Source organism: Perognathus longimembris, chromosome 8 (genome assembly GCF_023159225.1).
Source record: "Perognathus longimembris pacificus isolate PPM17 chromosome 8, ASM2315922v1, whole genome shotgun sequence".
Classification (NCBI taxonomy): Eukaryota; Metazoa; Chordata; class Mammalia; order Rodentia; family Heteromyidae; genus Perognathus; species Perognathus longimembris.
In genome coordinates this window covers 8,047,438-8,161,052 of record NC_063168.1, presented here as the reverse complement: position 1 = coordinate 8,161,052, position 113,615 = coordinate 8,047,438, and the positions used below count along the sequence as shown (strand labels likewise).

Genomic DNA, 113,615 nt, shown 5'->3' with positions numbered 1-113,615 from the left:
CATGAGCCGCCACCACCTACTTAGCTTACAAGCCTATAGTTTCAACATCTGGCCTTTACAGGAAAACCTTGCCAGCCCTGCCTTGCTGTCCACCTTGATGTGGGGTGTTTGCAGGGGACGGGAGCAAATGTATGTGCATATTCATGGATGTACGCCACACACATACAATTTTCACTGAGATGTATGAGTTAAAAATGATCTCATTTTGCTGTAATAAAAACACATGAATGTGTATGTTGTGTTTTACAGTTTCTTGTAAACACAGAAAGCAAACTTGTTTGGCATTTACTTGATTGCTCTTATATGAAAACTTGGGGGCTGAGTCTCCTTGGTGCTTTTGTAGCAGTCCATCCAGGGGAGTACCTGGTCTTGCAGCCTCGGACGACTATGAATTATACTTAGGACTGCCCTTGAAATATTTCTGTGGGTGTCTCCGAGACTCAGACTATCTCCTCTTGAAAAGATGATTTCCCTCACCACTGTCAGCTGCTGTAAGTGCTGGGACTACGGTCAAGTCCTACATTGCTTTTACCATTCAGTGGATGTTGAAGTCAACTCCACTGAGAACAAGCTTGCCTGTCTCCATCCCACCTTGTCCTTTATTTCTTCCCTATTCTTCCTTCTTACTTTTGTTCTTTTTTTTTTTTTTTTTTTTTTTGGCCAGTCCTGGGCCTTGGACTCAGGGCCTGAGCACTGTCCCTGGCTTCTTTTTGCTTAAGGCCAACTTGAGCCACAGCGCCACTTCTGGCCTTTTCTATATATGTGGTGCTGAGGAATCGAACCCAGGACTTCATGTATATGAGGCAAGCATTCTTGCCACTAGGCCCTATTCCCAGCCCCCTTCCTACTTTCTTGTTCTCTTCTTTCCCTTTTCTTCCCCACCTATTATGTTGCTTTCTAGTTCATCTGTGGTTTTGTTCTCTGACATCATATAGTTTGGAAGGCTCCTTCCATTAGTCACCAAAACCACGGCTGAGTTTCAACAAAGTACAAAAATATGGCCTACTTATCTGGATTCTGCATTATCTTAGGTTTTGCCTATACTTAAAGTGATTTTATGAATTAATAAAAAGGAGGGGGGTGTCTAGAGGTGTGTCTCACTTGGTAGAGGCAATAAATCCAGAACTGCTTCACACATTTAAGAAGTCAGAGTAAGCCTTTTTCTCTATTTTGAACATAGGAAAAACTTTCATGAACGCGGTACTAGTTACTTCCCATTAAGACACTCTACAATGCTGAGGTTTATTTGATTTTTACCTACCTCAAGCATTGTAAGCTTCAATGCATATCTAAACTATCTTATACAACAAATATAACATTCAAATCTGTGGCACCATGCAGGATATTGTAAAACTCTTAATAGCCTACCTTCAACCCAAGCCCGGACAATCAACTCATTAAGGTAAGTTTTCTTACAAGGCTGTCACTCTGAGGACAGTGCACATGGGCGGGAGCTCAGAACGTGGCTGTCACGACTCGAAGTGTCTCTGAACAATGCTAATTGTGGCTTCTCAATGGTTTTTTAAAATTTTGTGCCCTTAAACATAGGGCCTCATTCTCCGGTTTATCTTTCTTCATTCCCTGTTGGCGCTCCACGCTTGAGCCACTCCTTCAGTTCTCCCAGCGTCTCTAGTGAAGACTTGACCTCTGGGAAGGCCTTAGAGAAATGCCTGTGAAGGAACTTAGTGCTGTTGGCAGAGCGGATCCTGGGACGCCAGCAGAGAAATCCTGTCACCACCTACGTAAAGTCGCTGGCATCTGCTCAGCACACAGACTGGCCACAATCACACACAATCCCATCTGTGAGCACAGAGCCCTGGTAAACAACCCCTAACTTCCTTGGGATTTTTAAATTAGCTCTGCTAAAGCAGAATAAAAGCACTATTAACTGATGTGTCTGTTAGGTCCTCTCCCTGAGGGCTACATGCAGATGCCCCCACCTCATTAAGTCTCCACCCAGTTACCTGGGTAACCAGCAGACCTGGAGGCAGTTACCTCCCCTTTCCCTGAGGTCACCTCCTAATCCACCTGGCCCCACCCCTTGCCCCTGCCCTAAATAAAGGAGGGCTGGGTAGGGGTCACTCTCTCTCTCTCCCTTCTCTCGGGCCATGGATCATCTCGGCCACAGGCCAGCAGTTTGGTAATAAACTTTCTCTTCTGCCTGAATACCGTGTGGTGTTTTCTTTTACCGGCTACCTACTTTAAAAACCTAACATATATGGTGCCGTGACTCGGATTGGGGCTTAAGAGTCAGAACAGGCAGAATTCCCATCTATTTTTCTTCTTTTTCTGGGAGTATCCCAGTCCTGACGGCCCTTTTTCCGTGAACCGAACTGCTGCGAGTCGCCACGTGGCACTTTTCACTAAGACCATTGCTGACCTCCACCTCCACCTCCACCTCCACACCACTTGTCTACCCTGGTGAGTGAAACTGCTGCTGCTCGGGTTCTCTGCCGCTCCGTCCGCCGCTTCTGCCCGGTAAGCTCATCCACTCACCAGGCGCCTCCCTCCCGTGCTTTTTGGGTTTTGCGTCACAGTCACACCCGAGCCGGGACACTGCTAGCACGCCTCTTGACAGTGCAATGAGGCCTGCTCAAAATACTCGCTCAGATACAGTTTTTGCCACTGCAATGGTAAATGGTTAGAAGTCACTTATATTCAGGCTCTCTCTTTCTCTTTTCCTCTCTTTCTCTTCCTTTTTCTCCCTCTCTCTCTCATCTTCCTGCTTACTTGCTTACTTTATAAAATTCCCAAGTCGTACCATCGTTGTGTGCCTTGCTCACAAAGCTGCCTCTTTTCACAGACCTCTGAAACAGGCCTGACCACCAATGTGCTTTGTCAGCAAAGATATCTAAAAGTTCTTTTCTCTAGCATTGACCACGTGGTGAATGTTGGGTTTAACAGGCATCAGCTCAGGTGCCATTATGCCATGCCACATGTTCTCTGTTAGTGTGTTTGTGTCCTGCCACCCCCCTCAACATGGCATCCCACTGGCGTTTATCAAAATATGGTTTCTTGGCTGGGGATATAGCCTAGTGGCAAGAGTGCCTGCCTCGGATACACGAGGCCCTAGGTTCGATTCCCCAGCACCACATATACAGAAAACGGCCAGAAGCGGCGCTGTGGCTCAAGTGGCAGAGTGCTAGCCTTGAGCGGGAAGAAGCCAGGGACGGTGCTCGGGCCCTGAGTCCAAGGCCCAGGACTGGCCAAAAAAAAAAAAAAAAAAAAAAAAAATATGGTTTCTTCATTTGATAATCTGAAAATTGTTTGCTAGCAAAATTGTTTTTCTAACCGACCACATGGTTCTAAAATATTGGGCAAAAAAAAAAAAAAAGAAGTCATTTACTGTTGGAATTCCAAGAGTCTACTGCTGAAATTCATTTTTGCATGCTGTAAAACCTATGTGCACAGTGTGTATGTCTGTGTAAATCTCATTTGTTAGTATGTCCGTCTAGCTATATATCTGTGCTAAAACTCATCACATCTACTGAGTTTTTTTTTTTTTTTTCTTTTTTTTTTTTTTTTTTTTTTTGCCAGTCCTGGGCCTTGGACTCAGGGCCTGATCACTGTCCCTGGCTTCTTCCCGCTCAAGGCTAGCACTCTGCCACTTGAGCCACAGCACCGCTTCTGGCCGTTTTCTGTATATGTGGTGCTGGGGAATCGAACCTAGGGCCTCGTGTATCCGAGGCAGGCACTCTTGCCACTAGGCCATTTCCCCAGCCCCACATCTACTGAGTTTTGTCATTGCAGAATTCTGGCAAGTATTTTGGTCAATTCTTGACAAGGTACAGGTAAGCTCTAGTCCCCTTGGTCTCCTTGTTGTTTTAATTGGAAATCAAAAAGGGCTTTTGTGGCAAAGACTCCTTGGATTGCAGTTCGAAGCCAGCCAGGGCTGAAAATCTCTCTCAACCTCCATCTCCCAATTAATCAGCGAAGAGCCAGGCTTGGAAGCATGGCTGAAGAGACCGGTCTCTAACCAGCCAAATGCTGGAAGTGGAGCTCAAGTGGTAGAGTACTAGCCTCGAGCAGAAGTGCTCAGGGACAGTGCCCAGGCCCTGAGTTCAAACCCTGTGAATGCCAACGGGGGCAAGCTATCCCAGCAACAAGGACCTAGACCCCTGGGCCTCAGCCAGTTCCAGGAACAAGTATCATGGAATGGAGTAAGAGGAAAATGATCGCATCCAAAATGGAGTCACTTTGTCTCACCCTTTCAAAATTAATCAGAGCCGGGGGATCAAGAGATAGTAGCTTGTCCATCTAATGTCCAAACCTGAGTATAAGAACTGTCCAAGTCATCCAATTTTTAATTTTGTGCCCTAAACCCTTCCTTTTGCCTTAATATTTTTGCCCAGCCCCTGCCTCATGAGACTTCTTCCAGGCTTCATTCAAGGACTGGCATCTACCACCAAGGGACCCTGCTGCTCTCCTTCTCCAGGAGAGGCCACATTTCTGCCTTTTACCTCTAATGCCGACGCCCCTTGCCAGCAGGAAGCAGCCAGAGAGAGTCTTCGTCCTTTTTCATAACTATTAAAAGGCTGGAATGCTAGGTCCTCTCCCTGAGAGCTACATGTGCCCCCACCTCATTAAGTCTCCACCCAGTTACCTGGGTAACCTGCAGACCTGGAGGCAGTTACCTCCCCTTTCCCTGAGGTCACCTCCTAATCCACCTGGCCACACCCCTTGCCCCTGCCCTAAATAAAGGAGGGCTGGGTGGGGGTCGCTCTCTCTCTCGGCCATGGATCATCTTGGCCACAGGCCAGCAGTTCGGTAATAAACTTTCTCTTCTGCCTGAATACCGCGTGGCGTTCTCTTTTACAGGCTACCTACTTTAAAAACCTAACAGTGTCAGTTCATATTGTTTTAGAAAACTTGAACCATATAAATAATTCTCAACTACGTTTGGCCTTGTCCATTCTGACATGAAGATACCTCACGGCTGGCTATGAGGTGACTGATAGAAAGGTCTCAAGATTAAACACATGGCAAGCTCTCTGTACTATCTTGGCCATTTTCCTATAAATCTTGATGTCCTAAGTTTATTAGAAAGTTTAAGAAAGTATATAACAAGGCAGAATAGGCAATTTCTTGCTATTATTCAAAGCAGCATTAATATTTTAGTTCAAATTACTGACGTAAAAAACAAAACCTAACTACTACAGGGAGAAAAGGCTAGGACTATTATATGCTTCTTTGTCCTTTGATGAGACTTTTTGGAGCAGTATTGGGTCTTGCACTTACTTGGCTAGTGTTCTGTCACTTGAACTACTCCCAGCCCAGCTTTTTGCTGGTTGTTTGGGACATTGTAAACTCTTAACTTTTCTGCCTGATTGGGCTGGGAATATGGCCTAGTGGCAAGAGCGCTTGCCTCCTACACATGACGCTCTCGGTTTGATTCCCCAGCACCACATATATGGAAAACGGCCAGAAGTGGCGCTGTGGCTCAAGTGGCAGAGTGTTAGCCTTGAGCAAAAAGAAGCCAGGGACAGTGTCAGGCCCTGAGTCCAAGGCCCAGGACTGGCAAAAAAAAAAAAAAACTTTTCTGCCTGAGCAAGCCCTGAACTGCATTCCTCTAGATTTAAGGCTTTTTTCTTAAAGCAAACAATGCTTGATTAAATTGAAACAATTTGTTAATGACTTTTAACAGCTCTTAGAATTTAATCCAAAGCCCCGATCAGAGTCCAACAAGATGTGGCTCCCGCCGCTTACCTTCTTAGTTCATTTATAACACTTTGCCTATTTCCAGTCTTGAGCCAACACACGTCTCTCTATTCTAAGACTTCCTATTCAAGACTATCTCATTCAACCTTTGTCTGGTGGTATGGTTTTTCTCTAACACTTGGGACTTAGTAAAACGCCCATTTTACTCATGATTCTAAGTCAACAATCTAAACTGACTTCACCCGGAACAAAAAATGCAATGGAGGGCTGGGGATATGGCCTAGTGGCAAGAGTGCCTCCCTCATATACATGAGGTCCTGGGTTCGATTCCCCAGCACCACATATACAGAAAATGGCCAGAAGTGGCGCTGTGGCTCAAGTGGCAGAGTGCTAGCCTTCAGCAAAAAGAAGCCAGGGACAGTGCTCAGGCCCTGAGTCCAAGGCCCAGGACTGGCAAAAAAAAAAAAAAAAAAAAATGCAATGGAAGTTGGCCACCAGCTAGACTCACAAAGGTGACCAGTGGCCATACATCAAGCAGTTAATGCTGGCTGTCGGCTGGACCAAGACCTCCCACCCAGGAAGACTGGCCTGTTTCACATGGTTGCAGCAAAGGTCCAATTTTGCGAACCATTCACCTAATCAAAGCAAGTTACAAGGCTAGTCCATCCATCAGTAGTAGGCAATAGGGTCCACCTTTGATGAGAAGAACCAAGTAAGACTATGTGGCCATCTCAATTTGCCGATACTGTTGTTTTTCATTTGCCTTTTAAAATATATTTTCTTGTCAGGTGCCAATAGATCATGCCTGCAATCCTAGCTACTCAGGAAGCTGAGATCTGAGGATCTCGGTTTGAAACCAGCTTTGGGCAGGAAAGTTTGTGAGATTCTTTTCTGCAGTTAACCACCTCCAAAGCCGGAAGTGAAGCTGTGACTCCAGCAGCAGAGTGCCAGCTTTGAGCAAAAGAAGCTCAAGGAGAGCCCAGACCCTTAGCTTAAGTCCTAGGACTGGAACAACAACAATATATATCCCTCACCCACCCCAGGTGAGGCAGAGTTGGCCTTCACCCCGCAAGAGTCCTGCCTCAGCCCCCCATGTGGTAGGAATACAGGTATACACAGAGCCTTTCCCCTAGTGTTTGCAATTGTTCCCCACGAACCTTTCTGACCCCCAGCACCTCAGGATTCTGTTCTATGTCCCTTCCCATCACCACGTTTACCCAGTTTCACAGTTCACATGTATTGTTCTCTTTTCCAATGGATTAGGGACTGATCTGCCTATTCACCCCTAAAATCCTTAACAAAGGCACTTAAAAACATGCAGGCAATTTATACCTTGTTTTACAACAGGGAAAACTAAATTATTAAACGATCCAAACAGTAAAAGCACTTTAATAAATGCACTTCAGCAAAAACAATATAAATGGAAATACAGACAAGAAAATGGAAGATCTACTTTCTCAGTTCCAAAGTAGAAAACTTACCAATTCTTTTCCGAGTGATTTAACTTAGCGCTCCAGTCATCAACTGTAATAACGTTAAAATACCAGTCTAGAAATGAGTAGTTTATTGAGCCAATCTCTTGTTCCATTTTGCTAGGAAACCTCTGCATAGGAAAGTTCAAGGACTTCTATTTTTCACTAGCAGTGTGTCAAGGCAGTCAGCACGCCAGCCTCCAGTCCCAAACACCAGGCCACTGGCGCAGCAGGGCTCAAGGTGACGCTGGACTATTTGGACACTGCCCGCTCCCCATCAGACACACAGAGGAGGAGTACTGTAAAGAACAATGCAGTTTACTCAAATAAAGGCAGACCACATCATCAGAGTACTTTTCCATTTTATTTTTTTATGAATGACAGATCTACTCAAGATAATTGTATTCAGTTTAAATAAGGATAAGACTACTTAAAAGACTTTTACATACAAAAAATGTACATAACAAGTTCAAACTTTTGTGTACTAAGTTACAAAACTTGAACAAGCATTTAATAAAAGAGCACACTTCAAAACATTTGACCATTTGTTAGCCTCTAAAAATGACTGAAGTTCCATAGTAGTAGAGGAAGCTGTTATATACATTTATGATTAAATCTACTGGCAGTTTTACTTAATGTAAGTTTAAAAAAAATCATTGCTATTCAATGAGTCTCTAGATTGGTTTTTGAATCATCTCTCAAAATGTAAGTCAACCAAAATATTTCAAACAAAAATTCCAATTCTGAAGAATTTTAACACTAGCAAATATAGCATAGCCTCGTGGTAGCAGTGAACCAGCTTTCCCAAGTGGCTGTTAGCTATTTAGAGGAAGAAGGTTATCTTGGAAAACTGTACTGCTGTGGGAAGCAATTTAGTGCCTGGGCTGCAGGTCCTGAGACTGCATAAACCACACAGCCGTTTGTGATCCCTGAAGTTTCAGAGGACTGACTGGCACCCATCTATCTCTACCCTTCACTAAATGCGCAGGGCCAGCAATACGACTTGCAAACCTCAGAATGATGCTTAGAACCTAGCGAATCGAGGAGGAATAAAAGAAGGAAAAAAAAATGTAATGGGGGGAAGGGAAGACACAACAGGAAAAGGCAGAGGAGAATGAAAAAAAAAATCCCACCTGCTAATAGCAGTTGTGGTACCCCACAAGCCACCCGTTGACTTTAATGTTATTCACTGCCTAACCTAGTCATAAGATAACTGGCTCTATTGGAATACAGAACCAAGAGCAACACAAAGATCATTCCAAAGCGGTTCACCATTCACATCACGTCTTCCCTAAACTTTTTCTAAACATCCGAGGAAAATACAGCTTAAAAGCTAAGCCTCCCAGTGCTGTGCTCAGGTTTGCAGCACTAGGCCTGCTTCACTCTGAGGAAGCCAGTGCCAGATGAGCGGTTTCTGCGTGCTGCAGAAGGCATGGCGCTCGCTCTAGGATGGGGGGGGAGATGAGCGGTTTCTGCGTGCTGCAGAAGGCATGGCGCTCGCTCTAGGATGGGGGGGGAGATGAGCGGTTTCTGCGTGCTGCAGAAGGCATGGCGCTCGCTCTAGGATGGGGGGGGAGATGAGAGGTTTCCGCGTGCTGCAGAAGGCATGGCGCTCGCTCTAGGATGGGGGGGGAGATGAGCGGTTTCTGCGTGCTGCAGAAGGCATGGCGCTCGCTCTAGGATGGGGGGGGAGATGAGCGGTTTCCGCGTGCTGCAGAAGGCATGGCGCTCGCTCTAGGATGGGGGGGGGGGGAGATGAGCGGTTTCCGTGTGCTGCAGAAGGCATGGCGCTCGCTCTAGGATGGGGGGGGAGATGAGCGGTTTCCGCGTGCTGCAGAAGGCATGGCGCTCGCTCTAGGATGGGGGGGGGGGGGAGATGAGCGGTTTCCCCGTGCTGCAGAAGGCATGGCGCTCGCTCTAGGATGGGGGGGGGGAGATGAGAGGTTTCCGCGTGCTGCAGAAGGCATGGAGCTGGCTCTAGGATGGGGGGGGGGGAGATGAGCGGTTTCCGCGTGCTGCAGAAGGCATGGCGCTCGCTCTAGGATGGGGGGGGAGATGAGCGGTTTCCGCGTGCTGCAGAAGGCATGGCGCTCGCTCTAGGATGGGGGGGGAGATGAGCGGTTTCCGCGTGCTGCAGAAGGCATGGCGCTCGCTCTAGGATGGGGGGATAAGTGGTTTCCACATGCTAAAGGCATGGAGCTCGCTCTAGGATTGGGGGGGATGTGAAACTGTGCACTGCAGTACTCCCCACCTTTCAAACTCAAAGCAGTTCAGTAGTATGCTGCTAGAAAAGCACTGACTCTGATGTTCATAATATAAACTTCAATTTGAAGCAACAATGTTACACAGTTCAGCTGTTATTGTCAACCTACTCTGTAAGTTAAATATACAAATTAAAAATTAATTTCAGAGTAACTAAAAGTTCTCACTGACTTAAAATCGTCAAGTTGCTAACTCTCTCCTAATTAAGAGAAAAATACAAGTGGAAGCTGAGGGATAACTGAATACAAAATATAATTTGTCATTCTACCTAAAATTTAAACTTTTTAATCTTCCTTAATATTTATGGAGAGAATCACAGTTCCCATCCACAATATGCACCAGCCCTGAAATTAATAATATAGTAAAACTTACTATAACATCATTAGTTTATGCAACACTAATATACACATCAATTTTGTTTTATGTGTTATAGATTTAGTCTGGAATAATGACAGAGCTGATTAAAAACTATAGGGTTAGTACTTACCTGTAAGGCTGAATTAGTTTTTGTAAGGCTACTGACTAGCTGAACAACTTGCTTTAACAACTTGAAAGAGGAATGAGATTCCTCTAAAACTTACTGGAAAAGGGTAAACCTCAATTTGAAGATACATGAAAAAAAGTACAAAGTATCTTTTGCTCTTGGTTAGAAATACATAGCAGAAAACTAGACACTAGAACTCTTGAACATAACGTGAATACTATTTCCTCATTGGCCTCCATTATACTGGAAGTGACAGCCTCACACAAAAAACAAATGAAAAAACCCTCTTTACTGCATGGACAGTTGTGTGGGAAGTTGGATGAGACACACTGCAGTAGGCCTCAGTCTACCTGAGGTCCACTCTCTTCTGCAGCACCATGCAGTGAGTTCCAATTCCAGTAGCCCCTCTACTGCATACATCAGAGAAGACCTCTGGCCCCTCACTACCATACTTCCTGTACTCGCTCTCCTAAATAGTATTCTACGCCTCCCATCAATTCTCTAAACTTTCTGCTATGCAGTACCATCTCTAACATGATTATTCAGGCTGAAGATTTTTAAATCAACTTTATTTTTAAGAGATTAAGCTCCTAGGAGGGAATAAGAGTTAAACTCACAGAGTGAGATCACAGGCTACTCACAAGAGTAGGCAGGACTGCTACAAGATAAGGGATGCTTCAGACAGCTCACAGCCAATCCTTTGGTATGATCTCAGGGAAGGAGCTCTGCCTTTCCTTTTGCTTGTTAAAGGAAGAAGTGATATAAGCAACTGAAGAAAGCAATTATATCTGCATATTTGCAATCGTTTCTCCATCAGTATTTATCAAGATGCTTTCTTTGGTGAACCTTTGAGGATGCATATGGAATTTACTAAAATGCTGCAATGAACTATTATTATACTTCTGCTTAGGAAAGTAAATTAACAGAAATGGTAGTAAACTACTAAAATAAAAAAAAATCTCAAATTTCCTCAAGTACTTTGAAGGAGACTAGTAAGAGTAATTACTAAAGTTGGTTAAATGTTTTATGCCAGATCTGTAGTTAATGATTTGAGCAGGACCAATTTGAATGATGTAGATGAAACCATTATTTTAAAAAGAAATTCCTAATCAAGATGTAAAAGGCAAGAATTTTTTTGAGGGAGAAAAGACCTTATCTTTTTCATCTATTTTAAACCTCTTAAGAAAATTCTGCAATAATCAGAATCTCTGTCAATACTGTCAAATGTATGTGTACTCGTTTGAAAAACTTGTTACAGTTATATTTACATTTTTGGAAATATCCCTTCATGGCCATGTAACGTGCTGTATCTTCCTCTTTGCTTCTGGGGGCTTCAGGATAGTCTAATAAAATATAAAGCAGAAAACAGTTCACTCCTACAGTTCATTCTCAGGACAAAGACAGCCAATAAACATTTATACCACCAAGGTTTACTACTATACCAACAGAAGATCATTGCTGCCATCTAGTGGGCCTATATGTTGGGAGTTTAGGAGCCTAAACAATCAGCCTCTGGTTTCCATGTTGTTTTTTCCAAATGTGTATGCACCACTGTGTACTTAAAAAGATACCCGGGCTTGGGCCTTATCCCACAACCAGTAAAATCAGAATCTGTAAGAGGCAGAAGGATGAAGCCATGACTGTCTCTGATTTTTCTGGAGGCTCCTTAGGTAATCCACATGGGGGTTAAGAACTACTGATTGTTCTAGACACATTTCCTCTCTGCCTAACTTACCTTCTCACTCAAATTTACAATCTAAGCCCAGTGAGACGTCTTAACAATATGAGAAATAATTCACATTGTATACAAAATGTTTGTGTATGCGTATATATCTGGAAAAGTCTCTGAGGCTCTTTCACTACAATATTTGAATTTTGGCTTACTCTTCTAACTCATTCCTTATACTGTTCCCATCTCCCAGAAAAATGCCTGACATAAGAATTGAGGCAATGTGTGCCTGGGATCAAACAGATGTGCATTCAAACTGCATTCTGGTCACTTATTAACCTGGGCAAGTTTGTTTGTAAGCAACTGAGATCCTATACTAAGCACATGAGATCCAAATGCTTCAGTAGAATAGAACACAAATAACAGATTCCCTTAACCTCTCTCTCCAAAGCTAGTTACGTGCAGGGTAGAACAGGCAAATGGTAAAACTTAGAAGATCCTAGGTTAGTTTTTTTTTTGTTTGCTCAAGACTAGCATTCTACCACTTGAGCCATGGTGCCACTTCTGGCTTTTTCTGTGATTAAATGAAGATGAAGAGTATCACAGACTTTGCTGTCCCAGCTGGCTTTGAACCATGATCCTCAGATCTCAGCTCCTGAGTAGCTAGGACCACAGGCGTGAGCCACTGGAGCCCAGTTCTGATATGGGTTTCTGTATGGCAATACTGGAGAATGAACTCAGGGGCCTGGGGCTTGCTAGTCAGATACTGTATCAGAGGAGCCATGCCTCAACCATCTGGTGTGGTTTTAAGGTAAGTGCAAAGAGACTTAAAGTCAGGGCCCAAATGCTACTTCATTTGTGACTCTGGACAAATTCCTTACATTGTAAGCCTCACTAATAAATATTTCTTTCTTTTTTTATTTCTCAACATTTCTCCTTTTCAGTCTCAAGATAGTGGGAAGAGTTCAATGACAAAAACCAAGGAAAGGGGCTGGGAGTATGGCCTAGTGGCAAGAGTGCTTGCCTTGTATACATGAGGCCCTGGGTTCGATTCCTCAGCACCACATATACAGAAAATGGCCAGAAGTGGCGCGGTGGCTCAAGTGGCAGAGTGCTAGCCTTGAGCAAAAAAGAAGCCAGGGACAGTGCTCAGGCCCTGAGTTCACGGCCTAGGACTGGCCAAAAAAAGAAAAAGAAAAACCAAGGAAAGCTACCTCACTCTAAGTATTTTAAGCAGAAATAAATTGACATGTGAATTTGTGGTGTGTGTGTGTATGTGTGTGCACACACGTGCACATGCATGCATAGGCATGTACCAGATTTGGGGCTTGAACTCAGGTCCTCTTGCTGCTCACTTGGCTTTTTTGCTCAAGGGTAAGCAAAATTAAGTTGAATATGGTTTCAAAACCAATAATCATCATGAATTTTTAAAGTTCAGGGTTCATGGCTTAGGCCTTTAAACCTAATTACTCAGGAGACTGGGATCTGAGGATCATGATTCAAAGCCAAATCTGGGTAGGAAAAGTCTCCTGAGACAATGATGTCTGATTAACCACCACAAATAGCCAAAAGTGGAGCTGTGGCTCAAGTTGTACAATGCCAGCCCTGAGCACAAAAGCTTAGGGACAGCACCCAGGGCCTGAGTTCAAGTCTTAGGACTGGCACAGAAAAATGAGAAAAAAATCAGGTAACATTATTAAAGTGCTCAAGAGGTATTGCATTCAAACTGCAAGGTTAAATGGGCCACATATGTGCTTTCTCTTGGCCAGCTTCTTGGGCACTGATGAGCCTGAGGCCTGACCCTCCAGATCTCCAGTACAGTTAGAAGAGGGGTAACTGCAGAGGGAGTAACTACTGAGGCAACTCAAGAGGCTGTGAGGGAGTTGGGTTACAGAGCAAAGCACGTGAGTCCAGGGAGTCCTGGAGTACTTCCAGTCTCCAGTGACTGCTTATGCACTCGGCGCCATTATGCCTGTGGAGATAGGTCTTACCCAGATGACCAATCCTTCACTAATGTTATGGGCTGGGCACAAGTGATCAACATGGCTTAGAGCCCCATCTTGTGGGCTGGAACCTCAGCTCTTAGCCTCAGATGCCCCAGTTACAGGTATGGGAGCTGCAGGAAGCACCTATCATCAAATTGTTTATTTTATGCATACATATTTACTCTGGATCCTCTCGGAGGTGCTAGATTTTGTGGTCTTGATTATTCTGCACACGAGTCTTATATTTCACCTGCTTAAAAATAGCTTGCAAGGCCATTGGTCAGCCTTTACCTAGGAAAAATATAACTGAGTAGTTCTACTAGAAGTTGCACATGTTAAGTATCCTAATATGGCCTTTAAAAACCAGTACAGTTGTGAAAGAGCCTGAACTAGCTGCACTGCCTTACTGACAGAAGGAGCCTCCTGACCACCCAAACTCCGTAACATCATCGTGGTGATCCCTCTTTTAGCCTCTCTTGCCTTTACATCTTAATTTTGTTTAAACATCACAGTCAAGAGAAAGATACAAAGTTAATTATCAAAATTCAATTACAGTTTGATGAGGAGACAGATTTTAATTTGTATACAAAGGATCCCATGTCCAGGTGTTTTCAGGTCATGGCCCACAAAGAAAATAAACCTAACTTCAGCTTCTCAAACCCAAGACAAAACAGTAACAGAGCTAGCCCATCTTGGGCTACAAGATAGACTGCTCTAATTTTATACTTTGCATGGTAGCCACCCCCTACTTACCACAGCTTCTGCTTCTTCTTTAGGAGCAGCTCGCTTCAACTTCACAGGTGTAGTTCCAACAGGGGACAAAGGTGGTAACTTCATGGGACCCGAAAGACTTTTCCTATGCGTTAAGTCATGGTTTGGTTTAGTGTCATTATTATTGTATTCCGTCTTATCGTTCGTAGGCAAATTGGAAGACAAAATTAGGGGTGGAACACCTGAAGAGGAATTTGGTAATTTTCGAAAGGCATTACTGGGAAAGCTTGCCTGAGGGGGAGGCTTGAGTCGGTCATTGTCTCCATTCTCTGTCCTTTTCACTTTGATGCTTGTACTTGTTGAGTTTCCATCAAACACAATAAGGGGTCTTTTCCTTAACCCATCTACAGTGTTACTCCTGAAATCAAAGAAAGGCACTTTTGAAAAATACCATTTGGGATGGAATTCAAAGATAAAACAAACAGTAATCATCAGGATTTACTGATAAGACTCTTTCAGGGGGGACTACTAGAAATTAAACATGATCACTGTAAAGGAAATAATTTTCTAGTACTTTTAAATCATAAAATGTTTATAAAAAATAGCTTTACTGTATACATAAGATGTAGCAGGGCTGGGAATATGGCTTAGTGGTAGAGTGCTTGCCTTACAGGCATGAAGCCCTGGCCTCAGCACCACATACACAGAAAAGGCCAGGAGTGAGAAGTGGCTCTGTGACTCAAGTGGCAGTGTTAACCTTGAGCAAAAAGAATCCAGGGATAGCGCTCAGGCCCTGAGTCCAAGCCCCAGGACTGGCAAAAAAAAAAAAATATATATATATATATATATATAAAACAGAATTTCCAAGTAGTAACAAGTAATAATGGCTCAATGATCTGGTTATCTTGACCATGTAATTTTAATTATTATTTTAGAAAATTAAGCTAGCCAGGCAGGGGTGGCTCATACCTATAATACTAGCTACTCAGGAGACTGAGATCTGAGGTTTACAGTTTGAAGCCAGCTTGGGCAGAAAAGTCCATGAGACTCTAACCACCAAGGAGTGGAAAGGTGGCTCAAGTAGTACAACATCAGCCATGAGGGAAAAAAGTCAGAGAAGCAGGGTGCTGGTGGCTCACACCTATAATCTTAACTACTCAGGAATCTGAGGATCCAGGTTCAAAAACCACCCTGGGCAGGAAACTCGAGAGACTAATCTTTAATTAACTATCCAAAAACCCGAAGTAGAGCAGTGGCTCAAAGTGGTAGAGCGCTAACCTGTGTGAAAGAGCTCAGGGACAATGCCCAGACCCTTAGTTCAAGCCCCAAGACCAAGGGCCGCGGGGGGGAGGGGGAGCCGCAGGAGAAAAAGCCAAAGAGAGCAAGCAAGAAAGAAAGATAAGCTATATAATATACCAAGAATAGCAACTTTAATAAGAAGCTATGTAAGTCTTCTGTTTAGCACTTAAAAGTCAAATTTCCTTTCTTAATAGTAAAAGTAGAAAGCATTTAATTGTATGTTACTTATTATATATAGATTTTTGTAGGTTTTGGGTGGGCTCTGGTCTGGGGGCTTGAATTTGGAGCCTGGAAGCGGTCCTTGAGCTTTAATGCTCAAGGCTAGCTTTCTACCACTAGAGCCAGAGCTGCACGTCCAGCTTTTGGTAGTTAATTGGAGATAAAAGTTTCACAGACTTTCCTGCCTGGGCTGGCTCTGAACCACTGAGTAGCCAGGATTACAGATGTGAGCCACTGGCTCCCAACCAGATACAGTTCTTTTTACAACAGATTTAAGGGGAAAAAACCCAAAAAACATTTGAATGAACATGCTAAAAGAACTTGAGTAGTCATTCAATAAGAACATATCAGCCTGGGGCTGGGAATATGGCCTAGTGGCAAGAGTGCTTGCCTCCTACACATGAAGCTCTCGGTTCGATTCCCCAGCACCACATATATGGAAAACGGCCAGAAGGGGCGCTGTGGCTCGGGTGGCAGAGTGCTGGCCTTGAGCGGGAAGAAGCCAGGGATGGTGCTCAGGCCCTGAGTCCAAGGCCCAGGACTGGCCAAAAAAAAGAACATATCAGCCTTGCCATTCAAAGAGTTGCTCAAGAACAGCAACGTTAGCACCCTTTGGTAGCTTTAAGAAATGTGAAATCCAGGGAAGAGAATTGAACTACTATACCAGAATCTTAAAACCAACATTTAAACAAGATTCTTAAATGACCTGCAAAGCTCACCAATTCTTGGGTCACCAGAGTATCATTTGATAGAAAATAAAAAATTGGCTTTTATAGGTTCAATTCAAGGTTAAAAAGGACACACTGAAGTCAGAGGAACATGGTCCTAACTGACATGACCATGAGCATGCCGCAGCACTCCCCTGAATCTCAATTTCTCTGCAAATAATAACCAGTTCAACAATGTTAAGATAGCTCAGATCCTCCCAACTTGAATGGCTCATTCAAGGAGAAAATTAGAGAGAGAGAGAGAGAGAGAGAGAGAGAGAGGTTTTGCTTTTGTTTTGCAGTGTTAAGAGTCTGAAGCCAGAACCTTGTCTATCTTAGAAAGTATTCTGTCATTTGAGCTAAGCTCCAGTCCTCCAAACTACGAATGTTTAACATAGGAGCAAATATAATAATTTTAAGCCAAAGTAATTATCTTTCAAAAATAACACTAAAGGACTATCTGTTGTATGAAGTTCTATTTGAAGGAACCTATAGCTGGCATTGAAAGTGTTTCTTGATGGGGCCAGTGGCTTACTATTATAATCCCAGCAAATAAAGAGGCTGAAATCTGAGGATCTCAGCTTGAAGCCAGCAAAAGTAAGAAAATCTTTGAGACTCATCTCCCATTAACCACCCAAAAGCTGCAAATGCAGCTGTGGCTTAAGTGGTAGAGCACTAGCCTTCATCACAAAAGCTCAGGGTCAGAACCCAGGCTGAGTTCAAGCACTGTCACAGTGCACACCAAAGTTGTTTCTTACCATGACAATGCACTGATGAAGACAACAGTGCCTGAATGAAAACCCAAAAAAGACAGAAGGTATATGCAACACAACTCATGAGGTTGTGACAAACTACCATTTTTTCATCAACTAAAATAAGAGCAAAGAATTTTTCTGAATATTTTTAAATTGCTAAAAGCACAGTGCCAGGTTCACTATAAACAAATTATTTTTTTCTTAAGTTTAACTGGGGGCAAAATACAAAACTGTTTAGGAATGTAAAATAAAAACTAGAACCAGTAAAAGTACCTTTTAGTCTCATTTTTTATCTCATGTAGTTCTCTTTTTTTCCCCATCATTTTCCCCCATCGATTCTTTGGCAAATCCCTCTGAGGCAATGGTATAGCGTGCTGGACATAGAGATCAGTTAGGTTGTCTTTGTTTATTCTGACATCATTTTCAACAGCTATGTTCTTCTGTAGAAAAGGAAACAAAAATAATTTCAAACCAATATATTCATTTAAATAACTACCTAACATAGTAAAACATTACTTAAGTAGCAAATTATAAAACCATTTTCACCATATTGATTCTTTTATAAACACTTTCATGGATACACTAAGGCATTACTACATGTGCTATTAGAGATAGGTTAAGTACTACAAAATTGGGTTCTGCCTCATCTTATAAAAAGACAGTGATCACATGTCCCCACTCAGAGACTGGTGCGGGTTAGCCTTCCCCTCAGACTACTGAAATAGAGGCTGTCTCATCCTATATATGATATCACATGTTTCTCTAATAGAGGTTGGTTGTTGTTTTTTTTTTGGGGGGGGGGAGGGTGTTGGGAGGTAAGAGATTGAAGCCAGAGTCTGTAGTATGTTAAGCAGAAGCTCTAGTACTAAGCTACAGCCCAGCTCCTGTTTTGCTTCTTAAATTGAGGTTAACAACTAAGATTTGAAATACCACAGAAGGAACTGCAGTCCACTTTCTGATGGCAGTAACAATAAACTCTTCAAACAGCCTTCTTTTACCTTCCATGTTTTCACTTCACATGTTTCCAAGTACTTCTTCACACTAATTCCTACCAAAATAACCTTAATCTTCCTCATATCCTAATTTCTTCTTGATATCAAGGAAAGCATACAGCATAAGCAGAGGAACAGTTGTGGAAATGATGAAAATATCACAGGTTCTTCAACTCACAATTTGCTTTGAACGAGTGAGAAAACATATCAATGTACTCAGTCCTTTTTTAAGACTAAAGATACAACTTTCTTTTTGTTCATACAGAGCATGCTACTGTTGATTTTCATCTAGCATTCACTCAGAAGTGAGGTGATCCTGAGCACTGTCCCTTAGCTTTCTCACTCAAGGCTGGTATACAACCACTTGAATCACACCTCCACTTCCAAGCTCTTTGGTGATTAATTAGAGATAGTCTCTTCAACTTTCCAGGCTTCAGACCTTGAACTACTTGTCTACAAGTGTAGCTTATACATGTGAAAAAGTGACATATATATCTCTCCCATGAATGATGAAAGAGCAGATAAGATCTCTTAGTCATTTACTAGGAAGAAGAGGCACATACACTATATTCCAAATAAAGACTTTTACATCAGTGTAGTTAATAAGTAGGAAAAATTTCCTTTTGAGACCATACTTCCTTGCTGATCTTCAGTGATCAAGAAATTATCCTTTCCATTCCTCATTTTTCTCATCTGAGAAATACTCTGGTAATACCTCACAAGGCTCTGGTCTGAGGAATGAGATAATCCACCAATAGTAAGTGTCTAACAAATGTTCAGCTGTCACTACTATTCTTTTTCACATGTGAGCTGGTTATTCAATGTATCATTTCAAGGAGCAAATTTCCTTTTGGTTTTTGGCATGGATTAGTTGTGAAGGTGGTTTGATGGGGACATGTCCACATACATTAAAATATCTGGATCAGATTCATCCCCTTTCTCTTTTTCCAAATCAGTCCTCAGATCCCAGCCTCCTGAGTAGCTAGGATTACAGCCATGAGCCACCAGCACGGGACTTTGGAGGTTCTATTGGACAGCATGTCCAGAGGACTCATGGGCAGGAGACTCCAGAAAGCTCTCAAAAGTGTTGCTCTTGTCTATCAGCAAGAAACTGGTTTAAAAATGCAACTTTTCAGGCTAGGGTCCAAATTTACTTAATGAGCAACAACGACTGAGAACAGAACCCAGAAAACTGTGGGCCACCAACAGGTCCTTGACCATTCTGAAACACTTTAAAGCTTGAGAACTATAGGTTATAGGTCATTATTAAAATGATCTACTTAGCAAGAAAGCGTCAGGTATTGTACTGAAGAGAAACCATTTGGAAAACAAAATATGCCACAGAAAACCATATAGAAACTTTCCTTAATTCTACCACTTTAGCCTTTTCTCCCATCCCTAAGCTTTTTCCATTCAAAGCTCGCGCTCAACCACTTGAGCCACAGCTCCACTTTCCAGACCTCAAGTCATCATGATCCTCAAATCTCTGCCTCCTGAAACTATAGGCGTGAGCAACGAGCGTGCAGAAACGTTTTTGTTTTGTTTCTGAGTCCTATCACGGGCCACAGCTGCTAGAAAAGAGCATACACTGTGTGGTGAGAGGAAGCCCTGAATTCTCCTGCCATTTACACGCAACGACTGATGTCTTTCAACGCGGTGAAATGCACTGTTTCTCAAATGTTTTCCAGCCTCGATGGCCAACGACTTCTACCCTCCCAAGTCTACCATCCTATTTTTTTGTTGTTGTTCCTTCCGGTTCTGGGAGTGGAACTCCGGGCCGGGGCGCTTTTGTGCTCAAGTCTGGCATTCTACTACAGCTCCACTAATGGCTTTGGGGATGCGGGGGGGGGGGGGGGGGGGGGCGGAGCTAAGTGGAGATAGGAGTTTCCCGGACTTTGCGGACTAGGGTAGCTTTGAACTGCGATCCTCAGATCTCAGCTTCCTGGGTAGCTAGGGTTACAGCCGTGAGCCCCTGGCGCCCGACTTCACAATTCTATCACTCCATGCTTCGTCTCCCGCCTGTCGCCCGGCCCTAGCTTACACACGGGCTATGGGGGTGACCGGTGAGTGCTCTCTCGGAGGAGACGACCCTGAGTTTGAGTCCCAGGAAGTCCCGACCTCTAGGCACGCCTTCCGTTGGCGCAGGGGCGGGGATAGCCCAAACCGGTCCGTGTAGGCGGAGGGCGGCACGAACTCGGCGGGGCGCGCGCCAGGGGCGGGTTGCCTGTCATCCTCGCGGACCACTTGGAACAGGCCCGCCCTCCCGCCCGGCTCGCCCGTCCTCCGCCCCGGCGCGTCCAACCTGCTCTAGAGTGAGGAGAAGGAACTCCTGAGAGAGCAGCTCCGGGTGCAACAGCAGTTCCGAGTCCGTGGAGCCGCGTCCGCCCACATCCCCCGCCATAGTTGTCGCCTGGAGACCCCGTCGACTACCCACAAAGCTCCGCGGAGGAGGCGTCCCGGAAGTGACGTGAGGGGCGGCGCCTCCACTGTGACGTCGCTCGCCGCGCGCCCTGTGACGCCTCCCGCGCTGGGGCGGGCGCTGGCTGGCCGTGAGCTCTCGGCTGCGGGGAGGGGATGTGCGGGGGGGGGGGGGGGGTGGAGGGGGAAGCGGAGACGTCAGACGGTGGAAGGATCCGTGCCCGGAAGGGCGGGGAGGACGAAGCTCACCCTGCCTGCCAAGTCCTGCGGGAAGAGCAGGAAAGACCAAGTTCCTGACTGGTCGCGCCTCTGTGACGTACGAAGGCCCAGTGGCCGAGGCTGAGAATCCAAAGGGATTCTCGAGTCAGCCTGGAGTGTCTGGCAAATACTGCCCTGTGATGTCCCGAGTTGTCTTCGCCCGTCCCTCCCTCCCTCCCTCCCTCCTTCCCTTCCTTCTTCCTCCCTTCCCTCCTTTCCCTCCTCCTTCCCTCCCTCCCTCTCTTTCCCTGACTTCTGTATCGTTTACCACCTCATTGATCTATAAGCCAGAGACTTTATCTCATTCATTGGCCATTCCGTGCCTGAGACTTAAACACTCAAATATTTGTTCCCTGTGGAATACCGGTTTAGGAAATGAGAAGGTGAATCGGATCCAGGTATTGTATAAATACATAGACATGTTCCCATGAAACCCTCAGTGTACTAATTTATACCAATAACAAAAAGGAAATTTGCTCCTTGAAAGGGTACGTTGACTAACCAGCTCACATGTGGAAAATAATCACCTGAGAAACTGGTAATGACAGCCGAACATTTGTTAAACATTTACTGTTGTTGGACCCTGGGATCATAGCTTTATGAGGTATTGCAAGAGTATTTCTCAGAGAAGAAAAATGGGGGATAGAAAGGATAGTTTACTGAGCATTGAGGAGCACAGTGAGGAAGTCAGTCGGGTCTGAAAAGTAAATTAATTCCTGGTAATTGACTAAGATACTATCTGCCCTTTCATCATCCTTGGGAGAGACTTATATCCCCAGGTTTTCACATTTAAAAGATACACTTGAAGGGGTATGCTTAGTGTTTGTTTAAATCCTCTATAATAAATTTTAAAAACTCTGATCCAATAGATAACATGACAAGAGTACTGGAAAATAAGATTTGAAATAAAAAGATAATGCTGGGAGTTTTTGTATTTCCCTTAATCTATGTGAAATTTCATGTAGAGAAATTGACTTTCAGAGGGGCTAGGAGTATGGCCTAGTGGTAAAGTGCTTGCCTCATATACATAAAGCCCTGGGTTCACTTCCTCAGTACAAAATATATAGAAAAAGTCGGAAGTGGCTCTGTGGCTCAAGTGGTAGAGTGCTAGCCTTGAGCAAAAAGAAGCCAGGGACAGTGCTCAAGCCCTGAGTCCCAAGCCCCAGGACTGGCAAAAAACAAAAGAGAAATTGACTTTTAGAGCTGAAAGGAAATTTAAAAGTCACTCAGAGATGTTGATGTTTTATGCTTATAATCCTAGCTACTTAGGAGGCTAAGGTCTGAGGACTGAAGTATGAAGCTTGCTCAGGCAGGACTCTAATTTCCAATTTACCACCCAAAAGCTAGAAGTGGAGTTATGCCTTCAAGTGATAGCCATGAACCTTGAGCAAAAAGGGAAGGTCCTGTGCCCAGGTCCTGAGCTCAACTCCCAGTACTGTATGTCTGCATATGCACACTCGTGCACGTGTGTGCGCACACACACTGAAGTCAATTCTTAAAAACAATATATATATTTGATTATTTTCAGAGCAGGAGCTTATCTGAAAGCGATTGTGATTAAATTCACTGTAATGTTGAAACAGTTGAATATTCTAAGTTGGAATTAAATGTAGCTTCATGGTATAACCTGATATTCCATATTAAAATCTGATTTGCTGTCACTATAACAATAGTGAGGCAACTGCCTTAAAAAAAAGAAGTCTGGGCTTGTAATCAGCTATATTCTGCTGTGTGGAGACCATAGGTAGGTTGGTCTCTCAGCTCTTCATGAGAAAAATGTTGAGCTAATAACTTCTGTGAAGAATGATCAAAATAGAGATAGAACATACTTGGGCTTGGAGTAGGAGCTTATGCACCAGTAGCTAGGTTTTAGAAAGTTATTGGGCCAGGGCTGGGAATATGGCCTAATGGCAAGAGTGGGTTCAGTTCCCCAGCACCACATATATAGGAAATGGCCAGAAGTGGTGCTGTGGCTCAAATGGCAGAGTGCTATCCTTGAGCAAAAAGAAGCCAGGGACAGTGCTCAGGCCCTGAGTCCAAGGCCCAGGACTGGTGCAAAAAAAAAAAATTATTGGGCCATAGAAAGCAGTCTTGAGACTAGGAGAAATTGCACACTTTCGAGTGGTCCAGATTTGGATTATAACCCCACTCCTACTCTTTCATATATATATCATCCCTTCTAGCTGTAGCCTCATTATCCCTGAGATTGAATTAATATGCCACCTCATAGTTTTGTAAAAATTGGAGCTAAGGTGATTAGGTCAAATATCTCTCCCATTGCTTCCATCTGGAAACCTGTCAATCATAGCCAGTTAATTGTCATCCAAGGAGAGAAGTGTCAGAGGGTGGTGATGTAAGAGGAAGCCAGGTTAATAGCCTGAACACCTGGTTACACGTCCTTTCTGTACTCTGTTCTTGTGGTTTTCATCTAGCCTGAATCCTCAAAATGTTCATCTGGCTTTTTCTGCTTATGTGGTACTGAGGAACCAAACTCAGGGCTTCATGCGTGCAAAGGATGCACTCTACCACTAAGCCATGTTCCTAGTCCCTCCAGTTTTTTTTTCAAACGTCCCAGTTTGAAAATTCTTTCTTGCTTTAAAACAAATCCACTAATATTACTCTACATGCATCTAAAGCAAACTTGGTGGGATGGTTATATATGCTGACACATGCTTGCAATTCCAGCACTTGAAGTTGAGACAAGAAGATCAAAAGTTCAAGGACAGCCTGGACAATAGAGAGAGGCTGTCCCACATAACAAAAATCATAAAATAAAAAATGTAAAACTATGGGACTGAGGAGGACATTTTATGTGTGTATACTGGTATTGGGGCTTGAACTTTGGGCTTGGGCATTGTTCCTTAGCTTTTAAGCTCAAGGCTCTACCACTTGAACCACACTTCTTCTTCTGGCTTTTGAGTGGTTAATTGGAAATAAGAGTCTCATAGACTTTCCTGCACAGGCTGCCTTCTAACCTTCATCTTCGCTCTCACCCTCCTGAGTAACCTTCATTACACGAGTGAGCCACCAGCATCTGAAAAGAGGATGCACTTATTGGGGGAAAAAAATCAAGATTAAAAGAGGAAGAACTAAGGTGAGTTTAATATAATCCCTTCCCCCAAGGAAAGAGACTATCTGGTAATGCCTGCCCATCCCTTCCAGGGCAGAACCTCTAGATTATTGTCTTGATTAATCTGCAGTTTCCTCACTGTGGTTGAGTCAGAATTTCTGACTCAGAAGGTTGGTGTGAAAGCCCAAGAATTTTCACTTCTAAAAAGTTGTGGAATGGATAGCTTCAAATATGGCTAGGCAGAAGGGTTGCTTCATGAAAATTTCAGCCTCATCACATAGACGGGGAAGCCACAGACATTTCAGTGTGTGACCAATTACCAGACAGGACGAAGGGCATCTCAGAATTTCTCCAGAATCAGTGACAGGAAAACCAGATCTCTCTTTTGTTGACTTGGCATTTCAGATCTCTATCTGGGGACAGCCCTAAAGAAAAAGGGAAGGCCTCATGATCAGATTATTGTCATTGGGACAGAATGAGAGCTTGAAACAAGATTTTATTAGCATTTTTATTTGGTGACAAAAGCAAGCTAAGGTGAAGCCAGTCAATGCTGGCATCATCTCACTAGGTGGTGAGTTCCTGAGGAGCAGGTGATTGACATTTCCTTTCACTCTCATCTGACTCACTAGTATGTACTATGTCTAGAGTTAGTAGGTATTCGATAAAGGTTTGTGGAGTGAATAACTCACAACAAAATATATACCAAGGACTGATTCCGCTTGCTCATGGTACAATATCTGATATATTGTGCTATGACTATTATCTTTGTCAACAATATGATCAGAAATTTAGGGAGCTTCGAAGAGAAGATAACAGTTTAAGCAATACTTCAGATTTTGGACTTGTGTTTTTAGTAAAGACTTGGTTATTGTAATTTCCCATTCCTTTTACACTGAGATCAGAATAAAAATGTGCTTGCTTAAACTACTGGCTTTAGAAAGCTAGTGTCCCATCTGTTGAGGCTGCTGTGCTTTACAACCATCAGAAAACATTTCACACAGCTCTGGAGCTGAGGCAGCCCGAGGCGCTGGCATATTTGACGTCTGGTGACTGCCCCTTCCTCATAGATGCCCCCTCCTAGCTGTGTTTTCACCTGTCAGAGGGGCAAATGGGCTCTCGTCTTCTTGGGTAAGGACACTAATCTCATTCACGAGGGCTATGCCTAAAGGCCTCGCCTACTAATACTACCACACGGAGGAGTAGGTTTCAACATGTGCTTTACAAAGACATTCACATCGTAGCACTCATTTGCCAATTCATCTTTTTTTTTTTTAATCTCCAGATCAATTGGTAAGAGGTATAGCCACACTCGGAGCCTTCCTTCTCTCTGCCTTTTCTCCTCCATTCTGTAAGCGGCAGTCCTCTGATCCTAGAGTTGAGGACAAAGCTGTTCACCAACATAGGCGCCAAGAATGGATTTCGCCTTGGCCTGAACTTCCCAGAGATTTTTTTTTTTTTTTTGCCTGTCCTGGGGCTTGGACTCAGGGTCTGAGCACTGTCCCTGGATTCTTTTTGCTCAAGGATTCTTTTTGCTCAAGGCTAACATTCTACATTTGAGCCAGAGCTCCACTTCTGACCTTTTCTGTTTATGTGTTGTTGAGGAATCGAATGCAGGGCTTCATGCATGCAAGGCAAGCGCTCTACCACTAAGCCATATTCCCAGTCCCCTAGAGAAAGTTTTTTTTTGTTTTGGGGTTTTGTTTTGTTTTGTTTTGTTGTCATGGTGCTTGAACTCTGGGCTTGGGTGCTGTCCCTGAGCTCTTCAGCTCAAGGCTAGCACTCTAACACTTGAGCCAGTGCTCCACTTCTAGTTTTCTGGTGGTTAATTGGAGATAAGAGTCTCATGAACTTTCCTGCCTGGAGTGGCTTTGAAATGTGATCCTCAGATCTCAGCCTCCTGAGTAGCTAGGATTATAGGCGTGAGCCACCGGTGTATCCAAGGTTGTGTGTGTGTGTGTGTGTGTGTGTGTGTGTGTGTGTGTGTGTGTTGATACAATGGCTTAAGTTTAGGTCTGGGCATTATCCCTTAGCTTTACAGTCAAGCCTGGTACTCTATGGCAGTCTTCAGGTCTTAGCCTCCTAAATAATTAGGAGGTGCCTGGTTTCCATCCAGTTATCTTTGGGGCTCACTGTTAAAAGAGTGTGCTCAGCATATGTGAGCCCCTAGGTTCAAACCCCAGCACACACCCCAGAAACCCTCTCAATAATTTATTTCATCAGCATTAGGCACCAAATCATCAAGAATATTTTAAAAATCCATTTGCTGGTGGGTCATGCCTGTAAATCCTAGCTACTGATGAAGAAAGAGGAAATCTGAGGTTTCTGATTTGAAACCTGGCAGACCCAACACATTGGAGACTCATCTGCAGTTAACCAACACATGCAGAAGTGGCAGCAAGTGGTAGAGACCAGCTGTGAGTGAAAACACTGAGTGAAAGCACAAGGCCCTGAGGTCAAGCTCTGGCACCAGGACACCCATCCGCCCATGCTTTTTTTTTTTGTAATGGTTGAATGTTTTCTACTTACAGAAAGAAGGCAAATAGCAGAGGGCCTGATAGAGTCACTCCTTGCCTCAAGCTTGTGCACTCACACAATGTGACAGTAGTAAGTAGAAATTAGTCTGCAGCAGCAGAGAATCCCTTGTGTCTGAGCATCTCTTCATCTGCCTCAGTTTTCTGTTAGAGCAGATCTTTGTCCCATTCTTTAACAAAATACTCCTACCATATCTGGCGTGGGCTCAGGGGCTATTGGACAAATACTAATAATCAAAGTTAATATTTCCCTTGAAAACCATATACAATTGACTTGTGCTCTTAAATGTATCAGTAAAAAAAATGAGAAATTTAGAATTAGCCTATGCAGATGTTTGAACATGCTGTATAGTCTAGGTGGTTACCTAGCAGTGCCTGTCATTTATGACTTAGACTCTTCTGTAAGTGCTGGTAGATGTTTCTAGATAGAATCATGTGCTCACTTAGAGCTCACCATTCTAAGAACCCCAGTCTCACAACTGATGAGTTGATGGAGGTTCACATATTCTTTTTGAGCCTGGCTGGAGTGAGGAGCCTGGGCTGAATGTGGTCGCTTTTCTGCCTCAGGTTCCACTTGAGCGTTGGCCTCAGACTTAGGGGCCATGGACTGCTGTGTGCCCCTCTCAGAGCTCTGTGCTTCTGGCATCCCTTCCCCCGAAGGAGGCACAGCCTCCCTTCCATTGTGTGGCCTGGAAATCACACTAACAAAATATGAATGGTAGGCCACAGGTTTACTCTTTTGTGTGTGTGTGTGCCAGTACTGGGACTTGAACTCACCTTCATGCTCCTGCTTTGTCTTTTTCAAGTGCTGTACCATTTGAGTCAAATATCTACTTCTAGCTTTTGGGGTAATTGGAGACAACAATCTCATGAATTTGTCTGCCTGGGCTGGCTTCAAACCAAGATCCTCAGATCTCTGCCTCCTGTGCAAGTTGGATTACAGGCGGGCATAAACCACTTGTCTAGATTACTTTCTGATGCCTTTTTAATTAGATGGTTCATTCCCCAAGCTCGGTTTTTCCTCCTCTGAAAGAAGACCACCATATAGAACCAGGTATCTACCTCCAAGTTTGGGGTTAGAAGTTGTATGGGGGGCTGCCATCTTTGTGCTGTAATCCCCAAGGGTTAGAATTGGAAAGTCAGGGAGAATCATTATGATAGGAGTTAGTAGAAAAACAAGCAGTCAGGGAATTGTGACCTCTACAGCCCGTAGATGGCGGGACAAGGTGAGAAATCTAAACTTGTCTGACGAGGAAATGGGTCAGGGGGCTACAAAGGAGGCACTAGATCTTTGGTGCCAAGACCTTATAGGAAACAAAAAGCTGTCTTCAAGGACCTCTCTCCCCACTTAATCCAAATCCAATTTCTGCCACAGTTTAAAAGGCCCAATATAGCTAAGATGGCCTGAAGTATTCTTTGGTGAAATGGCTATGCCGCCTGTTTTACTTTTTTAAATTTAAATGTTATTGTAAAGGTGATATACAGAGGGGTTACAGTTACATAAGTCAGGTAATTTTCTCCCACTTTTTCCCTTCCCATCCTTCCTGCCCCCAAGTTGTAAAGCTCATTTCCAACATAGTGCCTAGTATCACTGCTGATTTGTTTCACATTTTGTCCCACTGTTTCTGTGATTCTCCTTCCCTTCCCCAAATCAAATAAACTGATATACAAGACAAAGGATACAGAAATCAAAAACAGTGACAAAAAAGAATAACCCAAAGGAAAAGAAGAAAGAAAAAAAAGAAATAACTGCAAACGATACAATAAAAGAACCTCATTTTCATTTCTTGGAGTTCATTTCTATGAGCATCATTCTATGTGGTCATATACACGTAGCTATGGAGCCATTGTGATCCTCTCCTAAGAATATCCTCCTTTGTCCTCAGTGTGCGGATTCTTTCTTAGAGTGCTGTTTAGTTAATCATGTCCAAGTGTAACTTGGATTAACTTGTAGATTTATAGACATATCGTAGATGTTACAAATGAGGGAAACCATGCAGCTTATGTTTCTTTGGGTCTGGCTTACTTCACTTAATATAATTTTTTCTAAGACTTTCCATTTCCTTATGAATGGGGTAGTGTCATTCTTTCTGAAGGAAGCACAGAAGCATTGTATATATATACCACATTTTCTTGATCCGTTTGTCCACTGAGGGGCATTTGGGTTGATTCCATTCTTGGCTATGGTAAACAATGCTGCAATGAAGACATTCGTGCTGATACTTTTAGTGTGGGCTGGTTTGTTGGTCAATTGGATAAATGCCCAGGAATAGCGTTGCTGGGTCAAAGGGAAGCTCTTATGCTAAGTCTTTCCAGGAGCCTCTATCCTGCTTTCTGGAGTGGTTGAACCAGTTTACATTCCGGATACCAGTGTAGTAGTGGTCCCTTTTGGCCACATCCCCACCAGCATTGGTTATTATTTTTCTTGGTAACGCCTTTCTAACTGGGGTGAAGTGGCATCTCGGTGTTTGCATTTCTTTTAGCCTCATGCTCTTTCTCTGCCATATTTCTTTTCTAATAAAACTTTGCAGTCACTTTTACTTATGTCCACCGCTTGATCCTGAAACCGCCTCTTGCTAGATGCAAGATCCCAGGACCCATTTAACTGCCATAAATTTCTGGTAATAATAGGGAGAAACTTATTTTATTTACATATGAATCATCAGCACTGACAACTCAGGAAATGATTTCTAATATATATATAATGATAGCACACATTTGTATTATATATTGAATTTTTACTACATGCTGGGCTCATGGATTCATGGTGAGGTAGGATTTTTCTCTGTACCTGGATCCAAAGGAAGAGCTATTGGCGGACTTGGCCGCACAGGAACATGCCAGTGGGGCAGGGGTCGTTCGAACCTGTAACCCTAGCTACCCGGGAGGCCGAGATGAGAGGATCACGGTTTGAAGCCAGCCACGGCATCTCCAATGAACAACCCCGGAGGGGACGTGGGGCTGTGAATCGAGCCGTAGAACGCCAGCCTTGAGCGAAAGGGCCCCGGGTTCAAGGCCCGGAACCGGCACCCGCAGCCCTCCTCCCCCAGGGACTGGCATTCAAGTCCCCGGGCCGGGCCCAGCCGAGGGGGCCTGCGGCTCCGGGGGCGCAGCGGGGCGCGGCCGGCGGGACCGCGGAGGACGGGGCGGGCGAGGAGGGGCCCCGTCACCCCGGGGCGCGCGGGCGGGGCGGGGCGGGGCGGGGCGGGGCGGGGAGGGAAGGAGGGAGGGAGGGAGGGAGGGAGGGAGGGAGGGAGGGAGGGCCGAGCGCGCCGGCGGCTGGGCGGCGCGGGGCCGGCGAGCTCCCGCCCTCCGCCGGCGCCGGGCGGCGGCCCACGTGACGGGAAGCGGCGGCGGCGGCGGCGGCGGCGGGGCCGGCAGCCCAGGAGCCGCGGGCCGAGCGGGCGCGGGGCCCCCAGGCCGCGGGCGGGCGGGCGGCGCGGGACGGCGGGCTCGGGCGCGGTGAGTGCGCCGGGGGAGCGCGGCGGAGGGCCGGGGCGGAGGGCGGAGGGCGGAGGGCGGAGGGCGGAGGGCGGGCGGCGGGGGCGCGGGGAGCCGGCGCGGAGCCCGCGTCTGCAGGACCCCGGGCAGGTGTGCGGCTGGCGGTGCGGCGTTCCCGCGGGGGCGCGGACGTCGTGGGGTGCGTGTCCGGCAGGGGGACAGTCCGCAGCCCTCGTCCTTGATTCGGGGTGTAGGGAGAGGGACGGGACCGACCCCCGCCGGTGCCCGTGCCCCCCCCTCCCGCCCTCGGTGTGGTGGGGCTGAGCTTTCTCCTCTGCCCACCCCACCCCCGTGGATTTCAGGGCTGACATTCTGGGTCACACTCAGGCCCGAGTGATCCCCAGAACTGGAAGGACCAGGCTAAGGGAGTGCTACCCCAGGAGGCCTCTGCCGGGCCGGCTGCACCCCGCGGGGCTCCTGCGCCCTGGCCGGGCAGGTGGCAGTCGGTCGGCTTCTTCCTGTGCCTTCCGTAGGGATGGATGCTTTTAAGGATTTGGGGGTTGCCCCTGGCTTGGCCCCGATCTGCTCTTGCTTCTGTGCAGGGGTTGTTGGGAGACACCCCCCCCCCCCAACTCTAGCTGCCTTGGGGCCCTGCCTGGGGCTTGGCCCGGCGCTACTCCGTGCATGTATTCCGAGGGAATTTTATCGGGAGCCGTTGGCAGGCATCTGGTCATCCGGAGGGGCCGGGTTGAGGCACGGGGAAGGTGTGTGGGGAGGACCCAACCTGCCCGCACCTGAGCTCAGGAGGACCCCACCGAGAGGCTGTGTGGTGCCCGCCACGTCCTCAAGGTGGTGGACAGCTGAGGACTCACAGCTTCGTGGTCATGGTCAGATAGGAAGGAACATTGGGCCAGCTGCTTCCTTTTCTTTTCCCTTTCCTTTCTGCTAGCCAAGCAACCTCAACAGTCACAGCTGCCTCCTCCATGGGTAGTAAAAGGCCGCTTAAGATACAAGACCCTGCACCCCTGTACCGACCAGAATTCCCCGGAACCCGCCCTTCCCCCAGGCCCCAGCTCATCTGTGAAATGGAACCGTCGCTACAGCTGTGCTGAGGGCTGTGAGTTCAGATCCTACCCCTGCCATTTCACAACTTTGGCGTTTGGGCTATTTACTGGACATTGTAAATCAAAACAAGACTACCGCTACCCAAGGTATGTGGGTTCTAATAAGGAAACGCATGAGGATAACACCTGACTTAGAGCCTGGCACTTACTAGAGGTGTAAAAACTAGTTACCAACTGTAAATGACAGTGGAGAGTTATGTTTCACTCGGATCTGAAAATGTATGGTTTTATGCTGTGATTAGTGTGTGACTTCCGAATTCCAATTGGCTGTGCACATCTCCACTTTCCTCTGAGTGGCAGCCCTCTGGTCCTAGAAATAGGGACAGAGCTGTTCACCACCAGAGGCTCCCAGGATGGATTTAGCTTTGGCCTGAGCTTCCCAGAAACAAGACAGATTTTTAAAAGACATTCTTCCACTGAATGCTGCTGCATCTGCTTCTCCTTCCTCTTCCTCTCCTCCTCCTTCTCCCCTTCTTCTTCCCTTTTTTGCTGAATCTGGAGCTTGAACTCAGGATCTAGGCATAATCCCTTAACATTTTCACTCAAGCTTGGCACTCTACCACTTAGTCACAGCTCCACTTCCAGCTTTGCAGTGGTTAATTGGAGATAAGAGTGTCATGGACTTTTCTGCCCCTGTCAGCTTCCAATCTTGACCCTCAGATCTCATTTTCTGAGTAGTGAGGATTATAGGTGTGAGCCACCGGCACCTGGCTTCCATCCAGTTGGAGGGGATGAAAAAATCATAGAGCCCGCTATTTTAAAAATACTATATTTCGGGGCTGGGGATATAGCCTAGTGGCAAGAGTGCCTGCCTTGGATACACGAGGCCCTAGGTTCGATTCCCCAGCACCACATATACAGAAAACGGCCAGAAGCGGCGCTGTGGCTCAAGTGGCAGAGTGCTAGCCTTGAGCGGGAAGAAGCCAGGGACAGTGCTCAGGCCCTGAGTCCAAGGCCCAGGACTGGCCAAAAAAAAAACAAAACAAAACAAAAAAAATACTATATTTCCATAGGCTTTATTTGCAACTAGCGTTTCTGGTTTCTTCTTTAAAAGGCAGGGGGAGTTCTTAATGGCCTGCTCCTTTATGATAATATTAAAAACTCAAGGAAATTCTACTAACAGTTTTAAGCATCTTCATCTTGGTCTGAATCCAGAGCTCATTAGAAATACATTAAAGTCATCATTTGTGGCAGCCAGGTGTTCAGTTTCTGCCGAATAATTTGGCTCAGGCTTTACGACTCAGCGCCTCTGTGGCAAACCTGACCCGTTTTTCTTTATTAAAAAAATTCGTAACTACTCAACGAATGTAGAAATACCAGCTCAATTTGGGGTTGCCCAAATGAGATAGAAGTCTTCCTGTCAAATGTATTCAGAAATCTTACGGATGGCTGGAGAGCAAGATCTTCATAGCCAAGTAGCTGCTGCTGAGTAAATAATGCATGGAAATGAGGACACCTTCCTGGCATCTTATAGGCAGGTGACAATTCTTTGTTGCTGTTTGCAGGCTCAGTACTGAGAAAGATGTTATCAAGTAAATTCCTTGGAGACCTCTGTTCTCACTTGATAGCTTTTACTTCCTCAGGTTCCTTCTTCAGGTATAACCGTTGATATAGCTTTTAGGATGTACACGATGTATATACACTAATCTACACATGTACATGCAACACATATACTCACAATATATGTAGTGTGTATGTGTGGTATGTGTATGTTGTGTTCGTGCGTGTGAGTATACACAGTCATCCTTAACTACCCATGGGGAATTGGTTTTAAGGACTTTTACAGATAGAAAAATTTGTGGATGCTTAAGTCCCTGATATAAAATAGCATAGTATTTGCACAAAATAGACACACGTCCTCCTGTATACTTCAAACCATCTGTAGATTATATGTAATACCTCATACAGTGTAAGTACTATGTAAAAAGTTACTATAGTGTATTGTTAAGGGAATAATGACAAGCAAACATGTTTAGTATAAGACGTGTTTTTCCCCCTCAGATACTTGGTAAAATCCACAAATGTGGAACCCAAGGATGTTGGGTTGTGTATATTTCTATATATTGAATAATTTTGGGGTGCTAGAGGTATGGCTTAGTGATAGTGACTGCTTGGCAAATATCTGAGGCCTTGAGTTCAAAACCTAAGTATCATTTATATATATACATATATATGTATATATACACACACACACATACATATATAGACATATACATATGCTGTTGGCTCAAGCGTTTATTCATAGCTACTCAGGAGGCTGAGATCTGAGGAACAAATTTTGAAGACAGCCCAGGCAGAAAATACTCATGACTCTTATCTCCAGTTAACCAGCTAAAAGCTGGAAGTGGAGGCATGGGTCAAGTGGTAGAGTGCCAGCCTTGAGTGCAAAGGCTAAGAAAGAGTGTGATGCCCTGATTCCAAGTCCTAGAATGGGCTCAGAATTCATTAATTAACTTCAGTTGTTATGCCCTGGAAAAAAAAACAGTTACTTACAGTTTTTATTTCATAATGTCATCAAGATGACAGGGTGGATGTTAAAATGTTAGACCTTAGCGGCCTTCCCCCTCTCTCTTCTTCTTCCTCTTCCCCTCCTCTCCTGAAATTGGTCTGTTGTGCTTTAACTAGTGAAAACATTATTATCTCTTTCACACCCACATGCTGGTCAAGTGCTACCTATTAATTTTCAGAAAGGGAAAAGCCTGGTACAAGCCAATAAGTCTGTTGTTGATTTCTAACAAATGTCAAGATTATGTCATTAAACAGATGGCTATCAGACTTGGAAAACACCGGGCCAGCCTGGTGTGCCATTCGATAAGAACAATTGATGTTACATAAACGTTTATCCTATTTGGTGGAAAAACTCTAAGCACGTAGATTGTCTCTGTCTCGTTTCCAGCAAGGCATGTAGAATAGTAAGATTGCTTTTCTAGACCCACACTAGAGAAGCAAGAGTTCTGCTGATCTCTAGGGTCCTTTGGAGTTGAGCTATGTCAATCACCATTAAGGACTCTCCAAAATTCTTGCTTGGAGTTATTGCCTTGTCCAGGTGGGCCAGATGCTTAGCAAGGATCTGAAATCATACTTTTCCCCCTTGATTCCCTGGAAAGAATGTGGCTCTGGAATTAGAAAGCCTGAGGAGAAATCCTGTGTCATGACAAGTAACTTTGTAGCTTTGGGCACCGGTTACCTCCATCCCTCCATAGTAATGTCAACTCCACAGAGTCATTGGAAGACAGAAAGCAAACCGCAATATTGAGGGTCAGCGTCCTATCAAATGCAGCACTCTGGGGCTTCCAGAAGGGGCAGCTAAGGGGTCTTCAGGGATGCTGTCAAATGGTGCCTTTGAGCAAGCAGCCTGCGTACCTCAGGTGTGTCTATAGGCTTGAAGCAGCCTTTGTCCATGTATGGTAGATGTCCGGTGTCCAAATGGTGTGTGTACGTATGGTACAGGTACATCTTAGCATCTACCATCCCAGGCTTGGAGCTGCTTTCACCAACATATGGTACATATACAGTAGTGTGTGTACATCTGGTGTGTCTGTTGTCCAGGTTTGGAGGCAATGTGACACCTAGTTAAGGGCATGTGCCTTGTAGCTAAGCCACCTGGATTGGAATCCCAGTGGTCTACCTACTTACTAGCCATGGCCTTCAAGCCTTCTAGATGCACTCTTCTTCCTCCTGGGCCAGAAGCAGCAGGATAACAGCATCCCCATCTAGCTCAAGCTCCTGTGTGGGAACTATTTCAAAGGAGCAAAACCCCAAGCAACACCTCTCTTCTTTTTTTAGGGGGCAGGGGGCCTATATAATTTTTACTATGTTGCCCAGTCTGGTCTTGAACTTGTCACAGCTCAAGGGATCCCTCACTCCAGCTTGCAAGTGGCTAGTACTACAGAGCTTCCCCGCTCCCCTATTCACAGAACAGAACTTATTCATACCAGGAGTGTTAAGCTAGAACATTATCCTGGAGAGAAAAAATCACTTTCCAAGATTGTCAATAAAAAGATCATAAAGGGGCTGAGAATGTGGCTTAGCGGTAGAGTGCTTGCCTAGCATGCATGAAGCCCTGGGTTCGATTCCTCAGCACCACATAAGCAGAAAAAGCTGGAAGTGGCACTGTGGCTCAAGTGGCAGAGTGCTAGCCTTGGGCAAAAAGAAGCCGGGGACAGTGCTCAGGCTCTGAGTTCAAGCCCCAGGACTGGCAAAAACAAAAGATCATAAAATCTTTCCAGTAGCTCACTGTTATGGTTTGAGAATAAAATGTCCCTCGTAGGCTCATGTATTAGGACTTGGATGCCAACTGACCAAGTGATTAGATCGTGCAATCTGACCTAGTCAATGCATTAATCTCTTGATGGATTCACTGTTTGGTGGTGTTATTGGGAGGCCATGCAAAGTAGGATGTGTATGTAGATAGAGGAGTGGATCATTGTAGTGTGTCCTTGGAGTTTTATCTGCCTGCTTCCTTCCTGTAGTTATCTCTCAGCTTCCGGTCTGCCATGATGTGAGCTGCTCTCTGTCTTGTTGCTGTATTAGCCATGAAGAGGTGAAACCTTGGAAAAGGGTTCCTGAAATCTTCATGTGGGGTATTTTGGTATAGTCAAAGGAAAAGGAGCTAATCCTGGTAGCTGGCTTGGCATTTCAATTCTTCTTGTACTTTGAGACATTAGCACTCAGACCTTCTGAGCAACTGCCTCCTTTCCTGCTAGCACACCATCCCTTTCTTAGGGGGATGATGGGACCCAGGGCCACACACCTGCTAGGCAAGGGCTGTACATCCAAACTGCACCAGCTCCTTCTTGTCTACTCAGTTATTCTGCAGCAAAATAATCAGCAAACTGTGATTACATGTTTCACTTCAACTTTTTGTTTTAAAGTAATTCTGGGCCTACTTTGGAGCTGGAAGACAGTATCATTCACAAACGTTTACTCCTAGTGTGGTGATCAAACTTAATAAATTAATACTATGAAGAGCTTTTTTTTTTCCTGCTCTAAGACCTTTTTTTTCTTTTCTTTTCTGATTACAACTAGTTACTGAGTCCTTGGCCTCTGGTCATTAGTTTTATCGTGTGTTTTTTTCATGATTTGGGCCCTCTTGAAGGGTGTGTGGGATTTTGTTGAAAGTCTCTGTTTCTAGTGCTTTCTCACGATGATTAGGCTGCTGCCAGGTGCTTTGGCAGGAGTGCCACAGAGGTGACATGCAGCTATGACACTGAGTCACATTTAAATTCTGGGCTGTGTTACATGTCCCCTCCCCCACCAGGTAGGAGGAGAAGCTCAGATGAAGCAACCCGGGGTCCTGGCTGTCTCCACTGTCCCCAGGCTCCCGGGCCCGCGGGCCCTGGTGAGCCACAGTGGGAATGGGGTCTCTTGTTATCCTAGGTGCTATCCTGGAGTACAGATTCCTTGTCTCTGCCACTAAAGAATTAAAGGCAGAAAAGTGTTTAAGGTAAAAATAAGTGAGTTTATTTGAAAGTGAAAAGAAATCCATGGTAGGACTCTGCTAAGACGGGGGTCCCACAGAGAAGTCTAATGAAGCCCTCTTTGAGGAGAGTCTCCATCGTTTGGGGCTCTTCCCATACAAGAAGCACCATGCGCCACATGCTATGTGCCACGTGTTTTGTTATGTCTGCCACGTTTTATCCCCATCTACCTAACAGCTCCCTTTCTTTGCTCCCTTCACACTACTCTGCATGTCTACATACTCCACATTATCATAATAGATTTCCTTGAGGTCTTAAGAAAAAAAAATGGTTTTTCCCACCTAGGGAGCCAACCAGTGCTTGAAAAACAGCTCCACACTTTCTTAGCATGACAGAAATAACTGTGTGTGTGTGTGTGTGTGTGTGAGATCATTGAGCCTTTAAATCATACAACCCTTCACTTGACTGTGGACCGTTAATACTTTCCTTGATCTTGAGGCCATGTCCATTGATGAGTCAATTCATATCCTAAGAAGAGAGATTTGTCTCTGAAAGTTACCTCAGTGTGTCTTGTAGGTAATGGCTTGAGGTTTTGAGGCACTAGTGGGGTTTTCATTACATATGTTGTTAGGATTGCACGCGTGGCTCAGTCGTGGAACACTTGTGTAACATGTGCAAGGCCCTGCTTCCGTCCTCAGCATCATGGATGGAAGGACGAGGGAGAGAAGAAAGGAAGGCCGGGTGCAATGTGCCATCTCTTTAGATGCGAACCTTTTAGATTCTTCATAGGATCTTGGAGGGACTGGAGGTGATAGTTTTAGTAGGTGTTACCTGTTAACGTTTTACTTTGCTCGCTTGTCACAAAGTACACATCTGAAGCTATCTGACAATGGAAGACTTTCGTTGTCCCAGTTTACCTATTCCTGACCCAGCCAATTTTGAGGATGTGATCTAGTTCTTGTCCGAAGTATAATGTAAGGAATTAAAACTTGCTTTTACTCTGAAGGATAGGGCTTGCGTCCAACATTAGACTAATGAACAGGTTAAATGGATGCAAATTTTCTATGTGAATATGTACAAGAGCCACCCAGAATATGAGGCTGAGAGGTCGATGGTGAAAGCTTAGGTAGCCACCTGAGCTGAGGAGAGGAAGGCAGATTATTAGAGGGTGAGGGGAAGGAACCCTGGTGAATAATGGCTGTTTTGTTATACATAATGGCTCTTTTGTTATACAGATTAATCTTTTGGGTAATCTCCTCAGAAGGCTGACTACAAGGTAGTTTGAGCATCCCTATCTGAAATCCTAAATGCTCCAAAAGCCAAAGTCTTGTCAGTGTCCTCATGACATCACAAATGGAAAATTCCACGCCTGATCTCCTGTGACTGGTCTCAGTCAAAGCTCAGGTGTGTTACATGTGTTGTACAAAAATACCTTCAGGCTCTGTGTGGATGAGTTACATGTGAAACAAGAATTTTATGTTTAGATGTGAATTCCACCCTTAAGATACCTCATTATACAAGTGCACATATTCCAAAGTCCAAAAAACCTGAAATCTGAACCACTTGTGGTCCCATGCATTTCAGATAAGGAAGCCTCATCCTGCGGCCAGTCTGTTAATCTTTAGTCTCTTTCCCTGCGTCTTTCCTGAAGCAGGGACAGGACCTTCAGAGAAAAATGCTGCTCTTCATATTTCCCAGTCGGCACACCAAGGCACCACACTTCAGAGTTTTTTCTTGTTTGTTTCCTTTCTGAGCTCCAACAATAGCATCAGAAATAGCAGGGTGCCTGTAGCTCATGCCTATAATCTGAGCCACTCAGGAGGCTGAGATCTGAGGATCAGGGTTCAAAGCCAACACTGGTAGGAAAGTCTGTGAGACTCTTATCTCCACTTGACCACCCAAAAAGGCCAGAAGTGGAACTGTGACTCAAGTGGTAAAGTGCCAGGGTTGAGCACAAAGTATCAGGGACAATGCCCAGGACCTGTGTTTGAGCTCCAGGACTGGCATTATTTAAAAAAAAAAAAAAAGAAGTGGAGGAGGTTGGGTGGGGGGGAGAAGGAAGAAGAAAAGAAAAGAAGAAGAAAAGGACCTACAGGCCAAAAGAAAAGAGAAGTATACACAGCTATATCCACCTGTTCTTTCTGAGCCTCTCAGCACACCAAGGGAAGCATCCCAAGCTTGGGGGCTGGTTGGTGCCTGTCCGAGGGAGCTACAGATGTGGAGGCTGGCTGCTGGCTGCTGTTTCTGCGTTGCTTCCACCTGACGAGGGCCATTCCATGAGCCGCCCCACGGGCCTGTGCGGGCCTCCTGCTGGGATCCAGAAGCACTTGTGGCTCCTGCGCGTGCCGTCTCCTTGGTCATCTCAGGACAGCGATCAAGGCAAAGGTCTCCTTGCAGATGGACTGTTCCTCCTCCCTTGGCTGGTCTGCTTTTGCTCTGCCCCTTGGGCTTTTTCTTTTCTCTCCTGATGACGTAGCACCAATATAACTGTTTGTCTTAGAGCTGTGACCCACCAGAAGCCACCTAGGCTCTGCCTATTTCTCCCGGCCTTTCTAAGGTAGGGGGAAACCACCACAACTTGGATTGGTTCCTTCTTCAGTTCAGTTTTAGAAACACGACACCATCTTATGGTGATTCTCCTTTTTAATGGAAATTGTTGTTTATGGTCTTAGTAAATATGTTTACCCAAGTTATTTGAGTGAGCCGTCTTAAACACGTTTTTCTATAAAAGGAAATTCCTTTATTCAAATATAGAAGCTTTAAAAAAAACCCATTGTGCTTTTTAAAGTCACTTCACATTGTTGGCAGAGCAAAGAAAGAATATCCCTAATGCCTGAGTCCCTAGGACCAGGCCTCAGCAGCTGACCTGTGGGTACCGTGCTGTCTTCTATACCTCTTCCTCAGAAACCACGTCCATTTGCTCAGGGGACCCTGTGGGATTCTGGACTGGACGAGGTGGTGGTTTTTCCTTTGGGGTTATCTTGTTAAATTCCACCCTGCCCCTGTAGTTTAGGGTAACTTTTTGTGGCCTGGTACTTTTAATCCCTCAAGGAGGTATGCCAGAGGGTAGTTAGGGCTTAAGAGCAGTCTTAATACATGGTTGGTGTGTGGAGTACCACTCAGGACTTAGATGCTGTCTCAGCTTCTTTGCTAAGGCTGACGTTTGAACAACAGCTCTTTGCTGGTTAATTGGACATAGGAGTCTCACAGAATTTTCCGCCTGAGCTGACTTCTGAGATCCTCAGATCTCAGCCTCCCTAAGCAGTTAGGGTTTTTACAGGTATGAGCCACTGGTGCCTGGTTCATGTTTAGGCTCTTTATAGAACAAGACACAAGTGAGCATTCTAGAACTTTGGAGTAGAACTAGGGAGTAATAGGAGGAGGTTGATAGCTGTGTGTGTCACTTCTTCCTCGGGGACTGGCTGGCTGCGGGGGGCGTGTCGGAGGTTTGCCCTGTTTGCCGAGTCTTGAGTGCATCCTTCACAGGGTGACGTCCCTTCCTCAACAGAGTCTGTTTTTGTCTTTTTCCAAAACCAAAAGGATAATGACAGAAGAAGGAGGTGATAACTGCTGATCTTCCCTAGTGGCTTCACATCCAGCCTGTCTCTTCATCTACCTGTTTCAATGACTGTTTCTATTGGCTTATCATGAACGATCATAAACTAAGAACAAAAGGGAACAAAGAAAACCTTCCTGTACAGATAGACATAGCAAATGTAACTTGAGATTGTGTGTGTGTGTGTGTGTGTGTGTGTGTGTATGTGTGATGTTACTGGAGTACTTGGACTTGTGCTCCTTAGTAGCTAGGATTATGGCCATTAGTCATTAGCGCCCTGCTTCGATAGCATCCTTTTAAAACACACACGAAGAGCACATCTTTAGCTTGTTGCAGGAGAACACTTCCAGCTAGAGGCTGTGATGCCTATTCAGGCTTGCATGTTGTTGTTTTTTTTGCCAGTCCTGGGCCTTGGACTCAGGGCCTGAGCACTGTCCCTGGCTTCCTTTTGCTCAAGGCTAGCACTCTGCCACTTGAGCCACAGCACCACTTCTGGCCGTTTTCTGTATATGTGGTGCTGAGGAATCGAACCCAGGGCCTCATGTACATGAAGCAAGCACTCTTGCCACTAGGCCATATCCCCAGCCCATGCTTTTTACTTTCTGTCTTTTGAAGCCCATTCTGCTGCCTAAGCCTCTGAAGACCATTTCGTTTGAAAGTCACGAGGTAGTTCTAGAATGGGGATTTGGGAGTTTGTTTTGTTTTTCAGATGTGTAGGTTGCATTTTTCAGATGCAGGTCTATGTTAAAGGTGACCCTTATTTCAGGGACACATTTTGTGATACAACAGGTGACATTGAGGTGGAGAAGTATTACTGCTAGAAATCCCATCTTATTAGATGCCACTTTGCTATAGCATTCTTTGGGGGCGGGGGTGGGGATAATTACCATAAGTAGTATACAAAGGGGTTTCAGCTCAGCATATCAGTTTAGACAGTGCCTATTTTTTGAGTGCTGGTCTTAGGGCTTGAATTTGGGGCCTGGTCACTGTCTTTGAGGTTTTGGTTTGTTTGTTTTCCTCAAATCCAGCGCTCTACCACTTGAGTCACAACTCCACTTCCAGCGTTTTGATGATGAGTTGAAGATAAAACTGTTGGGGCTGGCTTTGAACCTTTATCCTCAGATTTCAGATTCCTGAGTTGCTAGGATTACAAACATGAGACACTGGCGCTGGCTTACAGTGTTTTTCTTTTTGCCTGCTGGCCTGTCTGCCTTCCTTTCTTCTTGCCTTCTTTTCTTCCTTCCTTCCTTCCTTTCTTCCCTTTTTTTTCCAGTACTAGGACATGAACTCAAGGCCTTATGCTGGCTCAGAGGTCATTCTACCCCACGAGCCATGCCTTCAGCCCAGCTTTTTGCTGGTTAATTGGAGACTTTTCTAGGGACTGGCTTTGAATTGTGATCCTCTTAGCTCAGCCTCCTGAGCAGCAAGGACTACAGGCTACCTATGTCAGTACTTGATTTGTTATAGTGTTCTTTTAGTAAAATATATTCATTTCTATCCCAGTTCATGAGTTTATGTAGTTTTGTGTATTTGTAAGTTAAAATATTGACATGTATATCGAGAAACCTCTTTCTGCATCTAGTCTTTCTGCATTAGAAATGTCCTTAAAAGTCGAGTCTGTTCTTTGTGCTGCGACTTGTTTCCTGATGGCTGGCCTGAGTGTGTGGTATACAGAGACATTACCAAAGGCAGTTAAGCTGCTAAACCATCCCGAGTGGCTGAGAAGAGAGCACGCAGGTACTTAGGTGTTCCGGAAGGTTGCATAGAGGTGGATCAAGGCTCAGGAGGTGAGGCGCAAGCCTTCTGGAAGCTTCCCACCACCGTCTGTGTCCCTTGGAAGCCTTCTCAGAAGCTGTCTCACAGAAGCTGTTCCCCTGCAGTTACACTGGGGGGAAGCTCACCCCATGTGAGTGTTCTGTCCTTTGTCTTCTCATATCCTTGGGGATTTCTTCTTCAGTTGTGGGGCTTGAAACTCAGGGCCTAGGTACTATCCCTGAGCTTTTTTGCTCAAGGCTACCACGATAACACTTGGAGTCACAGCTCTACTTCTGGTTTTCTGGTAGTTAATTGGAGTCTTATGGACTTTCCTGCTTGGGCTGGCTTTGAACCTCGATCCTCAGATCTCAGCTTCCTAAGTAGCTAGGATTACAGGCATGAGCCACCCATGCCCAGCTTCTAAGGGATATTTCTCTGGGAAGTACTTAATGTGATACCACACATTGGGCTTTTATATTCTGAGTAGTAGATATACTACTAGATATACTACTAGATAAAATGTAAACTAACTACTGAGCTTACATGAACTAAGACGTTACAAGTAATTCACATAGATATGATAAATATGCTCCGGGGAAGTGAAACTTTAAACAAGGACATGCAGTTTGTGAATTCTACCAAGCTTATTAAACTAAGGGGTCTATTTCCAGGGTCAAGCTTGGGAAAATAAATGCTCTATATACATATGTATGCAGGTATATACACATATGAATGTATGATATACGTACATATTTACTTCCAAATCATGTTATCTTTAATAACCCAGCAGTAACTCAACACACACACACAATTAAACTTTACTTGCTCTATTTAGGGCGAGTGAACCATGATTGCCTCAAAAACCAGGATCAGAGATCATGATGAGAGGGTCTCACGGGTGGGAGTCTGCCTCCAGGCTCAGCTGAAGGCGTCCGGAAACGGATGGGACCCTCCGAGGACCAGACGGCCTGCTGGGTCACCAGCACCTTGAAGCTTTCTTTTCTTGATGGTGACTCAGTGGAGTAGTTGTGGTCCAGAAGTGAACAGGACGATCTCAGCAGGTCTCTTGTCCCGTAGGGCAAACTCGTTCAGTGTGTAGAACCCGTCCCCCTCCTCATTTGAGCTAATACCGGAGAAGCATGACCACGCTTCAGCTAAGACTTGCCATTAAGTCTGTCTACCTGAAAAATGTATTTAAAAATTGACCTTTAGTATCTATAAAAGGGCACATGTAACCTGTGTACGATACAGCAAACAGTAATAAAAAGCCATGCTCAGCTTAAGGAAGCGTGTTGCTCCCTGAGAAGTCCAGTGTCCATGTATCTCAGGCCCGTACCCCCTAGCTGTGTTGCTTGTCCCTGTGAGACTTGCGTAGGATTCATCCCCAGAGTTGTTGTTGTTCACTCTGCTGAGGAAACTTGTCATCACAGTTCCTGCATGGTCTTACCCCAGATGGAAGCTAACTCTATTCCTGTAGCTTTCATGGAGCCTGTTCTCAGTGATTGCTGCAAGTGATCAGGCCTCAAATATGTTGTCAGTTCAGTGGCTATAAAATAAAATCTCTTCTGATTATAATTTACACTCCAACTGATTCATCAGGCTGAATGTCTCATTATATATGCTGGATAGTCATCTTTTCCAGGGGAATCCCTGCTTTTGTAATTTGCCCAGTCTACTAGACTTTACCAAGGGAACTTTTGCTTTTGCTTTCCTCCTGCGTCATGAATGGGAACCAGGGCTTCCTACATGCTAGGCAAATGCTCTACCACTGAGCCACATTGCCGCCCCCCCTCCACATGTCTTTTGAAGAACAAAAATGTTTTAATATGGATCGATTTATTTCTTTTTCTTAGGGTTTGCTCCTTTAAAATCTCATTTTAGAAAATTTCCCCCACTCTAAGATGATGGGCTTATTGTTTGTTCCATTGTTCTCTTCTAAACATTTTAAAGTCATGCCTTCTGTACTTGAGAATATTAAGGATCTGAAATCATTTTCACATGTGCTGTACCACAGGACTCCACTTTCTCTGTAGCTATAGGTAGCTGTTGTGTACGTTGCTTTTGGGACATGCGCATTTATGGTGTCAGCCTATAATGCACAGTTGCCTTTGTTGTGTTGTTTTATGTACAGGCTTCCTCTTGGTTTCCAGCTGTGTCATCTTCCAGGAGCCTTATTCTAGCCCCACACTATCTTGTACTAGGAATGGAACACAGGCTCTTGGTTGTACTAGCCAAGCCCTCTAACCCTGAACTAAATCTTAGCTCCTGCCATACAGATTTTAAGAGTCTGTTTTTTGGTTTGGTTTGTTTTTTGCCAGTCCTGGGGCTTGAACTCAGGGCCTGAGCACTGTCCCTTGCTTCTTTTTGCTCAAGGCTAGCACTTTACCACTTGAGCCACAGCGCCACTTCTGGCTTTTCTATATATGTGGTGCTGAGGAATGGAACCCAGGTCTTCATGTATACAAGGCGAGCACTTTACCACTAGGCCATATTCCCAGCCCTGGAGTCTGGTGTTGTTTTTTTTTTTTTTAGTTACAAGCACACAGATCCATACTGGTTAGAATTTGTACTGGAATGGCATTTTTCTCTGGGTCTCTTAAGGCAATATTTTCATTGTCAAGGGAGTTTGCCTACAATGAAACACATACAATTAAGTATACAAGTGAATGAATTTTGACAAATTATACATTTGCATAACCAATAACTCAAACAAGCTATGTACTATTTCCGTCATCCCAGAAAGTTCCCTCTGACCATTTCCATTTCTTAGTTACTTTGTCCGTTTTAAAGTAAGTACTTCTGATTTCTGCCAACATAGCTTGGTGTTGTCTACCTTTGAGCCTTGAGCTATGGTGGCACAGCGTAAATGTGGTTTCTTTCACTCAGTGACTTTGAGTTATCCTTTTTTTCCTTTTTCACTTTCCTCTTCCTAGAACCATGGACCGTTCCAGGCACCCCTGGTATTTTCCCAGCCCCATCTCCCAGTAGTCCTGTCATTTTTTTTTATTAGTTTATTCTTTTGCATGTCACAACTAAATGTGGATAAAAATAGGTATAACTTGACTGCATTGTGATTTTTAGGCTACTATGAAGAAGCTTGCTGAGTATGTCTTGTATGAGCCTGTTTATGGCTATAGAAGCACTTCCAAGAGATATAAAATCATAAGAAGAAGTTAACGGATCGGTGCATGCTTGTAAAAACCTGCTAAACAAATCTCCAGAGCAGTGCTACCACCCGGCACTCCAACAAAATCAGAGATTGCTCCCTTGACGTTTGATCTTAGTGTGAAGTCTTATTGTGCCTTAAAATATTTCTGGTGACTAATGAGCATCTTGGTACATTCTTTTGGGTCCTTGTCGTCTGAGAAGAGCCTCTTGGAGTCATTGGCTCTTGTAAACCATAAATTTGTCTTATTAATATTGGCTTATATTTGGTATATATTCTGTATGAGTCAATTGCCATGTGTATGCATTGAAAATTTTTCTCCCAGTCTGGGGCTTGACCTAATTGTCTATTATTGTGTCTTTGTGCTGGTTCTGAAGCCTGAATTCAGTGCCTACGGGCTGTCCCTTAGACTTCCAGCTCTTGCAGATTCATTGGAGATGAAGAGTCTCATGAACTTTTCTGCCCAGACTGGCTTTGAACTGTGATCCTCAGATCCCACACTCTTTTTTTTTTTTTTTTTTTTTTTTGCCAGTCCTAGGCCGTGAACTTAGGGCCTGAGCACTGTCCCTGGCTTCTTTTTTGCTCAAGGCTAGCACTCTGCCACTTGAGCCACAGCGCCACTTCTGGCCATTTTCTATATATGTGGTGCTGGGGAATCGAACCTAGGGCCTCATGTATACGAGGCAAGCATTCTTGCCACTAGGCCATATTCCCAGCCCCAGATTCCACACTCTTGAGGAACTAGGATTACAAGTGTGAGCCATTGATGCTTACCATGGTTTGTTTTTGAGACAAGGTCTTACTATGTTGCTCAAACTGGCCTTGAACTCCTGGACTCGCAATCCTTTTGTCTCAGACTTACAAGTAGCTAAGACTAAAAATGCACAAACCCAAGTTAGCTATCCTACGTATTAATTACCTACTCTGTAGTTCACAGTGATTCCTAAAATCTATTAGTGTAGACCTACAGTTTTCATTTTCAAGATTGGGCAGTTCTAGACTCTGATTTCCATTGACAGTTTAAGAACCAGTTTGTTGATTTCTGAAGACAAGTCTGCTGAGAGTGTTTTTAGGTCTTCCTTGATGTCCAACAACAAGATTTTTATGGTTTTATCCATATGGTTTTTGATAACTATTTGTGTCTATATGCTGGTCCTGGGACTTGAAACTCAGGGCCTGGGTAGTGCCCCTGAGCTTTTTTGCTCAAGTCCAGGGCTCTACCACTTGAGCCACAGCTCGACTTCTGGCTTTCTTTCTTTCTTTTTTTCTTTCTTTCTTTCTTTCTTTCTTTCTTTCTTTCTTTCTTTCTTTCTTTCTTTCTTTCTTTCTTTCTTTCTTTCTCTCTCTCTCTCTCTCTCTCTCTCTCTCTCTCTCTCTCTCTCTCTCTCTCTCTCTAATAGTTACTTGTTAGGAATTCCACGGACTTTCCTGCTCGGGTTAGCTTCAAACAGTGATCTTCACATTTCGGCCTCCTAAATAGCTAGGAGTACAGGCATGAGCCACCAGCACCCAGCTTGTTTGAGAATTCTTTTTATATCTTACTTTTTTTTTTTTTTTTTTAGTACTTTTTTTTTTCTGGTCCTGGGCCTTGGACTCAGGGCCTGAGCACTGTCCCTGGCTTCTTTTTGCTCAAGGCTAGCACTCTGCCACTTGAGCCGTCGCACCACTTCTGGCCTTTTCTGTTTATGTGGTACTGGGGAATCGAACCCAGGGCTTCATGCATGCAAGGCCAGCACTCTACCTCTAAGCCGTAGTCCCAGCCCCCCCCCTTTTTTTTTTTTTTTTAGCACTTTTTAAGATTACAAATTCTTCTTTTGTTTTTCTTTTTTTTTTGCCACTCAGGGCCTGAGCACTGTCCCTGGCTTCTTCCCACTCAAGGCTAGCACTCTACCCACCTTAGCCACAGCGCCACTTCTGGCTGTTTTCCATATATGTGGTGCTGGGGAATCGAACCAAGAGCTTCATGTGTAGGAGGCAAGCACTCTTGCCACTAGGCCATATTCCCAGCCCCGGATTACAAATTCTAATTATTGTCTATATGTACACGTGCAGATTGCTTTGATATATTGATATTTTTAATACTTTTAGGTTCTTATTCTAGTACCTGATTTTTGGTCTTCCCTATACACATTGTTGAGTATAATTTTGTCTCTATTTTCACTTTTTTGTTGTTATTTTATCTTGTGTTTGTACTATGGCTTGAATTCAGGGTCTCAATATTCTCACTTGGATTTTTTACTCAAGGCTGGCACTCTACCACTTGAGTTATAACCTCCACTTCCAGCTTTTTGCTGGTTATTGGAGATTAAACCTCTCATGTTTTTATCTGCTCAGGCTTGCTTCAAAATATGATCCTCAAATCTTAGCCTCCTGAGTAGCTAGGATTACAGACATGAGCCACCAGAGTCTGGCTGTTCTGTTTTTTAAAACTATTCTGTATGGGGCTGGGAATATGGCCTAGTGGTAAAGTGCTCACTTTGTATACATGAAGCCCTGGGTTTGATTCCTCAGCACCACATATATAGAAAAAAACAGAAGTGGCGCTGTAGCTCAAGTGGAAGAACACTGGCCTTGAGCAAAATGAAGCCAGGGACAGTGCTCAGGCCCTGAGTTCAAGCCCCAGGACTGGCGCAAAAAATATATATATAACTGTGGGCATGTGTGTGCGTGCTGACAGACTCATTATAGTGTTGAGTAGAGAATATTTTGTTAGGGTTACCATAACAAACGTTGTGGTCTGGCTGCCTTAGACAGAAGCATACTCTCACAGTTCCAGAGTGTAGACATCTGTCTATGTCAGGGCTGTGAGAGAGAATCTGTTCCAGTTCTCTCCCAGAACATCTGGAAGTATCCGTAGATTGTGCCTTGTAAGTCCTGGTCTTCTCCCTGTCTTCGCCTGTCTCTCCTTTCTATATGTCTACATCCAGTTTCCCCTATGGTGAGCACACAGTTTTACTGGCACTTGCCATTGTGACCTCTGAATTTGATCATCTATCAGGATCTTGTTGCCACCCAAGGTCACAATCACAGATGGGGGGGGGGGACTTCGGAATATTTTGGTTGGGACTTAGTTCAGCCTATGACACATGGAATATTTATTTATTTATATTTTTGCAGTACTGGAGATTGAACCCAGGGCCTCACAAATTGTTCTTCAATTTGAGCCAAATACCCTCTGGCCCCTATTGGTTTGTACGTTGTTGAGATTGGATCTCCCTGCTTGAACTGACCTTAGACTTTTGATCTTCTTGCCTCCACTTTCTGAGCACCTGAGATTACAGGCATATGCCATTATGTCCAGCTCTAATAATAAAAGACAATAATAGACATTTTTGTCTTGTTTTAAAGGGAATGAGTTTGAAATTTTGCTCCTACGGGTTTTGTCTGTTTGCTTTAGAAGGATAATATGGAACAAGTATTTGTTGTGAATGATCATTGAATCTACTTAATGCTGTGCCACATCTTTTGAAATATGACTTTTTAAACTTGTAAGTGTGGTGAACTAAACCGGCAGATTTCCTTACCTTACAGCAGTATTGCATCCCAATGTACCACATTGTATACTTTTAGTATATACTCATTGCTTTAGCAGCTCAGACGCCAGGGCTTCGAGATGCCCGTGCCCAATCTTCCAGCAGCCCTGGCCTTTCCACACGGTGTCCTTGCATGGCAGAAGGGACAGGGAGCTCTCCTGAGCCTTTTCGGTTTTTTTTGTTTGTTTTTTTGTTTTTTTTGGCCAGTCCTGGGCCTTGGACTCAGGGCCCGAGCACCGTCCCTGGCTTCTTCCCGCTCAAGGCTAGCACTCTGCCACTTGAGCCACAGCGCCGCTTCTGGCCGTTTTCTGTATATGTGGTGCTGGGGAATCGAACCTAGGGCCTCGTGTATCCGAGGCAGGCACTCTTGCCACTAGGCTATATCCCCAGCCCTCTCCTGAGCCTTTTCGATAAGGATAACTAATCCCTTTCTGAAGGGCTTCACCATCAGAACCTCCCCCAACGGGCCCATGAAAGGGGAGCCGTGGGTGGAACTCATGGAAAGTTGACAATGACAATGACAATGACCCAGACATTCAGACCCCAGGACCCCAGGCCCGGGCGCCCTCTGGGAAGGGAGCTGGATTTTCACGTGTAGCTGCTGTTACTCCAGTAGATGGAAACCAGGACACAGTGTGGTTCTAAAATGTTTGAGGTGATGCACACCAGAGTGAATCTTTTCCTTCCCCATGTCTGAACCTTTCTTGAATATTGCTGAGTTGTTCTAAGTTTTCACCGGAATGATTCAAAGGATAAAGGAATTTCATCAGTCAGGAGACAGCCCTGTTCCATCTTGGGACAGCTTGTATGCTGGAGGGGAGGCGGACGTCCTCGTAACTCGTGGTCCTCTCTGTGGAATGGACATGATTCTGTGTTCCCTGTGATTCCTGCCCTCACAGGTGTGGGGTTTGCTCCGGGAAGGGCCTTTCCTGCTTAGAGAGGCCGAGGGAGGCCGTCTTGATATTCTGTTGCCTCTGACTTCATAAGTTGTGAGAGGAGAGAGTAGGAAGCCCCATGGCTCATCAGTGCCTGTGTGCCGGGGATGTGCTCACAAGCCTGTGAGCAGCTCACCGTGCCACTTGGAAGATGTTCAGAAGAACACTACAGCACAGCTGTGCTGCGGGAGGCAGGTGTGCGGCTGAGCCAGGGTCCGGGCCTTCCTGGGAAAAACATGGGCATTCCACACGTGCTTTCTGCCTCCGTGTTTCTGGAAGGTCCTAGAGTTGTGCCAAGCTGTTCTATCAAGTGCAGTCATAGAAAGGAAGGGGGAAAGGAGAGCACCATTTCTGCTCTTGGCCTTGGTTTCTGTGGAGGAACACAGGTCTCCTGCCTGCAGACCTGTCTCCCAGGAACGACCGGGGAAGTTCCCCAGAGTGCTGGGCCCTGTCAGGAGTTGGTGGGCTGCACCACCAGGCTGTGTGTGCTTACCCTGTTCTCTACCCAGCGTTCCCGTTGTCTGGTGGGGCAGGTCACAGGAAGATCTCATTCGGGGGATTTGTATTTTGTAGCTCAAATGCTGAGTAGGGAACGAGCATGTCTTAATAGACGTTTAGAGTATGTCTTACTAGACGTGGTGTTTCTGTGCGTGCCTCATTGCTCCGGGATTCCGTGTCTCCCTCTTCCACAGAGCACCCTGCCGGCATGATGAGCATCAAGGCCTTCACGTTGGTGTCCGCCGTGGAGCAGGAGCTGCTGGCGGGCGACAAGGAACGCATCCACATCGAGTGTGTGGAGTGCTGTGGCAAGAACCTGTACATCGGCACCGCGGACTGCTTCATCTACCACTTCCTGCTGGAGGAGAAGACGCTGCCCGCGGGGGCCGCCTCCTTCACCGCCACCAGACAGCTGCACAGGCACCTGGGCCTCAAGAAGCCCGTGAACGAGCTGTGCGCAGCCTCGGCCCTCAACAGGCTGCTGGTGCTGTGCGACAACTCCATCACCCTGGTCAACATGCTGAACCTGGAGCCCGTCCCCTCCGGGGCTCGCATCAAAGGCGCCGTGACCTTCGCCCTGAACGAGAACCCCGTGAGCGGGGACCCGTTCTGCGTGGAAGTGTGCATCATCTCGGTGAAGCGCAGGACCATCCAGATGTTTCTGGTGTACGAGGACCGCGTGCAGATCGTCAAGGAAGTGTCCACCCCGGAGCAGCCCCTCGCGGTGGCTGTGGACGGCCACTTCCTGTGCCTGGCCCTGACCACGCAGTACATCATCCTGAACTACAGCACGGGCCTCTCCCAGGACCTGTTCCCCTACTGCAGCGAGGAGAAGCCGCCCATCGTCAAGAGGATAGGCAGACAGGAGTTCCTGCTGGCCGGCCCGGGAGGCCTGGGTGAGGAGGGGCTGGAGCACTGCCTGTTGCCCTGGGGCTGGTGTGTGTGTGTGGGGGGGGATCCCCAAATGCATACTGCAGCGGGAACAAGGAGTCCACTGGGAAAAGTTAATGGTCACGCGTTGCCTAGCGACAAGCTCTCAGAAACCCATTGTGAGGCAGCATAGGTGTTGGGTGGTCCTGGAGTCTCCCTCCCTCAGCTCAGGCAGCTAAGTGGCATAGCAACCTTGGGGAAGGAGCTGGCCACAGTCCCATCTGCAATCTGCTGAGGACCGAAACGTCCTTCATTGCCTGGAGGTTCAGCCTTGCTGAGGATGTGTGGTGAGACTGTGGCAGAACCACGCGAGGTTGACCGATGTCTCATGGCTAGTGAGCGCTGCGACTCCACACGCCGGGGAAGGAGGGATCCGTCCAATAGGAACAGACCAGTCACACGCAGGTTTATGTTGTGCCGACGTGGAGGGGAGATTATTTTAGGGAAATAACTGTAAGGATAAACATCTGTAAGCCTCTTTCCTAATTTTGTGTTCCCTTTCTGCCAGTATCTTGAAGCTTGAACTCAGCGTATCATACTCTTGCTCAGCTTTTCCACTTTTGACGGGAGTTCTACCAATTGAGTCATACCTCCACTTCCAGCTTGATGCTAGTTCATTGGGGATCGAGTCTCACAGACCTCTGCCTCGGCTGGCTTTAAACCTCAATCCTCAGAACTCAGCCTGCTGAATAGCTAGGATTCTAGGCATGAGCCATGGTCACCCAGTCTCTTGATTGCTTTGCTACCACCGAGTCAAAGCTCCATTTGTTTCAATGGGGTCAAAATGCATAGTGGTTATTCTAACCGCGAGTCTTGCTTTTTGTCTGGATCAAAATTCCCCCGTTTCGTGCTTTCTGCTATAACTGCAAAGACAAGCACACACTACCATGCCCAGCAATTTGCAGTAAAATGTCGTCTCGTGAACGTTTTGCTCTGGCTGATTCCACACTGTGTCTGGTCCTTCCCGTCTCAGCCCCCCCTTTTGGCTTTCCAAATAGCTAGCATGACAGGCACGTGACACCGTGGCTGGCTTTTACTCTTGTGATGAGATCCACCTGACTGGCTTGGAACTTTGTTCATCCTGAGTGGCCAGGAACACAGGTACGAGTCACCGCGTACCACTCAGATTTTTACTAATGGAAGAAAAAAAAAATTTGCCGCAACCACTCTTTTCTTCAAAAGAGTGCATTTTTTTAATTACAATTTTTTTTGATTATGGAAAGCATATATAAACTTATAGTACAGAGAATAGTGTAATGAATCTGAGGTAGTCACCACCCTCCTTCAGCCCCGTCAGTTCTTTACACACCGGCCCACTCTACCCCCTCTGCTTGATTTTGAAGCAAGCCCAGCTGGCATCATTGCAGTTCATCTGTGGACACTGGAGTATGCAGTTCAAAGAGTCAGACACATACACAGAAGGAAAACCACGATAACTGTTTCGAACTGAAAAAAAATGATAGTAGCTCCTTGTCATCCAATATACAAAGCGTCTTGCGTTTATTCTATTTTATCATAGATAATAGATGTGCCTAACGACACGTACACTTGCGTTGTTTAAGTACTTGTATATTTTTTTCCATTTGTAGCAGTTCCAACCAAAGCCTTAAGTAGCCATTGGTTCATAGGTCTGACATAAATTTTCTTTGCCTTTAGGTTCCTCCTCCCTCTGTTTTTCCTTAAATTTTAGTTGACGGGAGTCGGATGGTTTTGCAGACAATGGCTTATGATGGTTTGGCCCCCTAGTATTGTTCAGTGAGCCACTCTAGGCCCTGTGATGTCTGTGGGGGGTTTTGCAATGGATAATTAGGAGATTTTTCTTTGCTTGCTTTGTGGGAAACCAAGACAACTGTACTACTGTCAGGGATTACACAAGGCCTTTTCAGATCCCTTCCTGTTGAGGGGAAGCTATTGATGGCCATCGCTAGACCCATTGGGTATGCCAGTGGGCAACATTGTGTTTCTGTGGTTTCCTCCTTTGGGTATTCTTGAGAATACTTCAGTGCAGCAAACTTTCTCCTCCTTGATTATTTGGTTATCCCCAAATCCTTTGTCATAAAAAGGCAGCGTGAGGCGATCCCTTCTGCCTTCTACAACTGCCTGTTGAATAGCCTCATTGGGAACTGTTAAGTGCCAGAGGTGTGCTGTTTCCATCGGTGCCCGTTGCCTCATCCAGGTAAATTCCTAAGCCCTTTGACTGTCTAGAAGTCCTATAGTTCCTTGGCTTTCTGGTGTGTGCTACTCTTTTCATGTACTTGAAGTCCTAGGTCTAGTTCCTGTCACTCCTCGCAGCAGCGCGCTGTTAACAGCCTGGGCGCTGAGGTGCTGGTAGTCCGTGGTTCCTAGGCATTTTGGAAGTCAGTGCCGGGAAGTGCACACTTTGAAGCTGACTCCATTCTAACACCACGTGAGGAGGACCCCTCTACATCCTGGTGTCTCCTTTCAGCCACACACATCGAAACTCCCACGTCCCAAGTCCTGCCCTGTGAGCACTGCTTTGATCAACCCCACGGCGCGTGGAGCAGAGCTGCTGTGCCAGCCCGCTGTCCCCACAATGCAATTACCGGGAAAAGCCTCGATTGGTGCTGCTGCCTTTTGTCCTTAGGACATTTAGCAGTCAGAACTGCTGTGTTTCCCGTCACTGGGACTCATTCCCTCCTGTGTGGTTTTGCCAACAACTGGATGTGAAGTCACATTGATTCCCGCCACTTTACCTTCAGATTTTAGGAAATTGCCTGAGTTTTGTTTTATGTTTTAGTTATATAAAACACAGTTCTAAAGTAGGTAGACATAGCAAGGCCTACTCAAAAGAAGACTAGTATATGTTCTGCCCTTTACCTGCTTTCTCCTTCTCTCACTCATGGCCTTTATTTTGTGGGCTTATCTTTCATTTTTAAATAAAGCTTATAAACAGAAATGTCAATATTTATATCTCCCTCTTTCTTAACTAAATGTTAGCTTTGCTTTGGCTGAGTGTGTGTGTGTGTGTATACACATACGTGTGTGCATGTGCCCACGTGCCACGCATACGTATGTGTACATGCCAGTACTGGGGCTTGAATTCAGGAGCCTGGGTGCTGTCCCTGGGCTTTTCTTCTTTTTTTTCAAGGCTACTTCTCAAGCACTGAAGCCACAGTTCTACTTCCGGCCTTTTTTGGTGTTTCATTGGAGATGAGAGTCTCCATGGTCATTCCTGCCCAGTCTGGCTTCGAACTGCAATTCTCAGATTGCAGTCTATGTAGCTACAATTACGGTGTGAGCCAGTGGTGCCTGGCCCAGAGCTGCTTTTAAAAGTTTTATATAACATAATCTAACATTTCCGGGTTTTTTAAGTTGCTGGGTTTTTTTTCCCCCTATAGTCAGAGTTAACCTCAGGGCGTCACTCACCTGGCTTTCTACCTCTTGAACCATGCCTCCAGGCAAGCTTTTTGCTGGTTAACTGGAGATAGTAAAGGAATATAACCAGCTCAGAGTACAGCCAGCTCCCGGAAGAACGCTCAGTGGAGTGAGCACATAGTAGGTTCCCAGTGAATGTGTGTGAGGACATGGAAGGGAGGAGGAGCTGGGGCCCAGGCGAGCCAGCTGAACTCCTACAGAAATGTCACGCACCGTTGAAAAGTGGCTGTTTCCCCAAGAGGATGTGTGCTTCAACGCAGGTTAGCAAGGAGCAAACATTTTGAACCTCATTTTTAGAAGCAGATAACTGGCGTTCTAGGTAAGGTAGTTCTCTTTGTAAAAGTCCAATAAGGTTCTTTGCACTTGAGTGTCCCTCCCTCCCTCCCTTCCTTCCTTCCTTCCTTCCTTCCTTCCTTCCTTCCTTCCTTCCTTCCTTCCTTCCTCCCTCCCTTCCTCCCTCCCTCCCTCCCTCCCTCCCTCCCTCCCTCCCTCCCTCCCTCCCTCCTTCCTTCCTTCCTCTCCTTTCTCCCTTCCTCTTTCTGTCCTTCCTTTCTTTCCCTCCCTTCCTTTCCTCCCTCCCTCCCTTCCTTTTTCCTCCTTTTTTCCCCTTTGTCTCTCTTTCTCTGTGTGCTGGAACTGAGGTTTTAAACTCAGGGCCTTGGCACTGTCCTTTAGCTTTTTTACTCAAGGCTAGAGCTCTACCACATGAGCCACACATCCACTTCTGATGTTTTGGTGGTTAACTGGAGATAAGAGTCTCACAGACTTTCCCGCCTGGGATGACTTTGAACCACGTGCCTCCCATCTTAGCCTCTTGAGTAGCTAGAATTACAGGCATGAGCAACAGGCGCCTGGCTTTATTGACTTTCTTGACATACGAGTGGGGGAAGAAGGTCTTTGGCACTCAGGAAGTGGGGGAGCTTCGGTATTCGGGGACGCGCTAACGCCTCTGTCCTGATTTTTCAGGCATGTTTGCCACCGTGGCTGGGATCTCGCAGCGGGCCCCAGTGCACTGGTCGGAGAACGTGGTCGGGGCAGCCGTCTGCTTCCCGTACGTCATTGCCCTCGACGCCGAGTTCATCACAGTCCACAGCATGTTGGATCAGCAGCAGAAACAGACCTTGCCCTTTAAGGAGGGCCATATCCTGCAGGACTTTGAAGGTACTTGTTGACATAGAGATGCTCGTGAAAGCTATATGGCAAAGCTTTCCTGATGCTAATGCAGTCAGTGAGGTTAAGGACCCATCTGGAATGGCTTCATGCTGAGCAGGGACGATGCACCCACGAACGACGCTTCCGTGTCTGTGTCTCAGCAGCTGCAGCAGCTGGAGGGCTACAGGGAGACTGGCCCTTAGTGCGCTGTTACAACAGCGTAGATCTCCACAGACAAGGAATAAGGCCCCTAGGAGAGCAGAGGAGGAAGCACTTCCTGGAGCACTTCCCGGAAGGGCTTCCTGAGGGAGGTGGCATTTGAGCCAATCTTGCGGATGTGTAAGAGTCAGGCAAGCAGCGTGAGGTGAAGATCCTCCGGGTGGAGGGTGCGTGTGAACAAGCACGCACGCATGTGGGCTTCCGGGCCCCCAGCAGCAGAGCAGCGCCGCAGGGCGTGGTGTGTGAGAGGGAAGTCCGAGAATGACACCTTCTCGGATACACGCCAGCTTCACTTTCCCTGCGGAAGGAGCATGAACATGAGCCACCGTGCTCCCTCCACCTGCATTCAATGGTGGAAAGTGCAGGCTCTTAGGACCTGATATACCTGAGCACCTGTCTCCTAAGAACAAGAGCATCTTCCCCTTAGGCCTGATGCCTGTCCACACCTGAGGGCGTAGAGCCATGGTGGGGTGCTGTGGAGACTGAGCGGTACCAATGGGCTCAGGGTTGTGGGAGTAGAGTGGGCCGTGGTAACCCTCCCTCCCACGCTGTGTGTGAGCAGAGGGAGGCTTCCAGATCAGTGGCCCCAAGCAGGGGAGGGAAGGCCTGATGAGCCCAGGAGGAAGATCACTCTCATTGGGATGCCGAGAAACAGAGAGGAAACCCTGATGAGCTTGCTTGCTTCCTGTGAGCAGTTAGTGCTTATTAGCTGGACGTTTCTTGAAAAGGGGCCAAAATTAATTTGAAAGCTCAGTAGCCGGAGTTAATCTTGGCATTGTAGTCCTACCCTTCCACAGGTCACCTGAGGCTCTGACAGCTACAAAGACGACCATTTTGGCCATGAGCCACGTGACCTGGCAGGATGGTAGAGAAATGAGAAAGTAAATAGAGGTGGGGGAAGGAGGGCAGGAAATACTTCATCGTTCAGACTACTGAAATCAATCTTAATGTAGGTACGCTAACTTGGAAGGAAAGGAAAAGAATTTCTAATAAATTTTGTATGAGGCTTGCTCTGAAACTTGTGTGGACTCTGTATTGCATATCTCCTACACGGAGTTTAAATTTACTAGTATTTACTTTAAAAATGCTAAGGAGCAGATGTTATTCTTTGGCATTGTAATTCTAAGAGTTTTTCTTTTCCTGACAAGTTTGCAAGAGAAAAGGAGGGATTAACTTACAGTTTCTGCAGAAATTCTGCTGGTCAAACTGGAGAAATTGGTAAGCAAGGCAGATAATGATTCGGACTGAGAAAGGCTAGATGTGTTCTTGTAAGCAGTGCTTTTTTTTTTCTTTCCAATAATATTAAATTTCTTCCCAGGAAGAGTGATTGTTGCCACAAGTAAAGGAGTTTATATCCTGGTCCCATTGCCTCTGGAAAAACAAATACAGGATCTACTAGCAAGCCACAGAGTGGAGGAGGCTTTGGTTTTAGCGAAAGGAGCCCGGAGGAACATTCCAAAAGAAAAATTTCAGGTTTGTAATTAACCAGTTCCAAGAAAGCATGCCAGTTAAAAAACATCTGGATTTAAGTCGCATACTCGACATCAGACTCGACAGCCTGTACATGGCTTTCTGTGTTCCTGATTTCTTTCTTTGAAAACATCTGTGGTTTATAGGTAAGGAAACAGGTTGCAGAGCCCCTAAATAGCTCAACTGGGGTTACACAGCAATAGTGGAGAGGTCAGGTTTCAACTTTGGATCTGATTCTGGTCCTGGTTAGGCTGAATGTCTTTGTAATCAACATTCTTCTGAGAATAATCACTGATGTAGTTCTTATAAATGGAAGAATGAAGGAAGTTGGGTCAATTGGCCTTTGATTTTGGAATTTGTATTTGTCGGGACAGGGTTGGATTAAAATTTTGACCTGTCCTTTGTAGGAAGTCCTTTGCCCATCACATTGATAAAGTCCTTAGATTTCAGGAACCTCGCTGATTGATTGCCTTAGGAATCCTTAGTCTTCTGGGTGCTAGGATTGCAGGCATGTAGCATCATGCTCAGTGTGGGGAAGTATTTTTTGTTTAGGGATTTGAAATCAATACATTGTACATGCTAAGGTGGTGCTCTATTGTATTAGCCAAGCTTCCAGCCCTCTTTGGCTTTTAGTTATTTTTGAAGTCATATCTTGCATTTCTCCCCGGGCTGATCTCAGACCCAAACCTTCCTGCCTATGGCCTCCTGTTTCTCTGGTGTTACAGATGTGCATCTCCTAGGCCAACTTGTTGGTTGAAATAGGGTCTTACTAACTTTTTGCTTGGGATGGCCTTGAAACATGATCCTTCTAATCTCCCCCTACTGGGTAGCTAGGATTACAGACAGGAGCCACTGCACATACCAGCCCTAGGAGAAAACTTTTAATGCATTTAAGAAACTTTATCTTTAAAATGTAGTTGGTAAGCTTGGCACCAGTGGCTCACACCTGTAATCTTAGCTACTCAGGAGGCTGAGATCTGAGCATCGTGGTTCAAAGCCATTCCAGGCAGGAAAGTTCATGAGACTATCTCCAATTAACCACCAGAAAACCAGAAGTGGTGCTGTGGCTCAAAGTGGTGAAGCAAAAAGCTCAAGGGTCTGGGTGTTATCCCTGAGTTCAAGCTCCAAGACCAATGACCCTCCTACCCCCACCCCCAAAAAAGTGGAGTTGATGTGTTAGCATCAACCTTTGTAGAAATTGCTACCACATCAGATATTGGCACATTTAGGTTACTCTTTGAGACTAATTTAATCTTGATGTGTGAGCATGTACTTCATGTGACTTACTACTTGGTCATTAAAAGTTCTCACAGATGAATAAAGTCAGAATTTTTACATAGTTCTTGGAATAACATTGGACAGAATGATGTGTTTGGGCCTCAGTTGCAGCACAAAGGAAAGGGCAGGTTTTGACACTGAGGAAAACAAGGTGTGTCAGTTGTTGGCTAGGGTTAGACAGAAGGTATCTTATCTATTTGTCTGCACTGATGAAGTTTACCTCTTTGCTCTTCACTGACTGATCTGAGCATCCAGCAGGGGGCAGCAGAAGCAAAAAGAAAGCCACAGTCAGTGCCGGGCCTGATTCTGTGCAGGGCACTTATGTAGGTTCACTTCCACTTTGGGTAGCCTCCCCCTGCCTGGGCGGTAGACACAGGGTCAGAGTCAGATCTCCTGCGCCGTTTGCGTCTGGCTCCTGTTCTTTTGTAAAGAGGGGCTGTGTTCTGTTCAGTGCCCTGTCACCATGTAGGTCCCTCAAGGGCCATGATGTGTGGGGGTCAACACCCACCCTTCATTTTACACACACACACACACACACACACACACACACACACACACACACACACACACATATGCCATGCGCATTGCACTCTAAGGCTAACATTTTCTTATATAGAGGCTTTTAGCATTCTATTTGAGTTTTGCTTTGTCCTCCTCTATGCTTTTTGCCAATAGTAGATACACCGACGCTACTTGATGAAGCAAAGAGCCCCTTTCCTCTCCCTTCTGCTAGCTCTGTGCTGTTTCTCTTTCCATCTCACTGTTTGCTGTCTTCTCCCTGTTTTCCTCTATCCTTACACCTGACACTTCCTCCCGTGTCTCTCTGGGTCAGCCTCTGGGCTCACTTCTGTTGTTCTGCAGGAGTTCCGAACCTTCTCCTGGTTCCCTGAGCTGTTCTGACGTCCTCCTCTTGCTGCTGCCGCTCACCCTGTGTGCGGCCGCGGGGTGACCTTTCTCCCGCGTGCGTCCCGCATGGCACTGCCGTGGGATCGATCTATCTCTGCGTGGGTGTCTGCAGCACGTCCTGCGTGCGTGCTACTGTGCAAAGGTTGTGCTGTAAACACACCCAGGTTCTTTGATTCCCGCTCCTCAGGCCCGTTGGTGCCTGTGGGAAGTTCGTATCCTGCTGTGATTTCTAGCCTGGTTCACTGGCTTCTCCGGCCTTGTGTTCTCTTAGGGATGTGTGCCTGACCCTGTCAGGAGGTGACGCCGCAGCAGCTGCCCTGCCCTGTGGCAGGCATTCTGTGCCACTGGGAAACTTGGGTTTTTTCTCCTCAGAAGAATTTAGTACTAACCAGTACCGCTTTCCTCATTTTTGTTTTTATTTTTACCAGGACCAGGGTTTGAGCTCAGGCCTTCGCCCTCACTGAGCTCGCTTGCTCAGCACTTGAGTTAGGCCTCTGTCTGGCATTTGAATTGGAGATGGCATCTCGTAGACTTTTCTGTCCAGGCTGGCTTCAAAATCCCCAATCCTCTGGGACCTCGGCGTCTTTCTGTACAAGTCTTCACCAGGAAGACCCTTTTGGCTACGTATAAAATTCATGACGCGCCCACCTTTGAGAAGCTTTCTACAGTGCACGGTTATAAAACACTGTAGTAAATGATAATAATAATCTGAATTTCCTGGTAGCAACGTGGCTGCCCAGAGTTGGGCCTTGTTCTGTTTGGTGTGGGATTTCTTCTGTGTTGCACTGTCGTGTGGCGTGCGTTGGCTGTGTGGATGGAGCCTGGCAGTTCTCCTCCACCCTCCACTGCTGTCCTGATACCATTGCCAGCTTCCTAGCGGTTTCTGGGAGGGTTTGGGGACTACGCCTTTCTCCACCTCAGCCCTCTGCCCCTCTCTGCTCCCCTGCCCACAGCCTGGGGCTCCTCCCAGGCCCTTCTGCTCACGGTGGCTTGTCCCTACTGGCTCTTGTTTTCAGATTTGTCAGGATGCCTTGCCAGGTATGTGGGCTTTTGGCATGCTTGTCCTTGTGTGGCTGGCTTCTGATGTGACATGATGTCTTCAGGGTCCATCCATGTTGTCATATATGTCACAATCTCTTTTCCAAAGAACGATATTCCACTCTATGGATACAGTACCGTATTTTGCTTATCCAGTTCACCTGTGATGGGCATTTGAGTTGCCTCTCCCTTTTAGCTATGGACAATAATGTTGTCAACTAATTACTGTCTTTCCTGTAGGAAGAGAACAAAAAATTTAAAAAACTTGGTCAGGAATGTGGCCTAGTGGTGGAGTGCTTGCCTCACATACATGAAACCCTGGGTTCGATTCCTCAGCACCACATATACAGAAAAGGCCAGAAGTGGCGCTGTGGCTCAAGTGGTAGAGTGCTAGCCTTGAGCAAAACGAAGCCAGGGACAGTGCTCAGGCCCTGAGTCCAAGGCCCAAGACTGGCAACAAGAACAACCCTTAAAAAAAAAAAAAGTACCGCTTCTTGTTTATTACTATACAAAAGGTAAATTTCATTGTGACATTTCCACACATGTATACAATGTAGTCTATTCCATTTTATTCCCCCTATCATTCTCCCTTGCCCTTCTACCCCTCCTAATACAGTTTCAATTTATTTAGTTTTCATTGTTTATTTATTTTTGTATGCTAGTCCTGTGACTTGGGCCTGGGTGTCCCTGGGTGTTTTTGCTGAAGGCTAGCAGTCTACCATTTGAGCCACAGCTCTACTTCCTCTTTATTTTCATACATACAGGCAATCTATTTTAACCATTTCATCTCATTAATCCAACTTCCTCCTGATAGTACCTACCCCCAACACAGCCAGTTTTTCTTTCAGTTCCCCCCACCCCCTATTGATAGCAGCTTTAATTGAGGATCTGTGGACTGTTTTCCTATATACTTGCAATTTATTACAAAAAATTATTCATCCTTTTTCTTTTTTTCCCTTTTTACTCCTAAGTAGTTCCTTAGTTGAACTTCCATTCTGTGTTTATTTATGTATAGTTATGTGTACAAGTGCATATATCTACATCTATGTTTGTGTCTATGAGTATATATGTGTTTAGGTCTCCACGTGTGAGTAAAAACAGGGTATCTTGTTTGGCTTCTTTTTTTTTTTAGCTTTTTCTTAACTTAGTAGGATGTTCTCCAGTAGCATCCATTTTCCTGAAAATGACATGATTTTACTTTTTTTTTTATTTCTGTGTTTGTGTGTTATACCTATTTTACTCATTTGTATTGGGTACCTTAGCTAATTCCATCGTTTGCCAATTGTGAATAGTGCTGCAAGAAACCTAAGTATGCAGGTGTATTTCTTATATCTTCATCTCACACCTCTGTGGGTTTATGTCCAATAGTTGTATGCCTTGGTCACAAGTAGGTCTATTTGTAGTTTTCTGAGGAGCCCTCCATCCTGGTTTCCATAGTAGTTGCATGAGTGTTAAATTCTCATGAACAGTGAATGAAGGTCCCTTTTCCCTACATCTTCTCCAGCATTAGTAGTTTCTTTTCTTGTTGATTGCCATTCTGACTGGGGTGAAATGGAGTTTTATTGTGGTTTTGGTTTGCATTTCCTTTATGGCATGTTGAATATTTCTTCATGTAGCTATCGGCCACTTATATTTCTTCTTCTGACTTAGTTCAAGTTGCTGTAGCAAAATCTCAGAGACTGGGGGCCAGTTAAACAGCAAGCATTCACTTCCGACCATTCTGGAGGCTGGAAATCCAAACGAAGGGCCAGTGGGCTTGGTTTCTGGTGACTTTTAGAAGTGACTCTTAGGGGCTGGAATATGGCCTAGTGGCAAGAGTGCTTGCCTCATATACATGAAGCCCTGGGTTCAAATCCTCAGCACCATATTCTATATATATAGATATATAGATCGATCTATCTATCTAGATATCTATATATATCTATATCTATCTATCTATCTATCTATCTATCTACCTATCTATGTATCTATCTATCTATCTACCTATCTATGTATCTATCTATCTATATAGAAAAGGCCAGAAGTGGTGCAGTGGCTCAAATGGCAGAGTGTTAGCCTTGAGCAAAAAGAAGCCAGGGATAGTGCTCAGACCCTGAATTCAAGCCCTAGGACTGGAAACAAGAAACAAAAACAAGAAGTGACTCTTAGAAGGATACTCATCCTGTTCATGAGGGCTTTATCCTTATTGTCAAAGGTAACCTATTGTGAAGAAGTCCAAAGGCAAAAGTGTTTGTAATTTTGGCCGAGAAAGAAGGCAAATTTCTCTAGGATGTGAAGAACTTCTTAGAATACCAAAGCGAAAGATGAGTAGACCAACAGAAAAATAGAGAGAATGAAATTGTTTGTCTGATAGACATGAAAGAATGCTGATTCATGTGCACATTAAAAATTGACCCATTTTTTTTTATTCCTCAGATAATGAGAGAGCAAGAGTTTGATGTATGAGATTGCATAGTGTATGGGGAAAATGAGTTCTTATATGTCACTTGTAAGAATGTAAATTGACACGTTCTCTGTGGGTGGGAAAGTTGAGAATCTCTGTGTTGTGGTTTGGATACGATTCAAACATTCACCCACAGGTAACACCCAGCAACAGCAAAACACAACTTAACCATTACTGTAGTTTCAACATCTCTGAGCAGAACTTTTGTCTTTACAATGAGGGCGTGGGGTTCCCTAGTAGCAAACCAGGCAGTCGGTCCTACAGACCCGTGACCCTGGGTAAGGGTCAAGGAAGGCTTGGCTAATGACACGCAGGCTGGAGATGCACAACACATTCAGGGAAGGTGTGGCCAATCCAGGGGAGGACTCCCCGTCTGCGAATGCTGTGGAGACACAGGTATTCAGCTGAGCGGTGGCAAGAGCTCGAAGGGTGGTGCCAGAGAGAAAAGGGAACAGAGCAAAGAGCTACGTGCAGAAGCTGTTTCAGAACAGGCATGGGTACAACTAGTTCAGAAACGGCAGCTTGGCACTGAGATGGAAGGGGTTGCATTGGCACCACAAGCCGAGTTTCTGAGGTGTGTTTCACTATTGCTGGGTGCTAGGAACAGGGCTCCTGTGGTCGAGGATGACAGGGTCTTAGTGGGTCAGATAGGCAGCCATGTGCACAGCCCGGACATCACCAGGAGCCAGGACATCCTGAAGTATGGCACCTCCCGGCCTGGGCTGGGAAAGTCTGTAGATCTGTATTCAGTGTTCATGTGGGCCCAGCCGTGTGTCTGAGGGATGGTCTGAGAAGTGCTCCTGTGAAGAGTCCATTGCAGAAGGCTAGGGGGGATGGACAGCACCGAGAAACCAGACCCCTGGAGCCGTGGTACTCACCTGAGCGGCCAGAGGTAGAAGCAACCACGGAGACCCTGCGGGTTAACCAGGAGGAGGGCAGAGGAGAAGGCTATGCACAGGGGACTTAGGAAAAAAAAAATCGGTGAAGATGGGGGTGGGCAGGGTGTGCACGTGCACGCGCGCACACAAAATACAATCAGCCTCTCCTCAGCTGTGGCTTTCAGAGCTATGAATCCAATCAACTGCAGATAAGTGATACTCAGAAAAAAAAATAAATTGTGGGGGACTGGAGATGTGGCTCGGAGATTGTTTAGTGTGTGAAGGCCTTGGTTCCATTGGTCGTATTGCAAAAATAAATGAAAATGACATGTGTGCTGATAATTTTCTTATCATTATTCCCCAAATGATACAGTGTAACAGTTAGTTGCAGAGCGTTTCCATCGTGTTAGGTGCTGGGTGTCGTGGGGAGATGATTGACAGCAGCTGGTAGGTGTGTAGGAGTGTGTGGAGGCAGTGTGTTTTACATAGGTGTCCTTGCACGTTGCTGTCTGTAGGGGTCTGGAAGCCAATCCCTCTAATTTAATGCCGGAGAATGACTGTGTATAATTGCATATACTTCTGTTTAAAAATCATAACATCACCATATATCCCCGTCGTAATTACCAGGTAGCTTGACTTGTGGGTGAGGACCCCCATGTTCCCCTTGGTGATGGTTTGAAGATGTCTTAGAGATCAAGCGTGTCTTTCCTTGCAGGTAATGTACAGAAGGATTCTTCAGCAGGCGGGCTTTATACAGTTTGCACAGCTTCAGTTCCTGGAAGCTAAAGAGCTCTTCAGGTAATTTGGGGTGTTGGTAGCGGGACTGCCACTCCGGTGCCATTTCCCTTGTGATGTGATGGTGGGACACGTGGTCAGTTAGATGGTGAGATGGAGCTGCGGGGAGGGATGGTGGGGTTCACCACAGCCCACACTGCCCTGGCTGCTCCTCGGATCTGCCCTTCATGTACCCGACAATCCCCAGTCCCGAAGAGGTCGGCTGAGGCGAGCCCCGGCTAGGCTGCCAAGGGTCCAGGCTGCTGAGCCAGGACAACGTGATGCGAAAGACTGAATGTGGTGGTGTGAAGGGAGGAGTCTAAGGCGTCCTCTCCAGAGATTGTTACAAGAAGTTGAGCAGAAGCTAAGAGAAATGACGACTCCAAACGTTACACGCCGGCTGGGCACCAGTGACACACACACACACACACACACACACACACACACACTTATATTCCTGGTCTGCTTTCACAGGACATTGAGTTAGTTTCAGGGAGATTCTTCTGGCCTTCTGATTAGTCTTGCACCTGTAGGGAGTGGCCCTGTGGGCTCTCAAGTGAACTCTCTTTCTCTTGCTCATTTATTCTGACTCGCTTGCCCTTCCTCACCTGTCTATGGGCACCTTCACCACCACACTTGTTTTTCCTGCTGCCCTTGCTTCTCGCCCCGTGTGCTCCCCGAGACAGGAACTTGCTCAGCCAGTCCTTGCTGGAGAGGAAGTTACACCAGCTACCGCAGTCTTCACAGGTCTTCACTAGAGCTCTGCTTCACCAGAGCTGATTGCGCATTGTAGAGCCGTCTGGCCAGGAAGGGTACCAGATAGTTCACTTGCGTCTCGGGAAGGACTCGAGCAGAGCCGTCTCCAGAGCACCGTCCACTACACATCTGACCTGAGCGTGAGCTGCTGTCCCCAGTGACTGATCACTGACTCGGTTACCGAGTCCTTGTTTTCCCACACTCTCAGAAGCTTATCTTTACACTGACTGCTTGGTGGGTCATGGGGGTGGTTGAGAGACTCCTAGGCCAAAGCTGAGTTCTCTTCCTGCGCCCCAGGTTCCTGGTAAGCCAGGAGCCTTCCCTTGTTGCCCCGGGACTTGTCCTCCGGCTTCTTCCCAGCACTGAACCAGAAGCCACGCTGCTCACTTGTCATATTTGCTCCCGGGAGGAAATGTACGTACCCTTCGAGTCGTGGGCTCCAGGCCACGTCTTCCCCTGGGGACTGCAGCTGCCTCACGATGTAGGCAGTTAGGCTCGGCTCCTCTTTCACTTAGCGGACTTGGCGTAAGCAGAGCAAGAAGCACAGGGGCAAGACCGCACCTGAGATCTTGTGGGGCCGAACTAGTTTGGAAAAGAGGCCTGTGCCCGTCACACAGTGGGAGCATCGTGCAGCTCCTGATGGGAGTCGGGGGACGCCCTCCACCCATTTCATGTGGGATCTTGCACGGTGAGCAGAACCCAGGTTTCTTGACCGTGGTACTACTGAAGTTTTGCTTCTGGCTTCTTGTTGTGTGGGTGGATAGCAGGGGGCTCTGGTGCAGTGTAGGATGATTTCTACCCACTTGGCATCATCAGTGGCACATCCCAAGTCACATAAAAATGTTCGGATATGCTAGATGTCCTTTGAACCCCGTGAAGAACTACTCTGTTAGGCAAAGGCCCTAGAAGAGCGAAGCTGAGGGGTGACATCAGTCTTGGTGAGGCCACTAGATGTAGATGCGTTTGCGAGGGGTGGGAGTGGAAAGTGGGCAAGGAATCGGTGCTGTGTCGAGCGCTTTGAAGTTTATCCTGCAGTTCAGACAAAGCCTTGCAGGTCAGGAGAGGGTGAGGGTGCGGGGGGAAATGGAGGGAGCAGCAGCCAGAGGCAGAAGCTGGTTCAGTGGAGGATGAAAGTCAGATGGACTGAAGACAGGTGTAGCGAGCTTTGCAGGCAGCCATGATCCCAGGGTCTTCCTCTTCTCTCCAAGCGTCTGGAGTTGGCACAGCCCCTGCTCTGTCTCCTCAGGAGTTTTCCACAGATGAGTGTAAACTGGCCGAGGTACAGAGCTACAGCTTGGCAGTGCTCCCATTAACCACTGAGACTAGACAAGACCAGTGAGGAGAGGAGATAGGAAAGGACCCAGCGACAGAGGTCACTTACTGTGGCTTCCTGTGCCTTGGGAGGGACGCTCCACCCACCCTTCCTCCCTTTCTTTCCTCTCCTTCCCTCTCTGCCTTCCTCCCTCCCTCTCTTCTTCCTCCCTTCCTTATTGTTCTTGGTGGTACTGGGGTTTAAACTCCAGGCTTTATGCTTTCTAGATAGATGCTCTTCCACTTGAACCGCACCCCTCAGCCCTTTTCCTTTAGTTATTTTTTTTTTTTCAGATGGGATCTCTTGAATTTTTCCCCAGGGCTAGTTATAGGCGGTGATCACCTACCTATACCTCCCGTTGGCTAGGACTATAGGCATGAGCCACCACATCCAACTTGTTACTAGTTTGTTGTTGTTGTTGTGTGTGTGTGTGTGTATGTGTGTGTGTGTGTGTGTGTGTGTGTGTGTGTGTGTGTTTGAGTTAGCCTTGAACCATGCTCTTCCTCACTCTGCCTCCTGAGGGACTGGGATTACAGGGTGCACCACTATACTCAGACCATTTCAAAGCGTTGTCCCCATGTTCTGCTCTGAAATTCTTTCAGGAGTCACAGCAGAAATGGCCATGTGAATACTTCTGTCTCATGTTCAGACTGTCACAGAGAACATTCTGAGTTAGGTTCTTACAAAGTACTTTTTTTTTCTTTTTTCTGCCAGTCCTGGGCTTGGGCTCAGGGTCTGAGCACTGTCCCTGGCTTTTTTTTGCTCAAGGCTAGCACTCTGACACTTGAGCCACAGCACCACTTCTGGCCTTTTCTGTATATGTGGTGCTGAAGAATCGAACCCAGGGCTTCATGCGTGCAGAGCAAGTACTCTACCGCTAAGCCATATTCCCAGCCCCCTAAGTGCCTTCTCTAACAGCCGTTCAGTAGTCTGTTAATAAGTTAATGTTAGGTGAGCGTTGGTTTGGAAGGAATCCTGATACTGACTTGCTCACACTTGAATGCCACGCTGTCCTCTGTGCAGCTCTCAATGGCTTTGAGGGAGTGCAGGCCTAATCAGGGTCTGCGGATCTCGGTGGTGTACTTCCACACTGTGTGTATGCGTGTCTTTCCCCATTCCTCCGGCTTGGTAGTTGTTCATGGCACTTGCAAGTTAGGCCGCGTCTCCACCATGTACCCTGCATTCACCCCGTGACCGTGTGCCCCTGGCACCGCCCTCCAGTGTCGTTTGTGTGCCTATGTGTACTCTCTCTCTTTTTGCTTCATTTAGTTTGACACTGTAATTGCAGAAGCGGCCAGCTTGATGTCCGGGAGCTGATCTCTCTCTACCCCTTCCTGTTGCCCACCTCCTCTTCATTCACCCGGTCTCACCCTCCTCTTCACGAGTACGCAGACCTGAACCAGCTCACCCAGGGCGACCAGGAGAAGATGGCCAAGTGCAAGCGCTTCCTCATGAGCTACCTCAATGAGGTCCGCAGCACCGAGGTGGCCAATGGCTACAAAGAAGACATCGACACGGCCTTGCTCAAGCTCTACGCCGAGGCGGACCACGACAGCCTGCTGGATCTCCTGGTCACCGAAAACTTCTGTCTTCTCACCGACAGTGCTGCCTGGCTGGAAAAGCACAAAAAGTGAGCGTGGTTCCCGCCCCCCGCGGGGAGGGACGGACGTAGGGGTTCTGGCCCCCATCTCCTTGGCACCCATGCCGAGCCCTGCACTGGCGAGACTTGCCCGGAAGCTGGCTTAGCCAGCGACACTTGCTCTCTCAAGGGTCCCCATGATGACGGCCAGAGAAACAGGCGGCTCGCGCTCCTCAGGAAACCTCCCTCTCATCCTGTCTTAGGGCTCTCCTGCTCCTTCTTTTCTGTGCCGGTCCTGGGGCTTGAACTCAGGGCCAGGATGCTTCCCCTTATCCTTCTTCACTAAAGGCTAGCATTCTACCACTTGAGCCACCGCTCCACTCCTGCCTTATTTTCCGGTTAATTGGAGATGAGAGTCACCCAGACATTTCTGCCTACGCTGGCTTTGAACTATGCTCCTCACACCTCAGCCTCCTGAGTAGCTAGGGTAACAGGCATGGGCCCCTAGCGCCTGTACAAGACTGTGAAAACTGCACGTGCTTTATTATTAAATGAACAGGTTTTTTTATTAGCAATATACAAATTGTACAAAGATTCCTTTGTGGCATTTCCACACGTGCATGTAGAGTGCCAATCACACTGCCTCTTTTTTCTTCTCTGGCCTACTCCCCTTCCCCAAACGTTTTCAACAGGTTTCACAGATCTGTTTTCAAACATGAAAAAAAAAATGTATGCTCCTCCATCACCCCCTCGTGAGCCCGTCCTCTCCCAGGGGATACTACTTACCACCCTCAATCGAGCCTGCCCACTCTTCTGTCAGTAAAAATCTTACTTTATTGTAAAGGTGATGTACAGCAGGGTTACAGTTACGTGTGTAAGGAAATGAGGACATTTCTGCCATTCATTTTAAGTAAAGGGATTTTTTATGTTTGCCTTTTTTGCCAACCCACGATTCACTTGTGAAAGATGCCTCGTGGTTCAATAAAATAGTGCAGTGAAGTCTGTGGTCACCAAATTGACCAGATAGATACCTGGATAGATAGGTGAAAAGGAAGCTGCCTGGTCTCCCTGATACCAGGTCACGGTTTAAAGCTTTGCCTCTGTGATGCCCCCACGTTAGTCCGCCGCCTCCTGTCCACGGGGAGTGAACCCGCCGTGACTGGCTCGGTTAGCGCCGGCAGCTTCTGCGTCTGCGGCAGCTGGCAACAGTGCCTAACCATTTTAGGACTGAGTTTTCTTTTCTTTAAAATGAGGGGCATGGGTGAGTCCTCAGTTCTGTGTAAGCGATAAGGTTTGCTTTATTTTTGTCTATGATTTTTTTTATTAAAAATTTGAAATAGGGGGCTGGGGATATGGCCTAGTGGCAAGAGTGCTTGCCTCGTATACATGAGGCCCGGGGTTCAATTCCCCAGCACCACATATACAGAAAATGGCCAGAAGTGTCACTGTGGCTCAAGTGGCAGAGGGCTAGCCTTGAGCAAAAAGAAGCCAGGGACAGTGCTCAGGCCCTGAGTCCAAGCCCAGGACTGGCCAAAAAAAAAAAAAAAAAAAAATTGAAATAACTGCCTGACACCATCAATCCTTGGTCCCCTGGGTGACTGACATCAGAAGGATCTCAGTGTTAGGCCAACCCAGGCAGGAAATTTCTAGAAACGCCTTCTCAATCATATCTAAGTGAAGTAGCATACACATGTCATCCTGTGCTATACAAGAAGCTGAGTTTGGGAGAGGAATTTCAACTAATATTTGAAGCAAATTGTAGGACAGTTACATTGTTGTTTTTCATGTTGTTAATGGAGTTTTCTGTTTTGGCTTTTTTTTTTTAGATTAGAACCAGATCCTATCTGAAGATCAGTAGAGCAGTTTTGTTCTTTTGTTGTGTATGTTTGTTGATCTGCTTGAACTCTGAACCTGGGTGCTGTCCCTCACCTGTTTTGCTCATGTCTAGTGTTGGAGCACTTGAGCCACAGCTTCACTTCTGACTTTTTGGAAGTTTATTGGAGATCAGAGTCTCATGGACTTTCCTGTCTGGGCTGGCTTTGAACGGTGATGTTCAGATCTCAGACTTCTCAGTAGCTAGGATTACAGATACGAGCCATCGGCACCTGGCTTAGAGCATACTTTCTAGTAAATAAGTAAAATAAGCAGGGTTCCTCTTGTTGTTTGGAGCTGGCTGTTGCACTCTGAGTTTGGTGGAACCAGGGGCAGAGGATGGGGTGGTGTGGGTTCCCCCTGTGGCGGGAAGGGGAAGGTGCTAATAACCACCTTACTCTCTCTTCCAGGTACTTCGCACTTGGACTACTCTACCATTACAATAACCAAGATGCTGCGGCCGTCCAGGTGAGTCCTGAGTATTTTAGCATCACTTTAAAATCAGTATCTTTGGACTGAGTGTGATTTATTAAAAAAAAAGAAGAAGAAAGGAAGGAAGGAAGAAAGCACAAGTTGATCTAGAACCTCTTTTTTTTTTTTTTCCTGCCAGTCCTGGGGCTTGAACTCAGGCCCTGAGCACTGTTCCGGGCTTCTTTTTGCTCAAGGCTAGCACTCTGCCACTGGAGCCACAATGTCACTTCTGGCCTTTTCTATATCTGTGGTGCCGAGGAATCGAACCCGGGGTGTTGGGGTTCTGGACACCCCCTTTCTCCCCCCACGGGGAGAATGGTAACCACAAACTCTATGAAAGAGCACTCAGCCTGGCCCTCCGCCAGCGGAAAGCCAAAGGCGTGCTCACATGGGCAAACGCTAAGTTGAGGATGGGTTGCTGAAGCTTCCCCTCCCCCCAGTTCCCCCCACATGTTACCGAGGGCGGAGGCGAAAAGGAAGGCATCAGGGACACGCTGCGGTGGTGAAAAGCGTCTCAAAGACTTTAATATGGAAGGGCACTTATATAGAAGTAATGGCGGGAAAGAAAGGGGGCTGGCCAAAGGGTCAGTCATAGGCTAGGGGTCACGTTCATCAAGTGACATCACGAAACTTCCCTTTGTGGGCGGGACAATCCCATCATGGTGGCACACACATGTTCACCTCCCAAGGGGTAGAGGTCAAAAGGTGGGAGGGGCTTCTATTGTCCCAAGGCTGGTGGAAGGGCAGTCTTTCCCAGGCCATAATAATCCCCAACACCGGGGCTTCATGTATACAAGGCAAGCGCTCTTGCCACTAGGCCATATTCGCAGCCCTAGAACCTCTTTTATGAAAGAACAAAAATAATAAATGTTTGAGGCAGTGAATTCCTTGAGGAATATTGGCTAAGGGTTTTCTTTGTTTTTCTGAGAAAAGAACATTTATCAAGATAAAACTTGATAGAATTGGAAAAGTCAGATCTCTTTTGCAAAAAAAATTCATTGACTTGTCATAATTGTACACGTTTGGGATACAGTGTGATAACTCAGTACATGCATGCCATATGTAGTGACAAAATCATGGTGATTAGCATCTGCACCTCCTTAAACATTTATCGTTTTCTGTGTGAAAAACCTCCGAATTCTTGTTCTTTAGTCTTTTGAAAAATATAAACTGCTCTCGTGTGTGTGTGTGTGTGTGTGTGTGTGTGTGTGTGTGTATTGTTGTATACTATAGTTCATGCAGCTGGGCTATTGAACACTAAGACACGTCTCTTGTCTCTAACTGCATTTGGGTCTTCGTATGAAGCTTCCCTCTGTCCCTAGCTCTCCTCTACCCTTCAGCTGCTAAGAACCACTCGTCTTTCAACTTGAAAATAGTGCATGTGTGCGTGTGGTGTGTGTGTGTGTGTGTGTGTGTGTGTGTGTGTGTGTGTGTTTGGTGGTACTCAGGACCTCTCACTGTCTGAGCTTCTTGCTCTCAGGGCCACTTAGCTTTTTTTTTTTTTTTTTACAAACTCAAAACTGGTACTCTATCACTTGAGCTACACCTACTTCCAGCTTTTTGCTAGTTAATTGGCGATAAACTTTTTGAAAGTATTGGAGATAAAAGAGTCCCTTGGACTTTCCTGTCTGGGCTGGCTTTGAACTGTGATGCTCAGATCTCAGACTCCTGAGTAGCTAAGATTACTAATAAGAGCCATCAGCTCCTGGCTTAGAGCAGGACTTTGGGATTTTCCTGGACTTTCCTGCCCAGGCTGGCTTCAAACCGTAATTGTCCAATCTCCGCCTCCTGAGTAGCTAGAATTACAGTCACAGACCACCTCAAAATATGATTTCTTCCTGAGCTACTAGGCATATGACATCCCTGCCTTATCAGAAAATCGGGACAACCAGTAACAGTTAAATTTATAGTGAATGATCATAACCATTGTGGGCAACTCTCTGGATTGGCATATCACTATGGCAGAGCTGAAGCTGGTGAAGGCCACGCACTGCTCAGTGGTGGAGCTGGGCTTGGACCAGTGCTCCGGGTAGCCTGGCGGAATGCTCTGCTTTATCAAACAGTGTGGTTTATTGGTAGCCTGGCCTCTCCTCTTGTATCTTAACATCTTTCCACTGATCTCAAGAAAGCATCTTCTCATACCCTCAAGGGACTTTGTTCTTCATTCCACACTGGATTGCTTGTGCACTAGTTTCCTTTGAGTTTTAGTTTGTGAAGGAAAATAAGATCAGCCACATTAATCCAAGTAACATCAACCCAATGACTTTGGCCAAGCCAGACACGTATTTAGTCTTTGGTTGCTTTGAGGAACTATCATAGTAATGTAATTGCAGAGCAGAGTAAAAAGAAAATCGATTCCCATCAACACATACCCCAAGGCCAAGAGTAGATTTGTGTATCATGGATAACATTTTCATTTTTGAAAATGTGGTGTTTTTAGAATTCTAGCTTGGTATAGGCATTGTAATAAAATTAGCATAGCTATATAGAAGGATTTGCAAACTTTAAATTATATGGAATGAATCTCCATATGTGGAAACATTCTATTAGGAAAAAAAAAAGCACAGCATTTTTCTGAGTATGCAAGATTCAGTTATTTGGTTTGGAGAATTTAGGGTTGCAGAACTAGCAGAGGTTAAGTACCTCTAATCTGAAAATCCAAAATGCTCCGAAATCCAAAACTTTTTGAGAGCTGATACGATGCTGAAAGTAGAAAAGGCTGTACCATAAAATTTTGTTTTATGCCCCCCAAATTATATAAAATACTGTATAAATATTTGTATACATTGTTGCATAAATACTTGTGCCTCTGAGCTATGTGTGTAAAGTATGCTTGAAATGTAAGTGAATTTTATGTTTAGACTCGGGGCCCAGTCGCAAGAAATCTCATATGTACATGCCTCTATTCCAAAATCTTAAAAATAGTCTGAAACCTGAAACATTTGTGGTCCCATGTATCTCTTTTCATCAAAGGATACTCGATCCATATCATAAGAGTTTTGGTGTACTGATGTCAGAAGGACAGGTTTGTACTTCCTGCCCTCTTTACAGGCTTCTTTTGTCGTCTTTTGCTGATAGTGCCCTTCTAAGCTTATGTTAGCAGGTTTTTCCTTCTTTCTCTTTTATTATTTGTTGCAGTTGTGGGTGAACATCGTGAATGGGCATGTCCAGGACTCCACACGCTCGGACCTGTATGAATATATTGTGGATTTTCTTACCTTCTGCTTAGACCAAGAGCTTGTATGGACCTATGCTGACTGGGTCTTGCAGAAAAGTGAGGAGGTTTGTGCTTTACAAATGCATTTGTATGTGTGTGTGTGTGTGTGTGTGTGTGTGTGTGTGTGTGTGCATGTGTGTATGTATGTGTACTGGGCTCTGAACTCAGGGCCTGGGTACTAACTATCCCTTAGCTTTTTTGCCCAAGGATAGCACTTTATCACTTGAGACTACAGTTCCATTTCTGGCTTTTGGGTGGTTAGTTGGAGATAAGACTCTCATGGACTTTGCTTCTTGGGCTAGCTTCAAACTATAATCCTCAGATCTCACTGAGTAGCTAGGATTATAGGCATGAGCCACCTGCACCTGGTTGTTATAAGTATATTCTTTCTCACAGTGCTTCCTAGAAACAGACCCAGAGAACCCTTCATTGAATTAGTTGGAAGAAGCTTACGTTTCTCTAGTCCTCTTTAAATGCCTCCCTTTGAGTCGTGTGACTCCAACTCAGGAAGCCGGGTGTCTTGAACTTCTAAGAGGTTCCACTTGGAACTTCTTTCTGGAGAGGCCAGTGTGGTGGAAAGCCAGCAATCCCACCAGCTTCTGTTGCCTGTTCTTCCTGAAAACACAGTTCTCTCCAGTCCACTCCTCGCCACCTCCCACTCAAGGCTGCCCACTGTTGTGTTTTGGAGCAGAATCAGGCCATTGCCTTGGCAGGGGGCAGTCCCAGGCCTCCCCACACCTGGAAGACTGCTGTCCTTTGCTCCATTTTCTTGCCACTTCCACGTGGAAGGCTTGGGCGTGGAGGCAGGTACCCCCTGGGGCTGAGAAGTGAGACCAGTGAAACAGCTTTGGACTGTTGGGAAAGGCAGCAGGGTTAGGACCAAGCGTCAGGTTCCTTAGTGATGCCCTATAGATAACTAGGGCAAAAACAGATGTTTCTCTTTTCACCATTTTAAAATAACACGTTTCCTTGGTTTTGGGGAGCGGTGACGTGAGCTCTCTGAAGGCGGGGGGAGGGGGGTCTTTGTCTTGGAAGAAGAGCTTGGCATCCATCTGCCTGAGGCAGGATGGAGATGTTCTGCCCTGTATTCCGCTGCCACTGGAACCTGGACTGTCAGGGACTCCGCCCCTACTCGTTTCGCATCACACCTGCATAACCCACCCTGCCCCCCTCGCCCCTGCACCCTGTCCAGTGTCTTGAAAGTGGCAGTTCCTTCCCAGCGGGCAGAGCTGATCATAGCAAACCGGGCACGGAATGCTGTGCCCCACAGGATGGACCTGTCGCCTGAGCTAGGGGAAGGACACAGCAGCCCCCGCCCCACATACACACGAGCTGGGCATGGTTGAGGAAACTGAGGCTCTGAGAGGTTAAGCCACAGTCCCTTAGGACCTCAGATGGTAGAGACACGGAATCAGGCCGATAGGACCCCAAATGCATACTTGCAGCAGCTGTTGCATGTTTTTCCTGCTTAGTTTTAGGATGTGTCTGTGTACGTGCACACGCGTGTGTGCGTGTGATTAGGGGGTGCGCAGCTGAGCGCCCACCAGGCGAAGAAGGATCTCATTCTCTATTTTGTATTTCCTTAGAAGGCAGAATTTGACAGGGCACTCGCCGCATGGGCAAGGCAGCCGGGAAACTTGCACAGAGGCTTAAATTGAATGAAGAATCTACCAGATACACAGCCGTGGTTCAGAGCACAGCTCACTGCAGGTGTCAGTTCCTAGTGCTTCCTGTTTTTTCACTTACGCTTCAGAGGAAACAGTTGCTGTTTGGGCTGATCTTATTCCTCCGAAGTGCTCTGTGGTTTGTCAAAACCTTATCAGTAAACGCATTCTTTAATTTTCCAATTATCTTGAAAGAACACAGAGGACTTCTTAGTGCAGACTGCTTTTCTGTCTGCTTTATTTATGCAGAGAACCAAAGGTGGTCCTTGTCAGGGCTCGAGGCCCGGCTGTTTGTTTCAATAGCCACCTTGTTTAGCCACCTTGCCTAGGCGTGATTGGCGTGCCAGGTGCTGTTCTTGTGTGCTGTATTATAGCGCCACCTTCTTCATGATAATTTGATCCAAAGCATGAATGTCTAGTAACCAAAGTGTAGTTGCTAACTGAATTGCTGCTCTTCCTTCAGATTGGTGTCCAAGTGTTCACCAAGAGACCTTTAGATGGCCAGCAGAAGAACAGTTTTAATCCGGACGATATTATCAGCTGCCTTAAAAAATACCCTAAAGCTCTGGTTAAATATCTGGAACACCTTGTTATCGACAGGAACCTGCAGGTGAGTTCTTCAGACCTTAGACCTCAGAATCACAGTGTGAGCAGCGTAGGCGAGGGAACCTGCCTATCTGCTTTCCGGAAATGATGTCATGTTTTAGTCACCCCACTGCTCAGTTGATAGTGCTTGTTGATAGTGTAAGGGAATGGGAGGCTTTGCAAAAGAGCGAAGGGGCTAGCTAGGTCAGACCTCGTATCTCTCATCTCATGTCCGCTTCACTTACATTCCTCTTCTCTTTCCCATTTTGTTATTTTCGAAGGAAATGTGAGGAGCTGCACCTCTTTTAGAACCCCTAAATCTCATGGCTGGCCCTTCCACACAGTAACCCTTTTGTGTATCCATACATGCATTAGTTAGCTTTCTGTCTCTATTGAGTCAATTAGTTTAGAAGGACCAGCAGTTGACTCTTGGTTGTAGAGGTTGCGGTCTGTGATCAGTTGGCCTTGTTGGTTTGAGGCCTGTGCTGAGGCCAGAACTCAGCTTGTGAAGGCAGAACTGCTCAGCTCGTGGCCAGGAAAGGAAAGGAAGAGGGAACTGTAATGTTTGCATAATCTTCTTCAAGGGCACATCCCCAGAGACCTAAAGACTGCCCTCGAGGGCCCCTTCGGTTGATGGTTCCACCACCTTGTCCAAGAGCACTACCCTGGGACCAAGCCTTTAGCACAGAGGCCTCTGGGAGTCATTCAACATCCAAACTGTATATAGCACCATAGGCTGTAAGCTCATCTTCTCTGTGTGGAGGTTTCTGGGAGGTGTCTAGTCTAGCAAGGGTGTCCTGTCCATTGTGGAGATTCTGCCCAACCCTCTACAGTGGCCCGACTGCGGGATCCTTCTGGTAAATGCTGTCTGTTGGAACCCTGCTTCCTGCAGAAAGAAGAATACCACACTCACCTGGCTGTCCTCTACCTGGAAGAGGTGCTGCGGCAAAAGCCGTCAGGCAGCGGCAAGGGCGGTGAAGCCACGGAGACACAGAGGAAGCTACGGCACCTGCTGCAGAAATCTGACTTGTACCGAGTCCACTTTCTCATCGGTGAGGACGGGCTCCCCCTTCTCCCCAGGTGCACGCAGCGTGCTCCCAGGGCAGCCTGAGTTTCCTGACTTGGAGTCAGCCTTCCTGGGAGGCACAAGGTCCTTGTCCCCCTGCTCTCTGGGCCAGTGCGGGGTATGGGAGCTGCCCCGGTGTGTGCCAGTCTTACCTTCCTTTAACTTGGTGCCTTTGACTTTGAAGCTCCTCATCCATCCTCAGCCCTTCTGATAACCCCGGTACCCTTGGCCCTGAGCGTCCTTCCTAGAGGGTGGTTCCAGGAGCCCTCAGGCCTTGATATTCTGTTCTGTTGCTTTGCAGTGCAGGGAAACCCTGGGCCTTGTGCATTTTAGGCAAATGTTCTACCACTGAGCTGCACCTCGCCCCTCAAAACCCCCAAGGGTATCGAAATCTGTGCACACTCAGGTCTCTTATGGGAAATGACATAGCGTAGGGGTTGCATAAACCCATATAGGTCCTCCTCAGTTGTACTTTTTGCTTGGTAGACACCCTTAGAAAAATCACTCGCCATGATGTTGCCAGCTTCTGAGTCCATAAAGAACGTCTCTGCGTATTGATGACAGGATGTGTGAGACTTGGTTCTGGTCGTCAGAGACTTGTTGTACGAGGATGTAGGGAAGGTCTGCATCCCCTCCTGGCAAGAAGGGTCCATGCTCCACACCATGGGTGGGGAGGTTTCAGGGAACCTCCAGAGGAAGTGCCGTTGGAGCGGCCCTAGAGCATGCATCTAGGCTGGCATATGTGACGGGTAACTTACATGGTAGTGCATGCCTATAATTCCTGCTACCTGGAAGGTAGATGTGGGAGGATTGAAGTCTGAGACTGGCCTGGGGAAAAGCATAAAATACCCTATTTGAAAAATAACTTAAGCAAAAAGGGCTAGAGGTGTGGCTCAGGTGGGTGGAGTGCTTGGAGGCCCTGAGTTTGAAACCCTGTACTTCCCAAAACAAGACAGAAAACTGAGAAATGGAAATGTGCCCCGGGGCACTGCGAAAAGAACATTAGATACTCAGGGACTAACTTTATACTTGTATTAGTCCATTGTTTTCATTGCTGTAACAGTGTACTTGAGGCTAGGAAACCTATAACGAAAAGAGGCTTATTTTAGCCACAATTTTGAAGACCATGAGATCAAGATTGGATGAGTCCGTTAATTGGCCGCTTGGTGGGAGTCTAATAACAGACGGCATTATGGCAGGAGCACATGGCAGCGACGAGGCAAGAGAGTACTACAGGGGCAGTAGGAAGGAGAGAAAGGAAGACATGAAGCCAGAAAGAGGAGAGATGAGGGAGAAGCCAATGTGTTCCTCCAGGACTAACGGTAATCTCTTCTGAGAGAGATCCTGGGTGATCTAGTTACCAGATATTAGGCTCTGCGGATAAAGGGTCCACCACCTCCCCCGTGAGCACAGTAGGGCACCAGCTTCTAACACGTGAGGCTGGGCAAAAGGGGGGGGGGGACAGGGGGTGCCCTGGAGCCATGCCAGGCCATGTCCATGCCCTTCCAGGCAGGTTAGGAGGCCTGGCACTGTGTCAGGCCGGGAGCTGTAGGTGGGATTCCTGTCCAGCCTGTCTACACTGTCAGTATACATGATGCAATCACCACAGTTACTTTAGCCGTCTTCAAACCTTCCCCTGTGCCTCAGCTAAGGCAGGCGGTGGGAAATCAACATGGATATTACACTGTGAGCCGGGGGATGCTACACATCGTGGCTTCTGTCTGGTGCCGTTTGCTATGGGACAGGCGATGTCTGACTTGGGCATCAGACCTGAGGCCTATCCTCGCGTGGCCGAACTTCCCATGCCCAATGGCTGTGACGATAGCGTTCACCTTGGACCTGGACCAAGAGTCAGCCGTGGAGTACCTGCCTTGCAGAAGCCAGGGATCTCCCACTATCCTTCTGTTTTGCAGATGGGGTGGGGCAGGAAGCAGAGCAACTTGGCCAGCCTCAGCCTTGGTCAGGGCTGATTGACGGAAATTCTATCATTTTCCTGTCATCTAGAGGCTTAATTGCAGGGGAAGTGCAAGAAAACCTTTTGGATCCTTTTCTCTTTGTCAACTTCTTGTTGAGTTTGTCGACAAGGAAATCTTGTAATGCACGAGCCTGTATTCACATCAGTGAAGTGTGTTTTTAACTGGGATGGGGGACGGAGTGAGTGTCTATGCTTAAGGAGATACACGGTGGTCCTTCTTACCCATGGATGGGTATGGTACTGGGGAGGGGGGGGTAAGTGATAGGTTCGCTGCACACAGGAATTTGGTGGTCAGTGATTCGGTGGGGCCTTCTGAGACCAAAGATGGCGTATTCTCCAAACTTCACGGTAGGGTAGAGTCTACCTTCTGTTTTTGTAAGTCCCAGATTTGGGTTTTTTTTTTTTGGCCAGTGATGGGGCTTGGACTCAGGGCCTGAGCACTGTCCCTGGCTTCCTTTTGCTCAAGGCTAGCACTCTGCCACCTGAGCCACAGCGCCCCTTCTGGCCGTTTTCCGTATATGTGGTGCTGGGGAATCGAACCCAGGGCTTCATGTATACGAGGCGAGCTCTCTACCAGTAGGCCACATTCCCAGCCCCTAAGTCCCAGACTTTTAAGGTGACAGCGCGAGGAAGCTTTTCGGCCCGCGGTCCGGGTGGCCGAGTTGGTAGCAGCGCCTTGCCTGCCCCTCGTGAGGCCGGGCGCGGCGGGCGCGGTGGGCGCGCGTGCCCGTGTGCGGCGGGCCCTCGCCGCGCCTGCGCGTGTCTGAGCAGCGCCGTTTCTCTGACAGAGAAGACCCAGGGCGCCGGGCTGCCCGTGGAGCGCGCCATCCTGCACGGGAAGCTGCGCGAGCACGAGAAGGCCCTGCACATCCTGGTGCACGAGCTGGGGGACTCGGCCGCCGCCGAGGACTACTGCCTGTGGGGCTCGGAGGGCCAGGACGCGCCCGGCCGCCGGCGCCTCTTCCACATGCTGCTCGCCATGTACCTCCGCGCGGGCGAGGCCTCCGCCCACGAGCTGGCCATGGCGGCCGTGGACCTGCTCAACCGCCACGCCGGGGAATTCGACGCCGCCCAGGTGCTGCCGCTGCTGCCGGGCACGTGGTCCGTGCAGCTGCTCTGCCCGTTCCTCACGGGGGCCGTGAGAGACAGCGTCCACGCCAGGAGGACCGCGCAGGTGGCGCTTGGCCTGGCCAGGTCGGAGAACCTGATCTACACGTGCAACAAGGTGAGTGCCGAGCCCCCGCGCCAGGGACCCCGCACCCCCCGGGCTGTACTCCACGGAAGGCAGAGTTTTAGCTACCGAGACATGGTCGGGGGTCATTTTCCCGTGTCTCTCTCTGTGAGTTGCTCACGAGATGCCGAAGTCTGGGGACATGGGCGGCGGGTGGGGCTGGCAGGTGGTGGCATGCGTGTGTCCTTCCTTCCCGCTCGGACGCTGGTGGCTGAGGGGTGTGTGAGGCAAGCTGAGAGAAGGCACGTGGTGCTAGAGCCGCTCACCAGGCAAACACTGCACAACGTCGCATCCTTGCCTCTCGTCAGCCTTACGCTGTCAGGCTTATCCACTCGTGTTGGCTCCGTGGCGCCGAAGAGGAAGCAGACACGGGCACGTCGCGTGGTCCGTCCGTGGAGCCGCTCAGAGTCGACTCTGGACTGGTTCAGAAACCCACGTTCAGTCAGGCACTGGTGGTTCACGCCTGTGATCCTCGCCATCCGTAGGCTGAGGTCTGAGGGCTGCCGCTCGAAGCCACGCCAGGCGGGAGAGCCCCTAAGACTCTGCCGTTAACCAGCAGAAATCCCTAGCAGGGCTGTGGATCAAGTGGTAGAGCCCTCCCTGGCTGAAGATAAGCCAAGCGAGGGGCGGATACCCGAGCAAGCCTCAGAACCGGCACGTTCCGGTCCCCGAGCCATAGCCTTGTGGACACTGCACGTGCTGGTCAAGGGAGACCCGTGTTCTCTGCCGCATTAAAGCCTTCATTCACTCCTCCGGCCTGGGAGAGGCAGGCTGCTTCCTTGTTTCTGACCCTCCTGTGTCCCTTGGACATGGCGTGCTCTCGCCCACCTCCCAGCCCTGGCACATGCTTTCATACCACAGGGGGTACCCTTGCCGTTTCCTTCGTGCTCAGTGAACACTCACCTTGACACACAGCCTACCCTGTTTCTCCACGTTTAACCTGGGTACTATGTGTTCATAATCGTCTCTCTTCACTGTTAGACTCTGGGTTCTTGAAGGGCATTTATGTGTCTCCATTTTTCTAGAGCCAGGCCCGGTGCATTGAAAGCACCGCAGAAATGTGTGTTGAATGAGGAGTGTAACTATGAATGCAGAAGTCACTAAGTGCTACCGAGTTGACACAAGTGAATTGTGCAGTAAGATTTAACTTGCAAACCTCGGTCCTATTTAGCAGATGAGGTGAGACGGACAGTGTTAGGCTCAGTTGCATTAATGACCCTCCAAAGGAAATTGTATTTCCCGGCATCCATCAGGAAAGTAGCACTAATGAACTAATTTTGCCCAAGTCCCCGATTTGTGCCTCACTTTTCTTGCTTGCAAATGGAAAGGCCAGGAAGTTAGGTGATGTACAGAGATCCAGTGGGCTGGTACCCGTGCCGGGAGGCCTGGGTAGAAACAGCTCTGAGAGCTGCAAGGACCTGCTTAAGTAGATAGGCTACACAAGCAAGGTTTTGGGTCAGGCATGTGCATGCCGATGCTGAGGCTTGAACTCAGGTCCAGGCGCTGTCCCTTAGCTTTTGGCCTGTTACGTGGAAGTAGGAGTCTCAAATTGGTCTGCCCAGGCAGGCTTTGAGCCAGCCTCCTGCGTTGCCAGGATTACAGATGTGAGCCTCTGGTGCCCAGCAACATTCAGGTTTTTATAAGCTAAGAAAAGCGCTTCTGTAGCTTTTTACTTCCCGGGCTACTAAGCCTGGTTTTGTTGACTTTGCTTCCCGTGGCTTGTATGAAGCAGTCCCGTGGGGTGCGTGGCGCACCGGCGAGCGTGCTCAGTGTCTGTTTCTGTTTGCAGATGAAGCTGAAGGGAAGCGCCATCAGGCTCTCAGACAAAAAGCTCTGCCAGCTCTGCCAGAACCCCTTCGGTGAACCTGTGTTTGTCAGATACCCAAACGGAGGGCTTGTGCACACCCACTGTGCCGCCAGCAGACACACGACCCCCAGCTCACCCAGCCCTGGCACCCGGACTTGAACACCGCGGCCTCAGGGTGCGAGGGGGACGCCCACTCCCCTCCCCAGCCCGCTGGGTGCAAGTTGCAAAGAGCTGCATGCTTGGCAGCACGAGGACAGAGCGGCCGTGCGTCCCGGGAGACGCGAGCCTCTTTCCCCGAGAAGCAAGGACACCCCGCTGCGTAGCACTCTCGGTGCGGAGGTAAACGGAAAACCCCCGAAAACTTCCAGACCACACAGGCAGGGCGTCACCCGCCCGGGTACCCGTCATCGGAAGCACAGGTTTGGGCAGGAAGGGGATCTGGGCGGTGCAGACCCACTGTCCGTCCAGCCCGCGCCCTGGACAGGCGTTCCGTGTGGCCTGGAGAAGCGGCCCTGCCAGGCTCGGGCGAGTGCCCAGACGCAGAGTCCGGCAGCGGGCACCCCGCCTTCCCGAGGGCCAGCGTTCTCCGTCCACGTGGGCTCCGCATTGGCCCCGGAGGGGCTGAACCTAGCGTTACCGTTTCTTGTTCCTTTGTCCCACCCAACTTTCAACCTCTGAAGCTTCTGCCTGTTTACCTAGACACTGGCTTCGGGCTTCATTCATTCCTGTGCTTCCTGCTGCCTGGCAAGTGGAAATCTATTTAAAAGCCAATCAAGCTCCAAGCTGCCTTGCCTACCCTGGGGTGGGCGATCACATCAGCTGCCAGTTGGAAACACCACGGTGGACGTGTTCCACCCAGCGTTCCTATTTAAGTTCATACTGTGTCTGCAGTTCTCCTCTCATTTAGAGGTTGCTCTGTCGTACTCGTTATTAACACATACCTCCTACTGAGTATTTGGGAAATTAAAAGGGAAACATGAGAAGCTGCGCCGAGTGTGCTTTCCTGAAGAGAAGCCGACACCGGCCTCCCCCGTAGCCGCCTGGGCCCTGGACCGAGGCGGCGTTGCTTCCGGCACAACCTGGGGAGGGGGTCCTGTCGGGCCCCCCCACCTCCCAGCACCTTCTTCCTCCACCCGCTGTGAGCGTTCCTGAGCTCTCAGAAGGAAAGCTCCGTCTGCCATACCCGTGTGGGACTCGTGTGTTTCTCACGTCACTGGCAGACTGCCCTCGTCACTCCTCGGCCCTCTTGTGAGCTGCCTCGTTGGGACGGTAGACTCCTCAGGGACCTCTCCACAAGGACAGCGTGCCCCTCGCCACCACGCGTGGGAATGAACGGCAGAAAGCTGACGGGAGGAGCCCGGGACACACCTGCTCAGCAGCGCAGGGCTCGCTCCCCACTCGCTCTGTGTCAGTAATCATCAGTGTATTCCTCCCTCGGGATTCTAAGTGAGCCAAGAAGCAAAAGTCTCCTTGCATTGTTGAGGGGATTGATGTCATTCCCCCCTACATGTGTCTCCATTGGCGAAAGAATTCTTGTAGCTCACCTGTGTGCTGTGCAAATGGGCGTGGATGTAGAACAGGGCCTCTTGCTCCCTCCAGGGCGCCTGTGGCCTGTGGGTTAGGGTTAATGGTCCTCAGAGAGCAAGCTACCTGCATTTGCACGGTTGCATTTTTTAAAACACTGTTTGCCCTGCGCACAAAACGGTGAAGCTGGGTAAAAAGCAAGGAAGTGACGGTATGGCTCAAGAGGTAGGGCCTCAGCTCTTGAGTGGAAAAGCCAAGCAAGAATGTCAGATCCTGGGTTCAAGCCTTACACCAGCACAAAAAGAACAGGCAACAAAAAGGCACATGCTTGCTCACTTTTAATCTTGGGAACACGAGTCCCTTTTCTCTGAACCTTGATCCATAGTTTGAAATGTCTGTCATCTTTTCAAAGAATGAGAATTAAAGTGGAGGAGTTTTTCATCTCTCCCAAATCCTTTAACACAAGCAGAACTCAGTGACAGTATGCAGAATCATTTCATGCTAAAACCTGTGTTCTCTGACCTGCCTCGCTCTCGCGAGGTCCTTTTCTCAAATCCTATTTTTAAAACAAATACATGGTTCTTTCTCACAGGCTTGCTGTTTTCCTGCGACCGTGCCACTGAACGGAGCAATTAGAACTGACACTGGTCTCGTTTAGCTTGGCGGAACCATTCTGGTTTAAACAGCGTGAGAGGAGTTGGAGTTTACATTAATACACTGTGGGCAGTCCTACTCTGTGACCTGTTTATCCCCCATTGCTGTCAGGGATTAATGGAGGAGTGTCAGGTGGGCTGGGTGGCGTTGAACCCGAGCACCGAGCCAGCACCTCTGATGCCGACAGGCATCGTAAGCTGCTTGTCCCTTCAGGAACGTGGGGAGGTGGCCACAGGGCACAGCCACGGAGTCCCCACAGAGTCCCACTGCCCCAGGGGTGCCCCCTACGCAGCTGGACTCGCCCTTGCTCTTCTGCTTGTCGTCCCATGAAACCTTCCCGTCTGCAGCTCTTCTCTTCGCCCCTCCCCCACCGCGGGGGCCCCTATACACAAGATGTACAAATGTAAACTTGTTGATTTATTAAAATTCTTTTAATTCTTTGGGTTTTTTTTTCCTGGAATTTTTAAAAAAATAAAATCATCTTGATGGAGTGATTGTTTTCATGCACCTGTCTGAGAAGTTCCAGAACATAGCTGCAGCCTGCATGGAATTTGAACTTCACCTTTGCATTTATCTCCTGCATATTCTTAGGTTGCTTCTGGTCATTTTTTTGCCTCCAGATGAATCATGCACTGTGTAATACCTGCTGAGGAGATTCCTGTTGACTTCTGTGTGTGTGTATATTTGCACATGCGCGTGCACGTGTGTGCTCGTGTATGTGTGCCAGTCCTGGGTCTTGAACTTGGGTTGGATGCTATCCCTTAACTTTTTCACTCAAGGCACTTTTGGGTTTTTGCTGGATAATTGGAAATAAGAGTCTCAGACTTTCCTGCCCAGACTGGCTTAGAACCATGATTTCAGTCTCCCAAGCAGCAAGGCTTACAGATGTGGGCTACCAGTGCTGGGCTTTCTGATGACTTCTTACATCCTTCCTCTTTCAGCAAAAGCTTTTGAGTAAACCAGTTGCCATGAATATTTAGCCCTAAGTGTATGCAAGGAATCTAATCAGATCTCGACTTTTATTCTTCCAGCACATTGTTCAAAGCAGGTCTGAGCAATTCCCGCGAATCTCACAACCCTCCTCCTGGACTTGTTCCAGGCTCTGCTCTGCCCCAGAGGAAAGGGGGGAGGTTATGTTAACCCAAGTCCGGACTCTTCTAACCCCATTCTGCCTGCTGGGGCCAGGTTTGTCTCTCAGATGTACTGTGAGCCAAGCTGTCATGACTCAACATATTTCAAACACAAGAAACTGAGGTGCTGTGTGTTCCAGGCATTTCCTTGGCCTTCAGGCACTCTGCCAGCCTGCAGAATCCCCTTCCTGGCACTTTCCCAACCAAATAGTAACAACCAGACACCAGCTCTGTTACTCAGATCTTAGTATTACTGCTTTTAGAAAACCATGAGCCAGCAATGATAATCTTCTCTCCATCTTACCTCACTGCAATCCCAAGGCCTATTAACATATTAGGGAATAAGGGAGTGGCTAGACTAAACTGACCTGGGTTCACACTGCATTGTGAGACTCACATAGAGAAGGCCATGGGGCTGAGTGTACACGGATGTCCTAGAGGAGTCTATAGAAGCTGAGACTGGCGTCTGCCTCCGTTAAATGGGCTGTGACTCGTGTTAGGAGTAATTAGATATTAACTAACACCTCATTTGCTCTTAGCAGATCTGTCAACCTTAGCGCTTGCAATGAAAATGTACAAGAATCGGGACCATATGGACCAGGAGCCTTTTCACCTTCTCAGGAAACTCAGTGGCGGGGGCACCATGGAAAAGCTTGTTAACACGCTGTTTGGAGATAAGCACTTGAATTAATGAAGCCTGCTTTTCTTCAACTTGTAACTGGGGAAGGGAAACAAATAGCTGTAATTCAGTCTGCAGCCTGTAGTCATAAATTAGTTAAATGAGATCACATGATGAGAAGGGATTAAAAAGCAACATGCAACTCCAGGGGCTCCGGAGAGGTAGTGTTAGATGCTGGGGAGCCTCTGACACACTTATGGGCCCATGCAGGCCTGGGTCCTGGGCCTTGATGATAACCTCATCCATAAACTAAAGGTGTTCCGTTCTGAATCCCGAGCAGAGGAAGTTAGTAGGCCTAATTTCAGCTGTGTGTGTGTGTGTGCCGGTACTGGGGTTTGAACTAAGGGCCTCATGCTCTTGCCTTAGCTTATTCTGCTCAAGGTGGGCACGCTACCACTTGAACCACACCACCAACGTCCCAGGTTTATTGCCAGTTGGAGAAAAGAGTCTGATTTGTTTCCCTGAGCTGGCTTTGAACTGTGATCCTCTGACCTCAGCCTCCTGAGGAGCTAGGATTGCAAGTGTGTGCCATCGGTACCCAGCCCTGATCTCAGCTTGGAATAGTAGGGTCTGGGGCCTCCAGGTGTCTTTCCTTGTACCCGGCTCAGGGGCGCCTGCTCGGTATCACTGTGGGTGTGGCCCTAGGGGGCGTTAGCATTCCCAGATCTCACTGCGCAGTCCATGAGAGGAACTCTGGTCCCTCCGCATCTTCTCTCCGTCTCTGCGGGCTGGGGCTGGCTGGTCTACACACATCTGTGTCTACAGCTGCGTTCAGACCACCCCCAGACTTCAGCTCCCCCTCCAGACTGAGAGTCCCTTTGCTTCATCTCCGGCTTCTGTGAGCTCTTCACCATGACAATCCTCTTGCGGTACAGAAGGCTTTCTGCTTGCACGTGAAATGTCCATTTTCTCCTTTCAGTTCCATTTGTGTCCCACTAAGCCCCGGGGGCAGGTCCCCAGGCTGCTCTCTGCGATTGTCTCCTTGTCACTGATGGGGAGCTGGCTCCGCCTGCCTCTGTCCTGCACGCCCTGTGAGTTGAAGTGCAGGAGGCAATTAGGGGAGCCGCCCCCCTCATCACACTCCCGCCTCCACAGTCAGCCTGCCATACAGAAACCCCAGTATTTTCCCCAAAATTGTCTTTCTATAATGTTATTGACTTATGACATAGATTATTATTGTCTGGAGCTTCCTAACATGACCAAAACACTGAACTTCTGCTTTCTTGAGGATACAGAATACTTTCCTCGGCTGTTACTTGCAGGATAGCGTACACTTTCAAACATGCTATTTCTTTTATGTCGGTTAATTTGCAGGAATATATCCTTTTATATGGATAAAACCAGGAAACAAGGTTATGTCAAAAAGCAGATTACTATTATTGCGAATACGGGTATATCCCTAAAGCATTATGTATGTACTTATAACCACGTGGGTTTTTTGTTTATTTCATTTTGTTTTTTGGTGCTAATAGTGGGGCTTGAACTTGGGGCCAAGGTGCTGTCCCTCAGCTTATTTATTTATTTTTTGCATAAGGATGGCATTCTACCACTTGATATATAGCTCCACTTCCTGTTTTTCGGTGTTTAATCTGAGATAGGAGTCTCCTACTGGGCCTGACTTGGAACTGTGATCCTCTGATCTCAGCCTGCTGAATAGCTAGTATTCCAGGCGTGAGACACTAGCGCCCGGCCACTTTAACCATTAAGTGTACAGTTAGTGGCACAAACGCTTCCACCTTGTTGTGCAACAGTGATCACGCATCGTCCCTATAACCTTCCTCATCATCCCGAACTGATACTCTACTCTCGGGTAACAAGAACTTTCTGTTTCCTTTCCCCCAGCCCCTGGCACCCACCCCACGTGCCTCTTCTTGTCTGTGTGAGTGTTTGAGAGCTCCAGGACCCTCACCTGAGTAGAGTGATGGAGTGTTCTCTTGTGACTGGCTGCTTTCACTCGGCACGATGCCCTCAGGCTCTTCCCTGCATTGTAGCATGGGTCACAATTTCTCTTCTAGTGATCAATCGCATTCTGTTTCATGGCTTTCAAATCATAGTTACCTAACTTTGCACATGTGCACACTACTTACATGCATTTAGTTGATGTAAAATTAAAACTGCTATTTTATATGTTCCTGTGAACATGTAACACTCTGTCAGCCCATCTAAAGGATGCCACCATATCGGACTGATTTCTTTCGTGGGGTTAAAAAGAGACCAATAAAGCTTATAAATGCTCTGATGCGGGCTCTCGAACATGGGCTCACAATCAGCACAAGGTCATTGCGGTGGAGAGAGGCGCAATCCCCTCCCCCACCTAGGATGTGTCACTTGGTGTTCTGCAGAGGGCGGTGTAGCGCTGACTCAGTAATGGGCAACCCTAACAGGAGAGTCCGAACCGGGGCAGGTACCTGCAGGCCAGAACTTGCTACAGCAAAGCAGGTGTCATAGCAAATGTCTACAGGGTGCCTATTGTTTTTCCCAACCTCTTTCTCTAAGCCTCCACTGCATCTTTTGGGAAGTGAAGGTATGTACCCTTCCCAGCTGCCTTGTTTGGATGGTTTCTCCAGCTACCATGGATCCTATTTCCGCCTTCAAGTAGAGCCCTGCCCCGTGATGTTTGTATCCAGGAGTACTGACAGCCTGAGGACCTGGTTGCCGTACCAGAATAAGCTATTCCTTTGCCTCACGTCCCAGGCCTAAGGTGACAAGGGCTGATCTGCACCATTTTTCTGTGTGTGTAAGAAGAATAGCTCCGTAGCAAGTTAAAGGCAGCCCATTTCCTTTCCCCTTCCCCATGCGGAGCTTGCATTGCAGGCCTGCGTCCTGGGTCATCTCAGTGGGAGAGACCACAGAAAAGGGCAGATGATTGCAAGCGGACGACTGGCGGTCCTGGCTAGCACAACGTGAGTGCATCCTGTACAGCCATCCATTATCTCCACTCCATAATTGTGATTTCACACGACGGAATCTGGAAAGCAGACAGGGGTTGTGCCACTGTCCTATTTTGTGCTTGATTCACACCTACTGTGTAATTTTTTTTGGGGGGGGGGCCAGTCCTGGGCCTTGGACTCAGGGCCTGAGCACTGTCCCTGGCTTCCTTTTGCTCAAGGCTAGCACTCTGCCACTTGAGCCACAGCGCCGCTTCTGGCCGTTTTCTGTATATGTGGTGCTGGGGAATCGAACCTAGGGCCTCGTGTATCCGAGGCAGGCACTCTTGCCACTAGGCTATATCCCCAGCCCCTACTGTGTAATTTTTTAAAAAAATGTTTTGCATATACACAAGTACTCGAAAGTGAGTTGCTTCTTAAGCTATGGACAGAACAGGTCATCTGTCTCCAGTCAGCTGTGGCCATGCTAGGATGCTAATAGTATTAGTCAGAACTCTGCTGAAAATGAGGACAAATGGATATTCTGTCTCTGTGTGTGTGTGTGTGTGTGTGTGTGAGAGAGAGAGAGAGAGAGAGAGAGAGAGAGAGAGAGAGAGATTGGCTCACATGACTGGAGGTCTAGAAGTCCTACAACTTACCTATAACGCTAGAAACCCAGGAAAAGGGATGGTATGATTTGGTCTGAGTCCAAAGGCTAGACCCAGGGGAGCTAATGGTGTAAATTCCCAGTCTGAGAGCAGAAGATGAAAGGGGACATCTCAGGTCAAGCAAGGAGGGGCCTAGGTAAGGGACAAATTCCTTCTTCCTCTGCCATTATTCATTCAGGCCCTTAACACATTAAAGGGTGCCCACCTACACAGGGCGGGGCCATTTCCTCTTCTGATACCACAGCGGAAATGCTAACGCTACCTAGAAACTCTGCCGGAGACATCTGCAGAAATACTGTTTAATCTGGGCACTCTGTGGCCTGCTTACGCCGACATAGACAATGCACTTGTTTCTGGTAGGGATGGCACACGCCTGTATCCTGCCATCATACAGGTCTTGTGAGCAGAAAGATGGGCTGTGTTAAGTATGAAGCCGCCGCGCGCCCTCCTGGAGCAGAGTTGACGCAGTCATGACTTCATCTAAGCTCTCCATCCATCCTTGCAGCAAAAGGATTAAGAAATAGCTTGGTCACAGAGGGAGGCAAGGGAGGGATTAAAGGACTCGCCAAATACTTTACTGCCTATGGAAAGGGCCGGTTTTCCCTCTTCCAGCAGTGTAGTCATTCATATATTCATGCATTTATGTAGTCATGCATTCATTTATTCATTCCATAAGCGGTATGACAGGACACGGCGATGGGAGGACTCATTCTGGCTTTGGGTAGTCCACCTGCCGGAGCACACAGCGACAGCAGAGCGAGGGAAAGGCAGAGAGCAGGCGGTGTGGGTAAACTGAGCCCTGAGGAGGGAGGTGGGAGGCTGAGCCTGGCCGAGAGGAGGGTGGGATTCCAGCCCCTTGGGAGGGGGTCAAGAGGATCCATGTGACCACCGGGTCTGGGAGAGAATCGGGGAGTGGAGACAGCTGTGGGTGGGTGGCGGAATGCTATAGTAGTGAACAAAAGAGTAAACAAGTATCTGTGATGCTGGGTGGGGTGGTGCACACCTGTAATCCCCACACGTGGAAGATGGAGGCGGGAGAATCGCAAGCGCAAGGCCACAGTGGGCTTCGCAGTGAGCCTGGGCGGAAGTTCCCCCTGGGAGGAACAGGTGAGGCTGCCTCGGGGCAGAGAGGCTGTCCAGGGCGGGACCCCGTGGGAGATGTTTGAGTTGTGAGCTTGTGAGTCATTCCTTTCTTTGCAAGTGACCTCTTGCTCCCATGGGGTCAGGTAGTCGTAGAGTTAGGCTGCCCCTTGTGTTAATGTCTTCTGCATGCACCTGCTTGCCCTTCTTTCCACTATGCGTTGATCCCTCAGAAGCCAGCCACACGCTAGGGCCACGCCCTCAGACCTCCCAACCTACAGAACCGTGGGCCAAAATGAGCTTCCTTCCTAATAAATTATCCAATCTGAGCTGGGAATATGGCCTAGTGGTACAGTGCTTACCTCATATACATGAAGCCCTGGGTTCAATTCCTCAGCACCACATAGATAGAAAAGGTCAGAAGTGGCGCTGTGGCTCAAGTGGTAGAGTGCTAGCCTTGAGCAAAAAGAAGCCAGGGACAGCTCAGGGAAGCTCAGGCCCTGAGTTCAAGCCCCAGGAGTGGCAAAAATGTCATCCAATCTGAGATATATTGATATAGCAAATGGAAACCGGATACCAACCAAGAGGTTTGGGGAATGAAGAGGATGCAAATGGAGAGGCAGGGTCACATGAAGGTGTAGCAGATTTAGAAATTAATGTACGAGCCCAGTGCCAGGAGCTCACATCTGATCATAGTTCTTCAGGAGGCTGAAATAGAGAGGACTGAGCTTTGAGGGCCAGAAAAGTTCTCTAGACTCCCCCCCCACCTGCAAAAAAAAATAACCAGCCCAAAGCAGGACTGAAGGTGTGTGACTCAAGTGGTAGAATACCAGCTAAGAAAGCCAAACAAGTATGAGCTGAGGCCCTGAGTTCAATCCCCAGAACTGCTAGGAAGAGAAAGAAAGGAGAGAGAGAAAAAATCAAGCAAGGAAGAAGAAAGAGAAGGAAGGAGGGGAGGGAGGAAAGGAGGGAGGGAGGGAGGAGAAAGAAAGAAAAAGAACCAAACAAAGAAAGAAAGGGGAAAGGGAGAACAAGATAAAGAGGAAGGAGGGAAAGGAAAGAAAAAAAGAAAATAAAATCAAGGTGACGACGCGTGAAGCATCCTCTCCAGAGACTGCTGGAAGCAGCCCGGCTTGCTTGGGCCTGGGTGTTAAGGGAATGGCCTCTGGCTGCCTCCGAAGTCCCTGTGTGGGTTGAAGTGCTTTTTATTAGCCTCGAGGCCCTACTTCCTGGAGGCCCACCATATCCTAGAGACAATCTAGAAGCCTTGGGGAGAAAAAGCTTTGAGTTTCCCATAAGGTTTCTCCTGTGTTCTGCACACACTGGAAAGCAGAGGAAGCTTTCCACTTTCCGTTCTGCACTCTTCAGTGTTTAGTCTTTTGTCTTTCATGCTGACCTCTCTCTTAGCTGTGTAAATAAAGCATTCAAAGGCTTCCCCGGTGCACCACAAAATTCGGAGATGAGGAATGATGGATGGCAGCTGCATTTCAATGAGGGCGGAAACAGGAAATGCATTCCCCCACGGACCATGCAGAAGAGGCAGCACGCTTTTCTTTTAAAAAAATGCTAAATGAGCTTGGTCATCCCCCCTCCCTCCCCCAACAAACGAGTGATTGGCAAAGGGACAGTAGAAGCCAGAGGCGGCAGCAAAGAGTGCGGACAGGGAACATGAAGACCCAGAACGAGTGATTCGTTTTTCTTAATGAAGCTGAGCTGTTGGGGTGCCTCGGGCATTTATCTGAACACCTCAGGGGAGGCCGAACTTGCATACCAAGAGTTCTCCCTCATGTTCTGGTAGATCTAAGCCATTCCTCCGTTCACATCTAAGCTCCTCCAGTTCCTAGGAGAATCAGGAGGAGCTAGGAATGTGTTGAGCAGCCTCTATTGGTCCCCTCTTCGACCACAACCATCTTGGACACCTCGTCGATTCTCAAGGTAGCTTGTACTTGGCGCCTCTAGGTGGAAGGACGCCAGGAGGCAAGGAAGAGGCCAGCACCTGCTGCACTTTGCATTCAACGCCCTTTCATGTGTGTAGATTCCAGATGCTAACAGCAAGGATCATCCGTCCTCCCTTTCCTGAGATGTTTCCCTTGCCATGATCTGGTGCCACCATAGGCAAACAACTAGTCTCCACCAATCCATAGCGGAACCTTGGAAGTCACTCTTTCCTTTAACATAATCAAAATTGCAGGGTCTATGACAATCAGTGTTGTTTTAAATAGGATTGTTTTCTTACCTTGGCAAAGTTCATCCCTTTGTGACTACAAATTTCTCAGTTGGTTTACCTTTTTTTTTTTTTATTCCCCTTATTTGTGTCTGAAAGGTTTTAATGGAGTGCCTTTTTCTTCTTACCCCAGATTGTAAGTACATGCAAGTTTTGCTTCTCTACCTAGGAGTGTGTGTGTGTGTGTGTGTGTGTGTGTGTGTCCCCTAAACTGTGGGCCTGGGTACTGTCCCTGAGATTTGATGCTCAAGGCTAGTACTCTACCACTTGAGCCATAGGTACAGTAAGTATACCTTACTGCTTTCTTGATGCTCAATTGAAGATCCAGAATCTCCTGGACTTGCCTGCCAGGGCTGGCTACTAATCCCACCCTTCAGATCTCAGCCTTCTGAGTAGCTAGGATTACAGGCGTGAGCCAATGGCACCAGGCTTGTACCTAGCGTTTGATCTGTAGACATTGAAGGATAATTCAACTGACATGATAGAGGTATGCTTATTTTACCAGGAAGAAAGGTTTATTTAAAAATTTTATACATTGTACTAAAGAATTCCGTGTGTTCTAGGATGTCTTTTCTTTTTCTTTCCTTTACCTGTGTGTGTGTGGGGGGGGGGGGTAGGGGGTGCTGGGGATAGAATGCAGGGTCTTATACTCTTACTTGGCCTTTTAACTAAAAGGTGGTGCTCCTACCACTTGAGGCACAGACACACTTCTGGCTTTTTGGTGGTTCATTGGAGAAGAGTCTCATAGACTTTTCTGCCTGGCCTGGCTTCAAACCCTGATCTTCATATCTCAGCCTCCTGAGTAGCTAGAATCATAGATGTGAGCCCCTGGCACCTAGCTATGCTGGATGTGAAAACAGATTTTTCTTCCTTTTTCTTTCGTGTCAGTACTGACGCTTGAATCCAGGAGCTTGTGCTCACGCTTGTTGTTTTTATCACTCCAGGTTATGCTTTGCCACTTGACCCACAGCTCCACTTCCAGACCTCTTGATTTTTAAAAAAATCACACAATTCGTTCACAAACATTGCTGGGAATCTATCTTCTTTCATATTATCCCAAGCTGTAGTTGGGCACATGGTTGTTCCATTTCCCAGCCTCCTTTACAGCTGAGCATAGTCATGCAATCATGTAGGACCGGTTTCCTATGAAGTTTCCATTTGCGCATGCTCCCCAAACCTGTGTGTTGTGTGTTATGTGATATATGTGTGAGCGACCCCCGCCCCCCAGCCGCCAGTTGCTGGATCATGGAAGTGGTCACCGCTTGGACTGACCATAAACCTAAAGGTTAAAGACAGTGCCAGAGTGGATGATGGGAAACCAGACAGCAGGAAGCTGGGCCTGAACAGCCACTTAGCAGAGAGTCCACGGAGCGGCCCTGGCGTGTTAATGTCTATCTGCTTTGTTCAGTCATTGTAGTGTTGGCTGTCTTTGCTACTGCAGTTTGATCCTTTTACTCAGTTGACAGCTCCCAATGTCCTTCCTGACTTCCTGTATCTGCTGTGGACACAACGACCGACCGTCAGAAGAGCAGATGTGCACGTGAGGTGGTTTTTATGAGGCATGAGGACGAGTTTGCACTCCTGCATGCTTCCAATGCCTTTCTGCTCTGTGAGCCAGCTCACAGCTCAGCAGAGTTCTGAACGAAGTAAAGGGAGCAGGCGAGGCCATTGGCCAGCCTTTTGATCTTCAAATCCATGTCCTTGACATCAGTGGGCACTGCTTTAAACTGTACCCTGAAAGGTTCATCTATACAAGGATGAGGAAAAGGTCTTGGTATTGTGACATAATAATGAATCTGTCTTTCATTTTTGTGTGTATGTGGGTCCTGGAGCTTGAACTCAGAGCCTGGGTGCTGCCCCTTAGCTTTTTCTGCTCAAGGTCAGTGCTCTACCACTTGAGCTCCACTTCTGGCCTTTTGGTGGTTGACTTGGAAATGACAGTCTCACAGACACTCCTTGCCAGGCTGGCTTTGAACCTTGAGTCTCAGATCTCAGCCTTCTGAGTAGCTAGGATTACAGGCGTGAGCCACCTGTGCCTGGCTCTGTGACATCTTTGACTAGACTTTCAGCATTTCCATTAACCTGTAGGGTTTAGATTTTTTTCAAGTCATTTTGTCAGAATGTTGGTGTTCCTCTAAACTTCAACCGCAGAAGTAATGTGATGATAGTAAGGGGGAGGGGCCTTTGGGAAGCTATGATTCAGTTATGCGGGGGTCCACCCTTGTGGATGGGATGAACATCCTTATAACAGAGCAGACCTGCTGGCACACCATCTATGATTACAGCACTCAAGAGGCTGTGTCCGGTGGTCAGGTGTTTAAGGCCAGGTGGGCAACATAATAAGATCCTATTTAAAAAAAATTGTTCTGGACATTGGTGGCTCTTTCCTGCAATCCTAGCTACTAAAAGAGCTGAGCTTAGAGGATCACAGTTCAAAGCTAGCTCAGGCAGAAAAGTCTTTGAGCCTCTGTCTCCAACATAACCAGCAAAAATCTGGGTTAGAAGCGTGGCCCATGTGGTAGAGAACCAGTGATAGGCAAGTAAGCTGAGTGAAAGCAAAGCCCTGAGTTCAAGCCATCGTAACACACACACACACACACACACACACACACACACACACACACACACGTGATGTGGTGGAGCTCCTCCCCTGCACCGTGAGGACACAGTGACAAGCCCATGGAGAGAGCAGAGCCCTACCCAACAGATATCAACCTTGGTCTTGGACTTCTCCGCTTCAAAACTATAAAACATAGATTTCTATTGCTCTAGATTACCCAGTCGAAGTGTGCTTATGAAGCCTGACTGGCTGCTTATACGAGCGTTGGGCTTATTGTTCCTGATCTTGGTGTGAATTTTGGCAAGAACATGGTCTTATACACCGAAAGAGTAATTATACTTTATTTAAAATATATACAAAATTATTACTTTGAAACATATACGTTATTGTCCAACAGATAGCACAGAACGTGAATTGGTGTGGATTTTGGTACCTTCGTTCATTTAGTTGTGAGATTTCTCTTTTGCTCAAAGCTCCTGAAGAAACCCATTCGGGACCCCGGTGGGAGGGGGGGGAGGTTCCCACCGGCCCGGTCCCCTCAGTGGCCTGCATTGCTGGGCCCTGCCCCGCGGCCTTGCTAGGGAGCCGGGATGGTGGGCAGCCTTCGTCATCCCCGTACTCGCTGCCTGATCCCAACCCATTCCACTCCACTGTGGGGGCTGAGGGTAACGGCGGGTTCTTTTCTCCAATGTCCCTCTGTGGGACTGTGATGAATGTAAACTAGATTCTCTTCCTTTCCCTTTTCCTCACTGCCTTCATGACCAATAGGTCACACAGGAAGACAGTAAGAATGGGGGGCCCTGGCCTCTGAATACAACTCGGAAATGCAGAAGAAATAAAGCAGAAGCGGAGCTTGCATCGCAGGCCTCCATCAACGTCCTCTCTCAGGGAGGGCCTTCCTTCTTGCAGGCACTTAATGGACGCTCACCGCATGGCTGGGGAAGTGAGTGCTGGGAACTGGGTGGTAACCGGCGGAATCAGAGAGACTGAGGGCCTCCAGATCCGCGTTCTCACTTGGCAACTGGGAAAACTGAGGCCCACGGGGGGGGGGAGGCAACGTGAGCAAGGTCGCTGACTAAACCTTGGCAGAATCAAACCTAGAGTCAGATTAACTCCATTTCCCCTTCCACGTCTTCCTTTCCTCAGGTTTGACTCCGTCGAGCTCAACAGACCCAGGGCTGTCCTCTGGATCCTCAGAAACCACTTCCTAACACCAGAAACCCCTGGTGGAGATGTGTGACTGAGAGAAGAAACAGGGTCCAATGCAGGGAGGGAGCTTCCCATGGGGGTGATGGATGTGAACGAGGGAGGGAGGGAGGGAGGGAGGACGAGGACATCGGCTTGGGAGAGGAGGCAGGGGTGGGTGATGCCATTGTGGAGAGGGGACTTTTGCTTCTGCAGCAGCTGTAGCATAGAAGTGGGTTTCGTGCCTCCCAAAGGCCCCCGAGTGCCCAGGTGTCCAGGTGTGAACAAAGCCAGTGGCTGGCAGCGTCTTATGGGGAAAGCAAGTCGCTGGAAATACTTGCTCAAGGGATGAGGTGTCGGTTTGTTTTAGCACGCTAGAAGGGGTAAGTGCAGAGAGGCTGCACGGCTATGAAGTGAGGGGGTAGGGGCCGATGGTCAGGCTGGCTGGCTGGGTGCTCAGGCGGGCTTCTCCTTTCAGCTGCCCTATACGTCCTCTGAGCTTGGCAGTACTAAGACCTTTCACTTGTCACACTGGGGAGTTCAAAGGGACAAGGGTCACTCTATTTCCCAGTGTGTTTTGGTTTCTTTGTGTGTGTGTGTGGGGGGGGGTACAGGTTCTAGAGCTTAAACTTAGTCTAGAGCTCTTGCTCTACGTTTCCTTCCTTCCTTCCTTCTTTCCTTCCTTCCTTCCTTCCTTCCTTCCTTCCTTCCTTCCTTCCTTCCTTCCCTCCTTCCTTCCTTCCCCCCTTCCTCTCTATTTCTGTCTGTGGTACTGGGTCTTGAACTTAAGGGCCTGGACTCTCTCAGAATTTTCCCTCCAGGCTGGCACTCTACCATTTGAGCCACACCTCGACTTCCAACTTTTTGATAGTTTATTGGAGATAAGAGTTTCATGGACTTTCTTGCCTAGGCTGGCTTGGAATCATGATCCTCAGATCTCAGCCTCCTGAGTAGCTGGGGTTACAGGTGTGAGTCACTGATGCCTGGATTATCTGGCTTTCTTGCTCACTGCTAGTGCGCTATCACTTGAGCTTTATCTCCAGCCTGCCATTTTACTGGTTGTTTTGGAGATGGAGTCTCACAGGCTTTTCTCACCCGGCTGGCCTCAGGCCATGATCCTCTAAGTGTTAGCCTCCTGAGTAGCTAGGAATACAGTTGTGAGCCACCCCCCCCCCCGCCCCGCCACCTGCAGCCTCTTTGGAAAGGGTAATTAGCAGGGTTGCCAATCACTATTTGATACCAGACCTCACAAACGTCACCAGCTCCCGGGAACTGGTGGGGAATAGAGTTGCTGGCGACCCGGGGATGAGGCCTACTTAAGCTTTGAATCTGGCCCCCAGTGCTGCTCCTGAGCTGGTAAAAGCCCTCAGATGACCAAGCCGGGCTGTGTTCACAGACTCCCCGCTGTCGCCCTGCCCTTAGCCAGCTTCACCCCTCCTTCCCTCCTCTTCCCTTTATCTTCTGCACCGCCCGCCTCCCTCCTCACTTGTCTATCCACCTACCCACCCTTCTGCCAGGAGGAGCAAGAGTTCATCTTGGGAACACGTGAACTTTGGCTATCACAGCTCATCTGGTAACAGATGACTACCTTTGTGCTTAGAGAATCACGGGCGCATACACACAGAGACACAGAGAGGAGAGAGAGAGAGGAGGCAGTTCAAGTGCAGGGACCCCCGCCAGGTGTCCCAGCCCGGCGGCTGGCTCCCCTACACGGCCGACTGGTTCTCGTTGCACACGTAGACGGTGCTCGGCTGGATCCTCCTCTGGATCCGCTCAGGCACTTTGGGGAGGATCTGCAAGGTGTGGGGCAGCAGCTCGAGGCAGGCCTCGCGGAACTTCTTGATCCTCCAGCAGTAGACGATGGGGTTGAAGACGGACTTGAGGTAACTGAGCCACAGGACGCACGTGCTGGTGGCGTAGAAGGAGGAGCTGTAGTAGAAGCTCCGGCTGAAGACGGACAGGAGGCTGTAGACGGAGTGCGGCAGCCAGCAGAGCGAGAAGCCCACGAAGAGGATGAGGATGGTGGTGAAGGCCTTGGTCTTGAAGCTCAGGTCGACGCTGAGCTGCGGGCGGCGGCGCGGGCGGGCGCGGAGGCGGAGCTGCCGCAGGTCCAGGCTGTCGGAGCGGTTGTGCACGCGCACGGCGCTCTTGCGCACGGTGTTGAGGATGCACATGTAGGAGCAGAGCATGACGGCGAAGGGCACGAAGAACACGGCCGCCACCAGCGTGACCACGTAGGCGCGCTCGGCCGGGAGCTCGGTGTAGGCCAGCACGCACTGCGGGGCGCGCGCGGGCACCTCCACCAGCGTCCAGCCCGTGAGCGAGGGCAGCGAGATGCAGAAGGACAGCAGCCAGGACGCGGCGATGATGCCCTTGGCCCGGCGCGGGTTCAGCTTGTCCTGGCGCTGCACGATGATGAGGAAGCGGTCCACGCTGATGATGAGCAGCACAGCCACCCCCTCCAGCACGAAGAACCAGTACAGCGTGGCCGACAGGCGGCAGAAGTGGTCCCCGAAGTGCCAGCGCACGGTCACCAGGGTGATGGCCGTGAAGGGCATGCAGCACAGGGACAGCATGATGTCCGAGAAGGCCAGCGTGGCCAGCAGCAGGTTGATGGCCGAGCGCATGGCCGGCCGCTGGTACACGATGATGCACACCACCGTGTTGCCCAGGAAGCCCACCACCATCATCACCATCATCACGATGGCCAGCGATATCCTGAGCGGGGTGGACAGCGGGCTGGGCTGGGAGGCGGACGCGTTGCTGCTCACGTCGGGCAGCAGGGACCCCGGGGGCTCCGCGGGGGTGCTGTTACAGGACATCCTGGGGGGCACGCGTGGGGCAGGGCCCCAAACGGCGGCATGAGCGCACACACACACACACACACACACGCCCTCACCCCCACCTCAGCGCTCTTTGGGTGGCTTTCGGGTTCGGTCTGCCAGCTGCATCTCTTCCCTGATGTCTGGGGGAGCTCTAAGGCCTGGGGGTTTCTCTCCCCCTTTTCTCCCCTTCTTTCCTCTCTCTTTCTTCCCTCCTTTCCTTCTTTTTCTTTTCTTTCCTCCTTTCTTCCTTCCGTCTTTCGTTCTTTCTCAATACCGGTGCTGGGATTTGAACTCAGGGCTTCACACTCTGGCCTGTCTTCTCTTTTGTCCAGGGCTAGCTCTCTGGTCCATGAGCTGGGCCTCCGCGTTTAGGCTTTGGCTGGTTACTTGGAGGGGAGAGTCTCATGGGCGTTTTCTGCCCAGGGTTAACTTCACTCTGTGATTCTCCAATCTCCGCCTCCTGGGTAGCTAGGATTACAGGCGTGGGGGGTCAGCGCCCATACGGAGAAGTCTTTCTTTGGAAGCACTAGCTGGGATGTTGGATTCATCAGTCACACCCTGACCACCTCTGTGGAGTCCATGGGGTTCTCCAGCTTCTTACACAGACACTGTAGCCTGGTGTGAGCTAGAGTACAAGAGAGAAGGGAGTTAGCTTTTGCAAGGCCCCTCGAATCCAGCACACATTTTAATTGCACAGGTACAACAGACAAAGTCCTTGATGGGTTCCACATTTGCATATTCAGCCAATCAGAATAGGGAATCTTTGGAAGAAAACAGTCTCCTCTTAGCTGAACAGTTATAGGCTATTTTTTTTTCTTATTGTCATTCTCTAAACACAGCAACAACTATTTACATTGCATTTTCTCTGAGGGACTCGAGCCTCAGGGGTTTAGGCCTCTACAGGGGCTTGGGAACCAATCTACGGTAGATACTTAAGTACACTAGAGCAGAAGGAATGACTCATTGATTTGCCATTCTTTAGGACAGAACCCTAAATAATGATCACAAATAGTGAATCTTGTCAAGTAGTGCTGGAATACCTAATCTTTTAGAAGATGAAGGAAGTAGGCAGTTTATCATTAGTGTTTATGTAATGACTTGATTTCTAAGCTGCCTGACAATGGGGCCTTGAACAGGGCAATTTCCTTTAGAATATAGCTAAGACTGTGGGGTTTTTTGCTTAGTTGAGTCTCTATTATATCTCCAGTACTTATGGCAGTGCCTGGTAGAGAGGAAGCTCCCGGTGGGTCCTGTTGAGTAGGCGAATGTCAGTTGTTCTTGCTTCTAATTAACTTGAACTACTTTCTTAAGACTGACTGGAAAAAGTTGGCCATGTTTACATGTCAGTGACCACAGGGGGATAGTATGTACCGTAACTGTCAAGGCCATAAACATATCACCTTCCAAAATATGCATTTCACCCCAAGGTTGTCATCTGTGTGTGCACGTGTGGTAAGAACACTTAAAATCTACCCTCTCAGGAAATTTTCAGCATGCATTTGTGTGTTTCAATTGTTAAAAATCTAAGCATATGTAGTTACCTTTATTTCTAGATAGATGTAAATTCACATGAAAAAACTGTTAGCTTCTGTGTCTTTTCACCCATTTCCTCCTAGTGCTCATGTTTCGGAATACTATAATGCAGCTAGCTAAGTGTTCTTGGAAACACAGCAAGGGAGATTTCTTTCCTAAAGATGTGGCCAGAATGGTGTTCGGCGAGCTCTGGTGTGCAGTAAGACCGCCTGAGCATGATGGAGTGTAATCTGCCCGTCTCCCCATCCCTGCCTGGACATTCGCTGGCCCACGGAGGAATTCCTGCAGTAGGACTCGCTTCTCCAGAACACACAGACACGAATCAGGCCTGCATATCAAGCAGCTGTGGCAATCACAGTGCTGTTCCTATGCTTGAATGGTAGAGGCTTCTCAGAAAAAGGGCACTGTTATCATTTGAGGCCCAAGGTGAACCAACCCGAGTGTTACGATGGATCCTGTATGTGGTCTCAGCATGTCCACACACATTTGCACGGCACTACCTTTGCCCGCAGGTGAAGTGAGAGTGTTTCCAAGTGGTTTTCTCTCCCACTTATCTATTTACAACTGGTCACAAAAGGCAGCCAGGAAGGCTGATCTAGCTCCCGACCAATGCTGCCCCAGAACCCTCCCAGTCACCCAGCCAGAAACCTGAGCTGGGAAGGAGCACGCCATGGCAGCAGGTGGTAAGGGGGAGATACATGGATGTATAGAAAGAAGCTTCCAGGGACAGCCAAAGGCAACAAAGGTGTGCGCTGGGTATCGCTCTTGCACCTCCAAATCTCATGCCCCCTCCCTGCGAGGCCCTTGCCTGTGAGGCTGGGCCCCCATGATGAGAGAGAGAGAGAGAGAGAGAGAGAGAGAGGAGAATGCAGACGTCTATGTCAAATTCTAACAATTACAATTGTATTTCCACAAGTACATTTATAATAGTTTGTCCTGCCTTCGTTTTCAGTGAATGTTTGCAATTTTTCATCCTCACCTTTACCATCACCCCTCGGAGGTGACTGCTTGGTCTATTTGCTGATTGATTAGCTTCTATCCCCTTTTTCTTTCTTTTCTTTTCTCTTCTTCTTCTTTTTCTTTTTCTTTTCCTGTGCTGGTACTAAGGCTTGAACTCAGGCCCTAGGCACTATCCCTTAGCTTTTCTACTTACCACTGGAGCCACAACTCCACTTCAACTTTTTAGTGTTTAATTGGAGATATGAGTCTCCAGACTTTCCTAGGCTGACTTTGGACCACAATCCTCAGATCTCAACTTCCTACGCCACTAGGATTGCATCTCATTTCTTTATTTACTCACTTTAGACAGTATCTGTTGGCCTCATCATAGAAAAAAAAATGATGGGTGAGTGTCCTCTTTTCTACCTTACTAGTCTGCTCTTAATAACATTACTTTTGAAAAAAAAATTTCGAGCACCATTGCAACGATTACAATATGTTTACCTGTCTACATGGTATTTATTCAAGGCTGAGGGTGTCTCATACCCTATGAGATAGACAATTAGTACCTCTTCTCCTTGCCCACTTCTTTTCTCACCCTTTTGCAACCATTCTGACATTAGGTATGTTTTTACTTTTGCCTCGTTAAGATCATTATTTGCAGCTCGGTGTCAGTGGCTCATGCCTGTAATCCTAGCTGCTCAGGAGGCGGAAATTTAGAGGATCTTGGTTTGAAGCTAGCCCAAGCAGCAAAGTCCCCAATATTTCCTCTCCAATTAACACCTATTGTTTTTATTTAGGGAAAGAGAGATAAATATCAGTTACCTGACCTTCATGGAGGATGACTCTCTCTTTAAAAAAGAAAGTTTGCTCTCGGTACCTGGGCTAAATCTTGACTCTGCATTGGTAAACCTCTCTGGACCTGCGAACGTTCCTTAGCCTCCATTTCCTCCTTTGAAAGTGGGCATCATGAGATTTCCATCTGTGGTGGTGGTGGTGATGGTGGGGAGGGGGGGCTGGACTGGGCGGAGTACTTGCCTAGGCAGGAGGGAGGTCTTTAGGTTATTGGGGATGCCTTTGAGGTAGATCAAGGGCCCTGGTTTCTTCTTCCTCTCCTCTCCTCACAATCCTATGAGGTGAGTACTTTGGACCGCCATGATGTGTTGCCTCATCACAGACTTAAAAGCAACAACACCAGCCAACTATGGGCTGAAACCTCTAACACTTGGAGCCCAAGTAAACCTTTCATTTTTTAGGATGATTATCTTGAGTATTTGTTATAACGATGGAACGCCAGTAACGCAATTTCAAGTGCCTGAATGACAGAGTCTGCAATATGGTGAGCTGTACAGACACTTAGCTTCTTACTCTTCTGTGGCCATACCATGTCCTGAGATGGAATGGTGTTAGGCATAAATAGCCACCCTCTGCCCCTTCTGCCTGTCAGTACTTATCACCATTGGCCTGAAAGCAGGGGTCCTGTTGCTTTTGTTTATGCATGTTACTACAAGACCCAAAACGGTTTCTGGAAATCAGTAGTCACTCGGTAAGTAGTTACCAACAGATGAATTCTTTTACTTATCCATTACTCTGATTAACATGCAGTAAGCTTTCTGCCATTAGTGTGTCTTATTTTTCTAATAAGAAAGAGAAACCAATTTAGAAAATGACTGACAATTGATAAGATTCTACTTGGGACTTTCTTGGGCTTGACGTGTGGGAATGGAAAACAGAGACGTGAGGTGAAAGGAGGAAGGGAAGAGAGAAGAAAGAGGGGGACAGGCAGACCTATATTGGGGGCTACTCCTGGACAGCGGCCAAATCCATTGCCGGACTGGAAGCTGGAATTTAATACCACTCCTTATCAAGTAAACTAACATACTAATTTAAACCTAAGGCTAGACTATTCCAATACCAGCTGCTCCGATTTCTAATCATTCCCAACGTATTTTAATTGTTCAGATTTTTAATAACATCAAACTCCCGTCTTTTCCTGCATGTGGAACACATTTAGTTCAAAAGGAGCCAAGATGGGAAACATTCACAGGCCCCTGCCAAGCCACGGGGCAAGCCATCCCCCAGGTTAGCCATTTTCATATGGGTTCCCCACAATTTGGCCAGGAGTAGAGGTTCATTTGCCATCACAGCCACTCAGGCCAGGTTGCTTAGAGACCGCATTTGACGATCAGGCCTAACCCACACCTGTTCTGAGTTACCCTCCACTGAGTAACATTATCTGAAGATCTGGAGCACAGAGAAAATGATGCCCAGACTTGGATGGTGTCCAGATTTGGCTTTACTTGGATTGAAAGATGGTTCCAGAGCAGAAACTAGGAGAGTCCCAGGATCTGCCGGCATTTCCCATTTATTCTCCCTAGGAGACCTCCTGATTCCAAGGTTCCAGAATCTTCTCAGCCCACAGTCCATGAACCTCCACCCCAAAGAGGGATTCTCTCCCTTTTGCTGCCCCTTGGCAACTGCCCCAGCAATTGCCCTCCAGGTTAACCCCAAGTGCTCCCGTGGCTCCATCTCCGCTCCTCCAGCCAATCAGCTGAAATACGGTGAGCTATGAGGATAGTCCTTCAATAAGAAGCCCAGGAATCAATCCAAGCTGGGCTCACACCTATGATCCTAGCTACTCAAGAGGCTGAGATCTGAGGATCAAGTTTCAAAGCCAGTGGAGGCGAAACAATGAAAGTGGAGTTTTCAGCCTAAGTAGTAGAAAAAGATAAGAGCTTGAGGCCCTGAGCTCAAGCTCCAGTACTGCCTCCCACCCCCAAATAGCAGTCCATCTCTTTCAATTACTCCTGTTTGGCCTGTGCTCATCTCTCAACCAGCTTAAGGCCATCTAGAGTCCCCAGGTCGTCCCTGAAAATACCCACCAACTTCTGTAGCAGCTGCAGTGTTACTCATTCTATCAAGGAAAGGAAAACCAAGTTGCTTCTGGCTTTAACTCCCTTCTAATCCTGGAATGAGGTTCAGATTCTAAACCATGATTTACAAAACTGTGTAGAGGTTCATTAAAAGATTCTGAAGTGAGGTTATTTGGTCATGTTAACAGCAGAAAAGAGAGTTGGTGGTTCATGTCTACAATTCTAGCTATTCAGGAGTCTGAGATCTGAGGACCGTATTTCGAAAGCAGCCCAGACAGAAAAGTCTATGAGATTCTTTTTTTTTTTTTTTTTTGGCAGTCCTGGGGCTTGGACTCAGGGCCTGAGCACTGTCCCTGGCTTCTTTTTGCTCAAGGCTAGCACTCTGCCACTTGAGCCACAGCGCCACTTCTGTATATGTGGTACTGGGGAATTGAACCCAGGGCTTCATGTATACGAAGCAAACACTCTTGCCACTAGGCCATATCCCTTGCCCCTCTATGAGATTCTTTTTTTTTTTTTTTTTTTTGGCCAGTCGTGGGCCTTGAACTCAGGGCCTGAGCACTGTCCCTGGCTTCTTCCCGCTCAAGGCTAGCACTCTGCCACTTGAGCCACAGCGCCGCTTCTGGCCGTTTTCTGTATATGTGGTGCTGGGGAATCGAACCTAGGCCCTCGTGTATCCGAGGCAGGCACTCTTGCCACTAGGCTATATCCCCAGCCCCCTCTATGAGATTCTTATCTCCAGTAAAGTCCTCAGAAAAAGCCAGAAGTGGTACTGTGGCTCAAGTGGTAAAGTGTTAACATTGAACAAACGAAATCCCTGCACAGTGCCCAGACCTTGAGTTCAAGCTCTAGGACTGGCAAAAGAAGAAAGGAAAGAAAGAAAGAAAGAAAGAAAGAAAGAAAGAAAGAAAGAAAGAAAGAAAGAAAGAAAGAAAGAAAGAAAGAAAGAAAGAAAGAAAGGAAAAAAGAAAGAAAGAAAGAGAGAGAGAAAAGAAAAAAAGAAAGAAAGAAAAGGAAGAAAGGAAGAAAGGAAAAAAGGAAAGAGAGAGAACGAATGGAAGAAAGAAAGAAAGAAAGAATGGAAGAAAGAAAGAAAGAAAGAAAGAAAGAAAGAAAGAAAGAAAGAAAGAAAGAAAGAGGGAGAGAGAAAGAAAAGCAGCTTGGTATGGTATTGCATACTTGCAATCTGTAATCTCAGTACTAGGGAGGCTAAGCAGAAGAATAGAGGACTAGCAAGTTTGAGGCCAGCCAAGGTAAGATAGTGCCTCCAAAGACAAACAAAACGAATTGCCAACAGTAGCAAACAAAACAACCCTCCCCCCGTAGAATAGAGTATTAGTAACATCTTTTGTGCATAGCAGGACCAGTGAGGTCTGTGATGTGGTTTCACGGTTGTGTCCTGGGTCTGATATGAGATCTGTTTCTTACTGTGGGGTTCAGCGAAGACAAGCTTGAGGACATAACCCAAATGTCTCTTCTCTTCCTTCTCCCATTTGCGGCATTCTCCAGCCGCGTGGAGGACCTTCGGCACTCCGCTCTGGATACCTCCAGACCTTAGCAACCCCATCTTCCTTGGCCCCCAGGCAGGGGTCCATCCCACACCCCACAGGTCACACTCACACTGTCCTGCAATTTCCAGACCCAGGCCTGTTTTCCTGCTCTGCTCAGAGCAGGAGTGACATCCATTTCCCTTTCCCCGGTGAGTTCGGTTCTTAGTGCACAGCACAGGCTTCTGCATATTGGATTCACTCAGTAACCTCGTGTAGAGTAGAGTGAGCCGATGGTCCCTTCACTGAATCAGGGGCTACTCCCTGAGGGGGTCCCCACATGTGCCGGACGAGAGACTTCCTTCCTCCTCTCCCTCCAGATTCAGAGGGAACAGATCTGGGGTCTCGCCCCCAGGAAATGACTGCCAGGTAAGTCTCAGAACATAGTGGTGCCCTCCTGACAACACGCTCTGAATTTCTTGGGGAAAAAAGCAGCAGAATCTCCTCCTACTCACAGACTTCCACCTAGACGGCCTCTGGCATTCCTCCATCTGCTCTGCCCTGGGATACTCGCACATTTATTGTGTCAGGGCAATGGCAGGGTGTCATTCCTTGGGCCTTAGCAGACACAGAAGAGAAGAAATGCGCAACTATCACTTATTCACTCTGGATGAATTACTTCACGAAAATAACAGTTCAAAGCTGTGCCTGTGTCTCACACCTGTAATCCTAGCTAAGATCTCAGGAGACTGAGATCTGAGGAGTCCAGTTCAAAGCCAGCCTGTGCAGAAAAGGACCTACGACTCTTATATTCAATTAACCAGAAAAAAAAAAAAGCAGGATGTGGACTTGTGGCTCCAGTGGTAGAGCCTTGGGGGATAAGTAAGACTCAGCACACAGGCCCTAAGTTCAAGCCCCAGTATGGGCACCAAAATTAGTAATTAATTAATGGAAAGAAAGAAAGAAAGAAAACAATAATTCATCTTATTCGGAATGAAGATGCAGGACAGAAGTGTGTATATGTTTGAGGGGGGAAGGGGTCGGGTAGAGAATTCCAGGCCTGGAGGCAGGTTGTTTGAGGGAGAAGAGGAAGGAAACAAGGTCCAGGGCGCCCACCCCGTGCTCAGAGCAGTAGAGACTCGAGGCTTTGCGAGCGGGCTTACCTGAGTCCCGGTCCTTGCCGGGCCTACCTCTGCAGGCCTGCTTTCTGGCTGGAGCTCTCAGCCTCAGGGAACCCGAGTTTACTGATGTGTAAGAGCCTGAACTGCAAGGGAAGGATGAAAATAAACACAGCACCGCGAGGCTCACTTGCTCTCAGTCTAGTTTCTCGTGGACAAAAGCCCAGGGAGTCCTGACAATGGGAAGTTAGGAATCCGGGGCTCCCCACAACAGAGGGTCAGCTCTCAGCTCTACCTGGGGCTTGTCATGGGTGGGGATAGGAACAGAGTTAGTCACAATCCAGAGTGCTGTGGTGTACGAATGGAAAGTCTGGCTGCCCACCAACAAGCACATAGAGACATTCCTACCAACCACCAGGCTCCAAGATGCACCTTTTTGCTTTGTTTCATTTTCCCTCCCTAAACACTATGAGGTCCCATGTCCACCCAATACCCCAGCAGTGAAAAGCTGTTCCTTGGTGGGCAGTCGGAGGAAGTAATTAAAGCACTGGACACCACCTGCCTTATTATTCCCTGCTGGCCTCCATCATGTCGTTTATCTGATGTAAATTTGCCTGGGAGCATCACAGGACAGTATGTTCCCGATTTCCTGATCTGCAGGAAATAAGAGGGGGAGGCAAGGCTAGCCAAAGACAAGGAAACCCAATACCCAATGCATTTGTTCAGAACGAGGACATTAATGAAAACCATACTCAGACATGTAATATAAAACATGCATAAAATATTCCTTGAGCTTGGGAGGAAAAGTAGCTTTGTGATCTCCAGAGAAAGTCTAGGGGGATGATTTGGGGAAGGATCTATAAGAAATCTGTGGAAACAAGGAAAATAGAAGGCCCCCTTGGCTCACCCCACCTTGGGGCGAAGGTGAAGGGCCAGTTGGGTTATGCTGGAAGGAGTTGAGGGTGGTGTGAACCCTCATTTCAGCTCACCAGGGGGAGGTGAGAGGTGATAGCAAATTTTATGAATCAACTTAGTGGTCTGTCTCTCTCTATCTCTCTCTGATTCTCTCTCTCTCACACACATACTCTTTGTTTCTTATTCTTTCTGGCGCTCTCTCTCTCTCTCTCTCTCTCTCTCTCTCTCTCTCTCTCTCTCTCTCTCTCTCCAGGTAGATAGGTAGATAGATAAATAGATGATGATAGATAGAGATGGATGAAGATAGACATGATGGGTAATAGATATAAATAGATGATAGAAGATGGATAGGTGAATAGATAGATAGGTAGATGGAAGATGATAGGTAGATGATGGATTGATAGATGATAGATTACAGATGCCAGACATAAATAGATGATAGATAGATCCTAGGCCATATCCTGTTCATTTTGTTTCTTTGAATAATCTTGACTAACATAAAGGTGAATACCACATTATCACCCTAAGAAGGAAGAAAGTGGCCAGCACAAGGCTAGTTTGGTCATTTCAGGTCTCCCAGGGTATTTGTTGCGGGGTGGGGGGGGGGGGGAGCTGGGTAAGAGTCAAGAGAGTTCTTGCATCCACCAGCTAAGAATAACAGGATGTCTTTATAGGTTCGAAGTCATGCATCTATCCATTCACCACTGACTCACTTAATCAAATTTTATCTTACTTACTTGTTTATTTTGTCAGTGTAGGGCTTGAACTCAGGGCAGGGCCTGGGTTTTGTCCCTGAGCTTTTTCACTCAAAGCTAGCACTCTACCACTTTGAGCCACTTCTGGTTTTCTGGTGGCTAATTAGAGAAAAGAATCTCATGGACTTTCCTGCTCAGGCTGTCTTCTAACTGCTATCCTCAGATCTCAGCCTCCTGAGTAGTTAGGATTACAGGTGTGAGTCACTGGTGCTGGCAACTTAATCTAATTTAGGCTCTCAGGCTCTGTCTAGGTGCTAGACAGGGAGCAGAGCTGGCCCAGCTGTCCTGGAACTTGTAGTCTAGGGGAAGGAACAACAAACAGATAAATAAGAACATGAGAGCAGTCAAGTAAAAGAATAGCATTTAACCAGCTGCTGCTTTTGAGAGTCTTTCGGGGGGAAGAAACCATGCCAGTATTGCTGGAAAAATACAGCCGTGGACTTCCAGGAGGGTCGAGATCAGCCTCTGGGGGAGGCCACCAAGTGAACAGACGATTAAAACGGTAGCTCTGCAAATTGTCCCATGAGCCACCGATAGGTACTTGACTTTCTACACATAGGTATACATTGAGCCTTAGGAATTGTTCCTCGGGAGTGGCCTCTCAGGGTCTCAGCAGCTGTAGCTCTTCTCGGGTGGTCGATTTGCACACCTGTGAACTCCCCTTGTGGTCCTGGGGCCAGTCTTGGCTAAGGTGCTTTCTCTAGGTTCTGCTTCTGCCTCTTTGGTCCTGGCCTAGAGCTCTGTAGCCTCCTCCCTGTCCTCGGATTTGCGTAGGTCTGCAATATTTCTTTCTTTCTTTTTTTTTTGTTTTCTTTTTCTTTTTTTAAAGCAGATAGAGAAAGTTTATTTGAAAGTAAAAGCAAAGTCATGAAAGTAGCAAGACTCTCAGTTCCAAGAGGGGCCCCAAAGAGGAGTCTAATGGAGTTCTCTCTGAGGGTTGCTTCCTCCCCCCCATTTTAATAATACAAAGCTTCTCCCATAGTTCTCCCCTTTGGGCTGATTGCTCAATGGCTTGTGCACACTCCACTCTCTAGCTCATTTCATGGGTTTAGTGGGCATCCAGGGCATTATGGGAATAAGTGTTTGACTAGGGACTCACAGCATTATGGGAAAAAGGAGCATCTGAGTGGTAGACACTGTGGGAACAGGAAGTGCCACGTTGGGACACAAGTTGTCTACCACATGTTATGGTCACCACCTCTTATCTACCTACAAGTTCTCTTTTCTTCCTTCATCCCCCGCCTCCTAAATTGAAACCCCAATTGCCCTTGGCGGGGGTGGGGGGCTGGTTACTTCTTGCTGAGAGAGGAATGGGGCATGGCAGTCTGGGATCCTCCAGGAGGGGTCTTTGCACTGTTGCATAAAGAACGTGTGAGGCCAATGAGAGCCTTTTGATTTTTCCTGCTGAGGGTCATTTGGTATTTATAGCATCATTCATGGGATATACAAAACTATTAAAACGGGCAGAGGCCTGCAGTGTGCTACAGAAAGCCCGTGCGTCTGTGCTGCTGAGGCCGGACAGGGCCTCAGAAAGAGGAGATGCTAAGGTTGAGGTTCAGGTAGACAGGAAGACAGGCCAGGTTTCCCACTGCAAAAGCCAGGCAGTCCATGTGTGAGGGTCCTGGCCTCAGCAGATGCTAGAAATAACAGAGAGGAAGTACTTGCAGCTGGTTTTGTAGCAGAGCGGTTTCTGAGCTAAAAAACCAAGTGTCTCCTCTCACCAAGTTCATGGAAACCGAGACTACACACGCAGAGCAGCAACAGGGAGCCTCAGCCACGATTAGTCACTTGTGAGAGGCGAGCTCATGTTTCCGCACTGGTAACAGGTGTGATTTGCACGACTTCCTCACAGCCATTTCACTTTGCTCAAGCGCCTGGTAGGAATGGCCTGCCAATTGCTAGCGTTCGGCGGCACCTCCGCGGTTTGTACAAAATGAGCTTAGAGGAGGCACGCCTAGGGAAGAGCAGAGGAGCAGCCACAGCTGCGAATGGAACGAACGCCCACACCCAGCCAGAGCGGAGCAGCCAGGGAGCAGGGTGTCATCCGCACACACGAGGGCTTCGTCTTGTGGCTTAGAGCGTAGTCGAGAGACGGGATTGCATCTTTCTCCTGCTTTTATGTTTACGCTACCAAGATTTAGAGCACCGATTTATATGCAAGGGAAGACATCCGTATTTATTAGATTAAAATGCACAAGCAGAGAGTTTTAAATTTTCCATATCCATGGCAGGAGCCGTTGCAATCACAATGGACTTTCCTTCCAAGCCCAGTGAATGTTTTGTGCATGTCTTATATTAAATTTTTGGAGAGCCAGTTACCAGTGCCTCATGCCTGTAATCCGAGCTACTCAGGAGGCTGAGATCTGAGGACCATGGCACAAAGCCAGTATGGGCAGGAAAGTCTATGAGACTCTTACTGACAATTAACTACTGAAAAGCCAGAAATGGCACTGTGGCTCATAGTGGTGGAATACTAGCCTTGAATACTAAAGCTCAGGGGCAGAGCCTAGGCCCTGAATTCAAGCCTTAGGACGATCTAGCTTTCTCTCTCTCTCTCTCTCTCTCTCTCTCTCTCTCTCTCTCTCGATCTCTGTCTCTGTCTCTCTCTCTCTCTCTCTCTCTCACACACACACAGGATAAATGTTGGGAGAAATGCAAACATTTAGTACAAGTAGTAATAATAATAATGGTTGAATTATTAATTACTACCTGAAGACATAAGCATAGGACCTGAAACTGCAGAAGCCAAGGAAGACAGCATGGGGAGGCCTTCCGGACACTGAACTTGTATCTGACATCGGAAGCCTAGGGTGACAGCAAATTAAACAGGGCTCTCTCAAACTGGAAAATTTGTTCGGAGAAGGAAACGATTGGCAGAGCGAAAAGTCAGTCTATAGAATTGGAGGAAGTGTTTGCAAACCTCAGATTTGCTAAGGGATTACTATCTATAATCTACAAAGAAATTTCCTAATTCTTTATACTCTTTTGCTTAAACCCAACTCAACAACACAATCAAACAAATGACCTGATTTGAAAATGGGCAAAGGACTTGACTAGACATTTTTATCCAGAGGAGATAGACCAGTGGCCAGGAAGCACATGAAAACACACTCAACCATTGTAATCTTCAGAGAAATATAAATAAAAAACGACACTAAGATGTCACCTAACACCCATGAGGACAGCCACTATGGAAAACAATCACCCAACCAAATGCCAGCAGAACGTAACAAGAGCTAGTGAGGATGTGGAAAAGTGGGAAACCTTTTGTGGTGGGAATGGAGAACGTAAGATAATGCAAGCATTATGGAAAACAACATGGAGGCTCCCTAAGAAATCCAAATAGGGTTACCACATGGTCCCACAATCATACAGGGAAAGCACTGAAAGCAAAATCTTGAAGAAATGTGCACGCCTGTGTTCACAGAGACATTATTCACAGTGAACAGTAGGCAAGAGCAACCCCCGTCCAGTGATAGCTACATGGGGAGAAAAATACAATGATGGGATCACTTTCGCTTTTAAAAGGAAGGACATTTTGACTCGTGTTACAACATGAATGCATTTGGAGGAAATTATGCTGAGTGTAAAGAAGCCAGTCCCTGAGAGGAAAACAGTGTGTATCCATTTGCACACTGTCCAGTGTGGTGAAGTTTACAAACAGTATAGTGGTCGCTTCTGACTGGCAGAGCGGCAGGATGGGCAGCCATTGGCCAGTTGGTAACGAGCGACAGTTTGACAAAGTGAAGAGTTCTAAAGATCTCTTTGCACAACACGAATGTGGTTATTCGTTGTTCTTGTTCTTTTGTGCCAGTCCTGGGGCTTGAACTCAGGCCCTAGATATGATTCCTGAGCTTTTTTTTTTGCTCAAGGCTAGTGCTCTACCCATTGAGTCACAGCCCCATGTTAAGTTTTTCGGTGCTCATTGCAGAAAAGCGCCTCATGGGTTTTCCTGCCTGAGGTGAATACTAACTGAGATCCTTACATCTCAGCCTCCTAAGGAGCTAGGATTACAGGTGTGAGCCACTGGCTTCTTATCCATGACTTTAATGCTACTGAACTTTACATGAAAAATGACCGACATGGTAGATTTTACGCCACATATGTTTTTACCATAATTAAAAATTCAGCAAGCTTTCCTTTTTGAGGTCATCTCACGGCTTTCACAGAACGGCATCTGCAGCATTGTTCACACCCGAGCAGATCACTGTAACAACCTCTCATCTAAACCTCACCATATAGTCAGCAAAAAGCATTCTCTTGGCTCATTCTCATTAAGACTGGGAATGCAATCATAAGATTTGATGTACATATGTGAAAGTGGAACTAGGGGGTGGGTGGGATTGGAGGGGCTAAGGGGGTGAAGGAAGGATGAAGGCATGACCTTGATTCAGATTCATGGTACTCACAAACTGACATTTGGAACCGAAACCCTTTTGTCTAACCGCTTAACGATAATAAAACATATAAAAATAAAATAAAACAATTGCCAGCACAAAAGAAGCATACATTTCCATGTCAAAGCCATTCTAATCCAGTACCTCTCCTGACTACAATTTTACTTATTCAACCAAAAAGATTATGCCGTATAGTTTGCACTCCGGTTGGCCTGTAATTTTTAAGCACAAATAAGCATGCCAGCTGGTCATAGAGAGTAAATGA

General features: G+C 47.3%; 3 protein-coding genes across 4 annotated transcripts; 1 reads left to right on the top strand and 2 right to left on the bottom strand.

Annotated features, from left to right (window-relative positions):
• Window positions 1-10,430: 10,430 nt before the first annotated feature.
• Window positions 10,431-20,646, bottom strand: C8H2orf49 (chromosome 8 C2orf49 homolog). The gene is made up of 4 exons (XM_048352476.1): window positions 20,516-20,646; window positions 17,495-17,661; window positions 14,284-14,659; window positions 10,431-11,219 (listed from the first exon to the last, which is right to left on the bottom strand). The coding sequence occupies exons 1-4, from the start codon at window positions 20,612-20,614 to the stop codon at window positions 11,163-11,165; spliced, it is 699 nt and encodes a 232-aa protein (XP_048208433.1). The 5' UTR covers window positions 20,615-20,646; the 3' UTR covers window positions 10,431-11,162.
• A 9,272-nt stretch (window positions 20,647-29,918) lies between these two features.
• Tgfbrap1 (transforming growth factor beta receptor associated protein 1) lies at window positions 29,919-83,767 on the top strand. Of its 2 annotated transcripts, none has more exons than XM_048352474.1 (12): window positions 29,919-29,952; window positions 50,113-50,814; window positions 55,211-55,405; window positions 56,934-57,088; window positions 64,344-64,426; window positions 67,759-68,100; window positions 70,332-70,389; window positions 73,531-73,674; window positions 75,737-75,883; window positions 76,751-76,910; window positions 79,688-80,124; window positions 81,920-83,767. In XM_048352474.1, the coding sequence occupies exons 2-12, from the start codon at window positions 50,127-50,129 to the stop codon at window positions 82,094-82,096; spliced, it is 2,586 nt and encodes an 861-aa protein (XP_048208431.1). In that variant the 5' UTR covers window positions 29,919-29,952; window positions 50,113-50,126; the 3' UTR covers window positions 82,097-83,767. The 2 variants fall into 2 exon arrangements, with proteins under 2 accessions (XP_048208431.1, XP_048208430.1); XM_048352473.1 differs by lacking the exon at window positions 29,919-29,952 and adding an exon at window positions 30,747-31,142.
• Window positions 83,768-98,214: 14,447 nt separating this feature from the next.
• Gpr45 (G protein-coupled receptor 45) lies at window positions 98,215-99,330 on the bottom strand. The gene has a single exon (XM_048352475.1). The coding sequence runs from the start codon at window positions 99,328-99,330 to the stop codon at window positions 98,215-98,217; it is 1,116 nt and encodes a 371-aa protein (XP_048208432.1).
• Window positions 99,331-113,615: the final 14,285 nt, after the last annotated feature.

What these genes read in the sequence shown, in the direction of transcription:
- C8H2orf49 (XM_048352476.1), bottom strand. Translation starts at nt 20,614, where the DNA reads ATGGCGGGGGATGTGGGCGGACGCGGCTCCACGGACTCGGAACTGCTG. An exon ending in TTCTCCTCACTCTAGAGCAG is followed by an intron (nt 17,662 to 20,515) that starts GTTGGACGCGCC and finishes CCTTTTCTACAG; the next exon opens with AAGAACATAGCTGTTGAAAA. An exon ending in ATAAAAAATGAGACTAAAAG is followed by an intron (nt 14,660 to 17,494) that starts GTACTTTTACTG and finishes CTTTGATTTCAG; the next exon opens with GAGTAACACTGTAGATGGGT.
- Tgfbrap1 (XM_048352474.1), top strand. Translation starts at nt 50,127, where the DNA reads ATGATGAGCATCAAGGCCTTCACGTTGGTGTCCGCCGTGGAGCAGGAG. An exon ending in AAGATGCTGCGGCCGTCCAG is followed by an intron (nt 70,390 to 73,530) that starts GTGAGTCCTGAG and finishes TATTTGTTGCAG; the next exon opens with TTGTGGGTGAACATCGTGAA. An exon ending in TGATCTACACGTGCAACAAG is followed by an intron (nt 80,125 to 81,919) that starts GTGAGTGCCGAG and finishes TTCTGTTTGCAG; the next exon opens with ATGAAGCTGAAGGGAAGCGC.
- Gpr45 (XM_048352475.1), bottom strand. Translation starts at nt 99,330, where the DNA reads ATGTCCTGTAACAGCACCCCCGCGGAGCCCCCGGGGTCCCTGCTGCCC.